At 41.0% G+C, this 144,179-nt stretch overlaps 1 protein-coding gene and 1 pseudogene across 1 annotated transcript; both read left to right on the forward strand.

The window, feature by feature from the left end:
• Positions 1–41,352: 41,352 nt before the first annotated feature.
• LOC115506917 (RNA polymerase II elongation factor ELL2-like) lies at positions 41,353–44,145 on the forward strand. Its single transcript, XM_032592087.1, has 2 exons — positions 41,353–41,374; positions 42,215–44,145. The coding sequence occupies exons 1-2, from the start codon at positions 41,353–41,355 to the stop codon at positions 44,143–44,145; spliced, it is 1,953 nt and encodes a 650-aa protein (XP_032447978.1).
• Positions 44,146–48,243: 4,098 nt separating this feature from the next.
• Positions 48,244–99,467, forward strand: LOC115506918 (annotated as a pseudogene).
• Positions 99,468–144,179: the final 44,712 nt, after the last annotated feature.

A 144,179-nucleotide genomic window follows, 5' to 3' on the forward strand; every position in this document is an offset into this window, starting at 1 on the left:
GAAGCTGCCTGGGAAACAGTATTGAGCACTTGGCAGGTATGGAGGCCATGGAGGCGTGCTGCTCAGATCTCCTTGCAAGAGAACCTGATGCAAGGCCCACAGTGGCCCACAGCCTCCAACCGCCGCGTCTTTATATCGACCATAGTACTTTCTTCAGGGCCGCACTTCTGCCCGGGACTCCTCCCAGTTAGGGGACTAATCAAACAGGGGTCCCCGCGCCAGACCATCTTTGCCTGGTATGGGACTCCTCTAATGAGCCGTCTTTGCCTGGGGCCTTCTTGTTGGTCAGGTTGAGAATTTCTCAGTACTGTCCTCAGAAAACTGTATCAGTCTGAGGGCTTTTCCTGCTTGCTCCTGCTCCTCCCCCGTTTATCGCTGTATCTCTTGTATGTCTAATCGCATCTCTACATCTGCTACTCTGTGGACCCAGACTGACGTGAGTGGGACAGGAGCTATTCAAGAAAAAAGGTGGCAAGATTGGCTTTGAGACTGGCGGCCTCCCTGCCTGGCCAGCAAGAACAACATTTTTGTGAGTTAAATAGGAGACAAGGATAATCCCTTAGCACAACACGATAGCCCAGTTGCTGACGATTCCATCAGTAGTGATGTGAGAGAACGTCCCGGTATAGAGGAATGCAATGGCTGGAATGAAATTTGGATATTTGAAAGATTTGGTTGTGGTGGTGAAGGGGAAGGCATCGTGGAAAGGCACGCCTACAAGGACAGCAGAATTGGCTAGTCATCATGAAATGGTATCGCCCCTGGAGAAGGATTTAGAAAAACTGAGGGTGGGTAACAAGTAGTTAAGGTCTAAGTGTGTGAGCTGAACTAGAGAACGCTTTTGATGACTTGCAAAGAGGCTCTTCTGTAGTCAAAGAGCGGGCAAAGTGAAGACAGACTCAGAACTTAAGGAAGTCTCAGAACTGCAGGGATATTTTAATGCTTAGCATTTGGGCTCAGAAGTCATCCTGCAACTTCAGAGCTTGCAGAGGTGGTCCAGTACTCCTGTGAGCCAGCATCCCACCCCTATGTGAGAAGACACCATGGAGACTTTGTTCACACGAGCAAGAGGTGATCCCCTCAGAAACCACCTTCACCTATTTTCTTGGTTGCCAGACCGATAACTAGGATTAAGTTCTAACAAAAGCCAGCTAGGAAAGTTTTAGAAAGATTATACCCCAAATGAGCTGCAAGAATTAGCTAACATGTACTGGCCAAGTACCCTTGGGGTTGGATATTGAAGGTGTTTGATCAACAGATCCAGATCATAATACCAGATAAGCAAGAATTCATTGAATAGGGGCAGGAGGGTTTTTTTTTTTTTTTTTCAGAACACAGAATTTAACACCTTTGCAAGGACCTCAGTGGATGGTGTAAAGTTGATGGTTACTTTAGAGACCAGGAGAAAGCGGGGTGCCTGGGTGGCTTGGTAGGTTAAGTGTCCAACTCTTGGTTTCAGCTCAGGTCATGATCTTATGGTTTGTGAGTTTGAGCCCCGCACTGGGCTCCATGCTGACCACACAATGCCTGCTTGGGATTCTCTCTCTGCCTGTCTCTCTGCCCCTCCCCTGCTCCCTCTCTTTCTCTCATAATAAATGAGTAAGCGTAAACTCTTTAGATACCAGGAGAAAGCAATGGCACATACCAGTGAGGTAGAAATTCCCGAGTTTCTCTGGCAGATGAGGAGGGAGGAATAAAAAATGCTTAGGGAATTGAGCATGCTTAAATAGATATACTATGTGATGCCAGAAGACTTTCCAGAACATTATGTTCTAGAGAAGGCCCAGATGACACACATAAATGTGTTCCCGAGAAGGCGGCGGTAAATGTTGGCTGTCTTCTGCAGGCTAAGACTGATGGTTATAGAGATAGTCACAGAGGTCAGCTTTTTTAATATTCAAGGAAATGATGATGCCCCCAATTAATAGAGGCCAGGTGGTGGTGTTTAATTGTCAGAAGCCAGAAGGATGAAATTACTGCAATGATCACCAAGTTTGGAGGAGCAACAAAGGGGCTTGGCCCACGGGGAGCTGCGGAGATTGCTAATAGAACGTGGTGTAACTGGGGGCAGAATAGGAAGTAGACAAAAAAAAAAAAAAAGTGCTGTTTGCTATCTCCAACCAGACAAATGGCAAGTATGGAGGACCAAGAGGCTGATGGTCGTTGGCCCAATAAAAATTCGTAATCTCCTGCTCAATACCTGGATCTGAGCCATTTTTCAGATGTACAACCCATTGACTGAAGAATTTGAAGCATCCTTAGGAGTAATGACTATGCCACACAATGGCCAGTATACACTGTAATGATTTCCCCAAACAGACTCGTGGCCTTTTATCTGGATAAATTCACACCAAGGAAAGGGGAATACTCAAAATTTTGTGGGCTATTTGGCACAGGGTCTGAGTAGACGTTCATATCTAGAGACCCAAATTATCATCATGGTCTTCCTGGTAGGATGCGAGTTTATAAGCCAGGTAATAAATGAAGTACTAGCTAATGTCTGGATTGTAATAGATCAGCTGGCTCTTCAGGACCACCCCATGTTCATTTCTCCAGCGTCTGAGTGTATGACTGGGTTGACATATTTGGCAGTTGGGATAACATCCACATGAGGTACTTAGTCTGCTAGTTGAAAGATATCAGAATAATACCAAGTGGATGCGTCTAAAACTGCTCCCCATCCTCAAGCCAAGATAATAAATAAAAAGCAGTATTGCATCCCTAGGATGAAGAAAGGATGGTGGAGAATAGTGTGGTCCCTATTATATCTCTATTTAATTTGGTACTCTGTGCCTTGAAGAAACCAGATGGATCCAACAGAATGACTACAGATTACTACAAGCTAAACCAGATAGTAACCTTGACCATAGCTATCATGCCAGGGTTCAAAGCAAAACAGGACCTGAGGGCATGAGCAGGTAGCCCCGACCGCCCCCCCCCCCAATCCCATCCACCATGGTTGCTCAAGAGTCCCACCTTTGTTGCATACCAAGGGCCGTATGGAGGACCCTTTATGGTTAACTGAAGAAGAAGGAAAAACCTTAACCTTATTGTATAGGTGGATCAGCTCAGCCTGTGAGTACAGGCCAGAAATGGATAATGGCTGCATTACACTCACATTTAGGGGTGGCCTTGAGAGAAAGAGGAGAGAGGAAATTTTTTCTTAGTGTGTAGAGCTAGGAGTGGTACATCTGGAAGTAGAAGTCACCCTAGGTGAAATTTGAGCAAATACCTAGGCATCGTCCAGTGGCCTGACTGTTATGGTCAGGGGTCTGGAAACCAAAGGACTAGAAGACTGAAAGTAAGGACATGTGGAATAAGAGTATGTGAATGGACACGTGGGAGGCGACACAAAGTGTGAAGGTTTTCTTATCACATAGCAATGCGTACCAGAAGCCACCCACCATGAAAAAAACACTGAATAGCCAAGTAGACGCAACGATTTGTCATTAGCCTTGTTTCATTGATGGCCATGTGAGAACTGGCATATTGGGCACATGAGAGGACTGACATGGAAGACTGGCTGTCCTGGAAGACATGGAAGCTGTGCATGAGCCCAACAGACATGGACTCTCACCAAGACCAATCTAGGTACTTCTGCCTCTGAATACCTGACGTGTCAGTGGTGATGAGTCTCCCGGTAAAGCACTTAAATATTCCTGAGACTACTTGGGTCACTTGATAGCAAGTCAGCTCTATTCTGGGGCTCCGTTAAGAATATGGACAGAGATACTCTGAGTTGCAGGTATAGAGAAAGGGCCTCAAACTGACAGTAGAGCAGCAACACTGAGAAAAATTTTCTGACAGTGTAGCCAAAGCACAAGTCAACCTAGAGGAATTTGTAGTTAATGGGTCACCGAGGATAATAACAGCAATAGCAAAACCCAAACTGAGTCCCAACTCCTGATGAGATTAATTTAACCTACAACAGTCATGACCTAGCAAAAGAAGAAAGCTGCCAATGTGTAGGCATTAATTCTATTTACCTCAGTCTCTACTATTCTATACACAGTATCTGGAATTTAATAAAACATGATGAGGTATACAAAAAGGCAAAAATAAACAATCTACTTTCAAGAGATAAGCCAATCAATAGAACAAGATTCAGATTTGATCCCGGTATTACAACTCTCAGGAAAACATTTTAATAGACTATGTGTAATTATTTTAAAAGCTGTAAGACGGAACACCTGGGTGGCTTAGTCAGTTAAGCAGCCAACTTCAGCTCAGGTCATGCTCTTGCAGTTCGTGAGTTCGAGCCCCACGTCGGGCCTGTGCCGACAGCTCAGAGCCTGGCGCCTGCTTCGGATTCTATGTCTTCCTGGCTCTCTGCCCCTCCCCCACTCACGCCCTGTCTCTCTCTCTCTCAAAAACATTTATTTTATTTATTTTTTTTCAACGTTTTTTATTTATTTTTGGGACAGAGAGAGACAAAGCATGAACGGGGGAGGGGCAGAGAGAGAGGGAGACACAGAATCGGAAACAGGCTCCAGGCTCCGAGCCATCAGCCCAGAGCCTGACGCGGGGCTCGAACTCACGGACCTCAAGATCGTGACCTGGCTGAAGTCGGACGCTTAACCGACTGTGCCACCCAGGCCCCCCCCCCCCAAAACCATTTAAAAAAAAAAAAAAAAAAAAGCTTTAAAGGAAAATGTTGACAACATGAATAATCAAACAGGGAATTTCAACACAAAGATAGAAACTATAAGAAAGAATCAAGTGAAAATGCTAGACATAAAAATAAAAATAGTCACAGAAATAAGATTTAACTTTGGGCTTTTTATTGGACTTGGGAATCAATGAACTTGAAGATGGGTTAATGAAAATCACCCATATTTAACATGAGAAGAGAAAAAGGTGAAAGAATAAAACCAGACTATCTGGGACTTCCACAACAATATCAAACATTTTAGCACATGTGTAATTAGAATCCTGGAAGTGTTCAAAAGAGTAATTCAGGAAACTTTTAAAACATAGATCAAAGGTGCTGAAAGAACTGCGAGCAAGAAAATGGACACGTGCGCGCGCGCGCACACACACACACACACACACTGCCAAACCCATTGTCTTCCGATTGTTGAACAGCAAAGATAAAGAGAAAATGCTAAGGACAGGTAAGGGAAAAAAGGGATGTTGCATCTATCAGGCCAAAGTATGTATTAAGGTAGACATTTTGCTGGTCAGAAATTAATGGAATATCTTTGAAGTGCTGAAAGAAAGAAAAATTTCCAACACAGTTCTATAGAGAGGAAAATCACTTTCAAAACTGAAGGAGAAGAAAGTACTTTTTATATTTAATAAAGTACTTTTTATTTATATTACAGTATAGAAGAGAACCCTGCAACGTTTATTACGAGCAACACGAGAAAATAAGAAAGGAAGTTCCTTAGGCAAAAGCAGTATGATCCCAGAGAGAAACATGAACCTATACGAAGTAATTAAATGCTCTAAAAATGGCGAAATGAAGGGACATATAAAATCTTTTTTATTTTAATTGCTTCAAAAGGTAATTGAGACACAAATGATAGCAGTGTATCCTAAATTTATAGCCTGTTGAAAGATGAATTATATGACAAAAGATGGAAGAATTTGGAGTATACTATTAGAAGGTTCTATACTACATGAGAAAGGATACAATATTATTTGAAGAATGGCCTGTGGTTAAATCAAAGTTTTATTATTTATTTATTTATTTATTTATTTATTTTTATTTCAATTGTAGTTAGATAACAAACAGTGCAGTATTGGTTTCAGGAGTAGAATTCCGTGGTTCGTCACTTACATGCCACACCCAGTGCTCATGGCATCAAGTGCCCTCCTGGCACCCATCGCCCATCTAGCCCATCCGCCACCCATCTCCCTCCGTCAACCCTCAGTTTGTTCCCTACTGTTAACAGGCTCTGGAGGTTTCTTTTCCTCTTTTCTCTTTTTACCCCACCTTCCCCTATGTTCATCTGTTTTGTTTCTTAGCTTCCACATATGCGTGAAATCAGACGGTGTTTGTCTTTCTCTGATTGACTTATTTCACTTAGCAGAATACGCTCTAGCTCCGTCCATGTCATTGCAAACGGCAAGATTTCATTCTTTTTGATGGCTGAGTAATAGTCCATTATATATGTATATACCACATCATCTTTATCCATTCATCAGTTGATGGGCATTCGGGCTATTTCCATAGTTTGGCTAGTGTTGATAGTGCTGCTATAAACATCGGGGTGCATGTTTCCCTTCAAATCAGTATTTTTGTATCCTCTGGGTAAATACCTAGTAGTGCAATGGCGGGGTCATAGGGTAGTTCTAATTTTAGTTTTTTGATGAACCTCCACACTGTTTTCCAGTTATTTGCTCAGTTATTGACCGGGAACATGGGAAGTATCCTAGAGGGAGGCTGTTTCTGCCCAATATGGGATTTTTCTAATGAACAATGTCTCACTGGCCCGGCTGATAATGTCTCAGAGCTGCGCTGGAGTCTGAAGTTCTTCCTAACTAACCCTTCTTCCTGGCCTTTCTCCTTTCTCCTTTCCCAGGTCTCAGATCTGCATTGTTGTCTGAGGGCTCCCCCACCCGCTCCCGCTCTCTTTCGTCCTTCACTAGTGAATCCCTCAATAAATGTCTTGTACATCTAATCCAACCCTAGAGTCTGCTCTTTGAAGGTCCAACAATGGACACATCAGGCTCTGAAAGATCTGGACATTGGTGTTTAAATAAGATAACAAATAAAATGCCCAGAGCAATGCTTGGCATATAGTGGACACTCAATAATTTATTCCTTCTCACTCAGCAAATATTTATTAATCATTTCCTGTGTGCTAAGAACTGTGCTGGGCACTAGGGATCCAATGGTAAATAAGGTAGATAGAATCCATCCCTGCTTCCATAGAGACCACAGTTAGGCTGAGCGCACGGATAAATAAGTAGACAATTACAAGGCGAGCCATACTTGTTATAGTAGGAAAAGACACGGTGCTCGGGGAGCAGAGGACAGAGCACCTGACCCAGAGCTTGTGGGGCAGGGCAAGTTATACAGACAGAGTGGTATCGAAGCTGAGCCCAGAAGCGTGTTAGCTATCTGAGGAGGATTGGGGATATTTGGGATGGAAAATGGAGTTAAACAAAAGCTTCATGGTGAGAGGAAGAGAACAGGAAGTCCTGGTTGGGCTTTCGCATGATTCTTTTGCCCATTTGATTCTATACCAAATCCTTCTGGCTTTGTACGTCAGGAAGTTCAAACATTCTACCGACTGATTCTCAGCAGTGGAGGGTCCTAAAACTCTTTGCCTGGACCCGAAGCTATGTGGATAGTCATCTAACTCAGTAGCATTAGTAATTACATGTATTAGCTCTTCAAATAATTAAATTGCTATAAAAAGCAGACACTGCTCTTACTCCCACATCCCTGGAAATTCCTCTTTTTCTTGACACAGGGACAAGGTCATCTATTCCCTTCGGTTTCTTGCAGAAAATTTCAGGCAGGATTCATTCAGCACATTATATATTAAAAACCATCAGGACAACATTTTTGAGGAAATAAATCCCAAAGAAGTTCCCAAGGAAGCACAAAGACCAAGGATTTATTTGTCAGTGCTAGGTAATAAGTGTTGCTCATAGGCTTGAATAGATCTTGTTACAAAGGGAGCAGATTACCTCATGTACCCCTTCATTCACCAGAATCTTAAAAGCAATATTTTAACAATACCTTAAATTATTTTACTATGAGATTAGATGAATGTATAAAGTGGAATGCCACATATATATGTATGCAAAAATATATACAGTGAAATAGATACCCACTACACACACACACACACACACACACACACACACACACACAATTCCAATCTAGGTCCAGAAGTGTTATGCATCAATTATCTTCTGTACCTCATGCTAATCTGCATTCTGACACCATCTGCGTTGGTGTGACTGTCTCTCTCTCTCTCTTTTAATTTTTTTTTAATATTTATTTTTGAGAGGGAGAGAGACAGAGCAGGAGCAGGAGGGGGGTAGAGAGAGACACACACACACAGAATGCGAAGCAAGCTCCAGGCTCTGAGCTATCGGCACAGAGCCCGAGGCAGGGCTTGAACTCACGACCAGGAGATCATGACCTGACCTGAAGCCAGGTGCTTAACCGACTGAGCCAGCCAGGTGCCCCTGTCTCTCTTTTCTAAAAATTTTATCCATTCATTTTGAGGGGGGAGGCAGAGAAAGAGGGAGAGAGAGAATCCTAAGCAAGCTCCACACCCAGCACAGAGCCCAACATGGGTCTCGATCCCACAAGCATGAGATGACGACCTGAGCGGAAATCAAGTGTCGGACGCTTAATCGACTAAGCCATCCAGATGCCCTCGTATGACTGTCTCTTTATATCACCTCTTTTCCTTACTAGGGCAGGGAATCCTTGGTCATTCTGCCTGCAGTTATGTGAGGTCATACATTGATTGCAGCGTCTTTAACATCAATTATTTGTATTTCCCTAAGTTTACGTATGTTCTTTTTTTAGTCAACTCTACACCCAACATGGGGCTTGAATTCATAAGCCTGAGATCAAGGGCCACATGCTCTTCTGACCGAGCCAGCCAGGCACCCCTTTATTTGTATTTTCAAGGTTAGTTCTCCTTCATTGGACATTGTCTAAACTTCCAATGGTCAATTTTGAGCCCTCTTTGATATGCACTGTCTCCATTTTTGTTGTATAAATGAGAAATCTTTATTAATCCCTGGATTATTTGGGGGAAGCCAATTCTTAGCAGTTCTGGTATAACCAGAAAGAACATCTCCCATTGCAAAGACAGTGTGGAAATGAAGATCCTTCATCCTTTACTCTGTACTCTTTCTGTTGAGTACAAACATCTCAGGGTTTCTACTTTAGCTCTTTCATGCTGACCAGCTATAGACTACGTACACTTGGCCCAGGCAAATTTATGAAGCAGAAGGGCTGACAAAACCGATTTGTTTGGCCCAGTTTCTAAAAGCCATCCAACAGCCCTTATTCTCTCGAAAAGTCACCCTAGAGATACACGAAAGAAGCACCTCTTAAATTAATGACCACTGAGGCTGTTTTTCACTTTTGAATTGTGGCAGTGAAAATAAGGCAGGAACAGAAGGGCCAGAAACAGTTGTAACAATACATTTAATTGAATGACCTTAAATATAGTTGTTTTTATACGCTTCTCTAATCATTTAAGGTTATTCTCTAGAAAACCTTATATAACAAAAAAGGGTTCAAAAAGTATCAAGGCCTATACACCTAGCACTGAGCACGACCTCTGGTTTACAAGAGAAGCCAGAGGTTTCTGTTATATTTGCCAGGAAATGGGTTCAGTGACTGAATGCATAACAGTAATCTTTATGTTTTATACTCCCTGGGCTGTAATTCTTTGCATATACATCTTACTTCCCTTACCGGATTGTGAGCTCACGGCTCGTGAGGCGGAGATGTTTTTTGCTACGTTCCCAGTACGGAGGACAAGGCCAGGAACGTAACGGGGGCAAAGAATGTGGGTTGAGTGGATAGTTGCACAGGTAAGTAGAAGAACTAATGAAAATTAAGTCAATACATACATGTTTATAGTTGTCTTATTCAGAGTTAAACATACTATTTGAACTCAACTAAAACAATTGGGTGTGATGGGAGCCTAAGTTGTAAATATACTTACCTATTGTAGCATTTTTTAAAGGAAAATTGAATCTGAATTGCCTTGTTATGGTTTACAACCACACTGCAAAGGATGTCTGTTACCCAAGGCTTCAGAGTTTACACGCAGAGTCCACAGAACTGGGACAAGCGCGTCACTTTTTCAGAACGACTGGTTTTCCCCCCCTTCAAATATTTTTACTGATGTATTTAGAAAGACTATTATCCAAGGGCACCTGGGTGGCTCAGTTGGTTAAGCCTCCGACTTCAGCTCAGGTCAGGATCTCGTGATTCACGAGTCCGAGCCCCGCGTCGGGCTCTGTGCCGACAGCTCGGAGCCTGGAGCCTGTTTCGGAGTCTGTGTCTCCCTCTCTCTCTGCCCCTCCCCCACTTGTGTTCTCTCTCCCTCTCTCTCTCTCTCAGAAATAATAAATGAATAAACTTCTCTAAAAATAAAAAGACAAAGGCTATTATCTAGAATGATTATTTCAGGCTTCATAGAAGAAAACAAGTTTGAATAGATAAGGGATACACTCATTAGTTTGTTCAATATAGGTCTTTTACTCAGAAGAACTTTGATCCGAACCTTATACCTTATACAAAAATTGAACAAAAAAGTATCATAGATTTCAATTTAAAATTATGAACTTCAGAAGACAGCATATAAGGCATTTGTAATGACGTGGAAGGAGCTAGTATATTATTGCTAAGTGAAATAAGTCAGAAAAGACAAATACTATATGATTCCAGTCTATATGTGGAGTATAAGTAAAACAGGTGAACATGTGGGAGGGGGAAAGAGAGAGAGGGAAAGGAACGTAAGAGATGCTTAACGATAGAGAACAAACTGAGGGTTGGCGAAGGGATGGGGGATGGGCACCGAGGAGGGCACTTGTGATGAGCACTGGGTGTTGTATGTAACTGATGAAACGCTGAATTCTACCTCCTGAAACCAACATTGCACTGTCTGTTAAGTAACTGGAATTTAAATAAAAATTTGAAGAGGAAAAAAAAAAGACAGCATATGAGAAAGTTTTCAGGACTAGGGGTAGGCGAAGAGTTCTCGGACTTGGCATTGAAAACATAACCCATAAAAGAAAAAAAATGGTAAACTGAACTTCATCAACATTTTTTAAGAAAAACTTTTACTCTATAAAAGACCCTGTGAAGAGAATGAAAAAGCAAGTTATGGTCCGGGTGAAAATATTTTTAATCCACATATCTGTATCTAGAATTGTATCTAGAATACACAAGAAAGAACAGCCCTTTCAAACTCAACAGTAAAATGACAAGCAATCCAGTTAGAAAATGGACAAAGGACACGAAGAGAAATCCTACCCAAGAGGACAGATAAGCAAGATTACCAGCTCTTAGGGAAATGTGAATTGAAGCCACAGTGAGATGTCCCTACACCTAAATAGACAAAAAAAAAAAAAAAAAACTTTTTTAAAAAAAGCATGCCAGTCCTGGGGCACCTGGGTGGCTCGGTCGGTTAAGCATCTGCCTTCGGCTCAGGGAATGATCTCCCGGTTTGTGAGTTCGAGCCCCACATCAGGCTGTATGCTGTCAGCACAGAGCCCGCTTCGGATCCTTTGTCCCCCTCTCTCTGCTCCTCTCCCACTTACGCACACTCGGTCTCTGTCTCCCTCAAAATTAATGAACTTAAAAACAAAACAAAACAAAGAATGTGAAATACTACAGCTATTCTGGAAAATAATTTCGCAAGTTCTTTTATAAAACTAAACACACCAGGGTGCCCGCGTGGCTCCGTCGAGTAAATGTCTGACTCTTGATTTCAGCTCAGGTCACGATCTCCTGGTTCACGGCGTCGAGCCTCACGTCGGGCTCCGGGCTGAACAGCATGAAGCCTGCTTGGGATTCTCTGTCTCTCTCTCTGCCTCTCTCTCTCTCTCTCTCTGTATCAAAATAAATAAATAAACATTAAGAAACGTGAATACACAGCTAGTACATGACTCAGTAATTACACCCCCAATCACTTACCCTGGAGAAATGGAAATTTATGTGTTGCTCAGAAACCTGTAGATGAATGTCCCTCGCTGCTTTGTGCACAATAGCCAAGGACCAGAAATGACGCAGAAGTCCATCAACGGATGAATGGTTACACAAACTGTGTGGTCCATCCATATCATGGGATGAAATCAACAACAACAACAACAGAAACTCCGTACAACAAATTGAACGGGTCATAAGGACATTTTGCTCTGCGAAGAGAGCTAACCTCAAAACGTCTGTGGCATAACAAAAAAAATATATTTGTTATTTGTCCCCGGTCCCTGGCACAGAGGTCCTAACACCGTTGGAATTTGCTGAGTGATAGGCGTGTATTTTGTTATTCACAACAAGCCCTTTTCAATCACTCTTGAACTTAGCATAAATACGAAGGCCCTAGATAGCCTCAGATAGGGCTGATCACCAGATAGAGGGAGGGATTCGAGGGCTGGGATTTTTATCCCCATCCCCTACCTGTGAGGAAGGGGCTGGAGATTGAGTTTTATAAAAACTCTTGAACACTGAGACTCGGAGAGCTTCTGGGTTGATGAACCCATTAAGGTGCCGGGAGGTTGGTGCCCCAGAGGGGGCATGGAAGATTTTCGCCCTCCCTGGCCCCCTACCCTTGCCCTACGGATTCGGCCGTTCCTGAGTGGTAGCCTTATATAGTAAACATAAGTGTTCTGGGTTCTGTGAGCCATTATAGCAAATTATTGGAACTGAGGGAGTGGATGTGGGAACTCCCAAACTTGTAGTTGGCTGGGCAGAAGTTTGGGTAGCCTGGGCACCCCATTTGCAGCTGGCCTCTGCAGTGGGGGTAGTCTTATGGGAAAGGACCCTTAAACTTGGGGGATCTGATGCGAGCTGCAGATAGTGTCTGAATTGAATTGAATTGTTGGACGCTCAGGGAATGGGAATTGCAGAGGTCTCATACTCCGTGACTCCATTTATGTAAAATCCTCAAATGATAAACTTAACGGAGACAGAGGAACATTAGTGGTTAGTAAGGTTTAGGGATGGTGTGGGTCGGGGGGGTGGTTGTGACTATAAAGGAACAAGCACGAGGGAGATTTGGGGGGTCGAATGGTTCTGTATCTTCATTGTCAGGGTGGATTTGACACAAATTTGACACTGTGTAAAGTTGTGGTTGGGTGGGATCTCGCCGTACTGCTGTCCTACCTTTGCAATTTCCTGTGAATCGACAAGTATTTCAAAATTAAATTTGAAGGAAATCCCTCATCATCACCATGGACTCCTCGACCACCCTCTCCACCACTAAAATCTAATGACTGTCTTCTGCACGTCATTACTTACGTGTTTTCCTCCATCCCCATTCCTACTGCCTCACTCCGGGCTACCATAATTTCTTTCCTCCGTTATTACCACACCTTTCTAACTGGGCTCTACGCTTCCATTCGGGCCCTCTCCAAGCCAATGCCTGTTCTGGTGAAGTGGTATTCCAGAAAGATGTGTATGGTCATGGCATGCTTCCTCATAAACCTTTTAAGATTCTTCATTGCCTACAGAATTAAGTGTTAATCCCCCAGCAAAGCATTTAAGGTATTTCACATTTCCTTTGAAGCCTCATTTCTTTTTTTTTTTTATTTTTTAACATTTATTTATTATGGAGAGACAGAGAGAGAGAGAGAGAGAGAGAGCGAGAGCGAGCACGAGCAGGGGAAGGGCAGAGAGAGGAGGAGACGCAGAATCCCAAGCAGGCTCCAGGCTCCGAGCGGTCAGCACAGAGCCCAACGCGGGGCTCGAACTCACAAACCCGTGAGATCATGACCCGAACGGAAGTCGGGCGCTTAACCGACTGACCCTCCAGACGCCCCTGAAGCCTCATTTCTGATTCCGCTTTGTTACTACCACACTAGGCTGATCAGCCTTGCCTAATCATAGCCCACACATTTCTTTGCTTGGGCGATCTCCTTTACCTACACTGCCCTACGTTTACTCTTCCAGACATGCTGCAAATCCACCCAGACTTCAGCTTCTGGCTCAAATATGCTATTCTCCCTGACGCTTTTCTTGGTTACTCTAATTTTAATTTTATTTACAAGTTTGCATGCACTTCTTCATTCAATAGAGGAGACTGAGTATGTGCTAGTCCCGGTGCTGAATCCTAGGAATAATAAACACATATGTTCCTTGACTCCAAGTAAGTCCTATTTTTATTTAAAAAACGTATTTGCAGTCTGCTCCACTTTACAAAGGATATTTAGGCAGTTCTAGAGATGTATTTACTGGAAAAATATCAAGATACTGTAGCTGGGGTAAACGGACTATTTGATTAGAAAATAGTAATAGTAGGGGCGCCTGGGTGGCGCAGTCGGTTAAGCGTCCGACTTCAGCCAGGTCACGATCTCGCGGTCCGCGAGTTCGAGCCCCGCGTCGGGCTCTGGGCTGATGGCTCGGAGCCCGGAGCCTGTTTCCGATGCTGTGTCTCCCTCTCTCTCTGCCCCTCCCCCGTTCATGCTCTGTCTCTCTCTGTCCCAAAAATAAATAAACGTTAAAAAAAAAAAAAAAAAAAAGAAAATAGTAATAGTAGGAGTAAAATTAATAAATAAAGTGAACCGACTTCAGAGCTCTGGTAATAAAAGGTGTTTTACACATTTGATGTCTTTTACTATCATTTCGGTCGGAGGTACTTGAGACCATACGTTAAGCGATAAATTATAATGCAATCTGGTAAATGTTCTTGTTGTTTACTTAAAAAAAATTTTTAATGCTTATTTATTTTTGAGAGAGGGGAGGAACAGAGAGAGAGGGAGACACAGAATCCGAAGCAGGCTCCAGGCTCTGAGCTGTCAGCACAGAGCCCGACGCGGGGCTCGGACTCACAGACCGCGAGAGCGTGACCTGAGCCGAAGTCGGACGCTCAACCGACTGAGCCACCCAGGCGCCCCTAATCTGGTAAATGTTTTTAAAAATGGTACATACCAGGGAAAATGCTGGAGGGGGTGAGTAACTGCCTGAGAAAGTCAGAATGTGTTTCTGGTCATAGATGGTTGAATTGTATTTTGTAAAAGGCAAGGATGGGTAGAGACTTTGAAAGCAAAGGGAATGTGGTGTGCATAATGGCACAGTTAGGACGGGGGAGTAGGGAAAATTTCAGAATAGTGTGATTATAGGGTACGTGTAGAGAAAATGGCTGGTACGGTTAGAGTTAAAACCAGAAAGAGGTTTACTGCTGACTCTTACCCCTTGTTTTTATTCTATTCTTAACTGGCGTTCGCAGAAGGTGTGTTTTAACTCCATGATAGCATTTATAACACATTCTTGCATTATACTGAGTTGAATTCATTTTTTTTTTTTGCTCTCACAAGACTCTGGTATCTTCGAAGGCAAACTGACGTTTCCCATTCATCTTTTTCCACCCAATGATTACAAAGTTTTTTGATGGTGGAGAGTCTGTGATTTTGACTGGCTGAAGCAGAGAGATCTCTGGTCAGGTAGAGCAGAAAGATTCCATGATTTTCCTCCCCTTTGTTTATAGTATAAGCATTTTGTTTTACCACCTGCGATTCGGGAATGCCATCTGCCAGTGTCTGTGATGGTAGACGGGGGGTGGGGTGGGGGGGGGAGATCATAAGCGTCTTCATCTGTGCCGCAAACTTCCACCGTGGCTGTGTCACAGAGTAACACGATCCTGGTAGTTGCTAAGGCAGAGAAAGGTTTCCTGCTGCAGAGCTCGTTTTTGAAACTATTTTTACAGATGACTCAGAAACTGAAATTAAATATTTATAACCATTCATTGTACTGCAGCACTAAAATGGTCCATATAGACCATCTAGTCTAAACACCCAATACTGTAGAATTGGAAACTGAATCTCAAAGAGGTTTAAAAAAAATCGTGAGCACATGCATTACATTTTTTCCCCATGTGTGTTTATTTTTGAGAGGCAGAGACAGAACACGAGTGGGGGAGGGGCAGAGAGAGAGGGAGACACAGGATCCAAAGCGGGCTCCGGGCTCTGAGCTGTCAGCACACAGCCCGATGTAGGGCTCGAACCCACAAACCGTGGGTTCCTGACCTGAGCCGAAGTTGGACGCTTGACCCACTGAGCCCCCCGGGCGCCCATGAGTTCATGCATTTAGAGATTCTGAGTTAAGACCAAAACCCAGGACTCCTAACACTTGGTCCGTAGCTTACGTTTAACACACAGCTTTATGTTCCCTCCACTTTTTTGGGGGGAAAGCACTGCCATTTATGATGTCCCACTATTAATATTTTTTTAACCATTGACCTAAGGTCCCAAAGAATACAGTCTTTTTTTAATTGAGTGACAGTCCACATGTATTTTATAAACTTTACCCTTGATTCTATCAAAATAAATGAAAAATATCTACAAACAGGGATTTATATCGCTTTGGAAAAATAAATAATCAAAATTTAGGCGGTTTGGGGGGATGGTAGTAGGGATCTTCGACTTGGGGAGCAGAGGAATATATAGAATTTATTATCTCAGTATTTCTCAAGCGGTAACTGTGGGCCAGAAGTGACGCTTAGTCTGTAACAATATGATGGCACGCAGAGAAGAGTGGCTTCAGGAAGATAGATGCAAGTTAACTTTGGATAGAGAGGACTTGATATGCAGAGAACTGGGTAACAAGAAATTGCAAGACACCCTGCTGATTCTGCTGTCAAAACAGCATTCATATCCGTTTTCTATGCTGTGGTTCCACAACCACCACGCTTATTGAAGACCTTATCAGTTTCCCACGGAATACAATGAAATGCTTTTATTTTTTTTTTCTTCTATTGTCCTTCATATGCTCCATGATGGAACATTGTATAATTAGCACCTCCATGTACCTTTATATGTCACGGGCATAAAAATTGCTGGTTTTTTTGTTTGTTTTTCCAAATTGAGGTTCAAACTGTGTTCCTACGTTACTGACGTAGGAAAGGTTTTATTATCCCTGAGTTGCACCAAACAACTGTCCTTCTATGTAAAATGAGGGCTTAAAACAGCTATTCTCTCAGAGACTTTTTTTTTTTAACATGAAATTTATTGTCAAATTGGTTTCCATCCAACACCCAGTGCTCCTCCCAACAGGTGCCCTCCTCAATGCCCGTCACCCACCCTCCCCTCCCTCCCACCCCCATCAACACTCAGTTTGTTCTCAGTTTTTTAAGAGTCTCTTATGGTTTGGCTCCCTCCCTCTCTAGCCTTTTTTTTTTTTTTCCCTTTCCCTCCCCCATGGTCTTCTGTTAAGTTTCTCAGGATCCACATAAGAGTGAAAACATATGGTATCTGTCTTTCTCTATGACTTTTAAGATCTGCTAGTCTCTGAGTTGCTAGCTTTCTTACTCTTGCTGATGACTAAAGTGATGTTAAACTCCAGCTCTTGCAAAATAATCTCTTGGTGAGCAAAAGTTGACTGCAGTCTTACTAAGGTAGGAAGGACCTGTGAATATGTTAGGTTACATAGCAAAGGGGAATTGAGTTAACAGGTGAAATTAAGTTCGTTGAATACAAATTTCTCTTGGCAGTCCTTTTCTGACTTGAATCCAATGGCTGGCACTCTATATTAGTCTCTTTGAACCTCTCTTAAGTCTCTTGAGCTATCCATCACAAGGGCTAGGATCTTGGTGAGGGCGTAGAGATTAGGTAGCTGACAGGATTAGCTAGAACACTTTAGCCTCCATATTACCCCATTTTGTATGTGCCCCTCCCTTGATAATAGGTATGTACCTAGTCAACATTACAGCATCAAAATTTCTATTCTCTGTTGACTATTCTTTTTTTAAAATGTTTATTCTGAGAGAAAGACAGAGCGTGAGCGAGGGAGGGGCAGAGAGAGAGGGAGACACAGAATCCGAAGCAGGCTCCAGGCTCTGAGCTGTCGGCACAGAACCCAACGTGGGGCTCGAACTCACGAACTGTGAGATCATGACCGGAGCTGAAGTCGGACGCTTAACCGACTGAGCCACCCGGGCGCCCCTGTGGATGATTCTTAATTGGGGTTCCTGCTGAGAACAGGGACATTAATGGTCTCCAAAGCATACTAAAATCAGAAACCAACCACAAAACCCTATCTGCTACTAGGGTGTATATTTGCCTTCTTTCCTCTAGCCAAGTAACAAGTTCTGAGGAGGACAATGAGTCTTGCCACCTAGGAAGATTTTGCTAACGGAAAATAGTATTTGGTTTGCGTGCTATAGGGAAGCAGAGAATGACTACTCAAATTAGGATTCTAAAGTCCCAAACAAATCCACATCCCTGCCCAATGGGTTTTCTGACTACAGGGTTAGGAGTATTACAAGGACTGGTACAGAGTTGGATGAGTCCTTTTTCTAACAGACTTCTAAGTATTCTGTACTTCTGTAGCTTATGGTTTACTAGGGAATTATATGAGTTTGGGTGGAGGTCTAGGTAAGTCCATCTGAAATTTTCCTGGGTTCAGTCCCAGTAATGCCATATCAGATTGTTTATTTTATCCACAAAAAAGTCTGATACCTCTTTGAGATCTTCTGTGTGGGTTTGATTTAGACATAAGGGTAGCAGTAAATCAGTGCCGAATTTAGCAATAATCTTATCATGAATAAAGAGTCCTGAAGGATTTTGAGGAAGAAACACCAGCAGAGCCTTTTACCTGGCAATTCCCTTTGCATAATAAACACCTTCCTATCAAGTTAGGCAATGTGTATCACAGAGGGGGAAATAATGTGTCTTTAAAGGTCTGAGGGTGATTATTATGGGCTAGAACATGGGGAATGTGTGAATTATTAGAGATAGCCACCATCTGAGAATTTGTTGATTCCGAGGGAGATGTTAACTCAAGGATCGTCTTACGGTGTTCATATCAAGATAAAATGTATTCAGATTGTCCTTATATGGTTTTGAGACATTTCTTCTTGTGGGTTTAAGGGTAAGAACAGGAAAGTTGGTGTTTTATTTCCCTTTGGAATACCTTTGTTGATAACTCACATTATACTTTTTCTTTTGTTAGGTAACACAGGATAATTTTTTCCCAATTATCTTTTCAGTTTAGAATTTGCAAGTGTCTGTTTGGAGAGACTTCCTCTTCCAGTAGGTGGGAACATAATTTTGTGGTTTTTTTCTATAAGGCTGTCAGTTTATTTTGAGGCTTGCTTTGTCTCTGTCCTAAGACTCTTTAAAAAAATGATCAGAGTGATGTTAGAGTGTACAAATGGGGCTCTTTCCCAGTCTAATATTTGTTTGCCTTTCAATTCCTTCCCAACGTCTGGCTTAAGACACAACAAGCGAGGTGAGAAATGAGAACTTGTATGCTTCGGAGTTTATTCTGTTAAGATGTTTACCTTTGAAGTCTCCAATGGATTCACTCTTGTTTCTTACAAGGCCGAATCAGATCCCAATATATTTTCATAAGAAAGACTAGGGATAGGCTGCAAAAGACATTATCTCATATTTAAAGTTTTTCAAAATTTCTCTGGGAACGGATTAGGCTAAGGACTTGAGTGGTTGACATTACAATTTAAGATTAGATGATCTTTACAGATGCCCTTCTCGTAGACTTTGTACAAAGTTGCAAAAATTAATGGTTTACATATACTTGTAATAAACAGATCGAATCTTTTTCTATAAGAAGACTTAAGACCACTTTCTTGAAACAAACAAAAAGATAGCCTCACTTTCTAATTGTGTAGCCTGTGAAAAGTGCAAAGGGGGAAGATGACATTTGAACTTCAAAAGCTTTATTTTGAGTATAACCCTCCCTAATTGAATATTTTTCTTTTCTTGCTCCATTAAGACAAAATGCAAATCAGCACAACTATTCCGTTTTCAATATTTTAACATGCGATGTTAATTTATGAAAAGCACTTTGCATACAGTTGCGTATGTATTGTGTATATACTTCAAGTTCAAGACCAAGTCTTTATGTTTTAAAACAAAGTTGATAACAGAAAAATTCTTAATACCCTTAGTTGTAGCCCTAAAGAAAGGAGTGCCGGCATTGGTGTTAAAAAACAAAATTCAAACAAAACAAAACAAAACAAAACAAAACAAAACAAAACAAAACAAAACAAAACAAAATTCAATCAAGTAATTTTGCAGATCTAATTGGCTTTATGAAGCGATTCATGAACCAGACAGCATCTTGTCTAGCAAGTAGAGAGATAGTCCCGGGAGTTGTACAAAATGGAAGGTTAGAGCAGGAGGGAGGGGCAAGGAAGTTATTAGCAAAACAAAAGAAAGGATGGCTTCATCTTCCTTGGAGGAAGGAGGGAAAGGCAGAGATTTTTATCATACTAGATGACCTCACTAGTGCTAATCAGGAAATTTCAGATGAACTCTTAAAAGGTCACATTGCTGGGAGAGGTTGAAGCTGATTAAGTTCTGGTTTGCTGTTATTGACCAGTGGCTCCAGTTTGAGCTTTAATTTGGAACAGTGTTGAGTGCCATTTTATACATTTCCGTATATATTCTCTGTGTTATGATAACCAACCCTCAAAATAATGGAATATGCTACCCTGAAATATGTCTTTTTGTTAGAAGGATTATTTTGAACTAACTTTAGAAACAGCAGACACAGAAAAAGCTCTGAAAACCCAATAAAGTTACCCCTTTTTAAGGGACATTTACATTTATAAGGGAAACCTCCGTTTGTAAGGATGTTTCCTTCTCTGTACCAAGAAGAGGAAGATAACTCTAAATCTTTAGAAACCAATCAACTGAGAAGGCCCCCAACTTAAATCTGCATAACAACCTTACCCTTGTTTACCGCACCTTCCCCTCCCCCCCATAACCTCCCAAGACTGGCTCCCCTACCCCCAGTAACTTCTTTTGTCTTCAGCTGGAGATAGCGTTTTAGGTGGCGGCTTGGGCCATTACTCAGTTTCCCTGGGTCTCTCCCAAGTATACAGGAATTGTTCATGTTATTAAGCTTCTGTTTGTTTTACTCCTGCTAATCTGCCTTTTATTATGGGGGGGACGATCTCGGCCAAGAACCTAGAAGGGTAAAGGGAAAATTCTTTTTCTTCTCCCACAAAAGGAAGGAAGGAAGGAATGAAAAAAGAAAAAAAAGACTTTGGCGTTGCCTACCTATTTTTGCTAAATCACCCACAGAAATATGTCATGAAACCGAATGGAATATAAATTTCAAAACTTGAATTAGAACTGCTAATGGGCAGAATTGCGCAGTGAACGATTACCAGGCCATTCTCTTGATTGGTCTTTATGCCATTCATATTATTGAATAAATTGTTAATCCATGAATCAATTATTCAAATTATCAAGTGGTTTTTACCAGCACTAATTAAACACTGTTGTGTAAAACGTGTCAATCCAGAGAAGTAAGACTGTATACATATTATCAAATAATTTAGCTAGCGTATTTTAAGTATTAAATTATAAGGCAAGCGTTCAAAATGAATTTGAGATAAAAAATAAAGCACATATTTCAAGCAATGAACATTAATTTCTTATTTTGCAGATTTCTTATTTTAGGAACTAGGGCAGTTTCAGAGTTTTTATTTCCATGACTTGTCTTTTATTTTTTCCTACCACATGAACACATTGTTTGACAATGAGAAAACTCAATTTAAAAAATTCTTTTAGGAATCTGCTATAAGAATTGATGGATATGGCATATTAGTTTTACTGTGAAGTAACCTGGCCTGTCATACCTTTAAAAAAACACACAAAGAATGGCAGAGAATTTTCGCAGAAGTTATATGTGATATGGGACTTGAATCTAGACAATATAAAGAACTCTGTAAGTCAATAACAAAAAAGAAACAACCCGATTTAAATATAGGCAACGAATTTGAATACACATTTTCTTTTTTTGTTTAATGTTTATTTATTTTGAGAGAGACAAAATGCGTGTGCACGCACACGAGCAAGCGGGGGGAGGGGCAGAGAGAGAGGGAGAGAGAGAATCCCAAGCAGGCTTTGCTCTGTCAGAGCAGAGCCCTATGCTGGGTTGGATCTCATGAACCATGAGATCACGACCTGAGCCCAAATCAAGTGTTGGATGCTTAACTGCCCGAGCCACCCAGGCGCCCCCAAGTACAGTTTCCAAAGAAGACACGCAAATGTCCAATAAACACATGAAAATGTGTTCGGCATCGCTGATCATCAGGAAAATGAGAGCGAGAATCCTAATGAGACACTACCTTACGCTCATTAGGATTGCTATAATCAAAATGACAGGTAATAAGTGTCGTGAAGAGGTGAAAACCTCAGACCCCTCGGACACCAACAGTGAGAATGTCAAATGGTGCACCTTCTGTGGGAGGCAGTTTAGCGGTTCCTTGAAAAGTGAAAAAAAGGGGCGCCCGGGTGGCGCAGTCGGTTAAGCGTCCGACTTCAGCCAGGTCACGATCTCGCGGTCCGGGAGTTCGAGCCCCGCGTCAGGCTCTGGGCTGATGGCTCAGAGCCTGGAGCCTGTTTCCCATTCTGTGTCTCCCTCTCTCTCTGCCCCTCCCCCGTTCATGCTCTGTCTCTCTCTGTCCCAAAAATAAAAAAAAAAATAAATAAATAAACGTTGAAAAAAAAGAAAAGTGAAAAAATGGAGTTACTATGTGACCTCACGATTTTATCTTTAGGTTTCTTCCCAAGAGAAATGACACGTTCACACAAAAACTTGCACACAAATGTTCAAAACAGCATTATTTACACTGACAGAAAGTGGAAACGGTAGCAATATTATCTGTTCGGCGAACAAATAAAATGTGGCAAATCCACACTGAAGGTCACGCTATTCATCCGTAAAAAGGCATAAAGTACTGATGCATGCTAATAAGCCTTAAAAATGTGCCAAGCAAAAGAAGCCATTTGCAAAATACCACAGATTGTATGATTTCGGTTTTGTAAAATGTTCAAAATAGGCAAATTTATAGGGGCAGAAGATATATTATCGGTTGCCTAGTGCTGTGTGGTTTGGGAGGAGCTAGTGACTGCTAATGGGCCTGGAGTTTCTCTTCAGGGTGATGACAATGTTCTAAAATGATTGTGGTGTTAGATGTGCGATTCTGTGAATCTACCAAAAGACATTGAATTGCACACTTTAACAGAGTGAATCGTATGGTACGTATGCGGTTGCTCAATAAAGTTTTTTTTCATTGCATGTGTTCTGCAATATGGTAACATGGCTCATCGAAGATAGCCTAATCCCGGGACCTGTGATTGTATCACCTTACATGGCAAAAAGCGCTTTGCTGATGCGATTAAGTTAAAGGTCTTTTTTTTTTTTTTTTTTCAACGTTTATTTATTTTCGGGACAGAGAGAGACAGAGCATGAACGGGGGAGAGCAGAGAGAGAGGGAGACACAGAATCGGAAACAGGCTCCAGGCTCTGAGCCATCAGCCCAGAGCCCGACGTGGGGCTCGAACTCGCGGACGGCGAGATCGTGACCTGGCTGAAGTCGGACACTTAACCGACTGCGCCACCCAGGCGCCCCAAGTTAAAGGTCTTGAGATGGGAGATCACTCTGGATTATTCTTGTGAGCCCTGTGTTTAACCGGAAGGGCTCTTAAAGATGGAAGAGGCATACAGAAAAATCAGGGAAATTTGCAGATGCTACATTGCTAGCTTTGAACATAGAGGAAGGGGTCATGAATCTCTAGAAGCCTCCAGAAGCTGGAAAAGGCAAGCAATAGATCCCCTTCTAGAGCCTCCCCAAAGCGTGCATCTCAGACGACACCTTGATTTTAGCTCTGTAAGACCCACTTCAGACTTCTGACCCCAAATACTATGAGAGAATACATTTATGTTGTTTTACACCATTAAGTGTGTGGTAATTCGTTGCCTCATCAGCAGGAGATTGAGACAGATACTAGGTGCCAGTTTCTGTGCTATGTTTTGGTGATACGATGGGGGCTAAATTATCATAATAAGCTTCCTGCCTCCATGTTGTTGCAGTGTGGTAGTGACCAAAAATAATTTTGGAACTGATAAAAACATGTATTATTCTTCTCAAATACAATGGTCTAGTTTGGAGTAGCTACTAGACCAGAGATTCCAAAACTTTTAGGGCTCAGGGACCTCCTATACTCTTAATATTACTGAGGACCCCAAAGAGCTTTTGTTGATGTGGTTTTAATCTCTTGATATTTCCTGTATGGAAAATTCAAACTGAGAAAACATCTTGAAACCAGATTTATTGAGGTATTATTTACATTCATTTGATTACATTTTTAGTGAATAGTTGAGAGTTTGACAAATGCGATCATTCTAGTAACTACCGCTAAAAGATAGATGTAGAACATTTCCATTACCCCCAAAAGTGCTCCTCTGTATTCAACTTCTTCCATCCCTGGTTTTTGACAACCTTTAATTTGTTTTCCATCTCTATAGTTTTTCTTTTTCAGAATGTCATGTAAATGGATTGATATGTGGTTTTTCTGTCGCTTGGCACAATGCATTTAATATTCATCTGTGGTATTATAAAACACAAACATTTATTAGCTTAAGGTTCTGTGGATCTTACTGGGCTAAAATCAAGCTCTCAGCGGGGCTCTACTCCTTTCTGGGTACTCCAGGGGAGAAGCTGTTTCCATGCCCTTTTCAGCCTCTAGAGCCATCTCTATTCCTTGACAAGTGGCCCTGTTCCCTCCATCTTCAAAGCCAGCAACATGGAATCTCTCTGACTCTTCTTATCACAGTTCTCTCTGGCTACTGCCAAGAAATGCTTTCTGCATTTAAGGATCCATGAGATTAGATTGGCCTGCCTGGATAATCTTGGCTAATTTCCTCATTTTAAGGTCCTTAACCTTATTCACAAGTGCAAATTCCTTTTATGCTGTAAGGTAACACATTCATAGGTTCCAGAGATTAGGACATGAACATCTTTAGAAGGTCATTTTGTTCTGCCCATCCCAAGTTCCTTTTCATTGCTGACTATGCTATTACATTGATGTCCCATAATTTATTAAAAAAAATATTTTTTAGGTTTATTTATTTATTTTGAGAGAGAGAGAGAGAGAGAGAGAGAGAGGGAGGGGCAGAGAAAAAAGGAGAGAGAATCCCAAGCAGGCTTCACGCTGTCAGTGCAGAGCCTGACACAGGGCTTGAACCCACAAACCGTGAGATCATCACCTCAGCTGAAATCAAGAGTCAGATGCGTAACCAACTGAGCCACCCAGGTGCCCTTATTTTATTTTTAAAATAATTATTTGTTTTTTTACATTGCCGTATAATTAATGTAGGTTATATTAGTTTCACATGTACAATATAGTGATTCAACACTTCTGTACATTACTCAGTACTCATCACAGTAAGTGGTGTACTGGAATTTATTTAGCCACTTATCAGCTGGTGGGCATTTGCGTTGTTTTCACCTCGGGTTGATTATGAATAAAGCTCCAATTGACATTCTGTGGATCTGTGTTTTCATTTCCATTGGGCAAATACTTGGATTAATATCTACATAATTATAGTTTTTAACGTCCCCAATCTCATCAGAAGAGAGTTTAGGTATTAGGAAGCTTTCACACTTACTGTGGTGGATACAAGTTTTTCAAAATTTTAATTTTCACCGAAGACCTTGAATTTTAGCAGTGGTGGTGGTTTTCCTTGAAGTGATAGGCTCATGTTCATTTTCGCGCAAGTATCCGATCAATATCTGTATCTGACAGAGGCATAGTTTGTCAGTTGTTAGTATCAAGGGAAAATGGCGTGCCATGAAAAGAAATGGCTGATTCTGCTTGCAACTGAAACAGTCACACAAATGCTTTTCCTTAAGGCAACCATCCTCCTCCATTTTCTGTGTACTTCTCATGGGGTACACAGAATATTAAAAAGTCACGAACTCATGGTCAAGACTCAGTTAAATTAGTAATTTTCCTCCTTCAAAAATATTAATTGAAACTGGCTTTTCTTTGGAACCGCTGCCTGAATTTCCGCTCAGCCAATGTACTAACAATACCTAATCTGTATCTTATATATGTCTGACATTTTAAAAAATATGTATTTTAGCTTATTTTTTTTTTTCAAAATTTTATTTAAATTCTAGTTAACATATGGTGTGATGTTTTCAGGAGTGGAGTTTAGTGATTTGTCACTTACATATAACACCCAGTGCTCAACACAAGTGCCCTCCTTTCTTTCTTTGTTTCTTTTTTCTTTTTTTTTGATGTTTATTGATTTACTTTGGGAGAGAGGGACAGAAAGTGTGAGTGGGGGAGGGGCAGAGACAGAGAGAGGGAGAGAGAGAATCCCAAGCAGGCCCCATGCCGTCATCATCGTAGAACCAGTGACAGGGCTCAATCCCATGAACCGTGAGATCATGACCTGAGCCAAAATCAAGAGTCAGATGCTTAACTGACTGAACCACCAAGGTGCTCCCAAGTGTCATCCATAATATCCATCACCCATTTAGCCCATCCCCCACCCACCTCCCTCCATCAGCCCTCAGTTTGTTCTCTATCTGACACTTCTAATGTCTTTTTTATTTTAGTCACTGAGATGATGTTAGGGTGGTTTTATCTAGACTGTAAACATGATTCAGTTACCGTTTGTTGAGAAATTCAATGTAGGGGCACCTGGGTGGCTCAGTCGGTTAGGCGTCCAACTTCAGCTCAGGTCATGATCTCGCTGTCCATGAGTTCAAGCCCCGCATAAGGCCCTGTGCTGACAGCTCAGAGCCTGGAGGCTGCTTTGGATTCTGTGTCTCCCTCTCTCTGCCTCTCCCCTGCTCATGTTCTCAATCTCTCTCTCTTTCTCTCTCACGGAATAAATAAACATTAAAAAATTCCATGTAAAAATGTTTTATGGGAGGTAATGTTAGTATCTCTGTTTTATAGATGAAGAGTATTTAGTTCAGAGAAGTTAATTAATTTCATAATTGGAGTGAGGTCAAAATGTAAAGCCAAGTCTGTCTTAATTGAATAGCTGGGATTATTCTGCTGTATCATGTTTTCCTCTCATAATGTAAATAGTAACTCTGGAAATGAAGGGGGGATAATAATAGAAGTCAATAATTACATGCTCATATCAATATATTTCTATTCCATTTTATTTTATTTTTATTTATTTATTTATTTATTTATTTTTTCAACTTTTTTTTTTTTTTTTTTTTTTTTTTTTTATAATTTTTTTTTTTTTCAACGTTTATTCATTTTTGGGACAGAGAGAGACAGAGCATGAACAGGGGAGGGGCAGAGAGAGAAGGAGACACAGAATCGGAAACAGGCTCCAGGCTCCGAGCCATCAGCCCAGAGCCCGACGCGGGGCTCGAACTCACAGACCGCGAGATCGTGACCTGGCTGAAGTCGGACGCTTAACCGACTGCGCCACCCAGGCGCCCCTCAACGTTTATTTATTTTTGGGACAGAGAGAGACAGAGCATGAACGGGCGAGGGGCAGAGAGAGAGGGAGACACAGAATCGGAAACAGGCTCCAGGCTCTGAGCCATCAGCCCAGAGCCCGACGCGGGGCTCGAACTCACGGACCGCGAGATCGTGACCTGGCTGAAGTCGGACGCTTAACCGACTGCGCCACCCAGGCGCCCCTCTATTCCATTTTATATATAAAATACTGAAAGGCCCGTTTTAAATGAAACTCACCCAGCCTCAATGAACTTTTCCATGGATGTCATTTTAAATTTCTCTCAGGGTATATAGCTCCATTCGAAACCTGAGGATTCTAACAACTGTCATTCGATTTATCCAGTCACAAATTAGCAAAGTCGAAATTGATTAATTTTTGTCACTGTTCTGTCCTTAATCTTCCCAGTGTTTCCGAACTAATTTCCTCGTAATTGGTTTCTGGAAATTGCCGGTGGTAGAATTATGTTTGAGGTGTCCCCCAAAGAGAATTTCATCAAAAATAAGAACTGAGGTAGAAGAAATTTATTTACATTGTCTAGAGACACATTGGGGTCAAATTTTCCATGAATCCGGTTCACCTCCAGACAATTGTGGCCATGTTCTGATCCTGGCCGAACTGGGTATGACAGAACTGTGCGGCTGATTCAGTGTTTTGTGATTTTTTTTCTGATGACCTTATAGCAAAGTCAGTATTACGATAATTCATTACTCATGGATCTGTGCAAACAGCCTACTGCGCGTCATAGTGAGCTACAGAGTGGGCAGCTGGGCTGATCAAGCTGGAAGAACTTTCTTCCACGGTGAACACTCTAAACCAACTACAACCTTGAGTTTCTCGTCCTAGTGCCGTGACTGCCCCTTTCTTCTCTAGCTCCTGGGGTTATCGGATTTCATCTATACCCTAAATGTGGATATTGGTATGGTGAATGAGTTGAGATCTGGCAAATGCTGGAATCTAGGGTATGTCTCTTTCTGGGCCTCAGTTTCTTTAGCTGTAAAAAGAAGAGGCTGGGTAAAATGAACTGAAGTCCTTTCACTCTCTGTCTCTGTGAGTGTAAGGAAGGAGGAAGGAAATGTGTGGTGTAATGTACACCTGCAGAATTGGTCAAATTACGGTATAAAGAATAATACCGTATACTTGCTCTCTTTTGATAATCCTGGTCCGAAAGTTTGGTCCAGTTTATGGTAAGGTCATAGAGAGACATCCTTTTCCTTTGCGGTTGCTCATAGAGCATTTGTATAATACGCTGAATTCAGCCGTGTTTAAAATACCACAATCATGGGGGATCAGTTGAATGGATGAAAACATCAGTTTAACAATAATTTAAAAATATGGGTGCTCCCCAGAATGATCTGAATGGGTTTGTTTCTCTTTAATATTTCTACTAGCCTGATAAAAATGTAATCTCAAATGGAAGGCATCAATAATAAAAGAGCATCAAAATATTTAAAGGTATTTTTTTTAATTCAGGAAAGCTCATAAAAGGGACTGTAAGAAAATGTTTTATGAAAGTGACTGTGAGTCAGAAGTCCAAAACAGATCAAACTGTATTCAAAGGTTATGCTAACTAACTTGAGTCACTGTTTAGAATCTTATCCTTTCGAAATGTCCGGTTTGGGCTACTACAAATGACAGAACACAGGAGGGGACAGCTAAGGTGGCGGCACGGTAGGAGGACCCTAGGTTTGCCTCGTCCCCCTAACACAGCTAAATGACTATCGAATCATTCTGAATGCTCAAGAAATCGACCTGAGGACCCGTAGAACAAACTGCACAACCGGAGGGAGAGAAGAGGTCACATCCAGAAAGGCGGGAAGTGCAGAGATGTGGTTTGGGGGAGAAATGGATCGTGGACGCTGTGGACGGGAGGGAGCCCTGGTCACAGAGAAAGGCAAGAGAGAGGGGAGCACACAGGGATACACCCAAGAGGAACACTTCCCCGGGAGCCATTGGCTTTGAGAGAGGGGGGCTGAATTTCCTGTTTTTGCCACCAGCAGGGCTCCAAGACTGGGGTTTTAGAGGCTGTGATCGAGACCCGAGGACGCTGCTCTGCTCCTGGAGAAGAGACAGGCAAACAACCCTGGGGCAGAGACAGTACCATCTGAGGTCGCCTAAGGGGCACGGGAGAGACTGTTCATACTTCTCGGAGCTCATCTGTGAGAGGTGGCTTTGCCTCTCTGGGGACAAAAGAACCAGCAGGTGCCATTTCCCTCCCCTGCCCCTCAGCACAGGTGCAGAGACACCTGCTGACGGCAGCCCACTGGGACGCTGGCTGTTTACTGGGCTTGCCTCAAATCCCAAGGCCCCTACGCTCTGGCACGACTGCCCTTCTGGGTCAAACCTGCATCAGTCACAGGGTGGCGAGTGACTCAGAGACAGTGTGGGATCAGGGATCTGCAAAATGCCTGTGACACAGGAGGAGAAACGATCGCTTCTCTGAAAGTGCTTCCCTGAGAGCAGCAAGCATGAACTCCCCTCTCCAGGGACAAAGGAGTGGGCTGGTGCCATTTCCCTCCTCCACCCCTCGGCATAGATCAACTTCGGTAAACAGCACAGCACCAACGCTGCCTAATCTGCTTACTCCAAGTCCTGCCCCCCCCCACCCCGTGCTCTGCTGGGACTGCTTTTCTCAGGCAAGCGTGCCTAAGAACCAGCACGGCCGGCCCATCCTCCAGAAGACCATCACAAACCCCTGCAAGCACCACGCCTCCTGACCATGAAGTTCTGCGAAGCTCCAGCTCTGGTGGAAACGGCATCAGGTCTCAGCAAGCCCACCAGAGAACACCCAGTTAAATTCACCACGCTCTGCCCAAGGCCCGAACACTCCCCACTACCGGAAAGGAGAAACTGCAAAAGACTGCAAAAGAGGGGTAGAGCAGCCATGACACAGCAGAGACACTTCCCGAAGCGCCAGGCCCCGGACAGTATATGACCTCTCCGTCATAAAGCCGTTTCTCGCAGGGGCCGGAAACATGACAGGCTCTCCTAACACACAGAAGAAGATAGGAACCTAGACAAAATGCCGAGACAGAGGAATTCATCCCAAAAGGAAGAACGGGAAAAGGTCACGGCCAGGGATCTAATTGAAACAGATATGAGTAATATGCTGGATTCAGAATTTAAAGCAACAATCATAAGGATACTAGCTGGGCTTGAGAAAAGCATAGAAGACATCAGGTAGACTCTTACCGCACAGATAAAAGAGCTACAAACCAATCAGGCTGAAATGAAAAATGCAGCAACTGCGATTTGAAACTGACTCAGTGTTTGGGGCGCCTGGGTGGCTCAGTCGGTTGAGCGACCGACTTCGGCTCAGGTCACAATCTCACGGTTGGTGGGTTCGAGCCCTGCGTCGGGTTCTGTGCTGACAGCTCAGAGCCTGGAGCCTGCTTTGGATTTTGTGTCTCCCTCTCTCTCTGCCCCCGCCACCCCCCCCCCCCGCTTGTTCTCTGTCTCTCAAAAATAAGCAAACATTAAAAAAAAAAGAAAAAAAAAAAGAAACTGACTCAGTGTAATGACCACAAGGATGGAAGAAACAGAGGAACAATTAAGTGAGATAGAAGGTAGAATTGTGCAAAATAAGAGAGCTGATCAAAAGATGGAAAGAAAAGTCTTGGATTATGTAAGTAGACTTAGGGAACTTGGTGACTCCATCCAATGTAATAACATTTGTATCATAGGAGCCCCAAAAGAAGAAGAGAGAGAAGAGAGGGCAGAGGGTTTATTTTAGAAAATTAAAGCTGAAAATTTCCCTAATCTGGAGAAGGAAATGGACATCTAGATTCAGGAGGCACAGAGAACTCCCATCAAAATCAACAAAAGCTGGCTAACACCAAGCCGTACTGTAATTAAATTTGAAAAATATACTGAGAAGAAAAAAAATCCTAAAACGAGCAAGGCAAAAGGAGTCCCTGACTTACAAGTTAGCAGCAGATCTTGCCACAGAAACTTGGAAAACCGGAAGGGAGCGGCATAATATATTCAAAGGGCTGAATGGGAAAAATCTGTAGCCAAGAGTATTCTATCATTCAGAATAGAAGGAGAGATAAAGAGTTTCCCATGCAATCAAAAACTTAAGGAGTTCATGACCACTAAAGCAGCCCCTGCAAGAAATATTAAAGGGGACTCTTTGGACAGACCAAAAGCAACAAAGACTAGAAAGGAACAGAAAACATCTCCAGAAAAAATGTCAAGACAAGTAGTAACATGGCACTGAATACACATCTGTCTCTAATTACTCTGAATGAAAATGGACCAAATGCTCTAATCGAATGGCATAGGGTGTCAGAATGGATAAAAAAAACAAGATCCACCTATATGTAGCCTATAAAAGACTCATTTTAGACCTAAAGACACCTGCAGATTGAAAGTGAAGGGATGGGAAAACATTTATCAGGCAAGTGGATATCAAAAGAGAGCTATAGTAGCAATACTTACATTAGACAAACTAGTCTATAAACCAAAGACTGTAATAAGGAGAGCACTATATCATAATAAAGGGGACTATACAAGAAGATCTACCAGTTGGAGATATCTATGCCCCCAACTTGAAAGAGTTAACAACAAACATAAAGGAAGTCCATGGATAATACTACAATAATAGTAGGGGACTTTAACACTCCACTTTCATCAGTGGACAGATTAAGCATAAAAATCAAGGAAACAAGGACAATGAGTGACACACTGTACCACATGAATTTAACAGATATATTCGGAACATTTCCTCCTAAAGCAGCAGAATACACATTCTTTTCAAGTGCACATGGGACATTCTCCAGAAAAGATCACATACTAAGTCACAAATCAGACCTCAGTAAGTACAAAAAGATGGAGATCATGCCATGCATATTTTTTTGACCACAATGCTATGCCACTGTAAGTCAACCACATGACAAAATTTGGAAAGACCACCAACACATGGAGGTTAAATAACATGCTGCTACTGAATGAATGGGTCAACCCAGAAATTAAAGAAGAAATTTTAAGAATACATGGAAACAAATGACAATGAAAACACAATGATCCCAAACCTTCATGATACAGCAAAAGCAGTCATAAGAAAGAATACAGCAATACAGGCCTACCTCAAGAAGCAAGAAGAATCTCAAATTGACAACCTGACCTTGCACCTAAAGAAGCTAGAAGAAGAACAATAAACAAAGACTAAAGCCAGCAGAAGAGGGAAATGATAAAGAATAGGACAAAAATAAGTGCAAACAGCAACAAAGAAAGCCCCAGTGGAACAGATCAGCTGGTTATTTGAAAATATTCATAAAATTGAAAACCCCCCAGCCAGACTTGTTGAAAAAAGAGGAAGGACCCAAATAAATCGCATCACAAATGAGAGAGGAGAAATCACAACCAACACGACAAAAATACAGGTGATTATAAGATAATATTATGAAAAATTATATGCCAACAATGCAGACAATATGGAAGAAATGGATAAATTCCTAGAAACATATAAACTACCAAAACTCAAACAGGAAGAAATAGAAAACTTGAACAGACTGATAACCAGCAAAGAAATTGAATCAGTAATCAAAAATCACTGAGCAGAGAAAAGTCGAGGAGCAGATAGCTTCCCAGGGGAATTCTACCAGGCATTTAAAGGAGAGTTAATACATATTCTCCTCAAACTGTTCCAAAAAATATAAATGGAAGGAGAGCTTCCAAACTCATACTGTGAGGCCAACATTACCCTGATTCCCAAAACAGACTCCACTAAAAAAGAGAACTAGAGGCCAATATCCCTGATGAACATGGATGCAAAAATTCTCAACAAAACACTAGCAAATTGAATCCAACAGTACATTAAAAGAATTATTCACCACAATCAAGTGGGATTTATTCCTGGGTCATGAGGGTGGTTCAGTATTTGCAAATCAATCAGTGTGACACATCACATCAGTAAGAAAGAGGATAAGAACCATACGATCCTGCAAATAGATGTAGAAAAAGCATTTGACAAAGTACAGTATACATTCTTGATAAAAACCCTCCACAGACTAGGGATAGACAGAACATACCTGAACATCATCATAAAGGCCATACAAGAAAGACCCGCAGCTAGTATCATCCTCAATGGGGAAAAACTGAGAGCCTTTCCTCTACAGTCAGAAACGAGACAAGGACGTCCACTCTCACCATTATTACTTCACAGAATACTGGAATAATTAGCCTCAGCAATCAGACAACAAAAAAGAAATAAACGGCATCCAAGTCAGCAAGGACCAGGTCCAACTTTCGTTATTTGCAGATGACAGGATACTCTATGTAGAAAACCCAAGACTCAACCAAAAAAAAAAAAAAAAAATGCTAGAACTGATATGCGAGTCCAGTTAAGCTGCAGAATGCAAAATCACCATACAGAAATCTGTTGCACTTTTGTATACAAATAATGAAGCAGCAGAAAGAGAAATGAAGGAATCATTCCCATTTCCAATTGCACAATAAAGCAATAAGATACCTGGGTATAAACATAACCAAAGAGGTGAAAGGCCTGTACTCTGAAAACCATATATAAACGGTGATGAAAGAAATTGAAGATGACACAAAGAAATGGAAAAACATTCCATTCTCGTGGGTTGGAAGAACAAATAATGTTTACATTTATACTACCCAAAGCAATCTACACATTTGATGCAATCCCTATCAAAATACCACCAGAATTTTTCACAGAGCTAGAACAAACCGTCCTAAAATTTGTATGGGACCATAAAAGACCCCAGATAGCCAAAGCAATCTTGAAAAAGAAAAGCAAAGCTGGAGGGGCGCCTGGGGGGCTCAGTCAGTCAAGTGTCCGACTTTGGCTCGGGTCATGACCTCATGGTCTGTGATTTCGAGCCCCGCATTGGTCTCTGTGCTGACAGCTCAGAGCCCGGAGCCTGCTTCAAGTTCTGTGTCTCCCTCTCTGTCTGCCCTCCCCTGCTCATGCTCTGTCTCTCTCTCTCTCTCTCTCTCTCTCTCAAAAATAAATAAACATTAAAAAAAAAAAAGAAAAGAAAAGCTGGAGACATCAGAATTCTGGTCTTCAATCTATATTACAAAGCTGTAGTGGTCAAGACAACATGGTACTGGCACCAAAACAGATATATAGATCAATGGAACAGAATAGAAAACCCAGGAATGCATCCACAACTATATGGTCCGCTAATCTTTAACAAAGCCAGAAAGAATATCCAGTGGAAAAAAAAGACAGTCTCTTCAACGAGTGCTGTTGGGAATACTGGACAGCAACATGCCAAAGAATGAAAACGGGCCACTTTCTTACACCATACAAAAAAAAATAAATAAATTTGAAATGGATTAAAGACCTAAATGTGAGGCCTGAAACCATCAAAATCCTAGAGGAGAACACAGGTAGTAACCTCTTTGACATCAGCCATAGCAACTTCCTATTAGATATGTCTCCTGAGGCAAGGGAGGCAAAAGCAGGAATGAAATATTGGGACCTCATGAAGATAAAAAGCTTCTGCACAGCAAAGGAAACAATCAACAAAACCAAGAAGCAACCTGCGGATGGGAGAAGATCTTTGCAAATGGCATATCCGATGAGGGGTTAGTATCCAAAATCTATAAGTAACTTATAAAACTCAACACCCAAAAAAACCAATGACTCGGTTAAAAAATGGGCAGCAGACCTGAACAGACATGTTTCCAAAGAAGACCTACAGATGGCTAACAGACACCTGAAAGGATGCTCACTCAACATCATGCAACTCTGGAAAACAGTAGGGAATTTCCTCAAAATGGTAAAAATTCGAACTACCCTATGATCCAGTAATTACGCTACTAGGTATTTACTCAAAGGATACAAAAATACTGATTTGAAGTGCCCCATGCACCCTGATGTTTACAGCAGCGGTATCACCAATGGCCAAATTATGGAAAGAGCCCAAATTTCCATCGACTGATGAATGGATAAAGACGAGGTATATATACTGTAGAATATTACTCAGGTATAAAAAGAATGAAATCTTGCCAGTTGCAACCACGTGGATATAGCTGGAGAGTATTATGCTAAGTAAAATGAGTCAGAGATCTATAAATACCATATGATTTCACTCAGATGTGAAATTTAAGAAACAAAACTGATTAAAATAGGGGAAAAAAGAAAAAAAGTGGGGCAAACCAGAAAACAGACTCCTAACTACAGAGAAAAAACTGAGGGAACTGGAGGGGAGGTCAGTGGGGGGATGGGCTAAATGGGCGATGGGCATTAAGGAGGGCGCTTGTGGGGATGAGCACTGGGCATTGTATGTAAATGATGAATCGCTAAATTCTACACCTTAAACTAACGTTACACTGTATGTTAATTAACTGGAATTTAAACAAAAACTTAAAAGTAAAAAAAAAGAGAACACAGAGTTACTGCATCGATCCAGCAAATATCCAATGGGCCCTATGCATGCTGGGCTTTCCTGGAGCACAATATGTGTATACAGTTGCCCCAAATGCCATTTGATAATGGGCTAGGTAAGCCTGGCTAAGATTACTACATGATTGTGAAAAGCTCAGTCCTAATGGCATTTTACTGAGCAAGGAGGCGTTTTTAGAGCTATGATCGGTGCTTTGAAAAATACTTGTACTTATAATGTTCTGTTCTTAATGGACAGACAAAAACCACTTGGAGAGAAATGAAAAGTTAAATGACTACCATTGTTGAGGAGATCAGTCCACATGTAGGAGAATGGCTACTATCTCAGATTCCTGGGAGATCTTGATATTGGGCTTTGGAAGAAACAAGGACAAGCATTAAGTGCAAGGGGATTTCAGGGAGTTTTTAGGAAGGTAGGGACAGAATCCTCCCTTAAAAGGGTTTCTACCCAAGGGAAGTGCTAAATTAATCATAGTCCAGGTGCTGGTTTAATGAGAGCATTTCCAATTGTCTTGTCTGTTCCACTGTCGCCTTAAGAAAGCGTATCACCGCACTATAGCAGTTTACTGTGAAAAATTTTAAGGGAAGAAATTTGAGAATATGGAAGAGATTATTCCACAAGGCTATGAAATTCTGACTCAAAAATCAAGAAGCATTATAGTCACCTGAAGAATAAGGTTCATCTCTGATCAGACTATATAGAGACACTGAAACATGGACCAAAAACGTGAGCATGATACATGCAAGTCTGGGCTTTTCAAATTTTAGTGGAAATATTGCCTGTCAAAGCCATTAATGCTGTTAGCGTATATATTACCATATATGCCTTTGGCATATATGCGTCAACCCTGAGGTCAAGGAGTCAGAGAAAACAAGTTGGCTTATTTTGAGAGGACTGTAGATAAAGTAGCGTCCTTGGGGGAAAACGGAGTTTCGCTTTAAGGTTAGAGGTAGAGAATATTGAGGAGATTGCTAGCTATGATGTCAGAGTTCTAGAAGGGTAGGGATGTGGATAGATACCTAGCGACAGAAATTCAGAGAAGTGTGAAGACACACGGAGAAGGAAGTAGAGCTCTCTTGGAGCTTGTAATTTGGATGATGACCAAAAACAATGGATAGGTGAGAAATGGGATGAGTTCTAAACTAGGCCAGACCTCAAGAGGTTTGGCCACTAGTAAGAATGATTCAAAGTTTACTACAAAGCCAGAACATGGCTATAGAGTGGGTGTCCGTGAGATACCGGACGCCTGGTGTAAATGAACAGGCATAGCTCCCCATGCCTCCTGCTCTCTCACACAGGACTGTCCAGAGGTTGTGGTTCGGTGGGCTCACTGGTTTGAGTAGCAGTGGTCAAAGGCAGGTTTTGAAGTACCATCAAAGTGTAATAAGAAATCAGTGCAGTTGACCCTTAAACAACACAGGTTTGAGCTGTGTAGCTGCACTTGTGTGGCATATATATATATATATATATATATATACACACACATGTATGTATATACACACACATAATGTATATGTGTGTGTGTGTATATATATGTATGTGTATATATACACATGTACATACATACAGTACTGTAAATGTGTTTTCCTTATGATTTTCTTAATAACACTTTCTTTTTTCTAGCTCACTTTAAGAACACAGTGTATACTACATGTAATGTACAAAATGTGTGTTAATCGACTATTTCTGTTATTGGTAAGGCTTCCCGTCAATAATAGGCTATTAGTAGTTAATGTTTGGGGAAGCCCAAAGTTATATGTGGATTTTTCATTGTGCAGAGGGTTGGAACTCCTAACCCCTGTGTTGTTCAAGGGTCAACTGTATATTACTTTGAGATGGATTAATGATGTTTTGTCATTTTAACCGCTTCCGCATTTGCTAGAGAACCTGGGTAGATTTATGAGTGGCTTGACAAAATGGGACAGCGATTGTCCAATGACCTTTCAAAATGTATTAGTTGGGTGGTCATTTTATTTGTTATTCTCATCCGGTCGCATAGTACCTTGGGAAATCAACGTCTATTCCGTGGTCGTAACAACATGGCAGGCTAGACAACGTACAAAAGAAATTCAATTTTGTTGGAACATAATTTATTATTGCTACCTCCTTAATCAGAAAGTTAAGATAGTATTCAATAATTTGATCGATTAACTTTTTCTTTATGCCCATGCAAACAAATTGTCCTGCGTGTCTCCAAACAGAGATATCTAGTATCAGTCTTCAAGCCTTCCTTACTTTGATACCAATTTTGGGGCTTGAGATAAAATGTGAGTGTTGTTTATGTGATAATTATTTTGTATGTAATAAATTATGCTCATATTTTTCTACGTGATTATTGCCATTACTCTAAAGTTTCAAGTCTTTTGTTGCTTTACGGCTTCATATTTTAATTCTTCAATAAATCTGGAATTTGTTCTATAATATGAATATAGTATGAAGAGAGATCCCGATTTTATATTTTTATTAACATGTTGACAATTTGTCTTCAGCAACGTTCATGGAATCTAGCTTTTTCTACGTTGATCACTGATGGTCTTTTAAATCATCTGCCAATTCCTGGGCTCTGTGTCTCAGGTATCTGTTCATTATCATTTATTTTCCATCTCTTCTTAGGCTAGTCCCGCTTTTAACTACTCTATCTTTATGTTATTATCTCAGGTAGGGTTAACGCCCCGTTCTTACTCTCCTCTGTGAAATTCTTTTAGATTTTCTTACAGTTGAATTTAGAATAGTCTTGACAGATTTAAAGAAAAAAATCCTGCTCAAGTTGTCTCTGTAATTGTACTAAATGCATGTCGTAGCTTAATATTACTTGGCATTCTTACGGTATTCAGTTTTCTTTTCAGAAAGCATGAATTCTTCATGTTTTCGAGTCTTCTTTTATGTCTATGGATACCATGTTGTACTTTTTGTCATGATGTGCCCCACTTCCCAGTCTTATGTTAAGGAATATTTTGTTGTCGTTATTTCTGCTGGGTCGGGCTGTTGTCGTTATTTTATCTGTTCTCCCAAAGGCTGCAGACTTAAAGATACTGAAGGATATATTATCTCTTTCTGTGTCTACTAGAGGTCTCCAGGAAGAATCAAACAAAGCATTTGTGCATACATTAGAACGCTATATTGCTGAATGTATTTCAGCAGTTCATTGGTTTTCTGAGGAACTATTTTCCATTCTCTCTGCAGCAGTGATTTGACTTTTCAAAATACAAATATACTGTGAAGTTAACAGGACCATGAAAAAAATCTTAAAGGAGAACAGAACATTTCTCTGACGTTAACAGACTTAGTGTAACTTCTTGATGTGACAGTAATCTATCTTTGCTGGGAGAAATGCAAACACACTGTTATTCATTCTTTCGACAAACTTGGAGAGAGTGCCTTCTGCTAGACACCTGCTACTTCCAGAGTGAGGTACTGGGGACAAAAAGGAAGCATCATGCAAATTTGAGTAAAGCGTAGTTGCCAGACTTGTAAAGGTCAGAGTCTAGTGGAGGTGACAGGCACACAAGTGATGCAGTTTGTGATACAGTTTGTGGTGTTTTTCATAGAGGTGAGACAGAGTGCTCTAGGGTTGTAATAAAGGGACGTACTCATTTTGCATAGAGGAAAATCTCCTGTGATGTGACATTGGAGCTAGGTTTTTAAGGTTGAGTAGAAATTTAACTGGCTGAACCCAACACGAGTGAGATTTAAAAGTTGAGGGCTTCGGTGTATTCATTTGATCAACCAATATGTACTGAGTACTTACTATGTGTGCCAGGCACTGTTCTAGGCACTGGAGACACAGCAGTGCAAAAGACTGATAAAATCCAAGCCCTCATGAAGCTCATATCCTGGTAAGGGTGACTTCCATTAAACAGTTATACGTAGCATAATTTTACGTAGTATATATTCTATAAAGAAGAGAGAGTAGAAGGAGAACACTGGAGTGGGCATGTGCATAGATTATTATTTTAGACAGAATGGTCATTCAAGGAAAGGAATAGAGTAAAGGAACTATGCAAGCAAAGATGGGGGGGGGAGAACATTAGTGAGCAGAAGGAAATCAAGTGAAAGGCTACTATAGGAACAAGCTTGGGGGCATATTCAGAGAAGAGTGAACAGATCGATGTAGCATTTAGATACATAGTACAAGCACCGAGGTAGATTGGAGACAGAATAAGAAGGGTCCCGTATGCCATACCAAAGTGGTTTAATTTTGTCTCCTTTTTTTCCTGCTTTATTGAGAAATAACTGACATCTAACGTTGTGTCAATTTAAGGTAGGCTGCATGTTGGTTTGATACATTTATATGTTGCAAAAGAATTACTGACATTGCATTGGCTAATACCTGCATCATGACATCTAATTGCCATTGCTTTTAGGTGGGGAGAACATTTAAGATCTATTCACTCAAGGGTGCTTGGGTGGCTCAGTTGGTTAAGCATCTGACTCTTGGTTTCAGCTCAGGTCATGACCTCACGGTTCGTGAGTTCCAGCCCTGCATCCGGCTCTGCACTGTCAGCAAGGAGCCTGCGTGGGATATTCTCTCTCTCTCTCTCTCTCTCTCTCTCTCTCTCTCCACCCCCCTCACTCCCTCCCTCACTCATTCTCTCTCTCTCTCAAAATAAACTTTAAAAAAAACATCTATTCGCTTAGCAATTTTCAATTATGTAATACAGTATTGACTATAATTGCTATGATCCCATTAGATCCTGAGAACTTACTCATTTTATAACTGGAAGTTTGGATCTTTGACCTATATCTCCCTTTTTTCCCTACCCTTCATGGTAACTACCATTCTAGCCTGTTTCTATGAGTTTGGCTCTTTCAGCTTCCGCATGTAAGTGATATCATATGGTATTTGTCTTTCTCTGTCTGACTTATTTCACTTAGCGTAATGCCCTCCATGTCATAAGGTCCATCCACATCACAAATTGCAGAATGTTCTTTCTCATGGTTGAATACACATATATCACATTTTCTTTATCCATTCATCCATCGATGGACACTTTTTCCCATGTCTTGGCTATTGTGAATAATGCTGAGATGGGTGTAGAGATATCTCCTTGAGGTCTCATTTTCGTTTTGTTTGAATATATACCCAGAAGTGGGATTGCTTGCTAATATAGCATTTCTATTTTTAAAGGTTATTTATTTATTTTGAGACAGAGAGCACATGTGCATGTGTGTGTGAACAGGGGAGGGGCAGAGAGAGAGAGGGAGAGAGAGAACCCAAGCAAGCCCCACACTGTCAGTGCTGAGGCCGACGTGGGGCTCAATCCCACAAACCGTGAGATCATGGCCCGAGCCAAAATCAAGAGTCAGACGCTTCACTGACTGAGCCACCAAGGCACCCCTTGGTGCCTGTTTTTAATCGATCGAGGAACCTCCATATTGTGTTTCATAGTGGCTGCACCAATTTACATTTCCATCGACAGTACACAAGCATTCCCCTTTCTTCACATCCTTACCAACACTTGTTATTTCTTGTCTTTTCGATCAGAGCCATTCTACCAGGTGTGAGGTGATATGTCTTTGTGGTTTTTCCTGATAATTAGTGAGGATTCATGATGTTGATCATCTTGGCATTAATTTTATTCTTTAAGTAATGGGAACCGTCACTTGTTTTAAAGGGAAGTTGATTGGAATGATTGTTGATCATTTGGAAGACGGTTGAGAACAAGAAAAAATTAGAGGCAACATGGCAACTTAGGAAGAGTACATAATATTGGCAAGGATGTTCTTGGCCTAAATAAAGACAGTGGCTGCAGTATGAGAGAAGAAGGGGTGGATTTGAGATGTGCAGAAAAACTTGGCAAGAATGTAGGCATCGTGAGGGAAGGGATTTTTGGTCATTGCAACATCCCCAAGCATCCAGAACACTAACTTCACATGATAGATCCTCACTAACTATCTGTTGGATGAATGGGGAATTTGGCGGCTGACTAGGTGTTTTGGAGGGAAATGAATGAAAAGTATCTTTGAGGGAGTGATAGAAGATGATGCTCAGCTTTTTCTAGATGAGTGATGAAGTGTAGAGTGATGCCATCAGGTAGGGTAGGCAAATCTGACAATAAGATGGACTGGCAGTGGGAAGGGGGTAAGGAGGGAGAACCGTGCCTAATATGTTTGGGGGTGAAACTGGTTGGGATGGTTTCCCACAGGCCGTGTATATTCCGTGATTAAACTGTGCATCTCTAGAACGCCTGGCTGCAAGAGTTTTTTTCAGCATGGGCAATTTTACCTGGACCATCCTATGGTTTGCTGCGCGTCTTCTAGGGGAGGAGTGCAAAGAAACAGAGTGATGGACGCAAGTGGCCACCTAAGCGGATGGAAACTCCTTCCACTCTTTGGTAATGGTTAGGGGAGGTTGAGAAAGAGAAACAGGTGACTCTAAAATTTTGCCTTTTATACACTATTATTGCAAAATGCTATCTTGAGCTATCCGACGGGAGTCCCCATTGATTTAGGCCAGGCTCCAGTCCCAAGAAGGACTCAACAGCCACTTACATGTCGGAGTAAATGCCAGGAGGACTGACTGCTTGTACCACCCATTAATCCCCTCACTAAGTACCTCCACTTGATATTGGATTTACTGGGAGGAAATGTGTTTTCTGTGCTGAGTTCAGAGAATAATCTAGCACTTTCCAGTGAGGGTTAACAGTTCCTCCTAAAGACAAACTAAAATGTGAAAGGGAGAACACTGGAAAGAGATTAGATCTTTATAACTAGCCTTACCTCTCCAGCTTCCATCTCAATCAGGCACTCCGTGCGTTGGCTCCGTTGGGGGAAATCTCTTATTTTTTTAATTTCTATTTCTATTTGTTTACGTTAGATAGCATTTACTGTCAAAGTGGTTAATCTTTTAGAATTGCGGTTTTTAGAGCTGATCGCGATAAGAAATAAAAGTTTTGCCAAAGAGAATTCTCGCTTTTTAAAGTATATGACTGTTCGCACTTTGATCTTCGCAGATATGACTATATGGCAGCCCACGGAGGCAGAGTGCTGGGTCAAGTGGTACGCCAGGAGGCAGGAGTGTCAGTAGAGAAGGTAAACGGCCTAGAGCCGAGGCAGGACGATGTCGCTGTGTTTCCTCTGCAGCTTACCAGACCCACCAGTCAGGCACTTGCCTCTTATCAGAACTACGAGAATACAGCACCCCCTCAAGCTTCTCTTGAGTTTAAAGGACTGGAAGAGCTTATCAAAACTCCCCCAAACGATTCACCCACTGGAGAATACAGGTGCAACTTTCTGTGGTCAAATGTGGGTGACGACAGCTATCGAGACCAGAGCCGACAAAGGAGCTCAATCTACAGCCCCTCTCTGCTCAGTTGCCCGGACTCGACGGAAGATAAGAGGGTGGCATGTGACACAACCGACTATTATCAGACGACACAAGCAACAAGGCCCCAAGCGGAGGAGGGATCCTCCAACAAGTGGAAAGACAACAGAAAACTACAGAGAGAGAAAAGAGCGCCGATTCGGAGAGCACCACGCGTCGTTCCAGATCCAGTGCCTGAGAGAAAAAGAACAGCTCCCATTAACCCTGCATATACGATTCGAAAGTCAAGAGTCGTCAACAGAGTCCACATGAGGCCATGTAGGGATAGGGTGATTCACTTACTGGCCCTGAAGGCCTACAAGAAATCTGAACTGCTTCTTCGGCTTCAGAAAGACGGCATCACCAAAGATGACGAGAACACCCTCGGGGAAATTCTGCAGCAGGTAGCCAATTTGAATACTCAGAATTTTTCATATACCTTAAAGGATTACGTTTTTAAAGAGGTCCACAAAGACTGGCCTGGGTATAGTGAACTAGACAGGCAGTCGTTGGAGTTGGTGCTCTCCAGAAAAGCAGACATAGTTCAGCATGCTTCTGGCACCAATCACGGAGCATCTTCTGGAGGTTCCGCTACAGCTCAAACATCGGAGGACGAGTTTTCCAACTTAGCTCATATTAACTTATCAAGGAAAAAGGTTCGAATATCTCACCTGACGACTGCAACACGGTCACTCTCGAGTAGTCATTCCCTTAACACCAGGGCAGAGCCTCCCGTAGGCCTCTCGCAACCTTCTGGAGCTACTGCCAACGTTCTCCCTCCTCCACCGCCCCCCACCCACCTTCCCCTTCCAAATCCTCCTCAGCCTGCATGTGCCAGCAGCAATTCTAGTAGCTTTTCAGGAGGACCTGGCACTCAAGACCCAGGCGTTGACAGTTTTAGTCGAAATAGGAAAACCTTTCTGAGGCAGCAGGGAAGACACACTACCCTGGAAACATTGCCCCCAACCTCTGTCCAAAGAAAGTATCTAAAGCTTAAGAAGGAAATGCACATGATGTCCTACAAGAAGTCCAAATATAAATTTAGAGAACACAAAGCAGAGAAGCAAGAGCACGATACGGAGACGATGGAGGAACAGAAGACAGATCCGGACCGACGAGGGGAAAGTGCGCAGCCAAGCCCTAGTGACGAAGCTGAAGAAGTTTGCGCTGCTTCCGGTGAAACTTGGTCAGCATCTGGATGCCCCGATTATTTGGCTCACTACGTCACCGTAGTGTCTTTGGAGCAGCGGCAGCACTACGCGCAGGAATTTAGAGCGGAATATGATGAATATCAGGCCTTGCATACCAAGATACTAAGTCTATCTCAAATATTTACTAAGCTGGATTTCCAAAGGAAGCACCTCTCTCCAGACTCAAAAGAATATCAGGAAATTAGTAAGAAAATCTCTCTGGAATATGAAAAGATGAAACGGATTAATCCCAATTATGGTGGAGAAAAACAAAGATGCCAGTACCTTTATAACAAGCTGGCTCACATTAAAAGATTAATAAAAGATTACGACCAGCGGCAAGTGCTAGGATCAGAATAAATAAACACAAGCCGATTTGTTGAAAATACTGAATTACTTGCTCTAGGATTCTAAAGGGATGAAACCACTCTGTCGAAACATTCAGGCGTACCACTTTAATTTTTTCTTTCTTTTTATGTTTCTCTTTATTTTAATGTTCATTTTTGATGTTTATGTTCATTTGGTTTTATGTTGCTTTATGTTTGTGTATTTTTTAATGTTATGTTATTTTTCTTTTTCGTTTCTTTTTCCTTTGCTTTTCTGTACCCCTGAAGCTGTCTCATATGATCCTTTTTACACCTAAAACTTGTGTTGTCACTCCCTTAAAAAAAACATACCAAGGATTCAGTATCTTTGAGTCACATTAAAAAAAATAAAAGCCTCTAATGAGTAATATGAAGTCATAGCGTCTTTTTCTCTGACCTTTAATGCAAAAGCATCCTTAAAACATAGAAGTTTAGAAATTTGCACAGAATACCATGATTCTTCGAACAGTACCCATTTTCATTTCATTAAGTTTCTTCGTTGACCTTGCTTGACACTGTTCCTTGCATTTATGTTAGGGAACACGTTACGTGCTCAAACATGCAAAGACTTTGAGCTAACAATTCAAATTGTGTCGTCTTTTCAAAGCGCTATCATTTGCAATAGGAAACATCGTTTCCCAGGCTAAGTTTTTAAATGTCTTCAAAGATTTGAGTCCTGTCCTCACTAGATATTTGTGTCCAACATCCCAAAGACCACTGGTACATACCAAAGAATAGGTTATGTATGATACGAAGCCTCGTGATAAAATGAAAACTTAGAAACTTACCCACCAACTTAGGAATTAGAACATTCCCATTGCTACCGTAGCTACCTTTGTTTTCCTGTCATCTACCCTGCGTCCCTGCGTCCCCCAAGAACTGGCAAACACTTCCTCAAATTTACTTTTACCTTTCCCTTGCTTTTTAAAAATACTTCCACTATATTTATAAGCATCCCTAAACAGTATATTGTTCGGTTTTTTTATCTTTGTGAAAATGATGTCATACTGCCTGTAGTCGTCACCTTAGATCTTTCAGTCATTCTTAGGTTTCTGGGATTTCTTTATGCTGATGTAGAAAGCTGTAGCTTATTCATTTTCTCACTTCTCTGTTGAGTCATCATGTGACCTCAGCATAATTTAGTTATCCGTTCTCTTGTGATGAGAGATTGGGTTGCTTCCCAGCTTTTGTTACTACCCACAATGTTGCTGTGAACATTTTTTTCCCACATTTATCCCTTTCTGTCATTTGTGCTCTTATGGTCGTGTCTTTTTATTCTCTACATATTTTATTTTTAAAGTATTTATTTATTTTGAGAGAGAGAGAGAGAGAATGAGTGGGAGAAGGGCAGAGAGAGAGGGAGAGAGAGAGAATCTCAAGCAGGTTCTGTGCTGTCAGCGCAGAGCCCGACGTGGGGCTCGATCTCACAAACTGCGAGATCATGGCCCGAGCCAAAATCAGGAGTTGGATGCTTAACTGACTGAGCCACCCAGGTGCCCTGTATTCTCCTCTCTCTATTTTAAACCCCACAGGAATTTATTATTGCTTCTGTACGGTCAATATTTATTTAGATGCATATGCATTTTCCATTGCTTTTCAGGCTTTCCTCCATTTTCTTATTTATGACTGAGATGATTTTCTTTTTTCATAAAAAGCTCTCTTTGTCCTTTAACAGAGGCTCTGCTGGAAGCGAATCCTCTCAGTTTGGTGCGCATGCCCTGCCAGTCGATCTTTACGTTTGAAGGACGGGTTAACTAGATACAGAATTCTAAGTCGGTGGTTGCTTTTGTTGGCAGCATAAAACTAGAATTCCATTTCTGTTTGGTTTCATTCATGTGGAGGGACTTAGCTGTCAATCTTATTGTTCCTCCACTGATGGTCCTGTGTCTTTTTCCTACATGTGTTTTCGGCTTTCCTTCCTGTCTTTGGTTCTCAGTAGTGTCATTGAGATGTATCTAGTCGTGATCTTTGTTATTCATCCTGCTTGGGGTTCAGAGTGCTTCTTGAAACTGGTTTGATGCAGTACATTAGGCTTGGAAAGTTCTCTACTAATATTTCTGTAAATATTGCTTCTCCCCCATTCTTTCTCATTTTCTTTTCATGTTCCTTATGTCTCTTCTGGTCACTTCTGTAATCCCTATCTTTTCTCTTCATGTTTCCATCTGTATATTTTCTCTGGACCTAACTTCTAGCTCTCTTATCTTTCTTATCTGTAACGGGCCCCATGCTTTGTCAGAAAAAGTTTTTGTCTTTATACAAGTATCGTGCTAATTCAGACTGGAGGTATATCGACTTAAAATGGGGAGTGGAAGGGCTGAAATAAAAGTACAGTCAGAAAATATGTATAAATAATTCCACAGAAAAGAAAGAGTATTTAAAATCCCTGGCTGCTTTATTAATTTTATTGCCGTGATGCTCATAAGTGCTATGTTTCAAAATAGAAAATATACTACCTGCCTACCTCCCTACACGTGTACCACATAGGTAGCTTGATGTATAATGGACACTTACTAAAAGGCAATTGCAATTAATCGCTATGATGCTGTTGCTGCATAATGCTGCCACAAACTTAGCAACTCAAAATGATGAGCATTTACTTACCGTCTCACGGTTTCTGTGGGTCATAAGCCCTGGCACAATTTAGCTGGGGGTTCCTCTGCTTCGGGATTTCACATGAGGCTGCACTGGAGATGATGGGCCAGGACTGGGGTGTCATCTGAGGCTCAAATGGGGAAGGGTCCACTTCTAATATCAATTCTGGGGTTATTGGCAAGATTTAATCAATTCCTTTCGGGCTTGGGACTTCAGTCTCGGTGGCTTCCACGATGGTAGCTGGAGAGGGGCTTTAGTTCCTTGCCATGGGAGCAGCTCACAACTTTGTAGTGGGCTTTACTAAAGGGTCTACTAGCGAGATGAACGTTATAATCTTTTTTTTTTCAAAAATTTTCTAATGTTTATTTTTGAAAGGGAGAGAGAGAGCAGGGGAGGGGCAGAGAGAGAGGGAGACACAGAATCTGAAGCGGGCTCCAGGCTCCGAGCTGTGAGCGCAGAGCCCGACGAGGGGCTCGAACTCTGAATGGCGAGATCACGACCTGAGCCGAAGTCGAACACCCAACCGACTGAGCCACCCAGGAGCCCCTGGAAGTTATAATCTTATGCAACATAACCGTGGAAGTGACATTCTATCACCTTTGCCATACTCTATCGCTTAAAAGCAAGCCTTATTTAACCACGTTGGTTAAAAGCACATCCACACTCAAAGGGAGAAGATTACATAAGGACATGACTATCAGAAGGTGGGATCACCGGGGGCTATCTTCGAGTCTGTCTGCCGCAACTATCCTCACCTTTGAAAAACTTGGAAAGAATTCTTTTCATATAACCATTTTCACAATCACCTCTTTAAACCAGTTTATTACATCATTCCTCATGTTACTTCAGGAACAAAAAAAAAGACATTTATTTTCTTATGAAACACCCGTAAGACAACACTTGCTCAATTTGTACACTCAGAAGGTCAAATGAGGTGTCAAAAAGTCATATCCCAGGAGACGGTCTTTGAAAAAGTGAACATTTTGATTCAATGTTCTTGGCATCGGTACCTATCAATATCATTACATTGTTAGCGTGGGATTGATCAAAGCTCTCCCTCACTTTTCGAATGAAAAGTACATTTTCATTTACTGACTGATTCCATTAAAATAGCTTTCTGAATCATCTTTACACATCGAAGGTTATGAATGCCTCTACTACATATTCATTTGCTAGCATTTTTATTTATATTCCCTAGGAGTGACCTTCCAAATTAGCTAGCATGCTTAATAGTACCTCTGTGCTAGTTCTCAAAGGGCAAGGTGGCTTGTCTCATTTGACAAGCCGTAGGCTTTGACCTTCTTTTTCCATGATGGGATTTTCGCCTGATGTCCTTCAGGCTTTTCACGTTCAGCTCAGAAAGCTGTACCCAAGAGTGTCCAACCTCTGCAATCTCTCATTACTCCTCTCATGCCCTCGCTGCTCTGCTTGAGGGTTTCCTCATGGAGAAATCGGCCTGACCCTAGAGGGGCCTGTCTTTCTGTACTGGGTTTCAGGGGCTATGACTTGTCGGGAAATTCCTCCCGGAAGGGACTATTTGGAGCTGTCAGTGTTGCGCAACACTAAAAGTTCCATTAGCTCAAAGACTGGGAGGCCGACCCCTGCCCGGAAGGGTGGGTCTAGCCTGAAATTTGGAACAGATTCAGGTATAGGGTCTTCACATCCAGCCAAAGCGTTCTATGGCAGCTGGGAGGAAAATCGTGTCGAAATGTACCGAGTGCCAAGCACAAGACTGGGTGCTTGAGAAACTGGTTGCTAATCCAGTTCCTGCCTTCGGGCAGATTTCATAGAGTACGTAAGAGATAAGTATACTGCTATGACAAGGGGGAAGCTGAGGGAGCCGGGGAACAAAGGTGGGGAACACGAATCCTAAGAGCGGCCTATCATGGAGCGTATTCTAGGCATGACACTCGGTTCCTTATCATAATTTTCTGACTTCATTCTCACCCCGGTGCTGTGAGATAAGTATTCGTATGTCAGTTCACAGGGGAGAAAATTATGGCTGGCAGTGTTTTGATCAAAGTTGTGGGACTAGGTAATGAGACTTGAGATTTAAACCCGTTTCTGTCTAATTGAAAACTGCGACATGAGGAAGTTCAAGCAGGCCTGCTGCTGACAGAGATTCAAATGAGTAGATTATGAAAACGCTCACCAAGACTCATTGCCTTCTGTAGCATGGTGGCAGGAGACTAGGTTCTGAATTGTGACTCAGCCACTCTCTGTATAACTTTGGAGAAATGATACGGTAGCTCTGGAGATTGGTTTTCCTATCTGTATGTTGGTAATCATAATACTCACAGGATTACCTAGTGCAAGGTAAGCACCCGATAAAAGAACTGATCTTGTTATGGTTACTTTCCCCTGTTAGACGTGGGCATGTGTGTATCACAAATCAGAGGGCAGGGGGATTAGCTTCAAAGTTAACAGCAGAACTAGGAATATTTACTATGGCTTGGGATCCATAGAGAAACATTTGAGTCAGACACATGGAAAAGATATCAAATGGATTGTGTGATGAATTCCGGTGCATGAATTCTCTGAAGTCAATATAAATTTGTGGAGGGAAGCTTCCCCTAGGCTCTACAGATAAAATAAGAAAAACAGGTCTAGTTCATGACCAAAACCTAAGCAACACATAGCAGCCAGTCATTTTCTTACAGCGTCCCATCGCCTCTTAGAAGCAGTATCATAAGGCTGACAGTCCACTTGATTGGGGACTCAGGAGACCAGCCTTCTATTTTCCTTTGCTGAGTTTTCTCATGTGAGTCATTTGCCGGGGCTATGTTGATCTGACGGTGTAGCGATGACCACATTAGATAGCAGAGCCACTAAACACGCATGATCCGTGTGGGATGGAATGACAGACACGCCGTTAAGAGTAGTGGTAGTTGAAGCTATGGGGCGAGAGTGTAATTGCTAGGGACGACAATATAGAGAAAAGAGTCAATGACTTGTCCTGTCCTGGGAAAATGCAGAACTATGGGGACCCTGCACAACTCTATTAGGATCCGTGATACTTCCCCAGCACAAATCAAAAGTATACATTGATTCCAGTTCCAGAAATTTTCAATATGTTTACTTCATTTAGAAAGGTATGGAATATCTGAATCCCACGTGAAATTTTCAGCAACATAGTCGCTGACAAATGATTATTCTTAGGCGGATTAGATCTTTATGTAGTGTGAATCTAGAATGTTTTGTGATATTATCACCTCCATCTGAAGGAAATAAACACATGGGATGTTGATCTGTTCATTTTTCTCTGGAAGATTAGGAAGCATTTCTCAGAGTAGATTTTGATGGCCAAACTGAAGTTTATTTGACGTTCAGAATGTACGTGCTGGTTTTATGTTCCATAATGATAATCAATTTCAGTGAATGATGAATCTGCTGTGTTTATCTTTTAGGTTTCATTAAACTTCCATTTAATTCTTTTGATTAAGGAATCGTTAATCGATTTTGGCATGATTATCTCTACAGTGTTTCCTGTCACCGACACAGATTGCTTTTGTGGTTGTGGCTGGTGTGACATAGTTGGGGTGAAGTAATGTTGTAGAAGCCCTGAGGCCTGGGGACAGACCCAAAAAGTATTGTTGACTAATTCACAGGAAACAATTGTGAGCTATTAGCAGATGTACACCTTTATGCTCTGTGGGTCGCTAGTCACATATTTGCTATTTTCATTTCAACTCCTTGCCCCTTAAATTGAGATGCTTACAACGTTTGGCCGAACGCATTGCTGCTCCTATGCCTTGCAAGCCTTTAAAGCATTTGAGCAATATGCCTCCCCTTTTTAGTCTAAGTCCGTGCTTCCTGTGCAAAAAAACCCCAGAATTTTGAAGTTAGTTAATTACTTCTTAATTGGGAGTAACCTTTGACATTGGAGTAATCTTTGACATTAACACAGTGAAGTTTCTCCTATTTTCTCTTCAGGCAAACGTGTCTTTCCCAGGTATAACCGAGGCTTAGAATAACTTCTCTCTGTTAGTCCGACAAGCTGTCCCTTCAGTGGACTGACTACCTGTCCTCCTTTCAAGATGAGATACCGAAACTAGACTTAAAATCACCCTTCTCAGATGCATGACCTTGTCTGCCATTTGTCTAACTAGGTGCCTACTTGATACGAAATTGGCTTTCCTCACTCATTAAAGGTGTTGAAACTTACAAGCAGGTTTCTGCCTTTTCTTTTCACAACGTCCCAAATTAACTTCCACTAAAACAAAACGGAAGAGAAGCAGGGATGGTTTTCACATTGAAATGAAATATCTGACGCAGCTAGCTCAGGAACACTCAGTTTTGAGAAGCGTAACTCAACTCCAATATGGAGATGATAATTGCTAATCTGTGCTTCCCGTGAAGCCATCAGAGCAAGTTGGGTACCTGGTTATGGTAGACTTCGAACACCTTTTCCCCCGTTTCTCACAACAGCAGCATATATATAAACGGTGTAAACATGTTGAACAGCTAAGCATTGTAAATCGCTTCTTTACCAAGCTTCTGATAGTATAGTGTGAAGAGCCAGTGTATCTGGGATTATTCTTCTTGAAGTACTTTTTAAAATGACCACAATTCCCAGGTTAATGGGAATTCCTTAATAAGAGATTAATCAGGTCAGCACTAGAATAATAAAATATGCTGCACAACGCTATTATTTTCCTTAAGAGACCTCCAGGGGGCATGAAACTTTCGATATTGATCTGTAAAGCTGAAAAGGTAGACCTATGCAATCAATTATTCAATGATAACGGCGGCTTGGAATTTATGGAGAAATACTTGAGTTAGCAACACAGAAGAAAATCAAATGGACTGATTGATGAACTCAAGTGCCTGAGGATTCTGAAGGCAACCCAAAAATGAGGAGAAAAATGTCACCCTCCGTCTACAGATAAAAGAATGAAAGCAGGTTTTGTTGTAGTTTGTGACCAGAACTTCAGCAAATATTTCCAGTCAGGCGTTGCTTACAATGTCACACTGTCTCTTGGAAGCCGTGTGTTGAGGTTGACAATCCAGATGACCGGGGAAGCCCAGAGACCAACACTCCATACCTTTGCCAGATTTTCTCAAGCAAGTCACTTACCCTGTCTTTGCCTCAGATTCTTCTGAAATGGGTGTGAAAGTGAACGCTTTTTCTAAATTGTTTTGAACGGTACGGAATGACTTTGTAATCCTCCATGAGTGCAGTTTATTATTTTGAGCTTATCGGTGGATACTCTTTGAGACGTGATTAAAATATTTTACAGATGAGGGACGACTGAGTGGCTCAGTTGGTTAAGCGTCTGACTTCAGCTCAGGTCATGATCTCAGTTTGTGAGTTTCAGCCCTGCATCGGGCTCTCCGCTCTTGGTGCAGAGCCCTCCTCGGATCCTCTGTCTCCCTCTCTCTCTGCCCCTCCCCCGCTTGTGCACGCTCTCTCTCTCTCTCTCTCTCTCTCTCTCTCAAAAACATTAAAAAAAATAAAAAAAATAAAGTCTCATTAAAAAATATTTTACAGATGAGAAAACAACACCCAAAGAAATAAAGCGATTTACTTAATTTAGAATTTGTTTCAGTCTTGGCACTATTGACATTTTGAGCTGGTAATTCCTTGTCATGGGGGTGGAGGTGTCCTGCACGTGGTGGAATGTTAAGCAGCGTCTCTGGCCTCTATTCGTTCAATCCCAGTAACAAATCCCTAGTCGTAACTGTGAAAAATGTCTCCAGACATTGCCACGTGTTCCCTTGGGGGGAAAGATGGGCCCGGATTCAGAACCACGGGCCTAAATAACACAGAAAAATAGTGGCATGAGTTAGAAATGAAGTCCGAGCCTCCTGCCCCCTACTCTGGTGTTGTTATTACACACTGCCTTACGCATGAATTGGTACTTTGAGTGAGGGTGGATATCAGGTTAGTTTCCCTTACCTTGCCAAGCCATAACCTTCTCTGGAGTTTGTTACACCGCATTCCTGTGTTATATTGTCCCACATTAGCATAACGAAAACGTGTGAATAGCAAAAGGCCAAGTCGACGTAGGTGATTGATGTATTGCAAAAAGTCTTGATTATGCACGATACTAAAGCACAGTGTGTATATCTCACTGGTGACGAATATATTCATCATATGTCTGACGAAATTAGGCATTACGGCAAACACTCATTTCAGTATGCAGGAGGCAAATTCAGTAACCACTTCACGAATACCTTCAAGTGATAAATTTCATTTCTGTTAATAGTTCAATAACCTCATAAAACACACAAATATTCTAATGACGGCAAAACAAGTTTGACGGGGGACGCGTGCATCCAGGGGATGAGACTATGACAACGTAGAGGACAATTTTAAGTGGGGTGGCCAGGGCCAACTTTACTGAGGAACTGGCATTTGAACAAGACTTAAAGGAGGCAAGAGAGTATGTCATGCAGATAGGTGGAGAAGTGGCATCCCCAGGCATAGGGCAAAGGCAATAGTCACAAAAGAGAAGTTTCTGAAACATCAGGGACACCACTGTTTCTGAAACACAGTAAGGAGTTGAGTTGTGGAAGAGATAACAAATCTAGATTTTGGAAGGCCTTATAGACATGGTAAGGGCTTTGTTTTTTCTGAGTGAGATGAAGGGACACTGGAAGGGTTTATGTGGAGGAATGTTAGGATCTTCTTAGTTTTAGAAAGAGTACTCTGGCTGCTGTGTTTAGGATATACCATAAGGAACAAGAATCAAAAGAGGGATAGTCTTTAGGATGCTACTAGAATAATTAAGATGAAAAATAGTGGCAGCTCGGTTTAGTATAGAATCTGTGGAAGAAGTGCAGGAAATGATTAAATTATGGATATTCTGAAGGTATACGAAATATGTTTTGCCTAATCGACTGGATGTGGGATGTGAGACAGTTCATGACAGCTCCGAGTTTGGGGCCCGAGAAATGTGAAAGATGGTGCTGTCATGGGGAAACGTGTGTGAACAACAGACCTGGGGGGAAGATAAAGACCGGGTCTGCTAGCGAGATGGAAGTCCTAATCTTGTATAACAACATAACCATGGAAGCGACAGCCTATCACCTTTCCCATGCTCTTACTGGCTGAAAGCAAGCCACAAATTCCACCCACACTCAAAGGGAGAAGATGACCTAAGGACATGAATGTCAAGAGGCGGGATCACTGGGGGCCTTCTTAGAGTCTGTCTGCCACCACTATCGCCCCCTTAAAAAAACCAGGAATGATTGTTTTCAGATAACCATAAAAGGAATGCTACAATATCATGGTGTCATGGGAGCAAAGCGAAGACGCGGCGAAAGCAGAGTGGACCAACTGGTTGGGTTGATGTTCTGATTGGAGTGGATCCAGCAAAATACGGGAGGAGAGGAATTGGAGGTCTCAAGTGTAGGCAAGCCATCTGAAGAACTTCGGGGTTAAGAGGAACGGAGAAGAAAGGCTGTAGGTACAAGTAGATGTAGGGTTGAAGCGTTTTTAAGATGATAGGGGAAATTGTAGCATGTTTGTGTGCTGACGGGAAAAATCCAGCAGAGAAGGAAATCAAAACGATTCCGGAAAGAGGAGACAATTGAAAGAGCGATGTTATTTTCTAAGTTAGGGTCTCGGGTAAAAGGTGAGCAGTTGAGTAGGGAGGAGTACGGACAATGTGACAGGAAGAAAGGCATAGCATATGTGTTTATTTACAGGAAGGTATATAATAAGTATTGTTATAGCTTGCAAGGTTCTTTTCTGAGCTTTCTTTATCTGTCTCTCTCTCTCCCCTCTTTTTTTTTTTTTTTTTCAAGCACCATCATCAGCTGGGAGTAAGGGTTGAGAAGAAAGTGTTGGATACCTGACTTGGAAGGATAAAGGAGAAAATAGGTTTCTATGACAGTGAGGGAAGGAGTGAAATAGAAATTTATTACAATTGCTTCACAGCATTAACGGTCTTACCTAACTTCAAGAGGTATAGAGTAGAAATTTTTCTGGGTTGCCAGATGTAGAGGGAAAGTATATTAATGTCTATCATATTGATGGACTGTGGAATTTAAGCTAGGTGGAAATGAGTGAAAAGTTACTAAGGGCAATGAGTCTCGGTGGGGAGAAGATAATTGGAGTCGGGGTGCTGGAAGAAAAGAGCTGCAAATATAGAACACAGTAGACAGAATGAGATGTTCGAAACTGAAATTGTGGAGTGGTTACCTCTTTGATTATGATGCGGTCTCGTGTATACCCATGGGAGTAGGGAGGTGAGATAAGGTGCAAAACAAGAACGTTCAGGAAGAGGAAGTCAAATGAAACTGCAGGGTGCTTGAAGCATCATCCATGTGGATGGCGAAAATACCAAGAATTATGGATGGGGTAGTATTTGAGACTGGCAGTGAGCCAAGAGACAATATCTCCAGGAAAGGATTGGTTTAGGAGAATATAATTCAAACAGCTGATGGTTTGGGGGCGGGGGTGGGGGCTTGGCCATTTTCGAGTTCATTACAGAGACAGGATGTTGACTGTTAACCTGATATCATCTTCTTCCTCTAAATATCCGAAGCCACTATAGCTAATTTTAATCTCGTACCGAATGGAAACATGTGTTCAGATAATCAATTAATTGGTTCGTAGTCATCTGTGACCGACCTGGAAGTGGATCATTAAGTGTGGAGATTTTCCTCAAAGCGGAAATATACAACTGAAAACTGGGAATCGTCATGTCATGAAGAGCTTGAAGATCCAGGAGAAAGTGACCTAATCAAGAGCATCGTGTCAATAAGCTGCAGAACCCACAAGAGCATAAGACTGAGTTAAGATGGACAGATTTAGCCGAAAAGCGAATTAAAACAGCAGCAGCAGCCGCCGCAAACAAAAAAACAAACAGGATGGTCCGTTAACTGCGGATTTCACGCAAACGCTAATTGTTTTTAGTAGTAGGATGTCTCAAATATTGCCACCAAACATTCTTATACTCACGGGTTGTCTCTGCTTCTGTCCCTGTTGCTAGAGAGCCTAATTGTATAAGTTGTGTGTGTGTGGGTGGGTGTGTGTGTGTGTGTGTGTGTGTGTTGGGGGAGGGTTCTTGTAAGAAACGATGGTGTGTGTTTTCTTTGTGCTTAAGCATGATGCCTTTAGAGTATTTTACGAGACCTGAAGGCAATTATAACTAAAAGTCAGATATGCCAAACAGATGTGGCGGGTAAAGTGTTCTTTTAATTTTTTTTTTACGTTTATTTATTTTTGAGAGAGAGACAGACATAGAGAACAAGTGGGGGGGGGGGCAGAGAGAGAAGGAAACACAGACTCCAAAGCAGGTTCCAGGCTCTGAGCTGTCAGCGCTGAGCCCCACCCGGTTCTCAAGCACACAAAACGTGAGATCGTGACCTGAGCCGAAGTCGGACGCTTAACCGACTTTTCATAGTCTAACAATTCAGGAACTTCTCGCCAAGAATAGTTGCAATTTCTGGGGAGAGGAGAAATTTTGTTGGACGGTCCGTGATGTATACTCATCTGTACCATTTAGAATCATGTTGCTAGCATCAATGGGTACGATTTATAAACCAGGACAATAAATGTGCACTAACCGATGTATGTTTTCTATGAAGCCTTCGTCCAAAACCATTGCCTGATTTCATTCAGTGACAGAACCCCGGGTTCCACAGCTATTCAAATGATCGCTAAATGACTTACCACATCATTAGAGATTACAACTCTCTCCCGGACAAAATCAATCTGTTTAAATAGGAAATGATTTGCCCCAGATTAACACAACATTAACATTTCAAACTGTTGACTAGACGTGTCAGCCTTTCACATTTTAAGTAAATGGACTTGCAGTTATCAAAATAATGAGGTGACCAAACCACTTGTGGTTGGTTTCACGTTATTTGGCAAAATGGCATTAAAAAAAATGGATCCAAGAAACTATTTCCTTGCTGTTCATTTGGCTCTGCTTCTATGCTCTACTTAACATGAATTGGAATTAATTGGTTATCGGGCATCGTTTTTCTAACATCTTCCTATAAAGTCTCAATCTTTAAAGATATAATGTTTTACTTCCCGAAGATGCTTTAAAAATGGTGATTGATTACAAATACAAGCAAATAAGTCCCACAAGGCAATATTCAACTATTAATTAGCCACTTACAAACTTCCATAAAAATGAATTAGTGTCCAAATCGCCCAGTGGTACTGTTAGGTTTTTAGAAGTTGGTATTAGGTTTCTTAAATTGACGATAACTTTCCTTTTACTCCTGAGCACATATATTGTACCATTTATTTCTCATAACAAAGCTGTGCAATTATTTTGGATGTCAAAACTGAAGCTCAGAATGTTAAGTAACCTGTCCAATATCATGTAGCTGGCAGAGATGAGATACAGGCTCGAAAGCCTATGATCTGTTTGCTGTGGAGCTACACAAAGCCTTTGAAAAAGAACTCAGTATTGATTGGCGACACATTTTGCAAGATGTTTTTTGATTATTCTGAAAAATCATTATTACTAATGGACAATAACTTATTTGTATATTGCATTACCATTATTATACTACCTCAATTTCATTTTAACCTCATATCAACCGGGGTGCCCGGGCGGCTCTGTCGGTCGAGCGTCCGACTTCGGCTCGGGTCATGATCTCACGGTTCGTGAGTTCAGGCCCCGCATGGGGCTCTGTCCTGCCAGCTCGGAGCCTGGAGCCTGCTTCGGATTCTGTGTCTCCCTCCCTCTCTCCCCCTTGTCCGCTCACACTGTCTGTCTGTCTGTCTCTCTCTCTCAAAAATAAATACACATTAAAAAAAAGTTTAAACTCATATCAACCATCAGACATAGATAAGGTCGGTATATTTAGTTCCACGTTACCAATAAAGTAGCCAAGAGATTAAATGATGTTGCCAAGGTCATAGACGAAGCAACCGGGCCAGGAATCAGGTCCAGATGTCTTGTTGCTTAGATCTTCTAGTACACCATGCTGATACTGCCCTTTGGATGCCATCCTCATTCACTCCGCTTGGGCTCTGACAGGCTGCACGAGGCGCCCTTCTTTTGCAGACACCTTCTTCCTTCCTTCGTCTGGTTTCTCGCGCCCCATGCTCGGCCTCTCTTCCATGGTGCTGCCCACTCCACATCCCTCAGGCTCTGAAAGCCTTCTCTGTGCCAGAGAGCTTCTTCCGGACTCCGGGCACGAAAACCTGCCTCGCTCGTCTCATCTCATCTCATTCTTTAGCACCGAGTTGTTCTGGAACAGAAGAGGAGGAAAATCTCTTGAGGGAGAGGGTCCCCGGGGGAAAGGAAGCCCACAGAGACAGCTTCGCCCTCACTCAGCTTTCCCTTTGCAGTCTGCTGGGGAACAGGTGGCAGTCTGAGGCCATCGGATACGGAGGGGGGTAACCTCAACAGAGGAGCGAACCCCAGAACGGGGATTCCGCACTCTGTGTTTCTCATAGAAGACACAGGCGGCTCCCTCCAGAGCGGCACAAAACCAGGCCGAGACTCCAAGGAACCCGGCAGATATGAGCAACTAGGATGCTAAGGAGCTGAACAGAGATCCCACCTGTTTTGTTTTCGAGGCGTTTATTTGTACAATTATTTGTTTAATATTTAATTTTCTTCCCACGGGGAAGAAAAAGTGTACAACATGTTTTCTTTTTCTTCTCATCAACCTCTGGATTTCTGAGACCATATTCATATAATATAGATATCATCTATTTTCCACTATGTCTCTCCTTTAATAATTCTTTTCACATTGACATCGAGTTTTATAACCAATTTCAGTTCGCCTTAAGTTTGAAGCTTAGCCCTACCTACACCCCCTCAACAGCAGTTGATGATCGTCAACTCTCTTTGCAGCTCTCTGTGCAGAGTGGGTTAAGCCTTTAAGCGTTTAAGAAGAGGTCAGTCTTCTTACAATCAGAATTCTGCATCCACGGGTTATTTGTGCGAAATGTGTTTTTCGGGGTGTGATCTCACATAACACCCTGGTTGGAATAATGGCAAATGATATGACCAAGCAATGCAGAAACAGAGAAACACAAATATCCAGGAAGAATATGCAAAGTGCAAAGTGTTCAGCCTGATTAGTTGTCACTGGAGTGAAAATTAAATAAGTTATCACATTTGAAACACGAGAAAATAAAAGTGCTAATACTCAGGGTTGGCACAGATGTGGGAAAATGGGTCCTTATACACGTTGCTGGGGTAAATATAAATTTGTAAAAGGTTTTTGGAGTACAGTGTGACAAAATGTATCAAATTTCTTACTGTGTTCATATCCATTTTTCTTTTTAAAAATTTTTTTAATTCAAAAAATTTTTAAATGTTTATTTTTGAGAGAGAGGGAGACAGAGTGTGAGTGGGGGAGGGGCAGAGAGAGGGAGACACAGAATCTGAAACAGGCTCCAGGCTCTGAGCTGTCAGCACAGAGCCCGATGCGGGGCTTGAACTCACAGACCGCGAGATCATGACCTGAGCCGAAGTCGGACGCTTAACCGACTGAGCCACCCAGGCGCCCCCATATCCATTTTTTCTGATGGGGCTATTATAAATATTATAAATGTGGTTGCTATAGACTTACTTTAACATATCCCCTGGGTTCAAGAGTTTCTTTGAGGCTAGTGGTTCTCTAACATTGTCCTCCAACTCCTTAGGACCTTAAGACCTCTTTAAACTCTTAAAAATAATTCAGGAGGACCCCAAAGTGCTGTGCTGCATACACATAGACACCTATGTGTATGTACATAAACATAAACATGCCATATTAGATAGTAAACTGAAAGATCAGTATTTATGTCATTTCATTTAAAATGACCCATCACATGGTATTAAAATATCGTATCAAAGAGTAACCATATTTTCAAAACAAAAAAAATAATAGGAAGAGGGGCATTTTTTTTACGTTTTGCAAATCTCTTTTTAGTGACCAGATTAAGAGCAGCCCGTTGGGTTTGCATATCTGTTTCTGTATGCTATCTATTGCAATATATCATATTGGTTGAAGTAATTTTTTTCTCACATATGCATTTGAAACAATAAATTTTACCTTATTAATGCTTTAGCTGCATTCCCTAAATTCTGATATGCAGTGTTTTCATTAACATTCAGTTTGAAACATAATTGTTATTATTATTTTTTATCTTTGGCCTGTGTTTTATTTAGACCAGTGCTGTCTTCAAAGTAAAAGTTCAAATTAAGTTTTCCAAAATCTCTAAGCACCTCTAATGACAAATGTAGCTTTTATGTTCATTTATTTTCAGGGTTCCCATTTTCCCTGTTAATTTCATTCTTGCTCATTAGTTATTTACTGCTTTCAAGAAGGTGTGAGGACGTTTCATAATATATATGTCTATAAAATCATCACATTGTACATCTTGAACTTATGCATGTTATATGTCAATAGTATCTCATTAAAGCTGTGGGAAAATGGCAGCAGGGGGGGATATGGTCCGTGTGTAGAGATTCAGCTTCTTTACTTTCAGGAGTGTTGGACTGAATAAGCTAACCCACGGTTTTTATGAAAAGAAATAACTTTAATATCTTTTTAATTGTTAGGGTTTTTTTCTTTTAAATTTTAGAAATTCACTTTGGCTGTTTTATAAATCCCAATATTCTTTTAGGAGAATGTATTTCTTCTTTCTCATACATTTCATTAAAATTTTTTTTTTTAATTTTTTTTTTCAACGTTTATTTATTTTTGGGACAGAGAGAGACAGAGCATGAACGGGCGAGGGGCAGAGAGAGAGGGAGACACAGAATCGGAAACAGGCTCCAGGCTCTGAGCCATCAGCCCAGAGCCCGACGCGGGGCTCGAACTCACAGACCGCAAGATCGTGACCTGGCTGAAGTCGGACGCTTAACCGACTGCGCCACCCAGGCGCCCCTCATTAAAAATTTTTAATCGTGTATTTCATTTTCTCTTTAATTAATTAATTAATTTTTCCTTAAATTTATTTTTTTTAATTCGGGTTAGTTAACATACAGCATAGTCTTGGTTTCAGGAGTAGAGCCCAGTGATTCATCACTTACATATGACACCCAGTGCTCATTCCCACAAGCGCCCTCCTTAATGCCCATCACCCATTTAGCCCATCCCCCCCCACCTCCCCTCCAGCAACCCTCAGTTTGTTCTCTGTATGTAAGAGTCTCTTATGGTTTGCCTCCCTCTGTTTTTATCTTATTTTTCCTTCCCTTCCCCTATGTTCATCTGTTGTGTTTCTTAAATTCCACATATGAGTGAAATCATATATTTATCTTTCTCTTCCTGATTTTTTTCACTTAGCGTTGATGCACTCTAGTTCCATCCACATCATTGCAAATGGCCAGATTTCATTCTTTTTGATAGCCAAGTAGTATTCCATTACATATATCTCTATCTCTATCTCTATCTCTATCTCTATCTCTATCTCTATCTCTATCTCTATCTCTATCTATCTATCTATCACATCTTCTTTATCCATTCACCAGTCAATGGACATTTGGATTCTTTCCATAATTTGGCGATCTTATTTAAACACACTAGCGGCACCTGGGTGGCCCAGTGGGTTAAGCGTCCGACTCTTGGTTTCAGCTCAGGTCATGATCTCATGGCTTCGTGGGTTTGAGCCACACATTTGAGCACAGAGCCTGCTTGGGATTCTCTCTCTCCCTCTCTAGCTGCCCTTCCCCCTCTCATGCTGTCTATGTCTCTCTCAAAATAAATAAATCAACTTTAAAAAAATTAAAAAAGGTATAAATACACTAAATTTTAGATTTTTGTATTAGATAATTGCATTAGGTACAGATTCTGGGCTAATTATAGAGTTTATTGTTTCCACTCCTTCCGGTGGAGGTGATTATTTTCTGTTCTGTTATGTATTTGGGGACTAAAAACTCATAGAATCCAGCTCTTTTTGTGGAGATCCTAAAAAGTCTGAATTAAGGACCCACAGGATATTAGCATTTGTTTCTTCCCAGAACACCAGGATGCCACTCAACTAAAAGAAATTGATTTTAATTTCTTGTCTTTTTCCCCCCGTGCTGTGGAGGGCATATAAATTCGAGCCCCTTCCTCTGCATAAGGATTGTGCTAATGTTAGGACTTTTCAGAGATTTGTTTTTCACCTAGACTCCAATAGGAAACAGAAGTTTCTTTATTATCTTTTATACTTTCGTCTTATGGATTTTCTCCCAAGTCCATCTTTTCACTGAAGGTGTAGACTTTTCAGAATCCCAAATTCATGCAGAGGATTTTAGCCTTAGCTCCTTACCTATGAGGCTCGGGGCTTGAATCCTTTCCTTCACTTTGCTGGTTAGTAAAAAGTCTCTTGCGATGTCTGGGAGGCTCAGTCATTGAGCGTCCAATTCTTGATTTTGGCTCAGTTGTGATCCCAGGGTCATGATCCTAGGATCGTGGGATTGATCCCTGCATCAGGCTCTGCGGTGAGCGTGGAGCCTGCTTAAGATTATCTGTCTCTGTCTCTCCCTCTGCCCCTCTCCCCTGCTCATGCACACTCTCTCTCCCTCATAAATAAATAAATAAATAAATAAATAAATAAATAAATAAATATCTAGTGTTTTCTCATGGAAAAACACCTTCAGGGATTAGCGTCAGTTTAATATGCTGATTCTCAGCTTCTTCAATTCGATTCTTCATTAATATATTGTGAGTTCAGCTATGCATTAAGAAGTAGTATTTGATATTTTATCTGGTCTATCTATCCCTTTTATACTGGAGTGATTTTAGAGTTAACTAATATACTGCTACAAAGAGCAGTCTCATAAAGATCTTTTTAAAGACACTATTATGAATATATTTTTCAAGGTTGTGGTGAAGGGAATACCCTCCGAGCTTCCTCTGGGGATATTAGCAGGTACACATGGGAAGGGCATGCAAAGCAAATCTTTCTCATTGGGTTCATTCCCTACATTGTACCCAGAAATTTCAAACATTTCAATTATATGTATCATGACTACCAATACTAAGACGTTTTAGTCAACCAACTAGGCAAACAGAGGCACTCTTAACTTTCTGCCAGCCATCAGCAAAGCATACCTGTAATGATAATTTTAACCCGATATAAAAATGCTTTTCTTGGAGCGCCTGGGAGGCTCAGTCAGTTAAGCATCCGACTTTGGCTCAGGTCATGATCGCCCTGTCGGTTAGTTCAAGCCCCACGTCAGGCTCTGTGCTGACAGCTCAGAGCCTGGAACCTGCTTTGGATTCTGTCTCCCTCTCTCTCTGCCCCTCCCCCACTCATGCTCTGTCTCTCTCTGTCTCTCAAAAATGAATACATGTTTTAGAAAAATGCCTTTTTTTTTAACAAATCTGTCCTGTAATATACACTGTATATGACTTATGTTCTAGAGTTAAGCTTTTTATTTTTATTTTTTTTAATTTTTTTTAACGTTTATTTATTTTTGAGACAGAGAGAGACAGAGCATGAACGGGGGGAGGGTCAGAGAGAGAGGGAGACACAGAATCAGAAGCAGGCTCCAGGTTCTGAGCTGTCAGCACGGAGCCCGACGCGGGGCTCGAACTCATGGACAGTGAGATCACGACCTGAGCCGAAGTCGGACGCTTAACCGACTGAGCCACCCAGGTGCCCCTAGAATTAAGCTTTTTAATTAATCTCCCAGAGAATACTATGACCTGGCTCTATTATTAGACAAAGAGGAACACTGGCTTGTTCTCATAAGGTGTCTCCCCAATGATAGTGTTAGTATCTGAAAGCAAAAGGATAGAGAGGAATGCTTATATTTATTAAGGGAGGCTGGAATAATTGGGCTGTGGGAATTTGGGTTTGGGAATACCCTGAGACCTATGTATCTGCTGATATTACCCTTCCTATTATCTATACCCAACTTGTTCCTGTTCAGTGTGATAGCTCCCAATAGAGAATTGGGGAAGCTATGGATTTAACTGAAATTGTGATTTGGCAGGTACCAGGGTCATAGTAAGTATTTGGTTTTCCTCTTACTCAACCCTGTAAATAGACAATATATTCATTTAGCATGCTCATGGTCACATAAATCCTTGCCTGGACACTAGAATTTAGGGATTTGAGAATCTTGTTTTTCTTCCACGAAGTGCCCAGAGCTGTTGGAAGCAGCTATCTGTACCCCACGGTCCTTGAATTTCTGCATAGTGTCCTAAAAAGTGACAATCACTCCCCCAAATTTTACCTTCAATGATCACCACATTCTAGGTGCCTGGATGCCTAATTTAATAATCCATTTTGACATCGTATGCCGTGGGCTACTGAGTGATTATCCACAGATATTGGCGGGATCTTTCATAGCATTCAATCCACACTGAGCAAAATAAGTGATCCTAGCTTCCCTGTATTTCTGGGTATCTGTGGCACGTAGCACGTTCACTGTAATAATCTCAGGATCGCTTGGTATTCTTGGTTGCAAAGAACAGAAACCAATTCTAGTTGACTGAAGTAAAAGGATCAAGGTATTGAAAGTTTTCTCACAGAATTGACATACGGCAAGGAGAAGTAAGCTCAAAATATGGATAGGAACCAAGGGAGACCGGGGCTTGCCTTCAAGTGTGTTTAGGCAGTAGGCAGCTGAAAACACACTTAAAAAAAGACAAATGAAAAGCGTAGTGAGTAAGGGCATGGTTTTAAGTCCCAGTATGCCGTGCCAACAGGAATTGGTCGAGCAGTGAAGCAAGTAACTTCAAGGAAGTAAAAATGAGTTTCAGGAGAACCAAATCAAATAGGACTCTAGCATATGTACAAAGTAAGCAGATATAGGCCACAAGATAGGAGCTCAGTCCAAATTGGAAAGAAAAAGGCAAACAGAAATGAAGTTCCCATAACAAGCTAGCAGGTTTATGTAAACAGCATATTAGGACTATGGCTGTAACCAAATGGCAAAGCTTTGCAAGCTTATGTTCTAATCTCAGAATACCGCTCTATTTCGTATGAAAAGATAAGTGGTTGCATAATGAAAGTCGGAAGTAGAGACTACTTGGTAGCTCTCTTGGGATTCCAGCAGTTGCCCACAACAGACTAAACAACAACAGCAACAACAACCCTGAATAGCAAAAGGTTAGGTTAAGTTAGATCAGAGTCGTAACTTGGTTTTGATATTAAAACTTTATTACAAAGAACCATAAAAGCACTAGGAGTCTCTCCTGTATTTGGGGCAAAGCTCTGGCATTTTGGCCTTTAAATTTCACAGTCTTCCTTTCTAGCTAAGTTCTTCAAAACATATTAAAGCAAGTACCCCTCCATAATTACCACCTGCTTTCCCATTTGAACTTTCTTTACCTAAGTAGGTAATATCCTTAATATCTGTCATTCTCAGCACCGTAAGCCCTCTTATTAACTCACAGAGGGAAAACCAGGTGAAATCATGGTCTCTTTTTTGTTTCCTTTGTCCATTTATACAGTTTTGTCCAATTAGAAGACAACTTTGTGGGAAATGGTTATACTTTGAGCTCAAAACGTGATATTTGAATAGTACAGATTTGGGGGGAAATAATCATTGTTTTCTCGACAGCCATGAACTTTCTCTTCTAAAGAGCAAATATAAAACCCATTTTAAATTGGAATATCATTTTCAGTAAGCGAAACTGAAAGTGATGTTAAGTTTTATATCTAAATTCAAAAGCATCATTCTCGTTTCAGTCTACCAGTATTGATATATAGGTTTGCCTCAAGCATTCTGTTTGACTTTTTCAGTGTCAACGTGAAAAGGCATCTTTTCTTAGATTGATATTAAAAATTTAACTTCTTTCTTGCCAAAATGATAAAAACAATTATAAACAACAACTTTAGATGTGTTGGCTCTAGCCAAAAGCAAAGTTAAGATAAGGTCAGTGATTTTAGGTTTTATTTCTCTGATGTATCTTAGGTCTTTGGAGAAGGATAATTTGAAAAGTTTAGTTTTCTCCTATGGGTAATCAAGTCTAAAGACTGAAAATTATATGCTGTAGCACTTACCCTACTGTATTGGTATTATATGATATGAGCTGTTTGGAAAGAAGGTATAGAAACCAACCTTCAGCATGGCTCCCAATGATCCTTGCTTCTTGTATTTGTGCCCCTGTGTTGTACTCTCCCAAGTGAATCAGGACTGATTCTCTGTAACCAATAGAATATGGAAAGGTGGCCATTTATGACTTCCAAGGCTGTCATAAAAAGCAATGTGGCTTCCACATTGGTCTCTTTTCACTTGCTATGGGGAAAGCCAGCTTCCATGTTAGAAGAACACTCAAATAGCCCCATGGAAGGGCCCATATAGACAGAAAGAGTTTTCTCCTTTTCTCAGCCAACACCAACTTGCCAGCCATGTAAGTGGACAACCTTGAAAACTTATCTCCCGGCCACAGTCAAGCCTTCGGATGACTGCAGCTCTGAAAGACCTCTGATTTAGAAATGGAACCAAAACTGCCCTGTGAACTACTACTGGAATTTCAGACTTAAAGAAACAATTAGAGATAATAAAAACTTATTGTTTTAAGCTATTAATGTTTCACAGCAATAAATAAATAATCCAGAAGGGAATGTGTCTGACTTATTACCAAGAGTTGGCAACCAATAAATTTTTTTTTTCTGTGAATGAATAAATGAATTTCCACAGAAGTAGAGAATTTCTAAAAAGCAATGCTGATTTATAAGTGTCAACTCCTCTGTCAGAGGCACCTTTGGTTGGCCTTTGGAAACTTGACTTACTGGAAAAAAGGCCCCTGCTGAGTCTTTCCCAGTCTATACACAGTTAATGTTAGTAATGCAAAAGGAAACAATAATGCTTTTCTTTACCACTCCTGTGTTATCAGGATGTTTCGCTGGATGAAGTTCACTAAGACAACCTAATATGTAGGATCCTGAATTCCTTTGTAGTTGCAAGTCTACTTGCTCATTTTATGGGATCAGCCTGCATTTGTCTGCATTTGCCTTCTTCTCAGTTAAGGCTCTTTTATTATCCTAAAGTTAAACCATTTTATAAAGCAGTACTGTAGGTAGAGGAAAATGTGTCCATTTTTTTTCTCCCTTTGACCTTATAAAAGATAACCATTGATAAACCTTTTATTCTAGTGGAAGATTATTCCAAAGCTCTTCTAATGAGACTGTTTATGAGATGTTACTTATAGCTTATTAAAATATGCAAGATCCTTGCTTATGATAGCCATTTAGTAATTTTGACAAGCCTACAAGTCAACAGGGAATCAATTCTCTAACTGATGTTTTGTTTAGCATTTATATTTCCTCCCATATTGATTAATCTTGGACTCAGTCAATTGAATTGACTGCATGTTTTATTTTTTCATTTTAATTTTTTCAAAGTTTATTTATTTTGAGAGAGACAGAGACAATGCAAGTGGGGGAGGGTCAGACAGAGAGGAGACAGAGAATCCCGAGCAGACTCCGGGCTGCCAGTGCACAGTCCTATGCGGGGCTTGAATTCACAAAACCATGATATCGTGACCTGAGCAGAAACCAAGAGTTGGATGCTTAACTGACTGAGCTACTCGAGGGCCCCGTTTGAATTTTTAGTTTTTTAATTTTTAGGTTTTTTTTTTTTTTAAATTTCTAATGTAGAAAATATTTCAGATGGAGAGCAAAAGTAAAGAGCAAATGTGATCCTCATTCAGATTTAAGGGGTAGTAATTTTTGCCTTATTTGTATCAGGCTTTTTTATTTATTTATTTTATTTGTTTCTCTTTAAAGAGTATTTTTTTAAGGTTTAATTTAAGTTCTAGTTTGTTAGCATACAGTGTAATACTAGTTTCAGGTGTGCAGTATAGTGATTCAACACTTCCATACAACACTTCCGGTGCTCGTCACTGTATCAGATCTTTCAAAGAAATTAACTAACCCGGATCATTTTTTCTCTTCTCTTCTTGGAGAAGTTGAATATCATCCCGACGCCAAGCTTTAAGATTTTACTATATATTATGTATTTACCAACAATGGGTGGTTTTGTTGTGTTATTTACAAATTCACGTAAATTGATAATAGCTAATAAGCCTAATAAAAACATAAGGCTAATAAAAACTACATTAGCCTTTGTAGAAGATGAGGGCTCTGCTTCTTCCATTCTAATTCTAATATATTTTTTTTCCTGTTTTATGTTACCTAAGATCTCCAGTATTAGGTTGATAATGATAATATTAGACTTCCTTCTCTCATTCCTAGTTTAGAAGGAACGTTCCTGTAAGTTGCACCATGAAGATACAGTGTTCACTATAGATTTTGGTAAATACCCTTCATCAGGTTAAGGATCTTCTTTCCTTTCCATTCTCAGTTTGATGTTACTTTTTACAAAATCAATCATCTATTGATACATTTCAAAGTTTTTTTCTCCTTTAACATGGTAATGCATAGAATTAAATCAGTAGGTTTCCTTTTGTTAAGTCATCTTTGTATTCCTTGGGTCAAATCTGCTTGGTCACAATATATCATTTTTTTATACGTTGATGGAATCACTTTGTTAATATTTAGTGTTTCAGGTCTGTACTTACGATCGAGATTTGCTTATAATTTTTGTTCTTCATCTGGGTCTTGTCTGTCTTGATAAGAGGTTTGGTCCGACCTTGTAAAATGATTTGGAGGAGTGTCTTCTGTGTGCGTGAGTGGAGCTGAAGCAGTTCATTGCAAGACTCATCGTCGCTAGAGTCTAATTGGTCTTTTGGCATGATCTCATTCTCCAGAGGAATTGTGGGCCATCACACAAGTGGCAGTGGCAGTGGCAGTGGATGGGTGGGGTAGCGGCATATATGCTCAGCTGTGAGTTTTCTGGGAAGCCACATGGAAAGTCATTTTTTTACCTTTTAAGATGGGTGGTGTTTAAAGGTATGGCCTCTGGGGGGCGTCTGGGGGGCTCAGTGGGTCAAGGGTCTGACTTCAGCTCAGGTCAAGAGCTCACTGTTCAAGAGTTCGAGCCCGCGTTCCTTCCGGCTCTGTGCTGACAGCTCGGAGGCTGGAGCCTGCTTCAGATTCCGGGTCTCCCTCTCTCTGCCCCCTCCCCTGCTCGCACTCTGTCTCTGTCTCAAAAATAAATAAAACATTAAAAAAAATAAAAAATCATAAAAAAATAAAGGTATGGCCTCTGAAAGTGACTGTTTCGTCCCCAGCTTTGTCACTTAATGAGTCTGCATCCTTAGTCAAATGACTCAAGCTTACCATATCACAGTTTCTTCATATGTGATGAGGAGAACGTTATAGTACATACTTCACAGAGTGGCTGTGTATATTTAACGAGCTGACGCAACTAAATGTTATAATCGCCTTTGGCACGTAGCAATTACTCGGTGAATGTTAGTTCTCCTTCTCTACCTCTTTGACCTCTTCTCTTCTTCCTTCTTCCCATCACCATTCTGTACTCACTTTCCCGTTTTTAGTACAGTGCCCAAGTATCACTTGTGCCTGGTGTTAGCCACTCTTTGCTGTAGCATCTCCAGAGAATAAACTCTTCTGCTGGGTTATGGGGGTTTAGTCACCTACTTTTTGTGGGGTGGGTATGCGGACCTTCTGACTTTTAATTAATTTTCAGGTTTTTCGTTCCACTCATTTACTTTTAATTCTAAATCATTCTGGGGTTCTGGGGCCTAAATGAGCTGACTTCTTGGCTTTCTGAACTGCTGCTACCTTAAATCAGCTATTCCCATCCTGTATGGTTTCGAACTTTCTTTTTTTAAAATGTTTTAAAATATTTTTTATTGTTTATTTATTTTTCAGAGAGAGACAGAGACAGAGAGACAGAGACAGAGTATGAATGGGGGAGGGGCAGACAGAGAGGGAGACACAGACTCTGAAGCAGGCTCCAGGCTCTGAGCTGTCGGCACAGAGCCCGACGCGGGGCTCGAACTCAGGAACCGCCAAGATCATGATCTGAGCCAAAGTTGGTCGCAAGTCCACTGAGCCACCAGGCGCCCCTCCAACTTTCAAAATTGTATTGTCTCCTCTCCCTTTTCTAAAAAATGTTTGTTTATTTATTTATTTATTTATTTAGAGAGAGAGAGTGACATAGAGAGAGAGTGCCCACACACGAGTGAGGGAGGGGCAGAGAGAAGGAGAGAGAGAGAATCTCAAGAAGGCTACACGCTCAGCTCAGAGCCCAATGAGGTTTGATCCCACAAGGTCATGAGATCATGACCTGAGCCCAAATTGAGTGTGGGACACTTAACTGACTGAGCCACCCAGGCACCCCAACCTTCTCTCCCTTTTTATTGTATGTTTATACCTTTTTAATTCTTTTAACTATTTAGTCAACAAAACAGCGTAACAGTTATTCAATAAAAATCTCATTTTTCTGTATATACACACTGGTCACTACTTTTTATCAGTTTCTTGTCTATCCTTCCAGAGATTTGTTGGACAAAAATAAGCAAATATGAACATATATTATTTTTCTTATTTTCTATTTTGAAGATGGTAACATACTGTACTATTGGACTTTGCTTTTTCTTTTTTAATCTCACATTGTATACTGGAGATCTTTCCATATAGGTATATAGAGAACTCTCATTCTTTTTTTTTTTTTTTTAAATTTTTTTTTTTTTTTTCAACGTTTATTTATTTTTGGGACAGAGAGAGACAGAGCATGAACGGGGGAGGGGCAGAGAGAGAGGGAGACACAGAATCGGAAACAGGCTCCAGGCTCTGAGCCATCAGCCCAGAGCCTGACGCGGGGCTCGAACTCCCGGACCGCGAGATCGTGACCTGGCTGAAGTCGGACGCTTAACCGACTGCGCCACCCAGGCGCCCCTCATTCTTTTTTTTTTAATTGCTGATGAGTACTCCGTCGTGTGATTGTACCACGATTTATTTAATTATTCCTTATGGATGGACTCTTGGAGTGTTTCTTATTTTCTTCTTTGTAAACTAATGCAGCAATGAATAAACTTACACTTTTCTGATATTTAATTCATGCATGGATGTGTATAGAATAAATTCCCAGAGGATAGATTGCTTCATCAGAGGGTAAATGCATTGGTAATTTTAATAGGCATTTACAAGTTGCCCACAGAACTGTCAAACTTTCAGATTATTTACCAATCTCATAGGTGAAATATGCTATCTCAACAAAATTTTAATTTCTAATTTGTATTTATCTTATTTTGAGTGACACTGAGCACCTTTTAGATGTTTAATGGCAATTTGTAATTAATGTGATCTGTTTGTTCATATTCTTTGATCATTTTTATTGGATTATCAGTTTCTTTAATATTACTTTAGGGAGACGAGGCCTTTGTGTGTAATTTGATTTTCAAGTTATTTCCAAATATGTCATTATTATTTGATATCGATTTTTTTCTACACGGACAATAATGGAGTTTTTTTTTTATATATTCATACTCTACTTCATCAATCTTTGATGACTCCTGAATTCAGAGCCATTAGAAACGTTTTCTCCAACCTGAGGTTGTAAAGAAATTTGCCACCTTTTTCCGATTACTTTTATGTTCTCAAAAAATATTTGGCACATGTAGAGTTTATCATGGCATTTGATAGGAGAAGTGGATTCAAGGATATATTTTTTTCTTCATATGGCTGCATAGCTATTTCAAAACCATTTACTAAAAAGTCCTTTCCCAAATTGACATATGATGTCATCCCCATATATATCTGTGTATTTCTGGAACTGGTATTTTATTTCATTGTTCTATTTATATGTCCTCTATATTATTTACATCATTGAAGCTTTATGTAATGTTTTATTATCTGGTAGGGTTAATTTCCCCTCATTGATATCCCTTTTTAGGATTGTACCATACATATTTGCTGTTTTCGTTTTGTATACAAACAATAGAATCAGCTTGTCTAGTTCCCCCTGCTCCCCCCCCCCCCCAAAACCCATGTATACTTTTATTGAGCTGGTGTTAAATTAATGAATTTACAATCCTCTAAGCAGAAGTGATGTGTTTTTGATATTGAGTCTTCTCTCTTACTTATGTGGTGTGGTGAGGGTATTATATGAAGGTTTAATTATTAAAATCATCATTAAAATAACATGTAACTTCCAATTAGAAGACTGCAGTTAAAAAAAAAAGAGGCCATATCATAAGATGCACATTCAAAAGAGAGAACAAATACCAAACATATCTGCCATATCATTAAATTTAATTGGGCTAAATCCACTTGTTAAAAGAGAAATTTACATTATATCGTGAAATCAACCCAACTCCATAATGTACATAAGATATATTTAAAAAATATGATTTAAAGGTTAAACTAAAATAATGGGCAAATATGAGACAGTAAGATCTTGAAAGTTCTCGTCACAAGGAAAAATTTTTTGTTACTTTGTATGGTGACTGGTGGTAACTAGACTTACTGTAGTGTTCATCATGTAGTATATACAAATATTGAATCATTATGTTGTATACCTGAAACTGATATGGTGTTTTAAGCCAACCAGACCTCAATTAGAAAATGGACAAATATATACCAGGTAAATAGAAACAAAAAAATCAAGTCTTAATATCTTAATATTAAAGTTAGTGTAATTCAAGCCTCTGAAATACTAAAAAAAAAATATTTAATGTTTTTATTATTTATTTTGGGGAAAGAGAGAGAGAGAGAGAGAGAGAGAGACAGAGACAGAGAGACAGGGAGACACAGAATCCAAAGTGGGCTCCAGGTTCTGAGCTGTCAGCACAGAGCCTGATGCGGGGCTTGAACCCGCCCACCGTGAGACCATGACCTAAGTGGAAGTCTGACGCTTAACCGATGGAGCAACCCAGGTGCCCTAAGCCTCCAAAATATTAAATAAGACAAAGAAGGACAATTTGTTATGCTAAACATATAATTAACAAGGAAGTTGTGTGTGTGTGAGTGTGTGTGTGCACACGCGTGCGCGTTTTCCTAAAAATGTTCTTTTTACCTTCATCGTTGAATAGTATCTTAGCTGGTTGTAGAATTTTCGGAAGGCAGTTATTTTCCTTCACCACTTGAAAGCTTTATTTTCTATAATCAGTCACTGTTCTCTGACACTCTCAGTGCCGTTGAAATAGCTACTATTGGCTTATCACTCTTTTGTAGATAAGCTGTATTTTTTCCAGTTGCATTTCAGTTTTTCTTTTGTTTTTGGTGTGTTATATCATGTTAAATGTGGATTTATTTTTATGTGTCCTAGGAAGATTAAATATTTTGTTCTTCCCTCCAAACAATTGTTTATTTTATCAATTCAGGGAAAAATAGGATTCATTCTTTCTAGTCTCTACTTCTAGGCTTTGATTAGAAGTGTGTTAATTTTCTGATTTTTCTCCCCCATATCTCTTGTTAGTTTACTTGTTTCCCTCCATTATGTGCTTTGGGTAACTGAATCATATGTAGCTTCCTGTTCAATATTTTCTGTTCATCTGTGTTTGATGAATTTTTAATTTTAATGATTGCATGTTTTCAATTTAAAGAAATAATTGTGTTGTTTTCCAAACTTCCTGGTATGCATTCTGTTTCCACCACTTACTAACTCTGAGAACTCAGTCAATTCACTTCTACTCTTTTTAAAAAAATGCTTATATATTTATTTTGAGAGAGAGAGAGAGAGAGAGAGCGCGCGCAATCAGGGGAGGGGCAGAGAGAGAAGGAGACACAGAATCCCAAGCAGGCTCCAGGCTCTGAGCTGTCAGCACAGAGCCCGACGCAGGGCTCGAACTCATGAACCTTGAGATCATGAGCTGAGCCGAAGTTTGATGCTTAACTGACTGAGCCACCCAGGTGCCCCAAATTACCTTTATTTTAAATAATGGTTTCTGTTTTCTTTGATGAACTCAGCTCTTTCTGTTATTTTTTTAAATCCCCTATTCATTTTTATCACAGGAGATTTCCATTTTTTCTTATAAATTCAGTTATGCATTGTTTATAAAATTGTCATATTCTGTTTAGTATTTCCGGATATCTGTCATGAGAGGATTTTCAGGCTACCTTTGTCGAGCAATATTCCAAACCTGTGCATTTGTGTTATATATTAGATACCAAGAGGAGTTATTGTCATATTATTGTCAAAATGTTACCGTTGTGGAAATAAAAGGGAAAAAATTAACACACATAATAGTACTTATCTCTTTCTCGAGTTTAGTGAATTGTTTTCTTTGGACTTACATAGTTTACATGTCTAAAGGAAATTGCATCGAGAGTAAATTAAAAGTAACTGGTTAATGGTAGATGTGGAAGAATAATATCATTAAGCTGGGAGAATACCACAAGAAAAGACACAGAGTTAATTTTTTATTTACCTAGAACAGAAAAAAGTTGGCTGAACTATAGATCTTGTGTAATTGAGAACTGTGACCACTGTTGAGCACAAGGAATTATTAAATGGGATATAGATTTTTGTATTCATAGACATCAGGCCACACTTCCAGGGCAGAAATCAATCATTTTTTAAATTATTTTTTTAACGTTTATTTTTGAGAGAGAGACAAAGAGAGCGTGAGTTGGGAAGGGGCAGAGAGAGAGGGAGACACAGAATCCAAGAAGCAGGCTCCAGGCTCTGAGCTGTCAGCACAGAGCCTGACGCGGGGCTGGAACTCACAAACTACGAGATCATGACCTGACCCGAAGGTGGACGCTTAACTGACTGAACCACCCAGGCGCCCCCAGAAATCAATCATTTTATAACAAACAGTCATTGAGCAAATATTATGTGTCAGATGTTTTAGGTGCCAATGATGCCTTGACAAATAATATGAACAAAAATCTCTGCCTTTCTGGGTGTATATTTTAGAGAAGAAAAACAAATAGAGCAGGGTAAAGGATATTGGGATTATAGAGAAGAGGGTGTTGGGATATTTTAAAAAAAAGTTGTTGATGTAGGCCTTCCTGAGAAGGTTACATTTAAGCAAAGACTTAAACAAGTGAGGATGAGCCGTGGAGCTATATCTGGGGTAAGAACCACCTGTGCATTGTGAATAGACAAGTCAAACACCTGCCGGTGAAAAAGAATGGCCTGGCATGTTCAGAAATAGCAATACTGAATTAAGTCATTCAATTCTCTTTAAGTGGATGGTCTCGTCCAATGCGTAACAAATCAAGACTGTCTTTGCGGGTTTGCTCATGAAGGAAATTTGTTTACATAGTCTATTAACGATTATTGTTGCAACTAAATGGGGAGAGGGGGCTGCGATTCTGACATAGTTGCACTTATGTGAGAATCTTGTTAGAGTAACCGGGGATGAAGAACTCAAGAGGAAAAACAGAAGTAATAGGGATTGCACGTCAGAGAAATCAGCAAACTAATAAAATAAAAATGTCACGCTTCTTAATAGAATGCCAAGGATTCTCATAAATGAAACTCTATCATCATATATGTGCAATATCTTTCCAATTATCACATGCATTTTTAAAATAGCAGTAAGAATACATAGAAAAGAGGGGGACCTGAGTGGCTCAGTCAGCTAAGTGACCAACTTCAGGTCATGATCTCATAGTTCCTGGGTTCGAGCCCCGCGTCGGGCTCTGTGCTGACAGGTCAGAGCCTGGAGCCTGCCTCGGATCCTGTGTCTCCCTCTCTCTCCGCCCCTCCCCCTCCGCCCCTCCCCCTCCGCCACTCGCGCGCACACGCGTGCACGTGCTCTTTCTCTCTCTCAAAAATAAATAATAAAAATGAACATTAAACAATTAAAAAAAAAAGAAAAGAGATATTTAACAGTTACTAGCATGTATAGGAATCCTGAATTTCAGGGCCAAAGATAACTTGGGATTTTATTGGAACTGTGGTTGCAGAACAGCCAGGAGCCCTTTTACTTTTATTTCTTTACAAGCCTAGATAGTGATGTATTGCATGTTTTTGAAACCACTGGATCTTTCTAAGGAATTCCCAAGTCATTTCCAAAGAAAGAAAGTGCTGAGTGTGATTGTTCCTCCTTATAATGTAAATTGCACTCATTAAGAATTTGATGCACACTTTTTTTTTTCTCTATTGAGCCGAATTAGGTAAAAATTAACAAAATCAGTTTGAAACTTAAATGGCATAATATCACTTACAATTATCAAATGAAACCTAATGTTCTTTTATGGTTTAGTTGGCTTCTGTATGACGATTTATCTTCTATAGATTCACGTTGTATCTTGCAATTAAATTTATACAACTGCTCAGGTTCTCAACTCATTCTGTGGGGTCTCCGCCAACAGGTTTAATTTCATATCAACTCCTTTTTGTTTTAAGTCAAGGATTTTTCTGAATAAAGTTTCCCAATAAAGTCTCCAATCTTTAAAATTCAGTTTGAATTATTTTCCCACTTAATAGCCTACATAAATTAAGAGACTTTCACTAGTCCTCAACGTTATTAGGTTAACTTGGTGTTATCCATATAAATATATACTTTGAAAGAACTAATGAAGAATCTAAACATAACCACAGATCCAATTTTGTGAAAATGACACCGTTTTTATGAACTACAATATCGCAATCTGACTGACAGTTTTAGCTGTGAATTCCATAATTTATATTGGAATGAGAAGTTTCCTACTTATTAAAAATGCATTGAAAAGCAGGTCGCTAAATAATCAAAATAATCATGATATGCAAATAGTTTAGTGCTTTGAGAATCCAAGCAGCAAAAGTAACATTGTGTTTGTGGATTAATAATGTTATAAGCAAGAAAATCCAATAAGGGAATATGGACCCACACTCTAATTAACGTAACGTGGCTATGTTCAAATGCACAATATATTCCAATCTATTGACAGCCTACAAGTCATTTTCTCTGGGGTTGAAGGCAGCTGAAGGTATTGGTGGCAGGGTTCCCATAACCTCTATTCTTCTAGATTTCCTGAAAATCAGCTGTGGCTCTCTTGGTTTTTTCTGCCCCAGGCTTCCAATAATTGCATAAGCCTCTCATTTTCTGTTTTCATGATTGAACTCTGACAGATTCTTCGAAGACACTATGTATTGCTTTTTTAGTTGTGACTCCTGGTGGATAATGCCCCACTGACTTGACCTCTCTGTTGTACTTGGTGCTGTTAATAATTTGACTTCTTGCATTTGTTCCTGGCTACTGCTTAGCATGAGCTCGTGCAAGGTCCTTTTCCTCCAGTCTCCTCTTAAATGTTGGGGTACCCGAGTTCCATTCTTGAGGCTTCTTTTACTGTACACATTATCCCTATATTATTCTCCACTTGCCCTTTGTCTCAAAAATCTAGATCCTCTAGCCCAGACAAAATTAAATGAATGAACAAATGAAGTAGAGAAAGAAAACTGAATGGCCGGAGAAAATGTGCACTTTTGACATACGTTATGTTTTAACTGAGCACATTGGTTCCGCCTCCAGAATGGAGAAGATTGATGCTGATTTCAGGAAACTGAGGAGAAATGTAAACTTTCAGGAACCTGGAAGAATGTGTTTTCTAACTTAACGTGCTTTTCTTGAGCCTTAATGGCACAACCCTGTGGAAGACAGTCTGGTAGTGTCTTACAGAACTAAACATGCTCTTACCATACAATCTAGCCATTGTTCTCCTTGGTATTTACCCAAAGGAGTTGAAGACTTATGTTCACATAAAACCTGCACAGGGATGTTTATGGCAGCTTTATTCATAGTCACCCAACTTGGAAACAACCAAGATGTCTTTTAGTAGGTGAATGGGTAAATACACCATGGTATGTCCAGATGATGAAACATTATTTGGTGCTAAAAAATGAGCTATCAATCCATGAAAAGACATAGAGGTACCTTACATGAATATTACTAAGTGAAAGAAGTCCACTTGAAAGGTTCCGTACCATGCGATTCCTACTATAAGGAATTCTAGAAAAGGCAAAACTACGGAGACAATAAAAAGATTAGTGGTTTCCAGGTAGCACACAGAGGATTTGTAGGGCGGTGAAAACACCCTATATGGTATTACAATGATGATTATAGGCCATTAAACATTTGTTGTAATCCATGGAACGTACGACACTAAGAATGAGCCCTATGGCAAATCATGGACTTTAGGTGATTATGATGTGTTGATGTAGGTTCATGCTTAGGTAAAAAAACAATATCCTCCTGAGTGGTGTTGATGATGGGCAAGGCTATGCATGGGACATGGTGTTTTGGGGAAATCCCTGTACCTTCCTCTCAATATCATTGTGAACCTAAAACTTCTCTGAAAAAAAAAATGAAGCCTTTAGGAAAAATTACATTGTTTGTCACTGCTTCATAGTGCATTTACTTTTTAAGCAGATTTCCTCAAGGATTTAAGCAGAAATAACCTGGAGCCCCAGTTCTTAAATAAAACCCTGATCCATTTGCAGAACGTTTGCTGGGGAAAGGGAGTAGTACACTGGAGAGAACAATATTGAAAATAATATGGCAGAAAGGCAAGCTTTCCAGAAGATAGGAAAAACACAACGGTCTGTTTGCCCTGCCTGCAGTCAAACCCTAGGTTCAGAACCCTTGAAGCCAGCGGCGGTGGGGAAGGGGAAATGTGGAGGGAAGGGTACAACATTTCAGTTATACACGTTAAAGATCTGTTATACACTGTAATACATCTGTAATACACTGGAGATCTGTAATACAGTGTAGAGCCTATAGCTAACAAAACCCTATTGTATACTTAAAATTTGCTAAGAGAGCAGATCGTATGTTAAATGTTCTTACCACACACACATGCAAATAACAACAATAAAGGGGACAGGAGGAAACTTTGGGAGGGAATGAATGTGTTTATGACCATAATGGCCGTAATGGTTTTATGAACGGATACTTATCCCTAAATTAGACTTGTATACATGACATATGTACAGCTTTTTACATGTCCATAACTCAATAAAGTGGTTTCCAAGATATAAACAAGAACCGTGGAAGCACCCCCAGTATGTGGCAAGCCATCGTTAAGTCATGTCTGCCTGGGACTCCAGTGGGAGTTTGTAGTATATCCATCAATTACCCATGCTTCAAGCATGGCCGCAAGCAGCACCGAGTCAGGACTGAAGAGGCCTGTTGATGGAGGTTAGAGTGGTAACATGTCTAAACAGGTAACATACAGACAATGGAGCCCACATACCCCAACCCACTGCTTTGTGTTGCTGCTACGTAAGATCCTAGGGAAGAGGGGGGATAGCTCCAAGAATTACTCAGATAGGGGGCCACTGGGTGGCTCAGTCGGTTGAGCGTCTGACTTCAGTTCAGGTCATGATCTCAGGATCCCTGAGTTCGAGCCCCACATGGGGCTCTGTGGTGACAGCTCAGAGCCTGGAGCCTGCTTCGGATTCTGGGTCTCCCTCTTCCTCTGCCTTCCCCCACTCATGCTCTGTCTCTCTCTGTCTCAAAAATAAACATCAAAAAAAAAAAAAAAGAAGTACTCAGATAAAACTTGCCACCGAGTGGTGTTATAAAAGGTTTTCTTTGGAAGATAATGTGGTATTTCTGACTTAACCTGTGTTTTTGAACTTTAATTCATAACCATTACGAGCCACTGGGATTTGATGTGAGATTTCATTGGAATGAAATGGGCTAACAAACTACGAACTATAGTCCAAATTGAGCCTATCATCTGTTTTCTAAAGTTTTATTGGAACGCAGCCACGCCCATTGGTTTACATACTTATAAGCTTATGCTTGTGCTACAGTGGCAGAGGTGAATAGTTGCGACAGAGATCTTGTGGCCAGCAAAGTAACAAACACCGATTAGAGTCTGCCCTTTACGGAAAAAGTTTGCTGGCCCTGGGGCCCAAGACCCTGCGCCTAGAATAAATTTGAGAACTTTTGAAGTAAATGAACCTCAACATTGCAAACACAGAAGAAAGAAACATGCTCACGATTTTGGATGAATACCAGAAAGACTACAAGTTTCAAGTATTATTGGAATATTTTAACCTCGAATCCATTTTAGCTTTAATCTAATCTTAGGAAACCTCCTTCAAATATGATCTTACTTGCATTTGCACAAGCATACTGCATCCTACTCAAAGTCTTATAACTGCTCATATTTAATATGCATTCTTCAGAAACGTTATGCACTGTATTCCGCTGGAATCACCCATGGGGCATTTAGGCTACCCCATCTGGTTTTGAAGTGTACATTTTGCTTTTAGGTGGATGTGCAGGTTCTGATACTGATATGGAACTGTGTTAAGTCTGAAACTATAGACTCTGTTAATGTTCTAATTTTCCCTCTATTACAAAAGGGGGGGCAATTCATCACAACCTTATGATGAGTTAGAGCTTATAAAATGACTGAATCGAGATGAGGCCAACTTAATAAATGAAAACTGGACACTTTCATCCATTGTCTAGAAATTTCTAGATGGACGAGTAAATGGTAATAGTTGAGGGAATCAAATGTCTAGATAATTAATGGATGAATGGAACTTTTCATTTTTCCTCAGGATACTCAACATATCGCACAGCCGGTGTTTGTCTACCAGTATGGGATTCATCAGAGGAAATGCGAGGAGAGGAGTATATAGGAATGATGCACCTGGCCAAAGTATCTATAAATTTTGTGAGTCCGATAGAAAATCTTTAGCCACAAACGTTAACAACCTGAACAAAAATCCCAGCTTAAGAACAGAACTCCAGTCTTTGTTTAGGACAGTTTGCTCTGCCTGACATCAAGGAAAGAAGTCACTAGTAATTCTAATCCCTTTCTGCCTGTAATTCCTGAAGACAGCTAGATGAATGTCAGGGCAGTTCGCCAAGCCCCCCCCCCCCCCCCCCCCCCCCGCCAAAAATATTCATCATCTTTGTGGATATTGGGCTTAAGCAAAGCTCAGAGAACCAGAGAGTCATTTCGATGCATTTTCCTTAGGAAGAAATTGCATCACTAAGGATTCCAGGCCAAAAACAAAGTAGAAGAGAAATTCATGCTGCTTCAGCTGGAGAATTTCAAAGGTAATTTAATCTCCAAGGGAAATCTCACAGCCTGAATTCGCAACATCACTTAGCATATATAGTCACGTTGTGCTGCCACTATATCAAAAAGATTGCTTGTGCTAATTGAAAAGGAGGAAAAATATAGCACTAAATGAAAAGATGGAGTATCTCCCCTGGGTTTCTACCATTTGCCTAAGTTACCTGTTTTTTTTGTATGTTGATGAACACTCATGATGCCAGTTGGAATCTAATAAGAGTTACCTATATCATGTTTGGAAATATGAAAACATGTAACAGAAAATTTTATTTTCCTTTAAACACATTCCCTAGTTAACTGAGAAATTGGTTAGGACATACTGAGAAAGGCAGACTAACTACATGTCACAGTAATTTAGTTTGGAAAAAGTGATATTCAAGAAGACAACTGACAGTTAAAGGGCATTCTAAAATTGTTATCTGATATATGCTCTAACATAGTATAGAATAGCAATGTCCGATAGAAATATAATGTGAGCTTCCTATGTAATTCTAAATTTTTTAGAAACCGTGTTAAAAGAGGTAAATGGAAATTATGTAGTAATATTATATTATATACATGTATTATTATATTTAGTAATATATTTTATCTAACCCAATCTGTCCAAACTAGTATCATCTAAAACTTACACTCAATATAAAAACGACAAGATATTTTACATTCCTTTTTCATAGACTTGTCACATTTCGAGGGCTCAGTAGCCGTATGTCACTAGTGGCTATTGTATTGACATTTAAAGGGCTAGATTGTTTTACAAGCTATGTGCAAAGGAACATCTTCCCATTTAACAAACACTGAAAATTTTATATGCTTCTTTGGTCAGCATTTAGCTATGTATAATAGAGCACATCTAGAGGGTATGTGAGAAGTGGTTTAACATAGCCCCCTTTTTGGGCAGTGAACTGCTAGGTAAATAATTTGAACATAAAAGTAGTTATTTTTTGTGGCTCAACACTTTCAACGTTTCCTGATGTAGTGATAAAAGACAGGCTGTTTGAAAGAGGTTATTTTCTCCCTTGCTTCATTGAACTAAGGTTGACGGTTCTGCTTACTGATAGCTGCAATGACAAGGGACATAATTTACTGGGAAGCCTTGTTGTTATTGCTATTTTTTAAAATTTGGTGATTACACAAAGACACATTGGTAGTCACAGCATTCTGAAGATGGAGATCCTAGATTATCATTCCGCGCCTGCCCCCTGCCCAGCCCTTCATGTTTTCTGAGGTTGGCCGTTGATATTAATATGTTGAGTCCAAGGCATCTTATGGATGACCAGAGGTATCTTGAAGATAGGCAAGTCTTAAATAAGGGGCATCATCTGAAACACAGGGTTAGAGACTGGGAGAGTTATTGGCAATATTGAGTTTTTGAGCTTACATATGAATGGGGGTGCATTTTGTGATCAAGCATGCTGGGATGTGAACACAAACAGACACGAGGCTGCTGAAATTCAGAATTTGGGGCCTACAAAGCACGCTGGGCATAACTGAGTTTCAGTATTGTTTGGGGACTGAGAGATAACAGTCCACAGTGCACCTCATCACACGAGATAGAAACCTGGAAATCATCTTTAACTCGTCCTTGTCCTTTGCCCACACATGCACATCGTCTCCATTTCCAGGCCTGTCAATGCTTTCACCAAAATAGCTTTCGTCTGTCTCCTTCTCTGATGTCTCCTGGCTCCTGCTTTAATCTGGTCACTCGTCAAGTCTCTGGGACAAGTATTATTTTTCTTTGACTGAAGACTGATGAGTAAGCGTTTGTGTTTTCCCTTATAACTCTTAAAATAAATATACTGGATCTGAATTTCAGGGAGGAGTTTACTCAAGTTTTTCATGTTGATATGAAAAAGAGGGCTCAATTTGGGCTATATTGGAATAGAGTTATGTGGATTGGTTATGGGTTAAATAAATACACTGGATGACTAGTTAAAGTTATTGATATAAAATGTAGCATAGCCTATGGTGCCTACCCTAGGCCCTGTCTATAGTATGGAACAGAAGGAGAGACTATTTTACTGGAAAAAGAAAATGTATAGGTTCAGTAATTATATGCAGTGCAGGTAGTGAGATCTTATCGGCAGGTAAGTGGTACAATCACGAGGTTGAAAATGTTTGAGTATGTTTTGTGTGTTAGTAAAAATGTAGATGAAATCAGTGGAATTAGACTGTCGTAGACTGTAAGTGTGAAGTTCTCTTTTGGCCAGCAAAAGAGCGGACGCAGGATTAAAGCGAGAGATGGCTAATGTCCGGGAAAAGACAAGAGCCCTGAATAAAGGTCCTTGCCCTCGTTTTTATTAAGATCAGAAGGCTTACAAACGTGATGGACGTGTACAAAGAGACAAGGAAACTGGGAACATTAACGTGGGGACATGAAGGAAGAGGGGGGTTTTGAAGATATACATTGTTTGGGGTTTGGGTTAATACAAAACAAAATCCGGGCACCGGGCTGTCGGGAGGAAGGTTGTTTACAGCAGACATGAAACAGCACCTCTGTTTATCTCAGCCAGCCTTGGGGACGAGACAGATAGGGGGAGTCACCTCAGGGTTGACAAGGCACCATTTCTTTTGTTAACCATCTCCGCTCCGGGCTGCTTTGCATGCAGCGCAGCGGCCCGTAGTTCAATTCACCAGTTTACCTAACCTGGTCCTATCCTCCTGTGAAAGCAGCTTTCTGCCATGGTACTAAATTGGGGGAGCTTCCACCCTGAATATCTATTATTGTTTATTTCATAGACCTGTGTATTGGGCACCTTTACACCCATTCCTATTTTAGGCCTTTGCCTCTCCCTCTCTATTTTGGGGGCTCTGCCCCCCTATCTCTTTTGGGGTGCCTTTGCACCTCCCTATTCCTGGCACCTTTGTGCCTCCCTATTCTCAGGGTGTCTTTGCACCTCCCTATTCTTGGAGTGACAATCTGGTTTACCCAAACTCAGGTGTGAGCATTTTATGATTTTGTATTTCTTTATGCCTTGTTAACCCATTGGTGTAAGCCCGGGGGATTCCTAAGCTTATAACCCACATTAGACAACCAAGACTTTACTAACAAAAACACTTGTTGGTCAGTAAGGTATGAAGACACAGGCAAGACAAAGAAGAAGATACATTATTCTTCTGTATTTATGTACTGTAGATAGGAGCAAGGAATGTAGTTGGCGACTAGGTAGAAAAGACATTTTGATCGTGGATAAAGTACATGTGCTACCCCAAGTTTCCCTGGTTACTGCTTCCCTTCATGCTCATGACATGATAATGGACAAAACTGTGGGCCAGTGATGAGTGGTAATGTGGTGGGAAGCCATATGCATTCTTCATAAGCCTTCCTCAAGGGGAAGGACTAGGGTGCAGTTCAAGTAAAATTTGCTTTTTGTTTCCCTTCCTGCTACGATATGTACTGTCTAACTGCTAGTCACAATTCCATTCATGGCAGAGAACCTAGATTATGAAACAATAGAACTACTGCTTCTTGTTATTATGATCAGCTGGATTACCATGTTCCTGACTTTGTTAGTTTACTGTCTGAAACTGTGGTCTTCCCTCTTGTTTTCATAGATGACCAAGCCCTCCTAGCTTTGACTAAAGAGAATGTGACCACTTTGGAAAACTCCAAGTACAGGCAACATTGGATGGAATCTTTCCAAAGGGCAAAGCATATAGGTCAGTATCTAATTGTCTTATTAATGGGCCAAGAAAGTATTCTATTTCCCAGAGGTTACAGGGAGGCAGTCCCCAGATGGATAGAAGGAGGAGTATCTTCATGAAAGGAGTAAACAGATTTTACTGCCTGGCTTTAGTTGAATTATGGGGGAAGGTCAGAATCTGAGGAAGAAAATTGACTGGGTGCAGAGTTGGACAAAGCTTCAAGTAATTAAGGACTTCCATTTAAAGTCACGTGGAAAATTTAGGATGTCTAGAAATACATTGTGACCCTTTTACAAGTCATTTTGCCCTCACAGGAGAGGGGGAAATTAGAAGAGTATTTAGGGCTCCGGGGACTGTCAAGGCTAAAGGGCAAATTCTGATCATATTTTGAAGTTGAACCATCAGGCACAAAAGGGGAAAAAGTGTTGAGGCCTCATCTTTTCAAAATGGGAGGCAGAGGATAATGGGTAGGAGAATTTTTCATTGACTACCTTTACAAAAGAGGCTAAAGAGAGGAAGAAGACTGAGTGGAAATAATAGAAAACATTGAATATAGTTAGGCCCTATACTGGTCACAGGTTTTTTGCATTGTCTGGTTTATTATTTTTTTAATTTGGGAAACCATTTTAAAACAATTGTATTTAATCTCCCCTTGCAGGAAAACAACTATGGAATCTAAATTAAAAAACAGAAAACAAAAAACAAAAAACTAACCGTAAAACTATAACTTGCACCAATTTACTGAGTGCTAATTGATTTAAAAATGTGTTTAGAGATTTCAGATTTTCAAAAATAATTGCCAGCTTGGGATGTGCCATTTCAACCAACAGTTAAAACTACCTAAGTGGGAACATAAAATTTCCATTGATAAAATTTTAAGAACTTGTTTCGAAACCTAGGTTTTGGAACATAGTTCAACATCCTGTTCAAGTTAAATGCTCGGATCCTGTGTCAGAAGAGTTAAAAGGCTAAATATTCCCTCAGTGTGAGAATCCACTGTGATCCTGGAGTATATACACTAAAATAGAAGGGAATGAGGATAATTAATTGCTGTGTTATTATAAATTAACTTGTCATTTAAGTCACAAATCTTTATATTGAAGTTATATGTAAAGGCTTGGCCATGTTAGAAAGGATGTATTTCTGGGGTGCCTGAGTGGTCAGTCAGTTGAAGGTCCAACTTTGGCTCAGGTCATGATCTCACTGTTTGTGGGTTCAAGCCCCACTTGGGCTCTGTGCTGACAGCTTGGAGTCTGGAGCCTGCTTCCGATTCTGTGTCTCCCTCTCTCTCTGCTCTTCCCCTATTCATTCTCTGTGTCTCTCCCTCTCTCAAAAAAAAAATGAAAAAAAAAATGAAAAAAAAAATGAAAAAAAAGAATATATTTCTGAATCCTAACCTAGATTTCCAACTGCATACTTGATACCCTAATTTGAATATCTGATAACAGCTGGAATTTAATATGTACCAAACCACACTCTTCATATCACATTCCATGTCAACTCCTCCCACAGTCTTTCCCATCTTAATTAATAACAACCTCAGTCCTCAGGTCAAAATATCTTGCCATATTCTTGACCTCTTTCTCACACCCCGTATATTGTCCATTAATAAATCTTATCACCTCCAATCCTGAAATATATTCTAGATTTGACTACTTGTTTTAAAATGTTTTTATTTATTTATTTTTGAGAGACAGAGACAGAACATAAGCAGGGGAGGGGCGGAGAGAGAGGGAGACACAGAATCTGAAACAGGCTCCGGGCTCTGAGCTGTCAGCACAGAGCCTGATGCGGGGCTCAAACCCACAAGCCCTGAGATCATGACCTGCGCCGAAGTCATGGTTATTTTGTATTTGGTCTTTTCAGTATTATCTACTTTTACGTATTTCCTAATTTCCATCATAATTTGTCTTTGACATGAGTGTGTTTTTAAATTTCCAAATGTATGTTTTGGTTGTCTTTTTATAACATCTCTAATTGGAATGCGTCATAGTTGGAAAGTACGATGTGTATGACACTGGATACCATACTTTGAAACTTGTTGATGGGGTTGACAGCCTGATATGAAGTTAACTTTTATAAATGCTTCATATATGCTTGAAAATAATGATTTCCTAATATGGGAGTATAGGAGTAAGCTTGTAAATTGTGTTGCTTACACCATTATCAGTCCATTTGTGTTTAGCGTGATTACCGATATATTTGGATTTTCTATTTTATTTTCTATCTTGTCATCTGACAACTTTTCCTTGTTTGTTTTCTTTACTTCCTTGTCTTTATTTAACTGGTGTTTTATTTCTCTCATTTAACTTTTTCTCCCTATATTTCAGCAAATTTCTACGCTTTTAATTTTTATTTATTTTATTTCAATTCTACTATGGTCAAAACACAGCGCTATATTAGTTTCAGGTGCACAATATAGCGATTCAACAATTCTCTACATTACTCAGTGCACATCATGATACGTGTACTCTTTTTTTCATTAAAACAATTTTTTTTTTGAGAGAGAGAGAGAACACATTAGCAGGAGAGGGGCAGAGGGAGAGGGAGAGAGAGAATCCCAAGCAGGCCCTGTGCTAGCACAGAGCCCTGTGCAGGGCCTGAACCCATGACCCTGGGATCATGACCTGAGCCAAAATCAAGAGTCGGATGCTTCACCAACTGAGCCACCCGGGCGTCCCAGTATGTGTACTCTTAATCCCCTTCACCTATTGCGCCCATACCCTCCCCCACGTCCCCTGTGGTAACCATCAGCTTGTCCTCTATAGTTAAAAGTCTATTTCTTACTTTGTCTCTCTGTCTCTTTTTTCCTCCCTCTGCTTGTTTGTTTTGTTTCTTAAATTCCACATATGAATGAAGTCACATGGTATTTGTCCTTCTCTGACTGCCTTATTTCACTTAGCATTATACTCTCTAGCTCCATCCATGTTGTTGCTGACGGCAAGATCTCATTTTTTATGACTAAATAAGGTTCCATTGCATGTATATACCACATCTTTATCCATTCGTCTGTCAATGGACATTTGGGCTGCTTCCATAACTTGGCTGTTGTAAATAATGCCGCTATAAACATAGGGGTGCATGTAACATTTTGATGAGTGTTTTCATACCCTCTTCCACAGTGGCTTCCCCAGCTTGCGTTCCCACCTACAGTGCATGAGGGTTCCCTTTTCTGCACATTCACACCAACACTTGCTATTTTGGTGTTTTTTATTTTCGCTGTTCTGACAGGTGCGAGGTGCGGTGATAGCTCATTGTGGTTTTTTTTTCAATGTTTATTTATTTATTTATTTTGAGAGAGAGGGGGAGAATGCATGTATGTGCACTTGCACACCAGTGGGGAGGGGCAGAGAGAGAGAGAGAGAGAGGGAGAGACTCCCAAGCAGGCTCATGAGTCAGCGCAGAGCCTGACGCGGGACTGGATCTCACAAACCGTGAGGTCATGACCTGAGCCGAAATCAAGAGTCTGACACTTAACTAACTGACTGAGCCACGTAGGTGCCCCTCATTGTGGTTTTGACTGGATATGGCTGAATAATCTTACTCACTTGCAATCTTGCTGCTTGCAACAACATGCATGGACCTTGAGGACATTATGTTAAGTGAAATAAGTTAGACAGAGAAAGACAAATACTGCATGATCTTTCTTATGTATAAAATCTAAAAAACAAATAACAAGCTCATAGATACAAAGAACAGATTGGCGGAAACATAGGTGAAGGGGGTCAAAAAATTAATAATAATAATAATAATAATAATAATAATAAAAGTAGGCTCCCGTCCTGTTGGAACTTTAGACCTGGTGCAAACAGAACATCTATATGCCTTCTGGGTATGGAGTAATGAATGTTTGGAGTACTGCGTGATGTATACTATTTATCTACTTAGAAGTTTTTTTTTCCCATGAGCTCTACGTTATTCCTGCGCCAAGTGGTGCTTGGGGTATATGTCCATGAGCTCTTTGCATGACAAAAGGCAAAGGAAGAAGACCATAATTCCACAAGGCAAAGTGGTTGTTTAGTTGGAACAAGTCTTTGTCTTGCCAGTTGAAGATCTTCGGGATTTAGTGGAGCTCAGGGGCAAACCTATGAATGATTCCTGAATCTTTTTACTGAGTTTACATAGTACGGCTATATGTTCACTGGCTGTTTTTCCATTCATTCTAAATAGTTTTTCTAGAAGCCCTTGCTCTGATTCTTTTTTTTTTTTTTTCTGAGGCCTCAGTTATTTGCTATCATACTCTCTCCAGGCTCAGAGGAACCAAGTCCACATGTACATGGTCAAAATTCAGTGAAAATTTCCTTTTTCACAACGACAGAATGTTTACTATTTCAGCTATAATCTTTATATCCCCCAAACAGGACACTATTTTTTGTACTAACAGTTTCTGTGTAGATTTACACACATGGTTAACCTTTTCTTTGATAAGCATTCCTCTTGCACCTTGCACTTCACTTTTGAGATCATAATTTTCCATTCTTGAAGCGCTACGTGTTTCTTAAATGAGACTTTTGATGATAAGCCCAGTTGCTCAAAAAGCCTTCCAGGATTTTAATTGGGATAAGGGTTGTATCCATTGATGAAATGGGTGAGAAGCAGCATCTTTCTAGTATTGAGTCTTCCACATCTTGACATCCCGTCATTCCTGACATTTCTTTGTATCTTTTCCTTGTTTTTCAATAGGTCGTTTTAAATGACCAGAGGTTGGCCATTTTAGCAATTTCTAGGTAGAATCTTTCCGTTTGATCGTCTCTATTTCACTGATACTCGTTCCTTTATTATTTTTCTTCTATTCTCATTGGGTTTACTTTGCTATTCTTTTCTTTTTCTTTTTTCTAAAATTTATTTATTTTGAGAGAGAGAGAGAGAGAGAGAGAGAGAGAGAGAGATTGAATCCCAAGCAGGTCTGCACTGTCAGCACAGAGCCTGACATAGGGCTCAATCTCATGAACTAGGGACCATGACCTGAGCAGAAATCAAGAGTCAGATGCTTAACCGACTGAGCCACCCAGGCACCCCATACTTTGCTGTTCTTTTCTCTTATGTAAGATGAAGATTCACATAATATTGTTGATTTTCAGGCTTTCGCTTCTAATAGAAGTATTTAAATCTATAAGTTTTTCTTTGATTACTGCTTTAGCTGTGTTCTACATGTTTTAATACATCTGATTTGCATTATCATTTATGGTAAAATACTACCTAAATGCAGTTATTTTCTTTTTGTTAATGAGTTATTTAGATGTGCACTGTTTAAATTTTAAAACATATGGGAATTTTATGGCTACTCTTTTGTTATTAATTTCTAGCCTAATTGGTCAGAGAATTTTATTCGGATGTTTTTATTCTCTATATTTGTTGAGATCTGCTTTAAGGACAGAATATACGTAATTTTTATTGTAGGGGTCTTTTTGGCCTTCATCTTATGTAATATCAATTTTATCAGGCTTCTTTTGATTAGAATTTGCTGCATATCATATCCCACCCTTTTCCTTTCAGTGTTTATTTTGTCATCCATACATTTAAGATTACACAGGGTAGGGGGTCCCTGGGTGGCTCAGTCGGTTGAGCATCCGCTCAGGTCGTGATCTCACGGTTCATGGGATTGAGCCCTGCACTGGGCTCTGCACTGACAGCACAGAGCCTGCTTGGGATTCTTTCTCTCCCTGCTTGCTGCCCCTGCCCTGTTCATGCTCTTTCTTTCTCTCTCTCTCTCTCTCTCAAAATAAATAAATAAACATTTAAAAAATAATAAAATTACACAGGGTCATACTCTTTTGGGGTTCAGTTCTACAGGTTTTGACAAATGTATACACTTACGTAACCACTGCCACGCTCATGATACAGAACAGTTCCATCACGTCTCCAAATCCTCCCATGTTGCTCTTTTGTAACCCATCCCAATACCCCCAAGTCCAGGGAGACCTCTCGTCTATTATCTGTGTCTACATGTAAAGTCACATACATAGAATCGTAGAGTATATATAATTTTTCCGTCTTCACTTATGATAACGCATTTGATATTTATCCATACCGTTGTATGTATTAACGGTATATTCCTGCCATTGGAGTTGTTTAAAGCTTTTGATGATGATGTATAAAGCTACCTTAAACTTTCCCTTAGAGGTTTTGGATGTTCCCTTTCCCCTGCATCCTTGCCATCACTTGTTATTTCCAATATTTGTCAGAAGCATGAAATGTTTACATTTTAGAATGGTTTTATATTTACAGAAATGTCACATAGATAGCACAGAGTACCTGTAATCCTCTCGCCCAGTTTTTTCCTTTTGTTAACGTCTTGCATTATCACGGTACATTTTTCTCTCTTATGAATGTGAGCTATGTTACCCTTTTTCTTTTATCTGTGGCATCATACTGAGGAGGTAACCCTGAATGAGAGGTGGAAGAATTCATTCCCTAGAGAGGTTTTCACCAAAAGGTTTGGGTTCCTAAGTCTGGTGCTACAGTAGCTCTCTCTAATCTCTTACTGTTGTTAGAGGGGGCTGAGCCTGGCCAGAGCAGGAACAATATGGAGTTTAGTAAGTACCCCGATGGCATGTTGACTGAGTTAGTAGGATTGACGAAAGTGAGGAGAGAGACTGGATTAGTCAACATAGACTGTGACCATGTACTCACAATTCCACATTACTTGACCAAATTTTAGTCAGGCTTCTCTCCTCCACACAGGTCCCTGAACTTTGGTTTCGCCCCTGCTTAAGCAAGCACCAAGATACAGACATCCTCCCTTGTGGCTCATTCCATGAATCGGCTGACTACAGAACCAGATTTTGTTGTTGAAGTGCCTGGAGTTTTCCACCTTCCCACCCCCACTGCTTGCCTCCCCCCTCCCCCACTAAAGTTCCCACCAGCCCTCTTACCGTTTCCCATTTTCTTAAGACCTTCCACTGTTTGATTTTAAGACACTTGCAGATCCTGAGGTCAGCGTGTTCTATTTATTGCAATCGTCTTTTTGAATAGCCCTTCCTTATATGCATTCAGATTTTTGTTATTTGACAGCTGTTACAAATAATCCCTACATTTCAAAGGCTTAATACAGGAGAGAGTGTGGAGGATTACAAAAGAGGTTTTACAGGTCAGGCCTGCAAGTGACGCAGGACCCCTAAGAGATGTAGTATAGAGAAGTTTCAGGCGGAAGAGGAGGGTACACTTCTTGCTGAGGGCTAGCATTCTCTGCTGCATTGTGTGTCCTGTCACGACTAGAAATGACCTTAATAGTCTGGAACGATGAACAAAATCCAAAAACAAATAATAATAACATATGAACAAAAATGTTAGAGTTCTAAAATCCAGCTACACAAATATCAGACTCAAAGAAAGTTACAACTGTGGGGACAAGTTAGAATGACTTGGGCCCATAGCTTATGGCACAGGTATGATGTCACCGTGTGCTTAAGAGAAAGAATAATGACTCAAATACCGTTATACTTCCCTCTACCCCAGAAAAGCAAAACTCTAACAGTGACATGGTAATAACAAGTTTCTTTTAGTAGCGAGCAGAGGAAACTAATTTTAGTGTTTTAACAAAATGTCAAGTACACTGAAAGGGTACTGTTGTATTTCACAGTTTTGAAGAAAGATTTTTCATAGCCAAGGCACACAAAGGGCTGGAATTAGGGTGGACCTGGAACTTCAACAGCAGAAAATGGTGGATCTTCTCCCTAATATTCTGTCATTAACATGATTTGGCTCTGAACACTCCCGGTCTCTGTTTCAATGTGCCCAAATGTCCTGTAGAAATAATTTTATTTAGTCTATGGAACAGCCAGCTATAGTTACAGATTGAAAATTCACCTAATTATTTGTACTGGTTTCCTCTCTGTACTGAGGGTTTTCCAAGGGAAGGGGGAATTACTATGAATCGGAGAGTTACCCAAAGAAGAGTGTACTGCAGGTTGGAAGTAAAATCGTAAGATTTAAATAAAGCCCAAGAGAAGTGGGAGATGATAAGGTGTGATTTCAACCACGCTAATTGGGTTTCCATTTATTTCAATGCCGTATGCTGGGAGTAAGTGATACGAAGATGAGTCAGACACACAAAGCCTAATCTGTCTTTCTGCTGTGCTCTGCCACCGGGTCACTGGTTGCAATTCCAGATTCCAGTGCTGCAGGCCAGAAGGCAGAGTTCCAGTGTTCCTGTCTTTAATAACCATCAAATTCAGGCCCACCAATATCTGCATTTCAGGTAGAGAAGTCTGTGTGTCATGAAGAGCATACAAAAAGAACTGTAGAGATTCATACAAAAGAGAAAATGAGAGTAAGTGAGGAGATCATGAATGGAACAATACTGCAGAGTCTTGACAGATGGTGTACAGAAACTAATGACTATTTACCATAATTCATTTTTGTTTTCCTCCTAGGCATATAGCTGAACTACATTTCTCAGCCTCACTTGCAATTAAGTATGGCCATATGACAGAATTATAGTCAGTGTAACATGAGAGAAAATCATGTCCTGGACCATAAAGATTTTTTTTTATATGAGTGCTTCCTTGTTCTTTTCCTCTTCCAACAAACTTATGACAACCACCCAGATGCACTTTGAAGCCACACGTTGAATATGGCAGGGTGGCCATCACCCTAGGTCTGTTAATGCCTGTGGAGCAGAGTCTCTTTCAACAGCCTGGAACCACCCTGGACAGTTAAACATATGAGAAATTAACCTTTAATATGTTGTTTTTCCCCAGGTTTTGGTCAATTTAACACACACTACCCTACTCTGCTGTAGAAGTTGGTATCAGAAGAGAGGAACCACCACAACAAAAATCTAACGTGGGAGTCAATGGCTTCATGGGTAGGAAAAGAGGTGGTAGGCTTGGAAAGTGAACCCCATTTGATGTAGGGTCAAAACATTTGGCAAAACTACCTTTTTCAATAGTTTTTAAGCTAAAACAAGGATAATATAAGCCTATCGCTCTAGGGGAAGTGATCAACAAGAGACACAGTACTGGTGCCTGCGTATTACTCGGAGTTGCCAATCACCCGCTGCCTTTAGCAAGAAAGAGCTCAGGTACCAAGTGAATGATCTTGCGAAACAGAGTTAGGAACCAATCTGGCCCACTCATGCCAGAATGATGTGGAAGAAGGAAAAACTTTTCCTCTCATACGAACTGATGTACTTGAGTCTTCTGGTTCTATCAGCATTGCCTTTACTTTCACTAATTGGGGGAAGGGGGAGGTTAGGGGTTGGTGGAGAGCATGAACAAGGCATTTTGTTTGCCTAGAACATGGGTTGGCAAATTATGGCTCAAGGCCCAAATTCAGCCTGCTGACTTTTTTTCCCCGATGAAGTGTTACTGGAACTCAGCCAGGGTCATTCATTAATGTATTGTCTATTGTACAGTTATTATATATTGTACTGTTTATGACATATTGAGTAGCTGTAACAGAGAACATATGGTTTGCAAAGCCAAACATATTTACTATCTGGCACTTCACAGAAAAAGTTTGCTGACCCCTGGTCTAGATGTGTATTGTAAATAATGTAGGGAAATGGAGATAATGCCTAAGAATATTTGTTAAAGTCAATGTTGAAGGTCTTAGAAGTCAGAATGAATGGGGCGATGAGGAACTATTACAAGTATTGAAAAGGTGAGCGATGTCCTTAAATATTTCTAGAAATCACATTGTAGGATGACATTGACAAACTAGAGTGGTCACAGGACCTTAAGCAGGCAAGTAAAGGCTCCGAAGCCAGGTCATAAGTGGGCATGGTTGGAGAATCTATAAATATTTAGCCTGCAGAAGAGAAAATTTAAGGTGTACAATATGGAGGTATTCAAATATTTAAAAGCCTGGCTAGTGGGGAAAAATCCAATTTATTTGCAAATATCCAATTCAGTATCTCATCAGAAGGCAGTGCTCCTCTAAGACACTTGAGTACAGCTAAATTGAGATTCTTTAAGAGGTCAAATCAAATAAATACAAATCTACTCCAGAAATGCCCAGCACAAAACCATGGCATCTATTTTTTATGTTGAAATTCCATGTTACATTCTCTCATTAATCCACTGCGCTCTGACTTGCATCATCACCGCTGCCACTCCCCTGAATTTGCTTTTGCCAAGGTTACCACTAGTAGCTTTGTTGAAAAATTCATTGAATACTTTTCTGGCATCTATACTATTCATGACCTGCTTTGAAATACCTTCTTGTCACTTTCATTTTGCAACACTAACCTCGCTGTTTTTTCCCTTTCTGGACATTTCATGTTACTCTCCTTCAAAGGCTCTTATTTTGTTGGTCTTCCATTTCATATTAGTTTTACTCAAAGTTCTGCAATGGACTCTCTCTTTATTCTACCTCGTCTCATTGGTGACTGCTGCATAATCTAAAAGTAGATGCTAAAGCCATAGTGCATCATGTTTTCAAAGGCTTTTTAAGAGTTTGTGAGGTTTTAGGATGAAGTTTTAAGGAAAGTTCATCTCGCTCAATGACTTTCACATCGATTTTCAATTGAATGCCTGATTGGCTCTGTCCTTGGTGCTGGAGATCCAATTGTGTTGGGGGTACACATGAGTTTCTTGCTCTTGTGGAATTTTTATTCTAGTTGGAGGGCAAGAAGAGAAGTGAACAAAAATTAATAAACATGAAAATTTCAGAGAGGGCCATGTACTATAAATAAGTAGGCTATGATAATTAACCAGGGAATAGCTGGGAAAATGATTAATTTGGATAAGATGGGCAAGTATAGTTTCTCTGACTCTTGAATAATGAGAAACTAAGACTTTTGACCTAGGACCTGGATAATAAGAAGGAACTAGTCATGTGAAGATCTGTGAGGAGCAGTATTGCCACTGTATTGAATAGTGAGTCCAAAGACTTGAAGGTGGGAAATAAATGTGGCATGTCGACAGAACCAAGAGATTAGAACATAGCTAACAATGAGGAAAGTAATAATTGATGAGAATAGAAAAATAACGGGAGCCAGAGTATTCTGTGCCTTGTGGGCTATGATGTGAAGTTTGAATTATCTATAAGTGCAATGAAAAGCCATCGGGAGAGTTTTTAGCATGGTGGTGACACGATATCACATTACCTGTATTTTTCCATTTGTCAAATGATACAAATTATATAACTTTCTACTTCGCTGCAAGGCAATTTAGATCCACAGTAAATTCTTGACCACAGGATATGGATTAGCTTATGACTTCATGTATATTTATGATCTTATTCTTTTTTATTTCTGTTACAGTTTTTTGTATGTTAGCTTCTATAGAGAAATGCCTCAAAGTATTTTTGAAGAACTGATAATATGAACCACATAATACAGTCTGACTTGACATAAGAGCATTGGACTTGGATTTGGTAACCTGCATGCTATGTCGGTTCTAACACTAAAATATTCATGTGAATTTAGGATAATAATTCAAACACTTTGGGCCTTAATACCCTCATCTCTAAATGAGAAAATTAATATTTCTTATTTCTGAGCTTCTCAGAAATGTTGTGTGGAGAAGATTGTGACTGTATATAAAGGCAGATTGCTGTAGAACTATATATATTCAATACATATTTTTAAAAATCTTTTTAGTGTTTTACTTATTCTTAAGAGAGAGAGAGAGAGACAGAACACAAGTGTGTGTGTGGTGGGGGGGTGCAGAGAGAGAGAGAGAGACACAGAATCTGAATTGAAGCAGGCTCCAGGCTCTGAGCTGTCAACACAGAGCCCGACGCGGGGCTCGAACTCACGAACCGTGAGACCATGACCTGAGCCGAAGTCAGACGCTTAACCGACTGAGCCACCCAGGCACCCCAATACATATTTCTTAAGCTTCCTCTATGGGCCAAAAATTAGATATTAACATTTGGGGATTCAAGATGTACTTTTATAAGAAGAATCTGGATAAACTTAAATATATAGCACCAAACATTTTTAATCCATTAAATATATAGCACCAAACATTTTTAATCCATGTATATTTCATATGGAAAGGGAAATATTGGACATCTTCTCAAGTGTATGAGCCTCCTTAGATTTTTTTTCAGTAAGGAGGTTGAATCTCTTGACAAACATATGAAATCTGAATCAGGAACAGTTTAAGTTCAACGCTAAACTTAGGAGAAAAGTTTGAACAAGTTCCCTGTATGCATCCTCATCAGAATTACTGCTAATGGCTATGTGCAAAGTTTAGCTGATGAATTATTCAGTTTGATATCAATCTTGTCTGTTGCCACAGACTTTTGAAACAAAGAATGCTTTGCAATTCTTAAGAATATACCTTGAGGCAACAATGGAAATATTACTTGACATCCGCAGTTCATGCTTCTAAAAATTATTTAAAGTTTAAGTAAATTGCATAAGAAGGTTTTAATTTCTATAACTTTTGAATAATTTATCTTACCTTTTCATCAAGCTCTTGTGTGTGTGTTGCTATGAAATACTGTCAGTTCCATGCATGCATTATTTTAACCCTCGGTAGGACCGACTTTGTAAATATTAAGATAGGACTGACTTTGTAAATATTAACATGACATGGGTGGCCAACGAGAAGACTCCTTAGAACTCAAGTGTTCTGTGAACCACATTTTGGAAACCACTGGATTATAGAAAACTATTACCTACACACTGATCCCAGCCTTCAGAACTGTAATGTGTGCATTGATTGCTATCTTTCCATTTTGTCCATATCAAAATTTAAGTGCCTGTTCGTGGCAATGCAGAACTTAAGAAATCTGCTTTCGTCATACCTCTTACACTTCCGTACCATGGCTTTGGTCTTTCCACCTATACTTGCCTCCCCATCAATAACCATTTCTTGCCAGCTGTAAGACTCTGTACCCTTGAAGACTCAGTCTTTTCTACTATCATTTTCACACGTCTGGAATACATACAAATAGTCCTTCCTCTGCACTGACTCAGAGCTTTGCCAGCTGGTTATTTATTACATGTCTCCATGGCCATCACTAGAAATAGTTGTGGCCCTGGGGAAACAACCCGTGAAGGCTGCCTGGGAAAATCATTTGTAGAAGGAAGCCACTCTGTAGGTAGGTATGTTTCATAGGATCTCTGGGATAGACAGAACACATCAAAGTGCAACATCCAGGCTGTCACTGCAAATGCGTGGGACATAGCACGACCACCCACGTTGCCCTGCCCAAGAGATGGGCCTATTTCAGTTGCTATACATGCTCTGAAGATTGAAACTGTATCATTTATCTTCATATGTCAAGTCTTCTGCATATTAAACGGTACAAATGAGGCCTCCCTACATATTGGTTGAAACGAATTACAATAGAGTTCTGTTCTTTCTGTTTTCATAGAAAGAAAACAAACCAGGTATTTCTAACAAGGTAGACCAAGTGAGAGAAGTGTCAAAATTCTCATGAAGCAATTGAAACGTATTTTTATAAAGCAATTAGGTGTGCAGGCAAAAATGATAGGACTGTACCCGCTGTTTGAATATCAGTCATTGGAGAAGCATTAGAGCACAGTTTTGCCAAGTGCAGACTTCCGTTGGGGCGGGTGTTGACTCCGGCGCTAGCTTCACAATTTACAGGCCATGTGACCCAGCCCCAAAGTCCAGCTTCCTTAGCTGCTGTAATGGGGACACACTAATAGTATCTGCCCATGAACACTTAACCGAGATACTGCGTATAAAATACCAAGCACCCTAAGAGTTAGGAGTCATTGTTGCTTTCGAGCTTTCAGAGGAAAATTAGGTATAGGGTAAAATGCTAGGTTAGAAAACTTATGAGGTCCACCTTCACAGTTAGCATCTAATTCCTAGAAAAGTTCTCACAGTCTGGGCTGGGCAAACGGAATCACGATCAATCTGACCACTCCTGCCGACTACCTCTTACTCTTACTGTCAAGTGGCTCCCTGGCAACAGGCCCCAGATACTCTCTCTTCTGTTCCCACATCCCATACCCAACTTCAGTTGTCAGGGTCTCCTTTTCTTTCCATCCTCCTCTTTATTATGTCGGCCCAGTCCTCATCCTTATGCTCCTTTTTAATCCCCCAAAGCCTTAAAGAACGTAAGTTAGCCCGCCTTGTTTTTTCATCGGCGAAACAAAGAGAATAACCTTCCCACCACCTGTGCTCAAACAAATATGGTGGGAATTAATGAAATAAAGCCGAGACAGCTTCAGAGATAATAAAGTCTAAGAAGTGTCAAAGCGCATTAAGCTCATTTGAAGAAGTGAAGTTTAAAAAGCCTAAGAACCGAGTTGGATCGGTAGCGGGAGCAGAGAGCGGACCCCGGAGAGCCCTGAGCAGCCCCATACGCCTGGCTCAGTTACCATCACGCCCGGGAGGGGCCGCAGCTGCGGCAGCCGGCCCCAGTCATCATCACCTTAACCTTGAGCAGAAAGGCCTACCCCCCAGCAGCCGCCCCCGCCCTCACCGAGACGCCGAGCCCGGCACCAGGCTCAGCAGCGAAGGGAACAGAGGCTGGGGGGCCTCACCTCTGAGGTGCCTGCCGGGGGGACCGGAGCGTCATCTCGACCAGGGTTTTGGGAAGATGGTCCCGTGTAGGAAACGGATATGGTTTCATCAACAGGAATGACACCGACGGAGATACAGAAGTGCCATAAAGAATTACCCCAGGAAGTACCTCACAGTGTAGGGGACGGAGAGACTGTGGAGTTGGACGCTGAAGGAGAAAGGGGGTGCGGAGGCAGCAAATGTCACGGGCCAGGGTGGAGCGGGCCCAGTGCAAGGCAGTGAGTATTGCAGCGGGTCGTAAGCATTATGGGCACTCTCCACGTGGCAGGGGACCTCCACGCGATTCCCGGCACAATTACCAGAAGAGTGAGCGTGGGGAAAAGAACGAGGCATCCGAGAGTGCTCCCGAAGGCCAGGCCCTCACAGCGCCGATCCCACCGCAGCAGATGGTTCGCACCTTACTACGTGCGGAGACCGTGTGGACGTGGGCCACAGTCTTCCGACCCTCCTGTGCGGGAAGAGGTGATTGTAGGATGTTCACCACCAGGGTGCAAGAGAACGAGGTAGACCAGTGAGACAGGATATGTTTCGGGGCTGTTGACCCACGGGGTCCTCCTTGCCAAAGTCAGCTTAGAGAGGACGGCAGTGACGAAGATAAGGAAGATCAAGGCGATGAGAGTGAAGGTGAGCAGTCACCTCAACATCCGTACCGCCACAATTTTGATCACCCACGCGGTCGCCCAGAGAACGCTAAAGCACAAGGTGCCAAAGACACAAAAGCAGCGGGTCCCCCAGCTGAGGATCTGTCCTCTTCTGAGGCTGAGCAGGCCGGGGCTGAGTAAATCCTGATTTACCATCTCTACCGTCATCCTGTTTAGTCCTCCAACAAGGAGAAACGGATATGAAATGCCAGCGATAAGAAATGAACAAAAGATTGGACCTGAAGACCTTAAGGGCTTGCTTCTTGCCCACTGACCAGATAAATAGAACTATCTGCATTATCTATGCACATGGAGTTTTTATTATTTTTGCCTAAAGAGGTCTCTTTTGGGTAAGGCTGGGTTTTTTTCCTCAATACACCTTTAACGATTTTTCAAATGTTTCATACCTGATCAAGGTGAGATTTTTAGGAATCTCACTTTTAATGTTTATTTTTGAGAGAGAGAGAGACAGGGCATGAGTGGGGGAGCGGCAGAGACAGAGACAGACAGACAGAATCCGAAGCAGGCTCCAAGCTCTGAGCTGTCAGCACAGAGCCTGATGTGGGGCTCGCATCCACGTTGAGATCATGACCTGAGCTGAAGTCGGATGCTTAACCGACTGAGCTACCCAGGCGCCCCAGGAACCTCATTTTTAATTTGTAATAAAAGATCACAACTTGATTTTTTCAAAAAAGTCAAAAAATGGCAAGCACCTGTTAATAAAAGGTCTTAATAAAAAAAAAAAACTGTAAAAGTAGCAACATGACAGCATTGATATGTTGAATTTCTTGTCAGAAAAATTACTTCGTCTCTCTAGATACAAAGTAAAAACTGCATGCATTAATTTACCCAATTTTAGTCAAAAATCAACAAATCACCAACTATTTGAGTTGGATGGGGACTTTGAGATCATGTACTTCAGCTCTACTCTGCTGACGTGAAAACTGAGGCCCCAGTAAGAGAAGCGACCACCCTAAATTCATGCCGTGGTTTAGTGGAAATGCCAGGTAAACCCTCATTATGTACTTATGAAACAGGACAAAAAATATACTTTGTCAATATTTCTCTAGGTAATTACCATGACTCAAAATTTCCCAACGGAAGCCCTCTAATGTTAGCGCAGCGTTTCAAGAACAGTATTCTGTCAAGAATTCCAAAATGTAGGACAGAGAAACAGACCTGACATCTCATCTCCCCCACCACTCTCAAGATATCACCACAGAACAAGAGCTGCTTTTAATAAACCTCAGAAGAGAGGACAATATAGTGATTGTTTTCAGCGGTATAATCTGGACCAAAGAAAGTTCTGGTTACCAAGCAAAGACTGAAACGAAACTTACTGCAAGGAACCGAAGGCGGTGCCTCATTGTTCTCAGTCAATGACAATTACATGATATTTAGAATACCTTTTGTCTCTTCAATGATCTGTGGCTTTGGTTTAGCATGAAAGTGAAAGGCTAATGGAACTATTAATCTTCATTACCCTAATAGTCCTCAAAGTCCTATTAGGGTAATGAAGATAGAAACCATTCCAGATTCTTCATGTCATTATGGTCATTGACGACCTGAGAAGCAAGATCAGCCTGTCTCCACATCAGTGCTTATTTCCAACCCTAAAAATGGAGGGGATTTTCTGAAGGCAGGGGCGATGGCCTTGAAATTGAGACTGATGTTAACTAGAGATTTGACACTCTAAGTTAAAAGTGGCAGAAACATGTCTCTCAAGATATTCAAAACACACACCAAAATGCCTAACAGATATGCCTCAAAGAGAACACATATTTTGGAAGCAACCCATTGGTAAACATTTAAACTGTATTTAGAAGCTCAATTGATGAGATTCTTTACATTCAAATCTGATTACAAGTACAGACCAGACTTACAACTCAAAAACAAAACAACAAAAATTTGGACGCTAGTTGGGGAAAAGAGTAGTCATCTCTCACTACCGATGATGAATATAATTGGGACGGAGAACTGCCCAAATCTTACAAAGATACTGAGCCTTGCCCCCACCCTCCTTCCCCCAGCTACCAATTGTGGCTATAAAAGATGTTTCTTCACCGAGACCCGTGGCAACTATCAGTTGGTTCCAGATCACTATTCACTTGGATTCTTCAGATCCATAATGACCTGCTCCCCGTGCCCTTCAGAATGAGCCTCAGCTGGCCCCTGAGTAATGCAAGACATAGTGGGTTTCAATTTGGTTATCCACTGACATCCGAGGAGTTAAAAAAAAAAATCCCAATGGCTCAGCTCTACCCCAGACCAATTCAATGAAAACCCGAGTGTAGGACAGGCGCAAGCATTCGTGAAAGCTCTTCAGGTGACTGTGGTATGTAGCCAGAGTTGAGCATCTCTATAACCGTGTACCTTCTACGAGCCCCTGCGGCTTCGGATACTTGGAGGAATACGTCTTGCTCCCCACCATCTCCAACCGCACCGACCCCAGGTCCTCGAACCAAAGAAGTCTCCGGAAGTCTCCGAAGTGCATGGTACCTTTTCCTGCTGTTTTAATGTTCTGCCACCATTAGTGCCAAATGAACAAGAACGGCTGAGTGGTCACAGGACACAGACCAGGACGTAGACTCCAACGCGTGGAATCCAGCCGGTGCTAGAGCAGATGCATATGGACGGAAGCCAAAACTTTCTCCAAAAGCGACAGCTCGGGGCAGATTTGAGAATCCTCCAGCGCTGGTTACTGGAACAACAACCGGAGGAGCTCACAGACGATGATAAGCCTCCTCCGTCTCTGGGGAACAAAGTCAGGGACAGGATTAGGATGAGGCAAAGGAGGCACTCAAACCAGGCACGAAATTGTAGGGGCCATCAAAAAAACTCAATAAATCGAGATGCACGTGGGTTTGATGTACCATTTTAAGAACTCTAAACCAATGGAAAAAATCCACGGTGAAACCAATTTTAAATCCATACAGGATCCAATCCTGCCCTTGCGTAACTCATTCAGTGCCTTCATCCTAACCCAGGCCCTGTCAGATACTCTCACCCTAGTCCCGGCTCCGGGACAAATTCCATCCAGGACCCATATTCACCTATAACCCAGAAGAGGAAGATACTCCTCACACTCCTCTTCAGGAAAAAGGTGATGGGACTCCTACCCCATTTTTTTGGTGAGATGACTAGGCACGAAATAACTTATACCTTAAGCTTCTTACCTATAGCAGGTCAGGAAAGCAACCCCCGTTTACCCCCAAATAAACCTCATGAAATTTCGCCAATATAAAATTTAAAAGCTGTAAACAAGAAGAAAGGATGACGGACTCCAGAAACGGAATTTTCCCCAAACCCCTGCCTGGTGTATTGGAGAGGAGTGGAAAAATGGGATGAAATGGATAGAAGGAGGCAACTATTGGTCTGTTGCTTGACCTTGCGGTCGAAACTCTTGACGGCTCTGTCCCCAGATCGATCATTCCTAAAATGATTCTCTGGTGGTTAAATTTCATGCATCCAGCAGATTTGGGAGAGAGGTAGAGATGGAAAATTTCCAAGTTCTCCCTATGGGGTACTCATTAAAATAATAGACTTAAGAATGAACAAATGAGTGAATGGATGAATGGGTGGGCACCTGCTGTCTCTGCATTAGAATAAAATCTGTTCTCTACATTTTCAAGGTCAAACAAAAAGATATGGTGGAGTTTGCAGTAAGAACCCTGGTCTATCAATTCGCTGAGGATTATTGTTCAAAAAATGTTACATGAATAAAATTGCACTATCGAGAAAAATGTTAGTAGTAGATACATATGGGGAAAGGGGATTTTTGCTTTATATACTACGTGGTTGGAAATTTTAGGAGTATCTATTATTTTATGATTAGACCTATTTAGATATTCATAAGAAAATGGAGATGCTGATTTAATGAGTAGGGACTAAAAAGTCATGGCCATATCAAAACGTAGAAACTGAAATGATAAAGTAAACATTGAAAATGATTTAAAAATAAAATGAAGCAGTAACGATATGCCATGTGTCATCTATTAAGTTATAAAAACTAATAAACCATAATGATGCTCCATGACGGTGAGGTACTATGAAACGAGCATCAAGTATTGCTGGGGCAAGTGTAACTTAGTACACATTTTGTGACTTTATGGAAAGAAACAGCAACGGATAGCAACCTTGAAACATTTTCGAGCGTTATGCCAGAGAAATTACACTTTGAGGACGATATCAAACAGAAAATCAGAAACGGGGATATATATCAGTGAATGACCACGGTCCTCCCAGAATCATTGTATCATAAGAAAAAGCTGAGGAAAATTGGAAAGATTTAACTGCAGGGGAATGGGATAAAATAAGTTACAGCACATTCACGTGATCACATCAAATGTAGGCCTTACATTTTATTTGGGAAAATATGGGGAAATGTCGATCACGTGATGTAAATGGGAATGACGCAGAATACAGAATTGTATATCCAATTTTAGGATCTACGCTGCCAAGACGAGTCCCAGAACTGTGTATCCAATTGACTCTAAAAGGAAGACTGGAGGGGTGCCTGGCCGGCTCAGTTAGTAGAGTGTGCGACTCTTGATCTCAGGATTGTGAGTTGAAGCCTCACGTTGGGGGTAGAGATTACTTAAAAATAAAATCATTAAAAAAAAAAAATTCTTAACGGTTATCCATTTTTGAGAGACAGAGGGAGACAGAGCCTGAGCGGGGGAGGGGCAGAGAGAGAGGGAGACCCAGAATCTGAAGCCGGCTCGGGGCTCCGAGCTGTCAGCCCAGAGCCCGACACGGGGCTCGAACTTTCGAACCGCGAGATCATGACCTGCGCCAAAGTCGGACGCTTAACCCGCTGAGCCACCCAGGCGCCCCTAAAAATAAAATCTTTGACAAAAGAAAAAAAAAGACAGGCTGGGAAATAGTGACCCCTGGTAAAAAGGTTGTTATCTCTGATAGTATAAATATATATTCCAAAGTGTCAACAATGAGCTTATTTAATTTTTATAATCAAACAGGTAAATAATATCTAATTTTTTAAAAGTTTATTTCTTTGTTTTTGAGAGAGAGAGAAAGAGAGATAGTGGGGGAGGGGCAGAAAGAGAGAGAGAGAGAGAGAGGGAGAGGGGCAGAGAGAGAGAGAGAAAGGGAGAGAAAGAGAATCCCAAGCAGGCTCCACACTATCACCACAGAGCCCGATGCGGGGCTCAAACTCACAACTGTGAGCTCATGACCTGAGCCGAAATCGAGTCAGATGTTCAACCAACTGAGCCACCCAGGCGCCCCTAAATAGAATATAATTTAATTGGATCCTCATAAGGGAATGGATTCCTAGATTATTATACCTCTGTCCTTGTTCTCTCCATACACCCTACTTTACCCATGAAAATGTCTTCTGAATTTTGGATTTACTGCCTCTATGAAAGATAAAATATAAAGCCATAGCTGAACTACTATCTATGCTATTCTCCAATATCCTTTATCAAAATTACATCCACATGCCATAACATTGCTGTTTTTTTTAGGTAAAATGGTTTTGTTCAGGCAAAAATTTCTTTTGTTAGATAGTGACAGAATTTACTCGGTAAGAAGTGTTTTTTAGGGCGCTTGGGTGTCTCAGTCGGTTAAGTGTCTGACTTCACCTCAGGTCATGATGTCACGTTCCTGAGTTTGAGCCCCGCATCAGGCTCTGTGCTGAGACCCCGGAGCCGGGAGCCTGCTTTGGATTCTGTGTCTCCCTCTCTCTCTCTGCCCTTCCGCCGCTCACATTTTGTCTCTCTCAAAAATAAATAAACATTAAAAGAAATTTAAAAAAAAAGAAATGGAAATGAGAGAAGTAGGTGGATTTACGGTACAGTTTGGAGGGAAATCCAACCGTGCCTGCTGATGAAATGGAAGTAATCGGGGCCAGGTTTGGGGTGAGCGGGGAGTCAACGTGCTTTCAGCTATCTTCTCAGCAGGCCTTGGTGGCTTACCTGGTAAAGTGACCCAAACCTTCATTCTTGAGCTCTTGGAGAACTTTTCGGTCTGGGATTGCTGCACTTGTCCATTCACAGTTACAAGGCGGGGGGCGAGAGGGTACCAGGAAATACCAGGAGATACCAGAAGGCCACCTGGGACCCACACATAACCCTCCTGGCCCCAGTGGAGAAAAAGCAGCCCTGCGTCTGCTTGGTGATCAGGACCAGTTATACATACGTGCAAGTATATGGCTGTTCCTCTCACCGGCTGGTCCTTGGACATAAGACATACAAAAGGCCCTGGGGGCAGCCATAACTTGCCATTACTCATGTCCCCTGGCAAGAGTGTGGCCTCTTTGTAAACTAGACTTCCCAACCCTGCAGAGCCCAGGACTGCGAGGGCAGGCAGCACAAAATTCCCCAGGGGGTTATGGGGAGTGGCAGTGTGGGACCAATTCGACTGCCAATCCTTGGTTCCCAGGCACATGGACCTTCATAAGCAAGACACAGTGCCGTATAGAGCCCTATGATTTAATAAATACACTCTTTTTTTGAATGTTTTTATTTATTTTTGAGAGAGAGAGAGAGAGAGAGAGAGAGAGAGCAGGGCAGGGGCAGAGAGAGAGGGAGACAGAGGATCCGAAGTGGGCTCCGTGCTAAGACTGGAGAGCCCCATGTGGGGGTCGAACTCGTGAGCTGTGAGATCATGACCTGAGCCAAAGTCAGACGCTTAACGGACCGAGGCACCCAGGCACCCCGGTAAATACACTCTTGTACACTGCATCTCAGTGTACAAGATGACACCCCATCCCATCCTTTCAGAGCACGTCTTTTAATCTGGCACTTTGGTTGCGTCTTTAGAAGACAGTTCCGGCGTTCTGTGAGGCCAGCTGCTTCTGCACGGTATGGCATGTGGTATGGCTAGTGGAACCCCACTCCTGCACCTGCTCTTATGTGAAGTGGGTCCTCCGCTGAGATGCTATGTCCTGTGGCCCACAGTCCAGGAGTTCCGTAGGCCCACAGACAGTGTCACTGACGAAGGCTCTACAAGCAGGAAAAATGAACTCCTGCCTGGATAAGTATCTGTCCCTGTGAAAATGAAATGCTGGCCCTTCCAGAATAGACAGGCCCAGAGTAGTCGCCGGGGTGGCGTGTGGCCAACGGGTCTCCCTGTGGGACGGTGTCATGCCAGGGGCTCAGCCTTGGTCCGGGTTGCTGACACTTGGGACATTCAGAAGTAGCAGTAGCTAGATCAGCGAAAGTCTCTGTCGCCATGGACACTCCATTCTGGGATGGCTGACGAGAAAAGCTGGCAACGTCAACTGGCTGAGTCATTCTGTCAACATCGTCTCGGGGACTCTCCGTGCTGAACGCTTTCTGGTGAGCACTGACATGTGATATAAATGTTTTCACACTTCATGCCTACTCCCATATGTCTATCCACATGCCACTTCCTTAGACCTCTTTGTCTTTGCCTTCCAGTCCTTGTCTTTTCAGGCCCTAGGTTAGAAGGCCAGGCCATTGACCACTGCCCAGGAATCTATTCTTTTCTCACCTCAGGCTCTTTCTCCCTCTACACGAAGTAGATAGCCAGGTGCACGACTGGGAGCTCTTGCCATTGGGGAGATTTTGCTCCCCTCTACCTTATAAGGTTGCCCCTGACTGTGACTGTAACGTAGCCAGTGCCCAGTTTGGCTTTGCATTCCCATAGCATGCCGATCCATCCATAAATCAAGTTCAGGGTTTTTCCTCGTTTTTCGGTCAGTCACACAGGAACCCCCATAGGTCCATAGGTGCAAGCCATGGAAGGGCTCTGGTGCGACTTTTTGGCGACAGGAGTTCTAGGCTTCCAGCTCATGTAGTTTACTCGTTCCCTCTTGTCTTGCTCAGGTTCAATTCGAGATGTACATTTCCATTTCACGATAGACTGCTGTTAGGCGTGTCTGACCGTATAACTCGGGGCATCCGACAGAGGATACAGTTCTGGATGCATGTGTACTTGACACGTGGTGAGATGTTGTCTTTCGACTACAGCACGGTAATACTTAAGAAGCTGTTTCTTAGAAGTCATAAAATGTCTGCTATGAATGACATAGCCTTGTGACAGAATCCCCAGGACTTACACTGTGAGTATTCCACTGGAGCATATGCTCCAAACTGGATTCTTTTCCAACACTGTAGGGTTTATTGACTTCTATGGCCCACGTGACAAGGATGATGGAATTGTGGCTTGGACCTGCTCCCATTGCCTTTTCCTGCTTGAGCCCTAAAAAGCTGGTGGATTTCTATGGCAGCAGGTATATGTGAAGCAATATTTCCAGCTATGGAAGTCTAAGCCTCCAGAATCCAAAGATGGCTACCAGATGCTATGCTTCCTTTTTTGTGATGAGGGATTCATGATAGATCTAGCAACGCGTCTTTTGCTTTAAAGGGAATATCCCGGCATGCCCCTGACTACTGGAAACCTAAAAATTTCACTGAAGCTGCAGGTCCCAATAACTTAATAGGCTTTATCTTCTACCTTCTGGAATGTGTCGTAACAAGACCTCCACTCTAGCTGTCGCTATTTGCCTGCCCTGTCAAGCCAGCACAATGTTATCAATGCAGTGGATCAGTGTGAAGTTCTGTGGGTTGTCCAGGTGGTCCGGAGATTTCCAGACTACATTATGACAGAGGGAAAGAAAGTTAATATAGCCACGACACATTATAAATGAATACTATTGATCCCACGTGAAAGAACGATTTCTTACACTCTTTGCTAATTAGAACGGAAAAGAATGCATCCACGAAATCACTGGTGACGTGCGATGCTTCAGATGGCTTATTCCTAGGCCCTACCAATCACGCCGTGCACAGCACAGTATCTGCAATCGGGACTGTCACTATATACACGGTGGTAGTATACAGTCGTTCTTCGGAATTCATCCATTTTCTGCAGGGGCCAAATTGGAAAATTAGAGACGTAAGGACTACCACTCCGGCATCCTTTAGATATTTAATGGCGACACTGACCTCCACCATACCCTCCCTCGTGATGATATTATTTTGATTTAGTGTCGTTTTCAGGTGGTTTCAGGGGTTTTCATTTGGTCTTCCTTAATATGATACCTCTTACTTCACAGACAAAAGGCCCAATGTGAGGTTCATTCCAACTTTCAAGTACATCAATTTCAATTGTTCAAGTGGAGCCTGGAGAAATGACCCCGGGTGTGTTTGTAGACCAGTGGGCCCAGTATTAGCCGCACGTTAGCCAATACTCCATTTAGCGCCTGGCTTCTGAGTTACCGCTCCAGTGGGAGAGGGGATTGTGAAGACACCGTGAGTCTCTTGTATCAATGTCAACTATGATTAACAGTCTTAGACATGTCTTATTATTCCCCTTTCCTCACTGTATAGTCACCTAAGTCAATGACCCACAGTCCTTTAGGGGAAAGATGTTGGGAACCATCATGAAATATACTTGCCATGGTGTTTAAGGGGTCTCCTTCCTAGAGACCTGGCCATCTCATCAGTCATGGATTCCAGATCTGAAAACTCATTCATGTCTAAGAACTGAGCAAGAGACATGCCTTTTTAAAAATTTTTTTAAAGTGTTTTTATTTATTTTTGAGCCAGAGAGAGACAGGGCATGAGGAGGGGAGGTGCAGAGAGAGAGGGAGACACAGAATCCGAAGCAGGTTCCAGGCTCCGAGCTGTCAGGACAGAGCCTGACGTGGGGCTCAAACTCACGGACCGTGAGATCATGACCTGAGCCGAAGTCGGACACTTAACCGACTGAGTCACCCAGGCGCCCCAAGACATGACTTTTTATTGTGTAAACCACCCTCTGCTGTAACTTGGTCTCTGTTATTTTGGAGCCCCGTCGTCTTCATGGATATTAACAACTTAGCTCCATGACTGCCTTTCTTATCATCGGTCCTGGCCTGCAGAAGAAAAAAACCCACTGAATTCCTTCGTGATGCTGGGGCCCCTCTCACCAGCACATTCCTGACGGCTTTGGTGAATGGTATGTCTTCTTGATCCTTCCCTGGATCCTAAGACTCTGGCCTTCCAGATTCACACAGTCGGTTCTAACAGTCTCTTTTTCCTTCTGCTACTGTTTTCCAGAGTTAATCAAGCATTTCCATTAAGTATTGGCCATCAATTTTTCTGACTTCCAAGAGCCACGCCAACAGTGAATTTGTTCCATCCTCTGGGCCCTTGCTAGGGTGTCCCATGTCCTAGTAATTATCCTCAGTTGATAAATTATTACTGATCCAGTCTTGCGTTCTGGCCTCCTTGATCAAGTACCTTCAAAATCCAATCCTAGGATACATCCCTGAGCCTGCCAGTACTTACCAGCTAATTATTATAACTCTTTACATGTATAATACCTTCTCTTTCTTATATAGACTTAGCATAATATCACCCAGGTTATGTCAGGGTTTAAGTCCAGTTATGGGACCAGGAGCCAAGACAGGAGGTGGGGGCAGATCCTGAGGGGATAGCAGTTGCCCTGTGAATCTTGCACCGTGGAGGCAGTGCTCGCTCTTTTTAGGGAAGGATGAGCTACCTTCCCTAGGTAGCTCCCTGCCTTCCCTGGCTCTAGGATGAGCCAGCCTAGAAATTCTCAGGGTCAAGCAGTTGCAGGGCCAGCTTCCTCAGGGGGTGTCTCAGTCCCATGTATCAGGGGTCTCTGATCTTTGCATAACCCACCTTTCTTGGCTAAACACCGAAACATTTCTGGATCTCTGGTATTCTGACACCTGGGCCTGCAACCTGCTGCTCAGTTATGTCTACTCTTGTACTATAGGTGATAAGACTGCTTATATACCAGTGACTGTCAGCAACTTACACTGACTGCTTGTTAACATCTTGTTAACATCTTACTAACTGCTTGTTAACATCTTTCGGTCTCTCATTAGCCTTCTACAGTATATGGATACAACTTAGCATTAACTAGGCAACTGCTGCTCTGTAGGCCTTGTACTCCCCGTGTCCTTCAAATGCCTACTTCATTGTACCCAACACAAAAGTCTTCTGCACTGGGACAGTTTCCCAGATCATCCCCTGAGAAATCTTTGGCAACTGAGTTATCAACTTGTGCTATGGACCACCCATGCCTTAGCTCCCAAACAGGCCCCACCTTTTCATCTGCTGGGCCATGGGTGAGCCAGTACCAAACCCCCATCTTATTACCTGTTTTCTCAGACCACCCTAGTTTTGGTACCGCTGTTATTATTCTGAGTCCTCTAAAAGGTAGACTCCAAGGCAGTACTAAACGTGCATGGATTTTATTAGAGCAAACACTTATGAGAGGAAATGAGGAGGATGCCAGGAAAGGTTGAGAGAGTTATCATATCCAAGTGTAGGTTTAGCCCTGGAGTAGAGGACAGAAGGAAGTGTGAGTGAAAGCGTATCACACAATCTAGTCTGGGGAGGGTTCGGCAAGGTCACCGGGGAGTCCTTGAGCCAAAGTCGGTTATATATATCCCCACAAATACACCTGCCTTCGTATCCGCTGCTCTCAGTCGTTGGTTGGGAGCAGTCTGTGGGAAGTGTAGACTCTCCACAAATGTGTGGGTGGATTTCAGGGTTCAGTATCTGGAGACGTGGTCCTCAGGTTACATTACAGTCCCTGTATTTAGAGGTCTGTGAGGAGCATTCTCGTGGCTGCTCTGATTGAGAAGATTGGGGTGGGGGGGGAAGATTTGGATGGATGAACACCACAAACTGGTGTCCCATGTTGAATGTTGGACGGTTCTTTTGAAATAAACATTAGATATTCAATTGGAGATACAGGTAGACAATGGGATCGTTGATGCTGAAATTCAGAAGAGAGATGTGGACTATATTTATACCTTTGAGATTTTTGGACATAATTGATGCTGAAAACCATGGGAATAAATGAGATCACTTATGGAAAGAAGCACAGAGAGGGGAATGTGGCCCAAGATGTAGCTGAGAGGAATTCTAACCTTTATAAGGAGGGGGAAAGTAACAAAGACCGAACCAGAGTAACCAATCAGGTAGGGAGAAAAGCAAGACAGTACATTGTCAAGAACTTGAGAAGAGAGTATGTCAAAAAAAAAGGGGAGGTGATTCCCTCTGCGTCTGGCTCTGAAAGATCAAGTAAGGATACACAGAACAGTGTCTTCAAATTTTATAATTCACTATGGCTCCTGTATTTCTTCACTGCCGAGAAACTTAGGGTCTGTTTTTGTGTCCACTTGTAACTGCAAGCGGCTATTTACTAAGTCCTCAGTCCAAGCCAAGCACTTAGCAAGGTTGGTTTACTTGCCACAGAATGAGTAGCATACCCTGAAGCTGCCAGGGGTATCCAACCTTTAAGAGACACGTGCTACTATAGACGGGAGCCTGGGGTCTTATGGAAAGACGAAAGAACAGGTACCTAACTCAACCTTAAGAGCAGAAAGGGAGCAGGGTCAGGGAACACTTCCTGGAAGAGACAAAACGTGAACTGAGTATTAAGATCATCTCCGTTCTAATCTTGTCTCCTTTTGCCCTACTTACGTGTGAATAAGACTTAAGGTGCTTTGAAAGTAATCATGACCTTTTATGGAAAAGAACCTCTCCAGCAACCCTTAAAGCGTTGTCGGTTCGACGGTTTCCTAAGTCGGCACCCGGATGTTCGATGCTGGCCTGAATCTCGTTTTCGGGAACCATTTTCTCATCAAAAGCTCATTTTCATGCAGCTCAGTCAGTATCCTAATAGTCACTCCCATTGTTTCCTTCAGGAACCTTCCACCTGACACGGCAGTGGTATGTCTCTTCACCCCTAGCTGTTCCTCCTCAGGGAAGTTAGAAACGAAAAGGGAAGTGATCATTGGGGAAGATTTCATTTTAGGGGAAAAACAACAACAACAACAGGATTCCCATAGTGTGAACTGCGTACAACTGGGCATTGCAGTAGTTCCCACAGATGAGGGACACTTGATAAATGTGCCCAGAGCTCACGGGGAAACGATTTGCTTTGTTTGTAAAACGCAATGGGACCTAACCCTCGATTTCCCCTTATGCTTCAAAAGTAGAAAGAAGAAAGAAACTTATTCTCAACAATTCTTGCCACCCTGCCTTAAGACTGCTATAGCTGCTCAGCATTTCTCAGAAGTGACCTTAGGCCTGAAGTCGTTGCGGGCATTATCACCTCCCCCAGCTTTGCAGGGCTGTCGATGGCAAACTTTGGTCTTCATCAGTCCGGTCCGGGTGCCCCTCTCTTGAGCTATCACAGCACTGCTCCCAACACACGCTTCTTCCTGAATGCGATCTTTTTCCTTCCTGATATTGGCCACACATTTTTACGTCGTGGCATTTGCCACAAGGTTACCCACGAGGGCAAGACGGTTTCTTAGGCAGCTCTATCCCTTTCACCTTGCACGGTCTGCGTACATATCGTCCATTAAGTGAAGATTTAGTCACTGGAGGAATAGAAGAGAAGAGGAGGAAACTGACGCGGAATTTATCCATTAGGACTTCCTCTCCCTGTCCATACAGAGAGTTGTCTGAATTTTCCACCGGTGGTAGGGGTCTATCTAAGTCTCTCTCCAAGAGTCCTGTCACCTGGTTATTCGATCAAGCGCTAAGCTGGGTCCTGCGCTGAAGAGATTTGGCAGATGTAATGAGGTTAGTAATCAGGTGACCTTAAATTTGGCAAAGGGGGTTTCGATTCTCCAGGTGGGCTCAATGCAATCACATGATACCTTAAAAGCAGAAGAGGCGGGCGCGAAAAAGCCAGAGAAATAAATGCATCAGAAGAAGAGGGAACGGGCGGGAGAGGTACAACAGAAAGGTAAGTGAGAGAGATTGCAAGCGGGAGAAGGATTTGGTGTTTCTTTGCTGGTTCTGAGGTGTAGTGGGCTGTGTGTAAGGAGGAAAGTCCTCTATTCCTAATTGGCTGAGTTTTTAAAAAATCATGGCAAGCCTCGGCTTTTGTCAAATGTGTGTTCTACGTCACTTGATGTGGTCATGTGGTTTTTCTTCCGTACCTAGAGTAAAACCAAATTGCTCATGGTGGTTATTCTTTTTTGCTAGATTCAATTTTCAGATATTTTATTGAGGAATTTGCAACTATGTCGGTTAGAGATACTGGCCTATAGTTCTTTTTTTTTTTTTTTTCCCTCTGTGTTTGTCTGGTTTGTTATCAAAGTAACACTAACCTCATAAAGCAGGTTGGAAAGCGATTCTTCCTCTTTAATTTTCTGGGAGAAATTGTATAAATTTGGAGTAATTCCTCTTTAAATATGTGGTGGAAGTCTCGTGCAAACCATCTGGGCCTCGAAACTTCCTTTGCAGGCGCTTTTTAAATACAAATTCGATTTCTTTAACGGCCATAAGACTGTTACAGTCGTCTATTTCATTTTGGGTGAATTTCAGTAGTTCATGGCGTGCAAGGGGTTTGTCCATTTCTTCTGTATGCAATTTGTGTGCACGGAGTTGTTTATAGCATTCCCTTAGCATAATACATAATCCCTTTATATTATCCTTATTATGGCTGCAGGATCTGTAATGATCTGCTTTTTCCATTCTTGATGTTGGAATTTTGTGTTTTCCTCTTTTTTTGTTTGGTCTTTTTATGGGCTTGTCAATGTTATTGATATTTTTTAAAAAAAACCTGACCTTATTGGCTTTTGGTGTTCACTTTTACTAACCTGTCCTTCTACTTGCATAGGGTTTAGTTTGCTCTTATTTTTCTAACTTCTTGAGGCAGGAAATTCTGTTGCTAAGCTAAGTTTCTAAAGTAAAGATTTACTGAAATGAATTACAATTATAGTAAATGTATAGCCCAAATCTACCCGCGTTCACTGCTTAACTGCCTCTTGTGTAAACTGATATATTGTATTTTTGTTATCGTTGAGTTCCACATATTATTTCTCTTTTCTTTGAGAATTCCTCTTTGACCCAGGGATTCGCTGGAAGTATGTTATTTACTTTTCAAATCCTTAGAGCTATTTCTCTCTCTGTTGACTTCGGTTCGATTCCATTGTGGTTAGAGGACACACTCTGTATGACTTTGGCATTTATTGATTGGCTTTTCTCATTTGTGTTTTCTTTTCCCCTGGTTTTCTTAACTGTATCCTGGTTCTTTGGGATGATGTTATACACTGTTTGCCTTTCTCCCCAGTTTCATATGTTGAAACCTTATCCCCCCGTATGATGGTATTTGGAGGTGGGAGCTTTTAGGAGGTGATTAGGTTCCCCCTTATAAATGAGGGCTCTGTCCTCATAAAAGAGGCCCCGGAGAGATCCCTTGCTCCTTCCTCCGGGTGAGAAACACCAAAAGACTGTCCTCTATGAACCAGGTAAGCAGGCCCTCCCCCGGACAGCAGGTATGCTGGCACTATGCTCTTGGGTTTCCCGGCCTCCAGAATTGTGCGAAATCTCTACCTATACGCCACCTGATCTATGGTATTGTATTACAGCGGTCTGAAAAGACTAAGAAAGATGTTCTACTAGGAGATTGTGGATCCTGTTGAATATTTGCTCTTAGTAGAGAGCGCCCCTGTTCGGGTGTAGTGCAAGGCCCTGGTGGGTACGTGGGTTCAACTTCCCTCGGGGCCTCACTAACACCTCTCCGGCAAAAATGGAGTCCTGGCTCCTACGGCTTCATTACCTATTGGCAGGGTAGAAGTTCAGCTCACCCCTTGGCTTTGCCGATCCCTTCACAGAGGGTACCAACTCCGTTCCCTACCCCTGGCGCAAGGGTATGGAGAAGGAGTACAGTAATGCAGACTTGTACTGCCTTATTCCCGCTTAGACCATATTGCTTAGTCTCTGTTGCTGTCAGTTGGGTATGGATGTTAGCTTCCCCATTGGGCCCCACCGACTCCAGCGGTGAGGGAAATTACGGTGTCCCTTCTGCTCCTACCGTCTTGTTCAGTCTTGTCTCTCCAAATCGAGGATGGAGATTCAGCTATCTTCTGGAACCTGCTGGCACCTGAAGAAGAATGTGGATTTGCTCTGACTCCTGTAGGCTCGCTACATCTCACCGCTTCCAGGTGCGAGCCAAGGCTCTGCTCACTGAATCTTGCTGACTGTTGGAATACTACCCATGTCTACTGGTGGGGTTGAAAGATCAGTGCCCTGCAGGGCCCCGCCTATACCAACATGGCTGGGCATCACCTGCTTTTGCTTAGCATAGGCTGGAGATCCAATCTCTATTTGGTTTCCTGACACTGTTCAACCAGGGGAACCAGAACACTGCTGGCTGTGTCTGTGGGGTTGGGGGGGATGTCCACTTCCTATAGGCTTCCTGCTCAAGCCAGCTGAAACTAGAGAAGGGCTACGTTTTTGCCACTGATGTTTGGCTGGAGCCAGATGGATATTTTCAAATATTCTGTTTTAAGTCATTCTTTTTCAAGTCTTTTGGCTTGGAGGAATAGGCTTTTTTTTTTCCCCCTTAAATCTGTTTCTGTTGCTGGATTGGAAGGAATGGGGATACTTCATCTTGGCTAAGACTAGAGGCAAATAGAAATCTCCAATGTTTTAAATTTGTAATTGAGTCATGAAAAGTAAAGTTATTTCTTATGTTATTGTAATTATGTTTAGGATTGCCTTTCTATCTTGGCATGTTTATATGCCAATTTGCAGATGGCTTGATTTCTATATCCTATATCCTGTGCCTACAACTGTACCTTTCTCCCCTAGGCTTTGAGCCTACTTTCCCTGAGCATGGACGAAGTTTAGTTTCACACCCCGCCCCCCAAATAGGAAGCCAGGTTAGACTTGATTATCCTATTCTACAGTGAGAGCTTTAAAAAAAAAAAAAAAACCAATTCCCTCAGCCGTCTTACAGGGAATTTGTTCTAAGCTTTCAGTAACCAGAGTGAGATCAGTGTGGTTTTCCACTGATCTAAACTTCATCTGATGAATTATTTTTAAAAAACGTTTTATTTTTGACAGAAATTGTGAGCAGGGGCAGGGCAGAGACAGAGAGACAGAGAGACAGAGACAGACAGAGAATCCCAAGCTAGCAGCACAGAGGAGACCGATAAGGGGCTCGAACTCCTGAACTGTGAGATCATGGCCCGAATCCCAAATTAAGAGGTGGAAACTTAATCGACTGAGCCACCCAGGTGCCCCTACAATCTCTAGTCTTAAACTCTACCCTATGCAAATTATTTCCCTGTCCTTAGACTGTTCATTAGAAATGGTGCTTTGTGGATAGATTTTTGAATACTAATTAAATTTTAAAATGATTATAGCTTTCATATGGTTTTCTATTTATCTCTGAGTGATTGTTAGTAATTCATCTTTTCAGAAAACCACTCATTCTCTTACCACTCTTTCCTCGATGTCTCCTTGTTAGGAGGACAAACTATCACAGCTACTCCAGAGAACCCTTTATCCAAGCTACTTTTTTTCTTCCTATTTTTCTCCTATGCTCTCATGACTGAGAGGTCTTTTTAGTTTTCTTTTTACATTTGATCCAAAAAAAAAATGCCTGTTTATTGCAAATCTGTGTTTTCTAATATTTTATAGAAACTTATTTGAGGAGTTAAAAATTTTCTTATTGGGTTCATCGTGGGTTAATAGAAAAGTTTCCTATCAGACTTCATAGGAGTGGAGTTTTTGGTTTAATAGTAAATGATATTTGTATTTAAGTTAACCTCTGATATTAGAGATGTGTGGGTAAGGAAGTGATATTTAGATAATTAAACTGAGGTACGTGTATATATGTATAGCAGAAAATTTCAGTATCACTGCAGTAACACTATCAATTTGTAGAGTACAGATTAGAATCAAGTTATCTTTTTACTCTGAAACTGGGAAAAATATATTATGTAAACACAGTTAAGCAATCAATTATTTATTGCAATGTACATTCATCTAATGCTTTCAAAAAGCAGTTTATATTTATTAAAACATTTGTTCCAGAAATGTATCTCCCACAATTTACTACAAAAGAATAATTGAGACCATGGGCTAAACGGCTCTGACATTTATACAACAAAACCTGAATAGAAATTAATATGTAACAATATTCAGTTTTATCTTTTATTTTTATTTAAAATTTTCTAATGTATATTTATTTATTTTTTTGAGAGAGAAAGAGAGAGAATGTGTGCGCATGCGAGGGAAGAGCAGGGAGAGCGAGAGCGAGACAGAATCTGAAGCAGGCTCCAAGCTCTGAGCTGTCAGCACAGAGCCCCACGCGGGGCTCGATCCCACAAACCGTGAGATCAGGGCCTGAGCTGAAGTCGGACGCTTCACTGACTGAGCCACCCAGGCGCCCCACAATATTCAGTTTTAAAATCCTGACCCGTTCATGCAGAATGATGAGAATTGTCAAATTAGTCACTTCAAGGTTTTATATAGAAAATAGGAAAACATTCATGAAATGTTATCTTTTTACAGTGTCTTGTAACTATGTGAAAGCCCTATAGTATATTTGACATCTATAACCTATATCTAGCATGGGGGTGAAACTAGATGTGAGCCCAAAGAAAAATTTGACGGGAGAGGAGGGAGTATAAGTAATTTGTGGGGGGATTGCCGGTTTATTTAATATTCAGGATTGCCTTAATTAAGAGGGCTATTAGCCAAGCAAGAATTTAGATATTTTAATGCAGTCGTTCTTGAGCCTCTAAGAGGTTTCATTTCAGGTAAAAACTGTTTCTATTTTTATTCATTCTAAACTTAGAGGAAAGCCTTTTTTCTGTATTGTCTTCAGTCACAGCCGTCTGTCCGTCTGTTCCTGGGCCTTAGTTACTGCAGCTTTGTAATAAGTCGTATTGGCTAATAGGGCTGATAGGCCTCATCCCTCCCCTTTCTCAGAATTTTCCTGGATGACCTCTAACGTTTATTTTCCACATCAATTTTACTCTCACTTTGTCAAGTTCTCACATTGTTTAAATTTCAAGTGCTATTCCGTAAAATTTATAGTTTAATTTGGAAGACTTGACACGATAACTATGTTGTCCATTCCTATCCAAAAGCAAAATGCTTCTCTATTTACTCAGGCCTCCTTTTATGTCCCTTACCTGAGTTTTATAGCTTTTTCTCCTATAGTAGCAATGTGTTTCGTTATGAGTTTATTTTTTAATTTCTTGAGTTTTTTATTTATTTTTGAGACCGGGGGGGAGGGGGGCATGGGGATGGGCAGAGAGAGAGGGAGACCCAGAATCCGAAGTAGGCTCCAGACGCCGGGCTGGAACTCCTGAATTGCGAGATCGTGACCTGAGCCGAAGTCGGGCGCTTAACTGGCTCGACCACCCAGGCGCCCCGTAATGAGTTTATTTCTGTTTCACATTTCGTGGCTGTTGGAAATTTCTTTAGTTTTAAGGCTGATTATCTTATCTATGGAAAAGCTATTAATTTCTGTGTATTGGTGAAAGAACCAGTCACCTCAAACATTTTTGTTTTAGCAGTTCTTTGGTTCCTTGGATCTGCTGAAAGACCGATCCTGTCTGAGTGTGATTTTGATTTCCTTCTGATATTCATTTTTTAAGCTTCAATTTTAATTAGTCCTTGATCCCTTGATCTCAGTAAAACCCTGTTGATCACTAAAATCACTGAATTGTAGAACACATGTTGTTATTGATGCAGTAGGCCAGACAGACCTGGGTTTACGGCCAGGGACTTGTGAAACTATACTGCATACAAACTCTAAAACGAATCTTCTGTAATTGCTCAATAGAGATGAAAAGTACACTGGGCATATCAATTTATCACGTACATATCCTCATTTTCCATTTGGTAAAAACAAAATTTTAGTGAAATATTAGGTCAGAAATGTGCAGTAAAACTTGGATTGGACCCCGACTGTACATGTGACAAAAGCAAAAATAGACAAGTGGGACTATGTCAAACTTAAAAACTGTTCAGCATAGGAAAAAACCTAGAGTGAAAAGGCAACTTACAGAATGAGAGAAAATACTCGAAAGGCATATATCTCGTAAGGGCTTAACGTCCAGAATATATAAAGAACTCCCACAACTCAATAGCAAATCAGGTAACCTCATTTAAACAATGGGCAAAGGGCTTGAATAGCTGTTTCTCAAAAGATCTACAAATGGCTCACAAGCACATGAAAATAGGAAATCATTCAGCTGACAAAATCTAATTAGGTTCAACATCTTCAAGATGACTAATCATCAGGGAAATATAAATCGAAATTACCATATCACCTCGCACACATTAGGATGGCCACTATGGGGGGGGGGGAAGCAAATGTTGGTGAGGATGTGGGGAAATTGGAGCCCTGTTGGTGGCATTGCAAAATGGTGCAGTCACCATGGAAAAGAGTATGGAGGCTCTTCAAATTAAAAACAACTATCCTGTGATCCAGCAGTCCCGCTTTTTATCCAGAAAAAATCAAAATAAAAAACATTACCTTCCTATGTTCATTGCAGTACTATTCACAATAGCCACAATGTGAAAAACTAAAGGTCCGTTTGAGGGATGAATGAATAAAGAAAATGAGGTCTACACAAACGTAAGGCTATCCCTCGGCCATAGAAAGTCTTGGGGGGGAGGGGCGCCTGAGTGGCTCAGTCAGTTAAGCGTCCAACTTCAGCTCCGGTCATGAACTCCCAGTTTGTGAGTTCGAGCCCCACATCAGGTGCTCTGCTGTCCGCTTGGAACCTGCTTCAGATCCTCTATTCTTCCACTCTCTCTCTGCCCCTCCCCCCACTCATGCTCTGTCTCTCTCAAAAATAAACATTAAAAAAAGTCTTATTACATGCCCCACCACAGATGCACCTTCAGAACATTACCTTAAGTGGAATCAGCCCATTACAAAAGTACAAAACCAGTACGAATCTACTTAGATGAGGTGTATAAAGCAGTTGGACTTCTAGAAACAAAGTAGAATAGGGCTTGCTGTGGGGGAAGCGGGGACTTGTTCAGTGGACGGTTTTAGTCGTGCAAGATAAAGTTCTCAAGATCTGTCGTAAGATAACGTGAATAGATTTTTTTATAATGAGTGAGTTTAGTTGGATCCTCAAAGGTATTTGCAGCGCCCAGGCACGCTTAGCATGGCTCCTCTCTGGCGCAGAGCTAAAAGAAGTCATAATTTGTGCAGGCAGGCTAAGTTCTAACTGAGCCACTATCGAGAGTGGAATTAACCAGACGCTACAACACTAAGGGTTCAAACTTGGATTTTCAGTGTTATCTAGACTCTGATGTTTCTGATTTAATAGAAACATAGTTAAGCATGGCCGATTGAACATCCGCTTTTAACTCCTATCCGTAGCCAATAAAGTTAGAGTGCAGGAACAAGCATCTACAAATACACAAATAAACAAAATATGGGTAAGAAAATGATTCCAAAAATGGTTTAAAAAAATCTTGCAAGATGGAGAAGTGGTAACTTAATTAGCACAATGCAGACAGGCGAAGACCCCGGCTGTGGCAAGGACTATGAACAAAGTATCTTCTTAGGTTGGTCAGTTTCCCCAGCCACACGAACATGTCCCAGCCTCGCGTTTGGGAGCTAGAAACCCGGGACAAATGGGATTAGGATCTCCTTGATAGCTATGCCAATTCTCACGGACGTCGCTCGTCTTCACTGTGTGCAAAGCTGGCTTGCACGGCACATTTGTATCTTGGAAAGGCTCAGAAAATGGAAGGCGCCAGGTACTTCTAGGAGCAGAAGTACACGTGAGGTGCGCTGTGGATACTACTGGTCAAAAGTCTATATTAAGGGCTGCCAGACGACCCAGATGACCTCCCAAATCCAGCAGCAGAAGATCGTAGTTGGGACCTCTAGAGAGACTGAGGAGGTTGAGCCCAAAGAAATTCTGGACTCGCGGAAACAAGGTACCGTTCCGGGTGAGGTGTCCAAGGGAGCACGAGGTAATGGACAATAGCATATTTAACCACAAGATCCTAGTCCCGTCTCTCCCACTTGGAGATCAGAACACTGGCAGCCAGGCTTCTGTACTCCAGATGAGAGGTAAAGCAGTCTCTTCCCCTACCCCATCCCCACCCGCACATAGAACTTCGAATCCACATTTAAATATTTCACCCTAAATATAAACTGCCAGTCAAGTGTCGGTAGACATTGAGGAAAGCATTTAACCTAAAAGACAAGATTAAAATTAAAATGATAGAGGAGATAATAACATATGAAGAAACTAGTGATGAAACTAGGGAAGAAACTAGTGATGAAACAGACCTCATACTATTTAAAAAAAAAAAAAAAACAGGGGCATCTGGGTGGCTCAGTTGGTTGAGCGTCCAACTTCACCTCAGGTCACGATCTCACGCTTCACAAGTTCAACCTCCATGTCGGGCTCTGTGCTGACAGCTCAGAGCCTGGAGCCTACTTCACATTCTGTGTCTCCCTCTCTCTGTGCCCCTAACCCACTCACACACACACTCTCCCTCATTCTCTCTCAAAAATAAACCTTACAAAAAAAAATAAAAATAATTCACAGAGTAAGAGCTATTCAAAAATTTTTTGAAAGCCAAATTAAGTTGGTAACTGCAGGGTTAAGGTATAAAGGTGAGAAATCTGTCCTAAAGACCAGCAAAAATGGAAAATTCCATAAATTCAAAGATAAATGAAGAAACTCAGAGAATCAATTCAAGAAGTCTGATATCAACTAAGGGGAGAAAATGCTAGAGATAGAGAGGAGAGGATCCCATAAGCTTTTAGAGCTAACATACTTAAAATAGGTCAGATTATATACAAAGGAGTAGGAATTAGAATGACATCAGCATTTTTTTAAAAAATGAGCGCACAAGTGTGTGCGTAATTGGCAGAGGGACAGAACAATGGCGGGGCGGGGGGGGGGGGGGGGGGGGCGGGACTATCCCAAGCAGGCTCTGTGCCAATGCAGGGCTCAATCTCACAAACTGAGAGAGAACCAAAATCAAGAGTCAGATGCTTAACCAACTGAGCCACCCAGATACCCCAAGAGCTATGTGACATCCGAATTCTTAAAATTTGAATCTAAAGGCAATGAAGAAAAAATGGATACTTTTTTCCAATCCATAGTTCCATACACAGCCAAACTATTCATCAAATATAATGGCAGGGTGCAGACCTTTTTAGGCATTCAAGATCCCAAATCTAATGTTCAAACATCCTTTCTCAGGAAGCTACTGAAGAATGTGCCACACTAAAACAAGGGATTAGACTACTAATGGGGAAGGCTTGGTATCCAGAGAACCGGAGATCCAACATAGGAAGGCTAAGGAAAGGATTTCTCTGGATGAAGTTGTAGAGAAATGCTGTGATGACAGGTTTGCTTCAATTAGATGCAGTCCAGATTGGTAGGAGATCTCTGAGGGCACAAGGGGTCACTGAAGGGGAAAAAACTGGAGCTGACAGGTTATCTTACGTGTTTGACTGTAACGAAGAAATTAAACTGACAGGTTTTGGGATCAGTTATAAATAGATATGCACATGATAATTAATTCCTTTAAGACAAAATGTTGCAGGGAATGTAAATGTAATTATGGTATAACCCATAGCTCATCTCTGATTATATTATGACAACTATACAGATATTAAAAGCTGACAAGTTATATATCTAAAAATTGGGGGGGGGGACAACTATCTTTGGGAGATGGCTGAAAAAGCTAGGTTTCCTCCTCTTCCTAGTTGGAATTTTATAGTAAATACAGTTGAAAATTTAGGAAATACTAAAACATGTTTATTTAATGATGTTTATTTTTGAGAGACAGAGCGTGAGTGAGGGAGGGGCAGAAAGAGAGAGAGGGAGTCACAGAATCTGAAACAGGCTCCAGGCTCCAAGCTGTCAGCACAGAACCTGACACGAGGCTCGAACTCACAAACTGCGAGATCATGACCTGACTCAAAGTTGGACGCTTAACCGACTGACTCACCCAAGTGCCCCAAAACATGTTTAGAGATAACCCTGAAAACCTTTAAAATTTCAAAGTGGCTACCTCTGGAGAGAGTAAATGAGTTTGGTGCATCATAGAGTAGACCACTGGTTTTTTTTTTTTTTATGACCCTTATGGTAATATTTGACCTTTCAAATTCTATTCATCTTTTAATTTGACCAAAAAAACTAGAATTAGATACTTCCTAGTACAGAACAAGGCACAAACACACACACACACACACACACACACACACACACACACACAAATCCAAATTACCTGTGATTTTTTCCACCCAAAAGGTAATCGCTGTCAATATTTTGGTCGGCTACTTTTGTGTCTTTATCTTCTGTATGAAATAGTTTTTTTTTTTTTTCTGCTATCAAAGCACATTCAAATGACTAGAATCTATTTCATCAAATATTCAGAGTATATTTGGGATGCACTGGTTTAAAATTAAGACCACATGACACACGAAGTTCATTTGGGACATGAGCATTTCAAAGAACTGGGCAGATGGCTAACCCTAGGCTATAGAACGAAAGACCCTCAACCTCATTAGCTTTTGGGGAAACGCAAATCAAAACCACGATGAGGTACCGTTTCACATGAACTGCAATGGCTGTGATAAAAAGCAGACGATAGCAATTGTTGGTGAGGATATGGAGAATTAGAACCGTCATACCTTGCTGGTGGGAATGTAAGATAGTACAAGCACTTTAGGATGCAGTTTAATGGTTCTATAAAAAGCTAGACATAGAGTTAACGTATGACCAAAAGATTCTACTCCTGGGTGCATACGGAATAGAACTGAATACCTCGATCTACACCAAACCTTGCACACGATTGTTGGCAGAAGCGTTATTCCTAACAGCGAATGTAACGTGTTTTACATTTAAGGTGTTTTGTACTTTTGTTCTCCTATCATCCTGATTTTTTTCTATTTTGCATAGGAGATTCATTCCAATTACAATCACGAGGTAGATTTCTGACCCATTGTTACCTAATCATTGTAACGCTGTTAGTAAATAGCGTATCTTTTTTCCACTTATTATTTTTTTTTAAATCACAGACTAGGTTTGTTTCTGGATGTTCTAGCCTCAGGTTTTGCTTTTTCTAAACACGGATAAGTATGTGCAAATATGTATGTATATTTCTGGAAGAACCTGCTGATGTGATTAGACAGAAGTTCTAAAATAAATACAAATAAACAGAAAGGGATAAATTAAATTATTTGCCAATGATAGGATGATGTACATACGAAACCAGGACTATTGGAAACTGACTAAAAAGTTTCCCATAGTTCTTTGGAAAATGGTTGCTTCTAGTACTGAGGCAGGGGATATCCAACATGAGCCTGGGGCGTCTTGTGGTGTCAGAAAGTAAACAGATCAAAACAAATACAATCGTGGGGGTACATCCAAGGGGTATAGGAATGAATGAAAGCGCCTCCCAATGTCCAAAGCCAGAACAATTTCAGCAAAAATAAAGTAGTATTGGACTAGAAACCAAATTATAAACGTCCACGGGTCCATACGAATATAAATCAATGACTGGATAAATGGGAATGAACAAATCTATGCCGAAGAATATCCTTTTACAGAGATACTCCCTGCATAACTTCCCACCCTTAATTGTGGGCTGTGCATAGTGACTTCCTTCCAAAGGATCAAGTCTGAAAAGGGAGGGTGTAAAGTAACTTTGCAGTGGGGAGACCTGACCAATACTACCTGAGCCAGGCAACCAAAGTCAACATCAACAGTGATAGGTTCTATTGTCCGGATGTACCTTTGATCTGATAGGTGCCTTGTTTCTGTGATCTTCCTCCCCAAATCCATAACTTCAGTCTAATTGTGAGAAATACATGAGATAAACTCCAACTGAGGGACCTACTACAAAATACCTGAACAGTATTACTCAAAACTCTCCAGGTCATCAAAATCAAAGCTTGGAACGCTGTCATAACCAAGACGAGTCCAAGGGGACCTGATGATTAAATGTGATTTGGTATCCTGGAACAGGGAAAGGACCTTAAGTAAAAACTAAGGAAATCCTAATAAAATGTGGACTTAGTGATAACATATTAATACAGGTTCATTCATTGTGACAAACGTCCTATGATAATGTCAGTTGTTAGCGGTAGGGGCAATGGAGTTACATAGGAACTTGCTGTACTATATTTGTAACTTCTCGGTAAACCTAAAACTATTCTAAAAATGAAAAAGGATGTATGATGAAACTGTGCACCAGGGATCAGCTCTGTCTATGGTGTTTAAGGCCTGTCCTGTCCTTTTGTTATTCAGTGTTTCTTTCTTTTCTGCGAGATTTAGTCTTTTTTTTTCAAAAAAAAAATTATTTTGAAGTTTATTTATTTATGTTGTGAGTCAGAGAAAGTTAACAGGGGAGAGGGAGAGGGAGAATCCCAAGCAGGCTCCGCACTGTCAGCGCAGAGCCCGACTTGAACTCTCGAAACGTGAGACCATGATCTGAACTGAAACCAAGAGTTGGATGCTTAACCAGCTGAGCCACCCAGGTGCCCCTGTGAGAGCTAATCTTCTGGATGGGAGGTTGGGATAAAACCTTGCTCCTCAGCTTGTGGCCTTGTAACATAAAAAGCATTTCTTTAGGTCTAAAAATTCTACTTTTAGGTCACAGCTGTAAAACTCCCAAACGGCATTTTCCATTTTCTTCCCATCTACCTTCTCCCTTAAAACTGAGTCGGGAGTTGATATTAAAAATCAAAATGACTGAGTGAGACTGGGTAGCCACTTTTGAGGCCCTATGATTACTGCCAATCTCTAATGGGTGAGCAGGCTCCAAAATATGGTGGTCCACACCCAACTGTGTCTCTGGCCATCCATTCTTCAAAAGTTCTTCATCTTTTTGTCTGAAATAAGATGGCAGACTCTGAAGCAGGAATACTTTTTGTTTTGTTTTGTTTTGTTTTTTCCCCAGTATGGTCAATTATGCATTTTATTTGACAGATGTTCTTTGAGGTAACTTCCCAGTTTTAGCGTAGGTGTTTTCTCATTTTTTTTTGATTCATTGATTTCAGTTCATTGGAGTTGAGGATTTGGGGAAGAATTAATCGAAAACGTACAACATTCTTTGGTTTGTTGACTCGCGTGGCGTCCCATCACGTTCTAGCACAGTTTACTTGAGCGTTCATGTAACTTTAGACGTTAAGACTAAATAAGGCTAGAAATATTCTAAATACCATAATATATAAATAATAAGATGCCCTTATAAACAAATATTTGATCACATTTCAAGGCCTTTATTCCCCTACAGGGTTGCCATATTGCCTTCCAAAATGCTATACTACTTCCAACTCTTATCACGGTATTTTGGAGGCGCCTGGATGGCTTGGATAGTAGAGCGTGGGATTCTTAATTGCGGGATCGTGAGTTCTAGCCCCACATTGGGTGGAGAGTTGACTAGAACAAAACCCCAGCATTTTGGAATTGGATACTTTATTAATAATGTTAGTTTCTCAGACTTGAATGTTACATCACTGATTTGACACTCCCCAGCATAATTTTTGCTCTTTTTGGCTTTGGATGAAGATTCTTATTCCAGCATTTCTATGTGGCTTACTTAGAAAATTCTGATCTCCATTTCCCTTCGACGCTCTGGACGTTGAAATAAGCGACCTTTCTACCTTAGTTTCTTATGGTCTTATTTCATTTTACCATTTGCTTATCTAAGTTTCTTTTCTCTTCATTTTAAGTGAGTGTGCAAAGCAGGTGACTTCTGAAATTTCCTTATTAATTAACGCTGAGTACTTCTCAAGCATACCTGTGTTTTCCTTCTCCCTTGACCATGAAATCTTTTCAAAGGCTCCATATTGTTGTTTCTGTTTCATTAACTTTGAAGTAACGAGTTTTATTTACTTTGAAATAATGAGTTTCACTCACATCTGTGGTTTTCCGCTAAACAATGTAGATAATTTTGCTGATTACCCTCAGGTTCTACGTGGGTGCTCTTAGGTCCTTTTCTTTGATATTATGTTGGGGTTTTGCTTATGTATGTAGCCACTTACCATTATTTCTGAAGTCTGGGGTACTTTAATAGTGTGGTACTGCTGGACAGAGGAGGAGAGATCTTATTTCCCTCTAGCGCCGGATTATCTGATTCTACAAAGGGATATTAACTTCTAGGGCTCGGCTATCTGATTCTACAAAGGGATATTAATATCTGGGTACGTTGCAACCTTCTATAATGTTTATCTTGCTCCTCTTCCAGGGTCTGTCTAGTGGTTACATATTTGCAGGACAAACTTTTAACTTGAGAATGCTGGGAGACCTGTCCTGTAGGTTTTGCTCTCTACCTCACTGCATTCCAAACACATAAAAAAAAAAAAAAAGGAAAATGTTAATGGCCATGATGGAGGCCAGGAGAAAAGCCTTTTACTTCCTCAGAAAGCAGTTCTGATATTAGAGACCAGGGGTTGCCTACTTTGTGTGCAAAGTTTCCTAGTCGGTGGAATCTGTGCTCGACAGAACATGGCCGGGAATCTTTTCCTACCCTTTCTGTTGTCCTGAAATTATGTACTAGTCCCCCATGCCTGTTTTATCTGGGCAGTCTTTTTTCTGGGATACGTCAGGGCCTTGATATTCTTGATTTGGATTTCTAATGCAAATTTAGGTATCTTTTATGTGCTTCTGTAAATGTTTCAGATGAGAATCGGGGGCCTGCCTGTCAACTTTATATGAAAGTTGAATGATTTTAGTCAACACACAGTGCATGAAGTCCTTGCAGGTGCCACCACTGTTGTAACATGTTTTCCATAAAAGGTTCTCTGGACCAGAAGCAAGAGAACTAAGTTTATGGAGAAGCAGGTTGATGACTGTAGCCTCACCTATGATCTTAGGATATCTAACATTGTTGTAGAACTTGGAAAGAGGAGAGACCAATTTTCTTGGGTCCCAGCTAAGCCCTATCACAGGTGGTGCCCATTCGGGACTATCCTATTGATAAGGTGTATCAGGATTTTATAGTTTGTAACCATTAGTCAAGTTACACTTTGATTCCCATTCTCCAGATCAAGAATCCGCTCAAAGTGAAGTCCTGGTTTGTCTGAAAAACATTAAAAAGTACATGTACTGTCTCTTGTAGACGGTTGGGATATTTTTTAAATTTTGGATGTTTGGAATTCTTAGTTTTAAGTAGCACCATTCTCTAACTTGGTCCATATGAATTCTGGAACTTTGGAGACTAAGGAATTGAGTTTAGTTGTTCCGACTCTTAACTCTCTTTTAGAGACATCCACAGCCTTTTAATCACAGTACAAACCAAATCCTAGATTTCATTCAGGGCGTTACAATAAAGAAACACATTCTGGGCTTATAGGTGTAGTACAATTTTACATGAGGGTTTTAGAAATACTGTCTACAAGAGAGGGCACACACTCTGCAAACGTTTTCAAAATCTCCAGAGGGCAGCTAATTCGATTTCTCAAACCTGACCAAGTACTTGAGGATAGAAGCAGATGGCCACTTCGTTAAATGGCAAATGTGGCCACCAGAGAATACCTTGCATGAGAACATACAAGGTGTAATCAGTGGTATATATTCCACGAGCGAGCCCTACTGTCCTGTCTGAGCCTTAAGACTTCAATGATGCTGCCAATGTCTCCAGGCCTGTACTTGGAACTACGGAAATGATGCGTTTTTACAGTGAGTTGGTAGCAAATAATAATTATAATTACTTTCTCCTTGATAATGCGAAGTAAGACTTATTTCATAGAATGATAAGAATATTATATGTATACACAGATGTAGTTCCAATCTGTGATTTTGAACGTTAATAAAACTAGAATAGCAAAAAGTTCTACAGTCCTCACTATGGCCTGGCACTATTCTAAGCACTTTGCCCACGCGAACTCCCTGAGTCTTTATGATAACCTTAGTCCGCAGGGGCTGTTTTTCCTCCTGTTACATACAGATGAGAAAATTGAGGCAGAGAGAATAAGTGGGGGAGGTGAGATTTGAGCCCAGGCACGCTGGATTGAGTTTGGAGTTAAATGTGACCTTTTGCTGCCTCTTAAAATCAAAACGGAGACCCACGGACATAAACTTGTTGAATTCTGTTACTGTATCATTATTAATTATAAAAAAAGTCGGTTTTATATTTGAAGGTACATTTTTCACATTGTACATAACATTCAGTAAACCCCACCAAATCGGCAAGATAGTTATTATCTATTTTATATGGAAGAACATAGAGGGTCCGGACCTAGTACGAAACATAAAGCCTTCACATTGGCTCCATGGCACCCAGGATATTTGACACTGGATGGAGAAATGATTCATTAAAGAGGGATAAAGAAAAAAGACCTACTCGTTATCCTTTTTAAAAATTCTGGCTTGATATCAGAATATTAGCATATATCATTTATTGGGATTTTAATGCATTACTATCAAAGGCATTACTAATAGAGATTTATACAGTGTCTTGGAGAGTTCTTTCTTTCCGCTTTTCCCACTTTTGTTCTTCATCACAAAGTTAATTTGGTCAAATATGACGTCTTTTTTTAGAGGCAGGCAATGGAGCCAGGATTGGAACCAAGGGTTGGATCAATTTCACTCGCCATATCCTTCCCAGTTAACAGGAAACTCTCATCCCACAGCCTTCCTTTACCTCTTTCCTCGTGGAATAGAATGAAGTAGGCCAGCTTCCTTTCAATGTTAATACTTACATCTTGGAGGAGATCTAATTGAATTTTTGATGGCAGTAATGGTACATCTTAAAGTCCATTTTATTTACAGCAGGCTATTTGGCCACATATCAAAGTGTCTTTTGTGTAGGTAATGTTCATTAAGGGCTTGAATGAATAGATGAATGAATGAATGACCGTTCAAGTTGTTATCATCTAGGCTTTCCAGCTAATGCTAAGGACTAAAGGAGCCCGAACCAGCCTTTCATCTCTTACAGTGTTAACGCTTCAGCATTTGGCCAGCTACCTCAGTGCTTCCGACTATAGTTAATTAATAGTCATCTGTGAAGAAGGAGAACATGCATAGTTTAAAATGTAACACAAAAGTGCTTCATAGAAAATGCCAGGATTTTAAAAAGTCCTTTATTGCCTGCAATTGGGGCAAGGGCCAATGTAACGTAGATTTGAATCTAACTTCAAAGTGCTTTTCTGAGAAGGAATTGGAAATGGCAGGTATACATATGATTTTAGATGTAAATTTCTCAACGATTACATATAAATCATGAGGAAATTCTTAACCTTTAGAGAAACAAATCAGAGCATTTAATTTCTGCATTTCGGTTACTGTCAGAATGCAATCAGGGAGTCTGACAGATGCCAACTTTGCTTTCCATCTCCACTATTGTGTAAGATGATTAAGCCTTCCACTCTATTTTCTGTTTGGTATCTGTCTTTCCATTTTTTCCCCACCAAATACTTCTAACAAGTCTTGGTGTCGACGTTGTTGGATCAAGGAAACTTAAATACGTCCACAATAAATCCGATTTTTATTTATTTTTATTATATCCTATGTGCTTTTGACACCCTGCCCCCTATACTTAGCCCAGCAGTTCCAGCATTACATTGAATGCCTCTCCAACTTTGTTCTGGGTTTATGATGTGTCCATTTAAAATGAACGAAAAAACACTAGATTTGTAGTAGACGTATCCTGGCACGTTAAGTCGGTTTTCCCAGTTGAAAAGGGGGTCTTTCCTATGTGTATCACAAGATTTTTAGGAGCAATAAATGCCAAGAATAACTTAACCTCTAAAGTGCTACCAAAGTGTAATACGCAGTTATTTTAAGATGAATTGGTAATTAGACGACCTTAACTCATTAAAATAAAGATTTTGTTTTTCAAATTAGTCTTACGTAAGTTTTTGTCATAAAATTATAACAGCATAAGGAGGGTCCACTTATCCCTGATTCTATAAATCACACTGATTTTGTTTATTTTTAATTTTTAAAAAATGTCTTTATTTTTGGGAGAGACAGAGAGAGAGCGCAAGCAAGTGAGCAGGAGCAGGGGAGGGGCAGAGAGAGAGGGAGACACAGAATCTGAAGCAGGCTCCAGGCTCTGAGCTGTCAGCACAGAGCCCGATGAGAGGCTCGAACCCACGAACCGCAAGATCATGACCTGAGCCAAAGTTGGAAGCTCAACTGACTGAGTCACCCAGAGGCCCCTTAAGTTTATTTATTTTGAGGGAAGGAGGGAGAGAGAGAGAGAGAGAGAGCGTGCGTGCATGAGCCAGGGAGCGTGAGGGTGAGCATGAGCATGCAGGGGAGGGGCAGATAGGGGGAGAGGAGAATCTCAAGCAGGCTCACAAATTGTGAGATCAAGGGTAGGATGCTTCACCTACTGAGCCTCCCAGGTGCACCCACACTAATATTTTCATATTTAGAAGGCAGTGGTAAATCTGGAGCAGCTAAAGAACCACTGCTCTCAGTGCTTACGTATTCACTCCCTAGATGCCAAGAGCACTGTGTTCAAATCCTAACTCTGCATTTCTCATCTTTGTAACCTTGTGTGAGTTGCTGTACCCACCCCGAACCTCAGCTTTTTCATTTGTAAATAAGAGCAGGATTGTAACTAATAGCAGGATTGTTTTATGTCTTAGTTTGCCTGCATGATGTCAATTCAATGCCTGGGTCATAGGAAATCCTTAATATTAATTTCCTTTTATGTTTGGATTGGCTGGGAGGAAAGTTTTGTATTGCAGTCGATGTAGTTGAGCACAGGGTTCCCCCATTGTTTCAAGATTCATATTTCTATGTTTTCCTGTTTAGTCAAGAAAACAAATTCTCTTGCCAAGTATGAGAGAGCTATGAAGGAAACCAAGATGATCACTTCAAGGAATGAAATGTTCTTTGTGCCTAAAATGTTAAGAAGCTGTTCAAGAAGTTAGTTAACCAATCAGTTGATTCAACACGGGGGATATAGCAGTGGCCAAAACAAGTCCCTGCCTTCAAATCACTTAAATTGTAGTGGTATGGCACAACCACATAGATGAATAAACATATGGTGAATAAGATGGCGGTAGTGACTAGAACATTTAAGCAGAGTAAGGAGGTTAGAGGATGCTTGGGGCTTGGGAGCGGGGATGCTGGTTTGGGCTGAGCCTAAAAGGAAGTGAGAAAGCCTGTATCCGGGGGAGGGCACTCTAGTTAGAAAAAAACAGCAAGCGGGCAGGCTCTGTGTTGAGAATGTACTTGGGACGCTAGACAACAAGTGACTGGTGGGCCTGGAGTGGACTGAACAGGGAAGCAGGAACCTTCGCAAGTGAGAATAAAGAAATAGCCATTATAGGCCAGTCTTTTCACATGTATTGTTACACAAGGGAGCGGGGAAGTGAAGGGGTAGCTGGTGAGTGAGTCGAGAGTTCTTTTTAAGTGTTTGTTTTGAGAGACCAAGAGAGAGCCTGTGTGAGCAGGGGAGGGGCAGAGGGCGAGGAAGAGAGAATCCCAAGCAGGCACCCCACTGTCGGCACAGAGCCCAACAGCGGGTTCCATCTCGCGAGAACCGTGAGGTCATGGCCCGAGCCCAAGTCAAAAGTTGGTCGCTCAACCAAGCCACCCAGGCGCCCCTGAGTTATTTTAGAATAAATAATTTTTGCGTGCTGATGAAACTGCTCCGGTGAAGAGGAAAAATTGATGTGGACAGAGAGGGGAAGCATTGTAGCAAGTCAGGCTCTTCGCTAAGCAAGCAAAGATGGAGTACAGTGTAGAAGGTGAGGAAGCGGTAAGTGAAGGTTTTTGAAGGCACTAAATAGCTCTAAGAGTTGACAGAGGTCACCTCTGTTCATTATTTTTTTCAATTCTGCAAGCGGCTGGAGATTGGGGCATTGTTGACGGCACCTTGAGAGAGGAGTAGGAATTTATCATCTGGAAAAACTTTAGAAAGAGTATTCCAGATAAAAGGGACACCACCACGTAGAAAGACTTGGGGACATGAATGGGCCTCCTGTTTTGGAAGAAATGCAAGCTGGCAACAGATACAACTGTATAGGGAAATAGACATTGTGGGAAGTTTAAAAAGTATGACCTGCTTCTCTTTCAGCAAAATTCATTATTGGAATAAAATAGGTTTCTATTTGCAATGTTATCTTTGGACTCAGCATATTTTTTTTTTTCCTGTATCAATGTGCGATTTTTTTTTTTTTTGTAGCATAGTAATAGTATGAGCCTTGAGATCAGATAAATAGAGGTTTCAGCTCGAGTTCTATCACTTACTATGAATGAGAACTATGAGCCTCTATTTCCCCATCTGTAAAATTCAAACAATTATAATTCCAATAGGACCTACATTATAGACCTGAAGAATCAGTGGGATTCTGCAGGAGGTCTGAGGCAGTTCGTGGCCCATAGGAAGTGATCTATAAATGGTTGTTACTCTTTCTATAGCTGTATTTCAATAGTAGTAAACACACCAATTGCATACTTCTCTTCAATGTAGACTCCTTAGGTGCATTCATTTCACTGGGAATCACCATTTTGTTGATTAAAAAAGGAGATATTACCACCCAAAGACCAGTAAAGCCAACTTGCAGTTCTGCAGTTACACAAAATGAATGGGACATAATGTCTCAAGCTATTCATTTAATTCTCTCTTTGTTCATGAGTCATGTACTCACAGAGCGCAGTGTGTTTAACTAGAGTTGTAACAAGATCAATAAAATTGAGGTTTCAAGAAATCTGGGTCAAGAAAAAAGCTTTGTTTTTACCCAAACTTGCATTGCAAAGGTAGTCATTACGGTAACTTTCTGGCTGCGCTATTTGGGACATGTTTGATATGGTCACAAACACCAGTGATTCAAGCTATGCTACTGAGAGTTGCAAATATTACAAAACTAAATACGGCTGCTAGCATTTGTAGTTTGGTAATTCATCAAAATCGAGTATACTTGCTGTGACGAGTACCGGGTGTTGTATGTAAGTGATGAATCCCCTAAATTCTCCTGAGACTAATATTACATTCTATGTTAACTAACTGGAATTTAAATAAAAAGTTGAAACTCCAAAAAAAAAAATCAAGTACGACTATGATTCATCGGTTAACCTAGGATAGAACTTTTGTCTTGATATTCCAATTTAATAATGAATGACTCGTAAATATTCAATTAGAAATTCATAAAATAACAGCTTTATTTTTATGTATTTTCGTTATAACCATATTTTACTCGTATGAATCTACATGATCATGAATTTCTTCTAGAATTTTCTCAATTTTCATTGAGGAAAACAAGTACAACTTTACACTGCAGTATGGTTAAATAACTTTATCAAAGAATTTAAAGTTGTCAATATATTGAACTTATTTTAAATCAATATGTTATCTTGATACTATATAAGTATTATATGCATATGTCAAAAGCCTCCTGAAAATGAAAGTATTATTAATAGGACTTCTGAATAAATTAAGACCTTCTGCTTCTGGTAACTACAAGTCTGATCTCTTTTTCCATGAGTTTGTTCTGTTTTGTATTTGAGTCCACAAAGTCCTTTCTAGGAGTTGGTTTTGTTTCAATTCCACATATGTATTCCACATATATAGTCTTTGTCTTTCTGTAACTTAGCATAATGCCTTCGAAGTCCATGCATGCTATCACAACTGGTAGGATTCCTTGGTTTTTTAATGGCTGAATAATAATCCATTGTGTATATATACCACAACTTTTTTTTTTTTATACATTCATCCATTGATGGACACTTAGGTTGTTTCCATGTCTTGGCTATTATAAATAATGCTGCTATGAACATGGGGGTGAAGGTCTCTTTTTGAGTTAGTGTTTTTGTTTCCTCTGGATATATTCCCAGGAGTGGAATTGGTGGATCATGTGGTCATTCTCGGTTTAATTTTTTGAGCATCCTCTAGACTGTTCTCCATAGTGGCTATGTCAGTTTACAACCCACCCACAGTGTACAAGGGCTCCCTTTTCTCCACATCCTTGCCAGAATTTATTATCTCTTGTTTTTGTGATGATAGCCATTCTAACAGGTGTGAGGTGATACCTCATTTTGGTTTTAATTTGCATTTCCCTGATTAGTGATGTTGAACACTTTTTCATGTACTTACTGACCACGTACATGTTGTCTTTGGAGAAATGCCTATTCAGGACCTTTGCCCATTTTTTAATGGGCTAATTTTTTGCTATTGAGTTGTAGGAGTTATTTATATGTATTTGGGTCTTAATTCCTCATCAGACATATGGTTTGCAAATATTTTTTGCCATTCTGTAGGTTTACTTTTCACTTCGTTGATGGTTTCTTTTGCTGTGGAGAACTTCTTTCATTTGATTTGGTTCTTCTTGTTTCTTGTGCTTTAGGTATCCAAAAAGTTATCACCAAGAATCACGTCAAGTAGCTTTATTCATACGTTTTCTTCTAGGAGTTTCATGGTTTCAGGTTGTATTAATATTTATTGATGGTATTGATTGTTATAATTTTAATTTACAGACCATGCTTAAAGTTAGAGTAGGATATTTATTAAATCTAATGTCCAAAATGAGATGCTTTTTTCACTTTGGTGCTTGTATACCATCTCTTTAATCATTCCAGAATCTTTAAGTTTATTTATTGAGAGAGAGAGCGTGCGTGCAAGGGAGCACGTGAGTGGAGGAGGGGCAGAGAGAGAGAATCCCAAGCAGGCTCTGTGCTGTCAATGTGGAGCCCAATGCATGGCTTGAACTCCCAAACCATGAGATCATGACATAAGCCAGAATCAAGAGTCAGACACTTAGCTGACTGAGCCACCAGGTTCCCCAAGAAGAGTTTTTGTTTTTTGTTTTGTTTTTTATTTTTTTGAGAGACAGGGAGCATGTGCGTGCATGCAGGGAAGGAGGAGAGGGAGAGAGAGAGAACCTCAAGCGGCCTCCATGTCCAGTGCAGGGTGAGGTGGGGCTTGATCTCGACCACAAGAGGATGACCTGAGCTGAAATTATGAGTCAGATGCTCAACTACCTGAGTCACCCAGGTGCCCCTCTTTCCAGAATCCTGATAGTGTTAAGGTTGCTAGGGTGGAATTTGGTAGGAATCACATTTGTCCTCTGGAAAGTTAGAATAAGGTATGTCTGTTTCTGACCTTTCAAAATCTCTCATTTTCCCTGATAATTAATTGTTTTTAATGTTTATTTATTTTTGATAGAGATAGAACATGAGTGGGGGAGGGGCAGAGAGAGAGAGGGAGACACAGAATCTGAAACGGGCTCCAGGCTCTGAGCTGTCAGCGCAGAGCCCGACGTGGGGCTTGAACTCACGGAGTGAGAGATCATGACCTGAGCTGAAGTCGGATGCTCAACCGACTGAGCCACCCAGGCGCCCCTTCCCTGATAATGAAAATATCACCTATAGTAGTTAGGCAAACTCATAGAGAATAGGCACGGCTGTGGGAGTAAAACTTCACATACAAAGACAGATGGAAGGTTGAATTTGGCCCCTGCCCTATAGTTTGCTGACCACTAGGGTGACCATGAATGTATACTGATATTACAGAGAAAATGCTAGTTGTCCTTAAATGTGTTTTCTCACTACCTTCTTTAGTGGAAGAAACCCTCTGACTTCTATTTGGGCACATAATTATCCAGAAAGAACATTACATTTCTTAGATGACTTCGGACTTAGGAATTGGCACGTTACTAAGTTCTTGCCAACAGAATGTAAGAATTATTAGGAACAACTTTCTGGGCATGTCCTTAAATGGAGAAGGCACACTCTTAATTGCCCCGCCTTTTCCCTGCTGGCTGCAATGTGGGGACATAATGGCTAGAACTGAAGTGGCCATCTTGAATCATGAGGTCGGATTTATAGGTTTAGATTGGCAGAGTGACTAATTACCTCCACACTTCATTTATATAGAACAGAGATAAATTTGCTTACGCCATTTTGACTTGTTTGGGTCACTTGCGGCTGAACCTAAACCGGAGTAAATTGGGAACTATAAATGTACTGCGTCATATCTTTCTCATTATACTTCATATCATGCATTACAAACAGGGTAAATATTTGCCCCAATCCAAAGTTTAGCATATGTAAAGTAGGCCCAGAAGAAGTGTAACAGGAGTAGGGAACTCAAGAGGGTATTTTGGTATATGTATATGCTGTTGAAATCAGAAAAGTTTTCTTACAATGTCTTCTTCAAAATTTTTAATCAACCTACTTTTTTTTTTTTTTTAAATTTTTTTTTTTTCAACGTTTATTTATTTTTGGGACAGAGAGAGACAGAGCATGAACGGGGGGGGGGGCAGAGAGAGAGGGAGACACAGAATCAGAAACAGGCTCCAGGCTCTGAGCAGTCAGCACAGAGCCCGACGCGGGGCTCGAACTCACGGACCGCGAGATCGTGACCTGGCTGAAGTCGGACGCTTAACCGACTGCGCCACCCAGGCGCCCCTCAACCTACTTTTTTTGCCTCTCCATTTCTATGGTGATCTTAGCTGGCATTTTTCTTCTCTAGCTAGCTTCTTCTTGGGTGTAGGACATATAGGACCAGTTTTTGTTCTATAGGAATCCGTTACAGAATGTTTTCCTCTTAAGGTGCTCCATAGAACATTGCTTGGCTCTAAAAAAATTTTTTTAATGTTTATTTTTGAGAGAGAGAGAGAGAGCGAGTGAGCATGACTGGAGCAGGGGCAGAGAGAGTGGGAGACCCAGAACATGAAGTAGGCTCCGGGCTCCCAGCTGGCAGCGCAGAGCCCGACGAGGGGCTCAAATTCATGAGCACTGAGATCATGACCTGAGCCGAAGTCAGAGGCTTAACTGACTGAGCCACCCGGGTGCCCCTTGCTTGCCTTTTAATATCCAAACTTCATAGAATGGATTTATTTCTCAGTTGAATGTTTTATTTTCCGGCCACAATTTTTACAGGAACTTTAAATTTAGGTCACAAACACCGAAAACAGTATTTTTCACAACTTTCTGACTTCCGTTCCAGACACAGTTTCTAGAATGTCAGAGTGACTTACAGAAGTCTGTAAAATTACACTGTCAACAAAGGGGATATGAGTCACAAAAATTGCTTGCTCAAAGAGCGGCCGTGTCACAGCATACACAGCGGCTGTTCAAAAACATTTTAATTGGTCGGGAAGGCCCATTTTAAGCATTTTACATGCCACACGATAACAGTTACTTCTATGTTTTGCCATTTTTTTAATGACTTTAAAGGAAGCTGGTTAGAAGTTTGGGGTTTATATAAAAGACATTATATTGTTTTCCATTGAAAGTGATGGAAAATTAGCTCCTGATTAGTGTTTTCAGGCGAAATGTGTTTTTAATAACGGATTACTAGGAGAGGTGTATACTTGAAGGCTTTTCATAATCATAACGCTCCCTTGAACTGAGACTTTAATTAGAGTCTCATCAGTGTTAAATCTCCTCCTTGCAAATGCAGACTCACCAGTTACTTCAGTATTTTGTGACTGAAGTTCTAGTTAATCTGTGTCTTACTGTTGATCTAGTATTCACCTGAAATTATCCTTTATGTACACAATGCCTGTAAAACCAGTTGAAACAAACCAGTTGAAACGTGGCAAATTCAGCCAAGCTTTAGCATGTTGATCATCTGCAAATCGCTGGTTGACTTTATTTGCTTGCGTTTCACTGAAATGGGTGTGGTTAAAAGAGAAACCACGCAAATGGGCGTGGTTAAGAGAGAAACCAAATGAACACACAACGTTCAGTGCTGCCAATGGAGCCCCTCTTTAATCGGAAGTGTGGTGCAGGGCGACTGGTACCTGTCTTCTTGGGACCAAGAGAGAAGAAGAAGAGCTACTGGCAATCTGTCTACTGACTAAGCATATGGAACATCAGAGTATTTCTATACAAAGTTCTCGCCTGTGTCTGAACTGGAGACAGGGCTAGAAATGGACTGCAAATCTCCACTCTGAATGACGAATAAAATGAGAAAACAATCTTTCTATTCAATTCTCAGTTCTCTTTGTGCTGGGCATAAGATATATAATAGACTATAATCTCCTACGGAGAAAATGGCCCTCAAAGTACTGTTTTTGTTTTAGCTCACAAAGAGTCTTTCACTTTGAGTTCCTTCACACTAGAATCAAATACAAAATACAAATCCTGGCATCTTCGGTGACTTTGAGGGCAAAATGAAAATGCTGGTTCTTAAAGCTATTTCACATACATGCAAAAGCACAGAATCGGCAATTAATACAGCATTTAAAGACGACCCAGTCCCACTTTGACAAATGAGACAAAATTTCTCCATTTTGGTGCAGAGACTCCTTGGATCACTAGTTCGGTTCTGTAACTACTTGAAGACCGTTTCCTTAAAAAAATGTCTAAAGCCTGGCTCAGAGTGTAGGCCGCTATAAAATCTACAAATCAAACCATTGGAGAAATTGATCTGAGAGTCAGGAAGCCATCTCAAAAGTGGTGTTTACCACAGTGATCAGTGTTTATAGACCATTTCCTCGCAGTGAATAGCGAAAAGAGACTTCTACCTAAGAGACACATTGCAGAATTCTTGGGCTAAGGAAAAGAAAGGGACCTGCACATTATTTATGTAAATAAATGTAAACAATGGGAACGGCTCCCTCCATTAGAGCCTCTATTATAAAAGTGCACAGGGGCATCATGGTCAAAGCCAGAGCTCACTGTGCAGGTGAAATGGGAACCTTACCCCTTCCACAGCATTTGGTCTTGGCTATCAGTGTCTGACTCCCGACATGGTACTGTGGAAATAACAGAATTTCATTTCTAATTTTAAAGGCATTATGATTATTTATTATTAGGCTGTGAAGCTATAGCAATTCTTTTTTTTAAGATGATGATATTTATTTATTTTTATTTATTTATTTTATTTTTTTATTTTTTATTTTTTTCAATATATGAAGTTTATTGTCAAATTGGTTTCCATACAACACCCAGTGCTCATCCCAAAAGGTGCCCTCCTCAATGCCCGTCACCCACCCTCCCCTCCCTCCCACCCCCCATCAACCCTCAGTTTGTTCTCAGTTTTTAAGAGTCTCTTATGCTTTGGCTCTCTTCCACTCTAACCTCTTTTTTTTTTCCTTCCCCTCCCCCATGGGTTTCTGTTAGTTTTTCAGGATCCACATAAGAGTGAAACCATATGGTATCTGTCTTTCTTGGTATGGCTTATTTCACTTAGCATCACACTCTCCAGTTCCATCCACGTTGCTACAAAGGGCCATATTTCATTCTTTCTCATTGCCATGTAGTACTCCATTGTGTATATAAACCACAATTTCTTTATCCATTCATCAGTTGATGGACATTTAGGCTTTTTCCACAATTTGGCTATTGTTGAGAGTGCTGCTATAAACATTGGGGTACGAGTGCCCCTCTGCATCAGCACTCCTGTATTCCTTGGGTAAATTCCTAGCAGTGCTATTGCTGGGTCATAGGGTAGGTCTATTTTTAATTTTTTGAGGAACCTCCACACTGTTTTCCAGAGTGCCTGCACCAATTTGCATTCCCACCAACAGGGCAAGAGGGTTCCCGTTTCTCCACATCCTCACCAGCATCTATAGTCTCCTGATTTGTTCATTTTGGCCACTCTGACTGGCGTGAGGTGATATCTGAGTGGGGTTTTGATTTGTATTTCCCTGATGAGGAGCAACGTTGAGCATCTTTTCATGTGCCTGTTGGCCATCCGGATGTCTTCTTTAGAGAAGTGCCTATTCATGTTTTCTGCCCATTTCTTCACTGGATTATTTGTTTTTCGGGTGTGGAGTTTGGTGAGCTCTTTATAGATTTTGGATACTAGCCCTTTGTCCGATATGTCATTTGCAAATATCTTTTCCCGTTCCATTGGTTGCCTTTTAGTTTTGTTGGTTGTTTCCTTGGCTGTGCAGAAGCTTTTTATCTTCATAAGATCCCAGTAGTTCATTTTTGCTTTTAATTACCTTGCCTTTGGATATGTGTCAGGTAAGAAATTGCTACGGCTGAGGTCAGAGAGGTCTTTTCCTGCTTTCTCCTCTAGGGTTTTGATGGTTTCCTGTCTCACATTCAGGTCCTTTATCCATTTTGAGTTTATTTTTGTGAATGGTGTGAGAACGTGGTCTAGTTTCAACCTTCTGCATGTTGCTGTCCAGTTCTCCCAGCACCATTTGTTAAAGAAACTGTCTTTTTTCCATTGGATGTTGTTTCCTGCTTTGTCAAAGATGAGTTGGCCATACGTTTGTAGGTCTAGTTCTGGGGTTTCTATTCTATTCCATTGGTCTATGTGTCTGTTTTTGTGCCAATACCATGCTGTCTTGATGATGACAGCTTTGTAGTAGAGGCTAAAGTCTGGGATTGTGATGCCTCCTGCTTTGGTCTTCTTCTTCAAAATTACTTTGGCTATTCGGGGCCTTTTGTGGTTCCATATGAATTTTAGGATTGCTTGTTCTAGTTTCGAGAAGAATGCTGGTGCAATTTTGATTGGGATTGCATTGAATGTGTAGATAGTTTGGGTAGTATTGACATTTTAACAGTATTCTTCCAACCCATGAGCATGGGATGTTTTTCCATTTCTTTATATCTTCTTCAATTTCCTTCATAAGCTTTCTATAGTTTTCAGCATACAGATCTTTTACATCTTTGGTTAGGTTTATTCCTAGGTATTTTATGCTTCTTGGTGCAGTTGTGAATGGGATCCGTTTCTTTATTTGTCTTTCTGTTGCTTCATTATTAGTGTATAAGAATGCAACTGATTTCTGTACATTGATTTTGTATCCTGCAATTTTGCTAAATTCATGTATCAGTTCTAGCAGACTTCTGGTGGAGTCTATCGGATTTTCCATGTATAATATCATGTCATCTGCAAAAAGGATGATGATATTTAAAATTTTTTTTTTCAACGTTTATTTATTTTTGGGACAGAGAGAGACAGAGCATGAACGGGGGAGGGGCAGAGAGAGAGGGAGACACAGAATCGGAAACAGGCTCCAGGCTCCGAGCCATCAGCCCAGAGCCTGACGCGGGGCGCGAACTCATGGACCACGAGATCGTGACCTGGCTGAAGTCGGACGCTTAACCGACTGCGCCACCCAGGCGCCCCAGGATGATGATATTTAGACGTTCCCCAGGGAGTAGAAAAATATCCATGAAGATTTACATATACTGTTACGTCTATTCTTGTTTCTTTGAGAATCCAGGAGTCTCCAATGCCATCTTATTAGAAGGCTGGAACGTTGTTTAAAATCTTACTGAAGAAACCATTGTTACTAGGTTGGTATAAATTATCTACAGAGTATCCCATTTCATCTTTATGAAGGCCTTTCCTGAACATTTTCTGTTACATTTTCTTAGGTCTGAAAAAAAATTATAGGCCAGATCATTCGACACGTTCCTCAGCTTGGTGGACGTCTTGAGAACAAACGACCAGTTTATTGGCTGTGTGCTACCTCTCCATTGTTAACAAACCCGTTCATTGTGGTCTGCAGTGCCTTTTGTGTTAGTTTGTGTATATGGGGCAAGGGAGGGTTTGAGGTTCGTTTTTTTGTTTTTGTTTTTGTTTTTTTTTTTTCTATTCAGCCAGTGGATCCAGCGGTTATGGAAAAGTCTGCCCTTTGTCCATTAAATAACCTTGGCCACTTCATACAAACACTTGGATATACATAGTTGATTTTGGTTCTGAAATCTCTATTCTGTTTGAATGATTTCCTCCCCACACCCCCCGCCCCGTATACCATTACCACGTTGTCTGTATTCCTGCAACGTGCTATTAAGTTTTCAAGTGGTGGAAGACTTCCAAGTCCATTATTTTTCAAGCCACTTTGGTTATTTTAGATGCATTTCTTTCTCCTATCAATTTTATTTATTTTTAATTTTTTTAGTGTTTGTTTATTTTTGAGAAGAGAGAGACAGAGCATGAGCGGGGGAGGGGCAGAGAGAGAAGGAGATGGAGAATCCCAAGCAGGCTCCAGGCTCTGAGCTGTCAGCACAGAGCCCCACACGGGGCTCAAACTCATGGACCATGAAATGATGACCTGAGCTGAAGTCAGACGCTTCACTGACTGAGCCACCCAGGGGCCCCTCTCTTGTCAATTTTAGAACCAACTTGTTAATTTCTATAAATATTCTGGGTATTTTTTGGGGGGCGTGGGGTGGGGATGTTGAATCTGTAGATCATTTTGGGAAGACTTGACCTCATGATTTTGAGCTTCCCAGTACGTGAACATGTATTGTACCTTTGTGTTGAAGTCTTCTTTCCATCCAGTAGTGGTTTGAAAGACTTATTTAAGTACTTTTTAGTTCAGGTCTAGGTGGCAAATTTTCACTTATTGCTTATCCAAATGTCTTTAGTCTCAAACATTTTTGAATGGTATTTTTTTTGCCATGTGTACAATTATGGATTAATACTTTTTACTTTTAGCACTTAAATATGTCCTTTTCTTTTCTTCCTATAACCCTTGTTACGAATGAATGAGAGCCATCATTTATATTTTTGTTCTCCTGTTCTCCTCTTTTCACCCTCTGGTTGTCGCCAAGTTTTTGTCTTCAACTTTGGTTTTCATCAGTTTGATACAATGTGCCTGTTGGGGTTTCTTTGTGTTAATCTTGCTTAAATTTCACTGAACTTCTTGATTTGCAAGTAAATGTATTTTACCAGACTGAGAAATTTCTCAACGATTTTCTTTTCCAAAAAAATTATTTTTACCTTACTTTCTCTTCTGATTCTGAATGATGCATGTGTTATACTGCTTAATATTTTGTGTAGGTTTTTTTTCTTTGCTATTGGTTTTCTTCAGATTTGATAATTTTTTTTTAAAGTTAGTGTGCGTACAAGTGGAGAAGGGGCAGAGAGAGAGAATCCCATACAGGCTTTGTGCCGTGGGCATAGGTCTCGAACTGATGAACTATGAGATCATGACCTGAGCTGAGATCAAGAGTAGGACACTCAACTGACCGAGCCACCCAGGCACCCCCAGATTTGACCAATTCTATGGTTTTGTCTTCCAGCTACTGACTGCCATCAGTAATGCACTTTTAAAACTCCTTCAATGATCTTTTCAATATTTCTGATATTGAACTTTACAGTTTTAGGATTTATGTTTAGTTTTAGTTGTTTCCATTTTTCTGATAAGCATTCCCTGACTATTCACGCATGGAGATCATGTTCTGTATTATGGTTTTGGATATATTTATCAGAGTTACTTAATTTTTTTAATATGAAATTTGTCAAACTGGTTTCCATACAACACCCGGTGCTCATCCCAACAGGTGCCCTCCTCCATGCCCATCACCCCCCCTCCCCTCCCTCCCACCCCCCATCAACCCTCAGATTGTTCTCAGTTTTTCAGAGTCTCTTACGGTTTGCCTCCCTCCCTCTTTTTT

The sequence above is a fragment of the Lynx canadensis genome, chromosome X, assembly GCF_007474595.2.
Source record: "Lynx canadensis isolate LIC74 chromosome X, mLynCan4.pri.v2, whole genome shotgun sequence".
NCBI lineage: Eukaryota > Metazoa > Chordata > Mammalia > Carnivora > Felidae > Lynx > Lynx canadensis.

Bases quoted from the DNA above. Each gene is read 5' to 3' on its own strand.
- LOC115506917 (XM_032592087.1), top strand. From the start codon at position 41,353: ATGGACTGGCAGTGGGAAGGGG. The intron at 41,375-42,214 runs GTAAGGAGGGAG...CGCTTTTTAAAG, and splicing joins GGACTGGCAGTGGGAAGGGG to TATATGACTGTTCGCACTTT.